Source organism: Leptopilina boulardi, unplaced genomic scaffold (assembly GCF_019393585.1).
Source record: "Leptopilina boulardi isolate dan_hultmark-lab unplaced genomic scaffold, ZJU_Lbou_2.1 LbouV2_392, whole genome shotgun sequence".
In the NCBI taxonomy this organism is placed as follows: Eukaryota; Metazoa; Arthropoda; class Insecta; order Hymenoptera; family Figitidae; genus Leptopilina; species Leptopilina boulardi.
In genome coordinates this window covers 1562216-1678889 of record NW_026137965.1, presented here as the reverse complement: position 1 = coordinate 1678889, position 116674 = coordinate 1562216, and the positions used below count along the sequence as shown (strand labels likewise).

The 116674-nt window shown below is 28.6% G+C and overlaps 3 protein-coding genes across 3 annotated transcripts; 1 reads left to right on the top strand and 2 right to left on the bottom strand.

The window, feature by feature from the left end:
- Positions 1 to 23931: 23931 nt before the first annotated feature.
- Positions 23932 to 51609, top strand: LOC127288585 (uncharacterized). Its single transcript, XM_051316124.1, has 6 exons — positions 23932 to 24098; positions 49158 to 49320; positions 49432 to 49560; positions 50054 to 50218; positions 50598 to 50897; positions 50999 to 51609. The coding sequence occupies exons 2-6, from the start codon at positions 49212 to 49214 to the stop codon at positions 51403 to 51405; spliced, it is 1110 nt and encodes a 369-aa protein (XP_051172081.1). The 5' UTR covers positions 23932 to 24098; positions 49158 to 49211; the 3' UTR covers positions 51406 to 51609.
- LOC127288674 (uncharacterized) lies at positions 40334 to 40933 on the bottom strand. The gene has a single exon (XM_051316279.1). It carries the CDS (start codon positions 40931 to 40933, stop codon positions 40334 to 40336), a length of 600 nt encoding a protein of 199 aa, XP_051172236.1.
- Positions 51610 to 60553: 8944 nt separating the features above from the next.
- LOC127288579 (early growth response protein 1) lies at positions 60554 to 104369 on the bottom strand. The gene is made up of 2 exons (XM_051316118.1): positions 103751 to 104369; positions 60554 to 62801 (listed from the first exon to the last, which is right to left on the bottom strand). Exon 2 carries the CDS (start codon positions 62715 to 62717, stop codon positions 61149 to 61151), a length of 1569 nt encoding a protein of 522 aa, XP_051172075.1. The 5' UTR covers positions 62718 to 62801; positions 103751 to 104369; the 3' UTR covers positions 60554 to 61148.
- Between the last annotated feature and the right edge of the window lie 12305 nt (positions 104370 to 116674).

The window sequence follows — 116674 nt, the reverse complement described above, 5'->3', positions numbered from 1 at the left end:
TGCAAGACCAAAAAGCGAGTGGAAGCAATGACATAAGATGTTTCAATGTCGCTAGGAAGCATCATTCTTAACAGATTTTTGATTTTTTTTTAATTAAAGATGTTTTTAGGGTTATATAAAACGTAAAATTGACGCTAATTATTTAAACAGTATTGTTATAAATAAACAAATTTAATTAATTAAATGACATTAATGCCAAAAGATTAAACAGCCTTTCTACCGTTAAACTAAATATTGGATTCATAGCATAACCGGAAAAATACACGTATTTTTTCTTTTTGCAAAATAATTTTTATAAACAATTTAATAAAAAAAAATCGATTTTTAATAAACCAATACAGCCATTCGAAAGAACGTAGAAAAATAAGCAACTTTTCTCTTTATTCTTAACTGATTTTTAATTTTTTTTGCAAAAAGGTGTGGACGAATAAAAAAGTTGAAAAGAGAAAAGTTGCTTATTTTTCCTCGTTATATCAAATGGCATTATTCGTTTTTATAAATAGAATTTTTTTCTTAAATTGAGCTACTGGATCAAAGATTGTTTTTTTGAGAAAATCGACCAGTCTGTCAATTGAGAAAAATCTTTAAAAAATCGGACATGCAATTGCAGATGGACTTCGAATTTGGCGTGGAATGCATCATATACTGAATTACGAAAGTTATGAAATATAGTTTATTTCCTAATTTCTCTTAGGGATTTGAGAAGTGACATGTTTTTTTCAATTTCCATATTCCAACGTGATAATTTGATTTTAATAATATTGTAAAATGTTGATATTAAAAAAAAATAAATTTTACTGCTTTAAAACTTTGTTTTCAAAAACACATAATTTTGAAATTTAGAACTAGAAACATAAATAAGAAGTATAAAAAACCAACAATATTAAGAAAAATAAAATAATATTTTTAATGTAAAATGCACGCGATTGAGATATTTATTTTCCAATTCGCGTGCTTTATATAATTCTTATATTATATAAAATTTATCGCTATGTTAGTTGTAATCTTTCTTTTAATTTTGAATATAAGTGTATCATGATGAGGAAGCTAAATGGTCATGATTTAAACACCTTGTTTCCAAAGTTTTTTAATTTACAGTTTTATTAAAAAGTTGTTTTTAATAATTAATAAAATTATAAATTAATTGAATTCATTAAATTTTCAAAGATTTATTTGTACAATTTTAAAAGCAAATTATTTTAAGAGAAAATTTAATGTCAAATAATAATTAACGTTTTGTATTTTTTGTTCAAAGTTAGTGAATGCAATTATAATTTTTATTCAATTTATCTGAGTAGAAATTAACCTCTCCAGAAAAAATATGACAATAATTAATATTTTTTATTAAAAATTGTTATTAATTTTTGTTTATATAAATATAGAGAGATTATTGTCATTATTCAATTATTATATAACACCGTGCGACAAAATTCAACTTTTTTTTTACCCACAAAAAATCCAACATTTTCGGAAACTATAGGACCAAAAAAAAATACCCGTGTCTGTCCGTTTTGCTAGATCAGCTCGTTTGTTGTTTTTAGGTGTGAAAACAACCTCTAAATAAAAAGTGACAAGATATCTTTTAAACAAGGTGTTTAATTCATGGCCATTTAGCTTCCTCATCATGATACACTTATATTTAAGATTAAAAGAAGGATTACAACAAAAATAGCGATCAATTTTACAAATATTAGTAAAATGTAAACTTTATATGATGTATTCCACGCCAAAGTGTAGGTCCATCTGCAATTGCATCTCCGATTTTTTTTTCATTTAGTACTAATTGAGACTAGTTTTCATGAATTTTTTCAAATTTTTTTAGCAAGCCGTTTTCGAGTTATGGAATTTTGAAAATTGGAGAATTTTCATGACTTTTAATTTTTGAATGCTCATAACTTCCTTAAAAATGCATCAATTTTAAAAGCCTTTTTTCAAAATGTGTGTTTTTAAACGTACTTTTCAAAAAAAATACAAATTTTTTTTAAACGATATTATTATCAAATTTTTGAGTTTTAATGATAAAAAGTCATTTTTTCTGATTTGACGTACTGATCAATTTTTTTTTAAATTTAAAAAAACTACTTCTTTTTACGAAATTTTTAAGCCTAGCCCGATAATGAGCAAACGAATTTTACAATATTTTCAGAATTTTTCCAAAGTTTTTGAATTTTTTTTAAATATTTTTTTTTATACTACTTACTTTTATGTATTTTGATGCTCTGATTACGAAAATTATAGTGACAATACCCAACAATTTGATTTTTATGGTGAAAACCATAAAAAAGTCTTAAAATGTATGGTTTTTTTCGTTTATTGCACTGTAAAATGAGAGGTATTAATTTAATACCAACTTTAGGTACTATTGGTTCTATTTTAATATCTAAAATCGGTACCTTCTTTTTACTAAGTGGGTAAAATATGCAAAATTAAAAATGCATAAGATATGAAAAATGTATTTTATTAAGATCTATAACTTTTGTTAAAAAGTTTTTATTTAATTTTGCATATTTTACCCAAAAAACGAAAAAAAAAAAAACATAAATTTTGGGACTTCTGTATGGTTTTAACCATAAAAATCAAATTTTTGGGTATTGTCACTATGATTTTCGTAATCAGAGCATCAAATTATATAAAAGTACGTAGTATAAAAAAAAACCAAAAATATTTTTAAAAAATTCAAAATTCAAAAACTTCGGAAACAAGGTGTTTAAATCATGGCCATTTAGCTTCCTCATCATGATACACTTATATTCAAAATTAAAAGAAAGATTACAACTAAAATAGCGATCAATTTTATATAATATAAGCATTATATAAAGCACGCGAATTGTAAAATAAATATCTTTATCGCGTGCATTTTACAATAAAAATATTATTTTATTTTTCTTAATATTGTTGGTTTTTTTATACTTCTTATTTATGTTTCTAGTTCTAAATTTCAAATTTATGTGTTTTTGAAAACAAAGTTTTAAAGCAGTAAAATTTATTTTTTTTAATATCAACATTTTACAATATTATTAAAATCAAATTATCACGTTGGAATATGGAAATCGAAAAAAACATATCACTCCTCAAATCCCTAAGAGAAATTAGGAAATAAACTATATTTCATAACTTTCGTATTTCAGTATATGATGCATTCCACGCCAAATTCGAAGTCCATCTGCAATTGCATGTCCGATTTTTTAAAGATTTTTCTCAATTGATAGACTGGTCGATTTTCTCAAAAAAACAATCTTTGCTCCAGCAGCTCAATTTAAGAAAAAAATTCTATTTATAAAAACGAATAATGCCATTTGATATAACGAGGAAAAATAAGCAACTTTTCTCTTTTCAACTTTTTTATTCGTCCACACCTTTTTGCAAAAAAAAATTTTTAATCAGTTAATAATAAAGAGAAAAGTTGCTTATTTTTCTACATTCTTTCGAATGGCTGTATTGGTTTATTAAAAATCGATTTTTTTATTAAATTGTTTAAAAAAATTATTTGGCAAAAAGAAAAAATAGGTGTATTTTTTCCGATTATGCTATGAATCCAATATTTAGTTTAACGGTAGAAAGGCTGTTTAATCTTTTGGCATTAATGGCATTTAATTAATTAAATTTGTTTATTTATAACAATACTGTTTAAACAATTAGCGTCAATTTTATGTTTTATATAACCCTAAAAACAGCTTTAATTTTAAAAAAATCAAAAATCCGTTAAGAATGATGCTTCCTAGCGACATTGAAACATCTTATGTCATTGCAGCCACTCGATTTTTGGTCTTGCACGCAATGACAAAAATTTCAATATCTCCGAAAGTTTAAGACATACCATTGATTTCTTGGTCTTAAAATACTCATGAAATCATAAGGAATCCAAATATCAACATCTTGAAAAAATGTAAAAAGAAATTGCAATTTTTTTTAAAATTAATTCATAAAAAATTTAATTCTTAAGATAAAATAAACACAAATTAAGCATTTTTTACGACCAGTAGAAAAAATGGCGCTAATGTTTGTAATGTGTCTTACATGGGGTTGGGGGGGTCAAAATACCCCAAAAAAGTCTTACGTAATTTATGGACCTCTTTATTTTTACTTTATCGATAATACAAATTGCAACCAGTTATATACTGCTGACAACAGATTTGTTCCAGCAACGTTTGATAGTGTTTTATCATTTCGTTTAAAAATTTTATTTTTTTCTATCAAAATTAAAAATATATAGTTCTGAAATTATTCTGAATTAAGCAATATTATTAACACAATTTTTTATACATCCATATAGTAATTAAATTTCATTCTTGTATGTTTAATACACTTTTCCATAAAAATTGTAACCTTCAGTATACAATTGAGCTGCCGGATCGAAGAAGGGCACATAAATGTTTTCCGCTGGAAAACGGAGTCCCCTGTCCACTAAGAATTCAACTTTAAAATTTTAATGTTTTTTAAGCATCTTTTTTTGTTAATAAGAAATTTTCCATCTTTTTCCGTTTTCGAAATATAAGAGAAAAACTGTTTTTTTAAAGAAGAAAATTTTAATTGTTTTTTGACTACAACTCGCGACAGATCAGACTATTTTACGAATTTCTTAATGAAACAAAAACGAAACTACGTGTTATTATTTTCTACGAGTGACTATAAAAGAAAGAAGTTGTCTTGATTAAAAATAAAACAAGGAGGGGGTCCTTTATGTTTATTTCATAAACATTTTGCTTCCTCATTATGTGAAGCAAAAAATTTGCTTCCTCGTGGAGGAAGCTATGAATTTCTGTAATCAATTGATTCATTTAAAACATTTCGAGTTAAAAACTGATTTCAATGAATTAAATTTTTTGAAAAATTAAGAAAATTTTAATTCATTTTGGGTGTAACATACTTTATATATACGAATCGATTCATTTCAATGCAAGGAATTCAATTATATTATGTATTAACTTGAATTTAAAAAAACACTAAATTTTTTAGCCAAAACATGAATTTTTGATTTTTCAATTTTTATTAATTCTTAAAATTTAAATCAAATCTATACTTTATATGTATGTACCAATCGATTCGTTTTAATGCAGGAAATAAAATTATTTTATATATAAACTTGAATTTTAATAAACACAACATTGTTTAGCTAAAATGTAAATTTTTGATTATTTAACTTTCATTAATTCTTTAAATTTCAATCAAATCTATACTTTATATATACCAATCGATTCGTCTTGATGTAAGGAAGACGATTATATTATATATTACCTTAAATTTTTCTATTTGGAAAATTTTTCAAATAAAAAAAAAATTTTGGAAAAAAGACGATAAAAATTTTTTTTGGGTTTTTTTAAAAAATCCTCTCGTCATTTTTGAGAAATTAATGTGATAAATAAAGCCTATCAAATTTTACCCAAATCCAATAAAACCTGTTAAAGATATCGTGTTCACAAAAACTATCCACACACACATACACACATACATACATACGGACAATTGATCAGGATCTCATATAACATGTTTCTATATAGAGGAAAATTTGTTTACACCATTTTTAAAAATTTTATAAACGAAAGGACTACAAACCTTCCTTCACGAGGAAGAAAAAGTTATTAATTTTTTATTGAGACATTGAAAAATTCGTAAAATGCAATATTCTCCATGCGGAGAAGTCCAACAAATTTTCAGCTGCAACAAACTTTCATTGAGAAAGTTGTTCATTAATTAAAATTTATTAAATTTTCTATAAAAATGTTCTTAAAAAAATAAAAAATGAGATTGTAATAGATTTCCAAAAAAGAAGTTTTACTACTTTAAAATTTATTTGTTTTGAAAAATATGTCTATTTGAAAAGAACAATAAATAAAAAATCTAAAAAGCTTTTAAAATTTTAAGGAAAATTAAAAAATATTTTTTTATGTCTAATGCACGCGAATTGGAAAATAAATATCTCAATCGCGTGCATTTTACATTAAAAATATTATTTTATTTTTCTTAATATTGTTGGTTTTTTATACTTCTTATTTATGTTTCTAGTTCTAAATTTCAAATTTATGTGTTTTTGAAAACAAAGTTTTAAAGCAGTAAAATTTATTTTTTTTAATATCAACATTTTACAATATTATTAAAATCAAATAATCACGTTGGAATATGGAAATTGAAAAAAACATGTCACTTCTCAAATCCCTAAGAGAAATTAGGAAATAAACTATATTTCATAACTTTCGTATTTCAGTATATGATGCATTCCACGCCAAATTCGAAGTCCATCTGCAATTGCATGTCCGATTTTTTAAAGATTTTTCTCAATTGACAGACTGGTCGATTTTCTCAAAAAAACAATCTTTGCTCCAGCAGCTCAATTTAAGAAAAAAATTCTATTTATAAAAACGAATAATGCCATTTGATATAACGAGGAAAAATAAGCAACTTTTCTCTTTTCAACTTTTTTATTCGTCCACACCTTTTTGCAAAAAAAATTTTTAATCAGTTAATAATAAAGAGAAAAGTTGCTTATTTTTCTACATTCTTTCGAATGGCTGTATTGGTTTATTAAAAATCGATTTTTTTATTAAATTGTTTAAAAAAATTATTTGGCAAAAAGAAAAAATAGGTGTATTTTTTCCGGTTATGCTATGAATCCAATATTTAGTTTAACGGTAGAAAGGCTGTTTAATCTTTTGGCATTAATGGCATTTAATTAATTAAATTTGTTTATTTATAACAATACTGTTTAAACAATTAGCGTCAATTTTATGTTTTATATAACCCTAAAAACAGCTTTAATTTTAAAAAAATCAAAAATCCGTTAAGAATGATGCTTCCTAGCGACATTGAAACATCTTATGTCATTGCAGCCACTCGATTTTTGGTCTTGCACGCAATGACAAAAATTTCAATATCTCCGAAAGTTTAAGACATACCATTGATTTCTAGGTCTTAAAATACTTATGAAATTATAAGGAATCCAAAAAGCATCATTAAAAAAATAACTCTCATAAACAAAAAATTTGTTTAAACAATTAAATTTTTTTTTGTTTAAACAAATTTTTTTTCTCATATAACTTTTTATTTGTCTCTATATAATAAGTAATGCGTCTAAAAATCATTAAAGTTCATTCATTCCTTTTGAAGATATAACGATTTCATAATTTTTTTAAAAAATTTGTAAATTCCGTAAATCCAAAAATTTCTAATATTTTCAAAAATTACTTTTAGAAATTTTATTTACATGTATTTCCTTACCATTTCACCAAGTTTCATTGAAATCAATAAAGTAGGGGACATCATTGATATTTTAGGCCCGGTTTCAATCTACTTTAAAAGTTAAACCGGAACTGTCCACAATTTCTTCGCATTTCTAGTAAATTTTGACTCCAGAAATAGTAAAATTTACTCCTGAAATATGTATATCGATTTTAGTCTTATTTTACGGAACCCTTCTTAAGGATATGTGTGAACCTTCCACGTGACCTAGTATGGGAAAATGTGTTTTGGTAGTATACATCTTACTCTAAAATGAAAAAAGATTTTTGTCTAAAATTTTGAGGGGTGATAGATGTGGGTACAAGGAATCTCGCTGTTCCCCGAAAAATACATAATATTGCGTTAAATTGTTAAAAAATGAAGTTTAAAAAGTGACATTTTGAAACGAAAATGAAAACAAACATGGCGGTGCTTACACAAACGTTGCTTGAGTGTGTCAGTGCTCTAGGAAATAGCGCCAATTCAAGCAAGTGGCCACTGAATGAACTATGATAACATTTTTTCAAGTAAATCCAATGAAGTTTTAAAACAAAGTCCGTCATATTGTATCCGCCATTTTGAATTTTGAAAAACTGACGGTAGTGTTACGTCTCAAATAGAGAAATAACTAACGAAATCATATTTTATTTATGGCCGCTCGGTGATTCAGTAAATTTCTGTTTTATATAAAAAGTATTACTACTTACCTTAAAAATTTCAATGTAAGATGTATAAAAAAGGACCACTGATGTGTTCTTAAATATGGACAGGAAAACGGCTGGTACCAGATGTCGTTTATGAGTGCTCAGGCGGGTTGACGGGCCTAGGTGGTTCCCACAGGTTCAGAGTTCAATGCACTGTAATTGACACCGGTCACTGTAGAGGGAGCCACCGGGCCAAAGGCCAAATCTATTTCACCTTTATAACCATAGGGAGCATTCAAAGGTACAGCAAAATAGTGGCAGAGTAACTTTAATTTCATTAAAGTTTGGAAGAGAGAGAGAGAGTCACCACCTCACACGAGAAAAGCAACTTTTCCGTTGTGACGAGCACCTCAATTATTGTTACCAGCAGCTAGTCTCAATAATGGTGGTGATACAAAGCTTTTTAAAAAAATGGCGACTGACAGTGTGGAAACTGTGGAGTCCAAAAGTAGTTTATAGGTTATGATTTGTAACCTTAAGTTGATTCACCACCCCACAATAGAAAAGCAACTCTTCTATTATGGCAAGTACCTCGATTATTGAGAACAGCAACTATTCTCAATAATGGTGGTGACTTAAATATGGCGGCTGACCATGTAGAAACTGTGAAGTTTAAATAAGCGGCGCAGCACCACCCGACTATGTGTGTCGAATGAAAGGCAACCTCTCATTCGACTGAATTTAGGGATTTATCTGAGAAAGGCACCCTCTCTCAGCCCAGTAGTTTATAGGTTATGATTTATAACCGTAAGTTGATTCACCACCCCACAATAGAAAAGCAACTTTTCTATTGAGGCGAGTATCTCAATCATTGAGAACAGCAACTGATCTCAACAACGATAGTGATCGAAATTCAAGTTAGTGCCGGGGAGGGGGTGAATGAAAACGAGTCAATGTACAAGTGATCGTTTATTTTCATTAAGTACACTTTGTTAAAATAAGTCAAAGTCCCACAAGGGTAGAATATTTCTAAGTTCGAAAAGCGAAGAAAAATTCAAAGTCCAAGACTCGGAAAAATTTCTAAGTACGAATAAGTAGAAATCTTTTTAAGTCCACTAACTCGGAATTTTTCTAAGTAGGAAGCTGTTGCGTAGTATAGGGTAGGCTAGGCAGGGAAGGCAACCAACCCTGAGTGAGCTCTGCAACAGAACTGACGTCTTGGTCCAGCGCATCAGATTTTATCATCCGCGACTTTCCAAACGTTGAAGTGGGAGACATCTTCAGAGGGAGGGCAAAACATCAGCGTCTGCGCTTCTTACTCTTGACGCGAGCTGAATGCGCGCACGGTTCACGCGTTTCACTTGAGCCAAGGGCAACTCGCGCGTCTTTTCGCAAGATTTGCTCTATCTTAAAAGATTCTCTCACATCCCTGCTTAACCTTTCCTAATTAACCTAATTAATAACTAATTTAACTAATAAGTGAATAATAACGATAATGTTATTATACTAAAATATAGCGCATTAATGCAATATACTACAAATATACATATGTATATGTAATATATTACATACTCGCGAAAACGGCCAATGGTCGAAAAAAACAGCCAAACCTAGTTTTGGTCGGTGCATTTTTGCCAAAACTAGTTGTGGCAGATTTACTTCGACCATTGGCCGTTTAAAATTGGCAAAACTAGTTTTGGCAAACCGTTATTTGCCAAAACCAGTTTTGGCATCGTTAAAAATAACAAAAGCCGTTGAATAAAAAAAAGTGTTAAAAAATTAATTTTTTGTTGACAGTAATTAATTGATTCATTAACAACGAGTATATATCACGAAGTAGTATAAGGAGACTTAACGGCCATGCAAATGTAAAGAAAAGGATAAATAATTATATTTTAAAATATTGTTAAAAAGACGAGTACGAGTACTTTTAATGTATTGTTTAAAAGTTATTTATTGCAAATATTTTGTCATTAACTTTAAATGACTGTACATAATTGCAAAGAAATAATTAATTTTAAAAGATATCGTTTTTATACAAGTAGAAAAAATTTATACATCGTTGAAATGATAATTACGAATGTTTTTAATGTATATTGTTACGCGTACTTTTCATGTATTGTTTAAAAGTTATTTATTGCAAATATTTTGTCATTAACTTTAAATGACGAATGCTCCATGATTTACTTTTTTTCAATAATAAATATAATTGAAAATTAATGTAACATTTGTTCCTCCTTGAAAAGTTTATTTATTGTTTTGTTTGGCATCATTTAAAATAGACATAACCTACAACAATTAATGTAAGAATAATAAAAACATGTCAACTGATAAAGAAATAATGCTGTACACTATTTTTAAAGAAATTAAGCTTTCATACATACTGTTATATTGTCTTATTTTAATCCCTTCATTAATCAATAATTAAATATTTAAATTATCACATGCACATTTAAACTTTTCACAGTGCATTAGAAGCAGACGACACGATTTAATTCTACATTTTCCCACCGAGGTCGCGCTGAATCGTCGACTACCGGAAAACTCGAGATAGGTATTGCCGTATTCTGGGGCCAAGTTTTCTTTACATTTGCATGGCCGTTAAGTCTCCTTATACTACTTCGTGATATATACTCGTTGTTAATGAATCAATTAATTACTGTCAACAAAAAATTAATTTTTTAACACTTTTTTTTATTCAACGGCTTTTGTTATTTTTAACGATGCCAAAACTGGTTTTGGCAAATAACGGTTTGCCAAAACTAGTTTTGCCAATTTTAAACGGCCAATGGTCGAAGTAAATCTGCCACAACTAGTTTTGGCAAAAATGCACCGACCAAAACTAGGTTTGGCTGTTTTTTTCGACCATTGGCCGTTTTCGCGAGTATGTAATATATTACATATACATATGTATATTTGTAGTATATTGCATTAATGCGCTATATTTTAGTATAATAACATTATCGTTATTATTCACTTATTAGTTAAATTAGTTATTAATTAGGTTAATTAGGAAAGGTTAAGCAGGGATGTGAGAGAATCTTTTAAGATAGAGCAAATCTTGCGAAAAGACGCGCGAGTTGCCCTTGGCTCAAGTGAAACGCGTGAACCGTGCGCGCATTCAGCTCGCGTCAAGAGTAAGAAGCGCAGACGCTGATGTTTTGCCCTCCCTCTGAAGATGTCTCCCACTTCAACGTTTGGAAAGTCGCGGATGATAAAATCTGATGCGCTGGACCAAGACGTCAGTTCTGTTGCAGAGCTCACTCAGGGTTGGTTGCCTTCCCTGCCTAGCCTACCCTATACTACGCAACAGCTTCCTACTTAGAAAAATTCCGAGTTAGTGGACTTAAAAAGATTTCTACTTATTCGTACTTAGAAATTTTTCCGAGTCTTGGACTTTGAATTTTTCTTCGCTTTTCGAACTTAGAAATATTCTACCCTTGTGGGACTTTGACTTATTTTAACAAAGTGTACTTAATGAAAATAAACGATCACTTGTACATTGACTCGTTTTCATTCACCCCCTCCCCGGCACTAACTTGAATTTCGATCACTATCGTTGTTGAGATCAGTTGCTGTTCTCAATGATTGAGATACTCGCCTCAATAGAAAAGTTGCTTTTCTATTGTGGGGTGGTGAATCAACTTACGGTTATAAATCATAACCTATAAACTACTGGGCTGAGAGAGGGTGCCTTTCTCAGATAAATCCCTAAATTCAGTCGAATGAGAGGTTGCCTTTCATTCGACACACATAGTCGGGTGGTGCTGCGCCGCTTATTTAAACTTCACAGTTTCTACATGGTCAGCCGCCATATTTAAGTCACCACCATTATTGAGAATAGTTGCTGTTCTCAATAATCGAGGTACTTGCCATAATAGAAGAGTTGCTTTTCTATTGTGGGGTGGTGAATCAACTTAAGGTTACAAATCATAACCTATAAACTACTTTTGGACTCCACAGTTTCCACACTGTCAGTCGCCATTTTTTTAAAAAGCTTTGTATCACCACCATTATTGAGACTAGCTGCTGGTAACAATAATTGAGGTGCTCGTCACAACGGAAAAGTTGCTTTTCTCGTGTGAGGTGGTGACTCTCTCTCTCTCTTCCAAACTTTAATGAAATTAAAGTTACTCTGCCACTATTTTGCTGTACCTTTGAATGCTCCCTATGGTTATAAAGGTGAAATAGATTTGGCCTTTGGCCCGGTGGCTCCCTCTACAGTGACCGGTGTCAATTACAGTGCATTGAACTCTGAACCTGTGGGAACCACCTAGGCCCGTCAACCCGCCTGAGCACTCATAAACGACATCTGGTACCAGCCGTTTTCCTGTCCATATTTAAGAACACATCAGTGGTCCTTTTTTATACATCTTACATTGAAATTTTTAAGGTAAGTAGTAATACTTTTTATATAAAACAGAAATTTACTGAATCACCGAGCGGCCATAAATAAAATATGATTTCGTTAGTTATTTCTCTATTTGAGACGTAACACTACCGTCAGTTTTTCAAAATTCAAAATGGCGGATACAATATGACGGACTTTGTTTTAAAACTTCATTGGATTTACTTGAAAAAATGTTATCATAGTTCATTCAGTGGCCACTTGCTTGAATTGGCGCTATTTCCTAGAGCACTGACACACTCAAGCAACGTTTGTGTAAGCACCGCCATGTTTGTTTTCATTTTCGTTTCAAAATGTCACTTTTTAAACTTCATTTTTTAACAATTTAACGCAATATTATGTATTTTTCGGGGAACAGCGAGATTCCTTGTACCCACATCTATCACCCCTCAAAATTTTAGACAAAAATCTTTTTTCATTTTAGAGTAAGATGTATACTACCAAAACACATTTTCCCATACTAGGTCACGTGGAAGGTTCACACATATCCTTAAGAAGGGTTCCGTAAAATAAGACTAAAATCGATATACATATTTCAGGAGTAAATTTTACTATTTCTGGAGTCAAAATTTACTAGAAATGCGAAGAAATTGTGGACAGTTCCGGTTTAACTTTTAAAGTAGATTGAAACCGGGCCTAAAATATCAATGATGTCCCCTACTTTATTGATTTCAATGAAACTTGGTGAAATGGTAAGGAAATACATGTAAATAAAATTTCTAAAAGTAATTTTTGAAAATATTAGAAATTTTTGGATTTACGGAATTTACAAATTTTTTAAAAAAATTATGAAATCGTTATATCTTCAAAAGGAATGAATGAACTTTAATGATTTTTAGACGCATTACTTATTATATAGAGACAAATAAAAAGTTATATGAGAAAAAAAATTTGTTTAAACAAAAAAAAATTTAATTGTTTAAACAAATTTTTTGTTTATGAGAGTTATTTTTTTAATGATGCTTTTTGGATTCCTTATAATTTCATAAGTATTTTAAGACCTAGAAATCAATGGTATGTCTTAAACTTTCGGAGATATTGAAATTTTTGTCATTGCGTGCAAGACCAAAAATCGAGTGGCTGCAATGACATAAGATGTTTCAATGTCGCTAGGAAGCATCATTCTTAACGGATTTTTGATTTTTTTAAAATTAAAGCTGTTTTTAGGGTTATATAAAACATAAAATTGACGCTAATTGTTTAAACAGTATTGTTATAAATAAACAAATTTAATTAATTAAATGCCATTAATGCCAAAAGATTAAACAGCCTTTCTACCGTTAAACTAAATATTGGATTCATAGCATAACCGGAAAAAATACACCTATTTTTTCTTTTTGCCAAATAATTTTTTTAAACAATTTAATAAAAAAATCGATTTTTAATAAACCAATACAGCCATTCGAAAGAATGTAGAAAAATAAGCAACTTTTCTCTTTATTATTAACTGATTAAAAATTTTTTTTGCAAAAAGGTGTGGACGAATAAAAAAGTTGAAAAGAGAAAAGTTGCTTATTTTTCCTCGTTATATCAAATGGCATTATTCGTTTTTATAAATAGAATTTTTTTCTTAAATTGAGCTGCTGGAGCAAAGATTGTTTTTTTGAGAAAATCGACCAGTCTGTCAATTGAGAAAAATCTTTAAAAAATCGGACATGCAATTGCAGATGGACTTCGAATTTGGCGTGGAATGCATCATATACTGAAATACGAAAGTTATGAAATATAGTTTATTTCCTAATTTCTCTTAGGGATTTGAGAAGTGACATGTTTTTTTCAATTTCCATATTCCAACGTGATTATTTGATTTTAATAATATTGTAAAATGTTGATATTAAAAAAAATAAATTTTACTGCTTTAAAACTTTGTTTTCAAAAACACATAAATTTGAAATTTAGAACTAGAAACATAAATAAGAAGTATAAAAAACCAACAATATTAAGAAAAATAAAATAATATTTTTAATGTAAAATGCACGCGATTGAGATATTTATTTTCCAATTCGCGTGCATTAGACATAAAAAAATATTTTTTAATTTTCCTTAAAATTTTAAAAGCTTTTTAGATTTTTTATTTATTGTTCTTTTCAAATAGACATATTTTTCAAAACAAATAAATTTTAAAGTAGTAAAACTTCTTTTTTGGAAATCTATTACAATCTCATTTTTTATTTTTTTAAGAACATTTTTATAGAAAATTTAATAAATTTTAATTAATGAACAACTTTCTCAATGAAAGTTTGTTGCAGCTGAAAATTTGTTGGACTTCTCCGCATGGAGAATATTGCATTTTACGAATTTTTCAATGTCTCAATAAAAAATTAATAACTTTTTCTTCCTCGTGAAGGAAGGTTTGTAGTCCTTTCGTTTATAAAATTTTTAAAAATGGTGTAAACAAATTTTCCTCTATATAGAAACATGTTATATGAGATCCTGATCAATTGTCCGTATGTATGTATGTGTGTATGTGTGTGTGGATAGTTTTTGTGAACACGATATCTTTAACAGGTTTTATTGGATTTGGGTAAAATTTGATAGGCTTTATTTATCACATTAATTTCTCAAAAATGACGAGAGGATTTTTTAAAAAAACCCAAAAAAAATTTTTATCGTCTTTTTTCCAAAATTTTTTTTTTATTTGAAAAATTTTCCAAATAGAAAAATTTAAGGTAATATATAATATAATCGTCTTCCTTACATCAAGACGAATCGATTGGTATATATAAAGTATAGATTTGATTGAAATTTAAAGAATTAATGAAAGTTAAATAATCAAAAATTTACATTTTAGCTAAACAATGTTGTGTTTATTAAAATTCAAGTTTATATATAAAATAATTTTATTTCCTGCATTAAAACGAATCGATTGGTACATACATATAAAGTATAGATTTGATTTAAATTTTAAGAATTAATAAAAATTGAAAAATCAAAAATTCATGTTTTGGCTAAAAAATTTAGTGTTTTTTTAAATTCAAGTTAATACATAATATAATTGAATTCCTTGCATTGAAATGAATCGATTCGTATATATAAAGTATGTTACACCCAAAATGAATTAAAATTTTCTTAATTTTTCAAAAAATTTAATTCATTGAAATCAGTTTTTAACTCGAAATGTTTTAAATGAATCAATTGATTACAGAAATTCATAGCTTCCTCCACGAGGAAGCAAATTTTTTGCTTCACATAATGAGGAAGCAAAATGTTTATGAAATAAACATAAAGGACCCCCTCCTTGTTTTATTTTTAATCAAGACAACTTCTTTCTTTTATAGTCACTCGTAGAAAATAATAACACGTAGTTTCGTTTTTGTTTCATTAAGAAATTCGTAAAATAGTCTGATCTGTCGCGAGTTGTAGTCAAAAAACAATTAAAATTTTCTTCTTTAAAAAAACAGTTTTTCTCTTATATTTCGAAAACGGAAAAAGATGGAAAATTTCTTATTAACAAAAAAAGATGCTTAAAAAACATTAAAATTTTAAAGTTGAATTCTTAGTGGACAGGGGACTCCGTTTTCCAGCGGAAAACATTTATGTGCCCTTCTTCGATCCGGCAGCTCAATTGTATACTGAAGGTTACAATTTTTATGGAAAAGTGTATTAAACATACAAGAATGAAATTTAATTACTATATGGATGTATAAAAAATTGTGTTAATAATATTGCTTAATTCAGAATAATTTCAGAACTATATATTTTTAATTTTGATAGAAAAAAATAAAATTTTTAAACGAAATGATAAAACACTATCAAACGTTGCTGGAACAAATCTGTTGTCAGCAGTATATAACTGGTTGCAATTTGTATTATCGATAAAGTAAAAATAAAGAGGTCCATAAATTACGTAAGACTTTTTTGGGGTATTTTGACCCCCCCAACCCCATGTAAGACACATTACAAACATTAGCGCCATTTTTTCTACTGGTCGTAAAAAATGCTTAATTTGTGTTTATTTTATCTTAAGAATTAAATTTTTTATGAATTAATTTTAAAAAAAATTGCAATTTCTTTTTACATTTTTTCAAGATGTTGATATTTGGATTCCTTATGATTTCATGAGTATTTTAAGACCAAGAAATCAATGGTATGTCTTAAACTTTCGGAGATATTGAAATTTTTGTCATTGCGTGCAAGACCAAAAATCGAGTGGCTGCAATGACATAAGATGTTTCAATGTCGCTAGGAAGCATCATTCTTAACGGATTTTTGATTTTTTTAAAATTAAAGCTGTTTTTAGGGTTATATAAAACATAAAATTGACGCTAATTGTTTAAACAGTATTGTTATAAATAAACAAATTTAATTAATTAAATGCCATTAATGCCAAAAGATTAAACAGCCTTTCTACCGTTAAACTAAATATTGGATTCATAGCATAATCGGAAAAAATACACCTATTTTTTCTTTTTGCCAAATAATTTTTTTAAACAATTTAATAAAAAAATCGATTTTTAATAAACCAATACAGCCATTCGAAAGAATGTAGAAAAATAAGCAACTTTTCTCTTTATTATTAACTGATTAAAAATTTTTTTTTGCAAAAAGGTGTGGACGAATAAAAAAGTTGAAAAGAGAAAAGTTGCTTATTTTTCCTCGTTATATCAAATGGCATTATTCGTTTTTATAAATAGAATTTTTTTCTTAAATTGAGCTGCTGGAGCAAAGATTGTTTTTTTGAGAAAATCGACCAGTCTATCAATTGAGAAAAATCTTTAAAAAATCGGACATGCAATTGCAGATGGACTTCGAATTTGGCGTGGAATGCATCATATACTGAAATACGAAAGTTATGAAATATAGTTTATTTCCTAATTTCTCTTAGGGATTTGAGGAGTGATATGTTTTTTTCGATTTCCATATTCCAACGTGATAATTTGATTTTAATAATATTGTAAAATGTTGATATTAAAAAAAATAAATTTTACTGCTTTAAAACTTTGTTTTCAAAAACACATAAATTTGAAATTTAGAACTAGAAACATAAATAAGAAGTATAAAAAAACCAACAATATTAAGAAAAATAAAATAATATTTTTATTGTAAAATGCACGCGATAAAGATATTTATTTTACAATTCGCGTGCTTTATATAATGCTTATATTATATAAAATTGATCGCTATTTTAGTTGTAATCTTTCTTTTAATTTTGAATATAAGTGTATCATGATGAGGAAGCTAAATGGCCATGATTTAAACACCTTGTTTCCGAAGTTTTTGAATTTTGAATTTTTTAAAAATATTTTTGGTTTTTTTTTATACTACGTACTTTTATATAATTTGATGCTCTGATTACGAAAATCATAGTGACAATACCCAAAAATTTGATTTTTATGGTTAAAACCATACAGAAGTCCCAAAATTTATGTTTTTTTTTTTTTCGTTTTTTGGGTAAAATATGCAAAATTAAATAAAAACTTTTTAACAAAAGTTATAGATCTTAATAAAATACATTTTTCATATCTTATGCATTTTTAATTTTGCATATTTTACCCACTTAGTAAAAAGAAGGTACCGATTTTAGATATTAAAATAGAACCAATAGTACCTAAAGTTGGTATTAAATTAATACCTCTCATTTTACAGTGCAATAAACGAAAAAAACCATACATTTTAAGACTTTTTTATGGTTTTCACCATAAAAATCAAATTGTTGGGTATTGTCACTATAATTTTCGTAATCAGAGCATCAAAATACATAAAAGTAAGTAGTATAAAAAAAAATATTTAAAAAAAATTCAAAAACTTTGGAAAAATTCTGAAAATATTGTAAAATTCGTTTGCTCATTATCGGGCTAGGCTTAAAAATTTCGTAAAAAGAAGTAGTTTTTTTAAATTTAAAAAAAAATTGATCAGTACGTCAAATCAGAAAAAATGACTTTTTATCATTAAAACTCAAAAATTTGATAATAATATCGTTTAAAAAAAATTTGTATTTTTTTTGAAAAGTACGTTTAAAAACACACATTTTGAAAAAAGGCTTTTAAAATTGATGCATTTTTAAGGAAGTTATGAGCATTCAAAAATTAAAAGTCATGAAAATTCTCCAATTTTCAAAATTCCATAACTCGAAAACGGCTTGCTAAAAAAATTTGAAAAAATTCATGAAAACTAGTCTCAATTAGTACTAAATGAAAAAAAAATCGGAGATGCAATTGCAGATGGACCTACACTTTGGCGTGGAATACATCATATAAAGTTTACATTTTACTAATATTTGTAAAATTGATCGCTATTTTTGTTGTAATCCTTCTTTTAATCTTAAATATAAGTGTATCATGATGAGGAAGCTAAATGGCCATGAATTAAACACCTTGTTTAAAAGATATCTTGTCACTTTTTATTTAGAGGTTGTTTTCACACCTAAAAACAACAAACGAGCTGATCTAGCAAAACGGACAGACACGGGTATTTTTTTTTGGTCCTATAGTTTCCGAAAATGTTGGATTTTTTGTGGGTAAAAAAAAAGTTGAATTTTGTCGCACGGTGTTATATAATAATTGAATAATGACAATAATCTCTCTATATTTATATAAACAAAAATTAATAACAATTTTTAATAAAAAATATTAATTATTGTCATATTTTTTCTGGAGAGGTTAATTTCTACTCAGATAAATTGAATAAAAATTATAATTGCATTCACTAACTTTGAACAAAAAATACAAAACGTTAATTATTATTTGACATTAAATTTTCTCTTAAAATAATTTGCTTTTAAAATTGTACAAATAAATCTTTGAAAATTTAATGAATTCAATTAATTTATAATTTTATTAATTATTAAAAACAACTTTTTAATAAAACTGTAAATTAAAAAACTTTGGAAACAAGGTGTTTAAATCATGACCATTTAGCTTCCTCATCATGATACACTTATATTCAAAATTAAAAGAAAGATTACAACTAACATAGCGATAAATTTTATATAATATAAGAATTATATAAAGCACGCGAATTGGAAAATAAATATCTCAATCGCGTGCATTTTACATTAAAAATATTATTTTATTTTTCTTAATATTGTTGGTTTTTTATACTTCTTATTTATGTTTCTAGTTCTAAATTTCAAAATTATGTGTTTTTGAAAACAAAGTTTTAAAGCAGTAAAATTTATTTTTTTTTAATATCAACATTTTACAATATTATTAAAATCAAATTATCACGTTGGAATATGGAAATTGAAAAAAACATGTCACTTCTCAAATCCCTAAGAGAAATTAGGAAATAAACTATATTTCATAACTTTCGTAATTCAGTATATGATGCATTCCACGCCAAATTCGAAGTCCATCTGCAATTGCATGTCCGATTTTTTAAAGATTTTTCTCAATTGACAGACTGGTCGATTTTCTCAAAAAAACAATCTTTGATCCAGTAGCTCAATTTAAGAAAAAAATTCTATTTATAAAAACGAATAATGCCATTTGATATAACGAGGAAAAATAAGCAACTTTTCTCTTTTCAACTTTTTTATTCGTCCACACCTTTTTGCAAAAAAAATTAAAAATCAGTTAAGAATAAAGAGAAAAGTTGCTTATTTTTCTACGTTCTTTCGAATGGCTGTATTGGTTTATTAAAAATCGATTTTTTTTTATTAAATTGTTTATAAAAATTATTTTGCAAAAAGAAAAAATACGTGTATTTTTCCGGTTATGCTATGAATCCAATATTTAGTTTAACGGTAGAAAGGCTGTTTAATCTTTTGGCATTAATGTCATTTAATTAATTAAATTTGTTTATTTATAACAATACTGTTTAAATAATTAGCGTCAATTTTACGTTTTATATAACCCTAAAAACATCTTTAATTAAAAAAAAATCAAAAATCTGTTAAGAATGATGCTTCCTAGCGACATTGAAACATCTTATGTCATTGCTTCCACTCGCTTTTTGGTCTTGCACGCAATGACAAAAAATTCAATATCTCCGAAAGTTTAAGACATACCATTAATTTCTTGGTCTTAAAATACTCATGAAATCTTAAGGAATCCAAATATCAACAGTGAAAAAAATAAAAAATACAGTTATAAACAAAAAATTTGTTTAAACAATAAAAAATTTTTTTTTTACAACACTAACCTCTAAAGTTAAATTTTACACACCGTAAAGTGTGTGTAAAAAAGCTCTTTTTAAAACGGTGTGTAAAGTGATTCACTTTACGCACTGAAATTTACTTTACGCACCGAAATTTATATCACATAATGTAAGGATTGTTTTAGACCATACAAAACCACAAACTTAAAGAAAGAACTTTACTTTTAAATTTACAAAAAAATTTGGACTCATATTTGTTGCATTTCAAAATGAGTGTATGTTAAATGACATAGAACGTGGCGCCATCTGCCTGTCTCATTTTTTATGCGTATCAAATTGAGTATAAATTTTGTACTCAATTTGAGATTAGGTTTTTTCTGTGTTTATACACTACTGCTTAATGATATTTTTCCTGATCTTCGATTGTTTTTTTTAATTCTATACAATAAAAATTATTCTAATATAGAGTTGGAATTCTTCATAATAGGTACTTAACTTTAGAGGTGGGTGTTGCAAAAAATGTTGTATGATACACGTGCGTAAATTCATCCATTGCTCTTGAAGATATAACGATTTCATAATTTAAAAAAAAAATTTTAATTCCGTAAATCCAAAAATTTTTAATATTTTCAAAAATTACTTTTAGAAATTTTATTTACATGCATTTCTTTACCTTTTTACTAAGTTTTATTAAAATCGATAAAGTAGGGGACAACATTGATATTTTAGGCCTGGTTTCACCCTACTTTAAAAGTTAAACTTCTTCTTCGCATTTCTAGCAATTTTGACTCCAGAAATAGTAAAATTTACTCCTGAAATATGTATATCGATTTTAGTCTTATTTCACGGAACCCTTCTTAAGGGTATGTGTGAACCTTCCACGTGACCTAGTATGGGAAAATGTGTTTTGTGTAGTATACATCTTACTCTAAAATGAAAAAAGATTTTTGTCTAAAATTTTAAAGGGTGATAGATGTGGGTACAAGGAATCTCGCTGTTCCCCGAAAAATACATAATATTGCGTTAAATTGTTAAAAAATGAAGTTTAAAAAGTGACAGTTTGAAACGAAAATGAAAACAAACATGGCGGTGCTTACACAAACGTTGCTTGAGTGTGTCATATCCTTAATGCACAAATTTTAGTCAAAACAATTCCAAAACTGTCAGTATGGAAAGATAATTTTTCTTTGTGTATAGGTGCATCTATGAAATGCTGTTGAATACTCCTGCTAGCTTTAGATAACTAGAAGTAATAGGTTCAAGTTCAACGACACAAGTAACATTTTTTAGATGAATGAGAGTAATTTAATAAAAACCACCTTTCATATTATATCCACCATTTAAAAGTTTTGAAAACTAACACCAGATTTATGATCAGCGACTCCGAAAACCCCCGAGTAATAATTTTAAAGTGAATCCAACAAATAATTTTTAAATTAGCCGACATATTGTATTCGCCATTTTGAATTTTGAATAATCGACATCGTATTCGTAATCAGCGACCTCAAAAACCCCCGAGTATACATTTTCAAGTAAATCCAATGAAGTTTTAAAACAAAGTCCGTCATATTGTATCCGCCATTTTGAATTTTGAAAAACTGACGGTAGTGTTACGTCTCAAATAGAGAAATAACTAACGAAATCATATTTTATTTATGGCCGCTCGGTGATTCAGTGAATTTCTGTTTCATTTACAGAGCAGAAGGCTCTGAGCTAAGGGTAGAGAGAAGAAAGAGAATATTAATTTTTAATGACAAGGTTACAAGTTTATTTAGATAAATATTTAGTGTTATAAAATTGATCTTTGAAAGAGAGTATGTTAAGCAACCATTCTTGAAATAGGGAAGTTAGCATTCCACTGCAACAAGGAATGTAAAGGTTACTACAAATTTTATAAGGAGTTAGGAAAGTTTTATATAAAAAGTATTACTACTTACCTTAAAAATTTCAATGTAAGATGTATGAAAAAGGACCACTGATGTGTTCTTAAATATGGGCAGGAAAACGGCTGGTACCAGATGTCGTTTATGAGTGCTCAGGAGGGTTGACGGGCCTAGGTGGTTCCCACAGGTCCAGAGTTCAATGCACTGTAATGAAAGCCCAAATATCCTTTGTATGGAAATGAGAAGATGTTTCCAATTATTATGGCAGGATACTAGTCGTATACTTGGAAGGCTCCTCCTTGATGTAGAGACTTTTAAATAATTGACTTGAAATTCTTATAAGTCGAACTTGAGTATGAAATCGATCAGAGTAACAATGCTTGTACTAGATTTCGTATAAGACGAAGACGTGCTGATACCAAAATATGAACTGAACTCTCCAGGCAAATGTGGACCTTTTTATACAAGATTTTTACAAAGAGCGCGCACAAATTTTCATATGAGGGTTGCAGTTTCCACCCTTTTTAATAAGTAAGAAGTTAACTAAATGTTATGAATTAAGGTGACTCCCTTTTACATTCAATAAGTTTGTGATAACACAAGGTATTTTCTCTCAATAAAACAGGATATTAAAATAATCCAACAAATTTTATATTTTTGGAATTCTAAGAGAAACCGATGTTAATATAAGTGGAATTGTACAATTTAATTATCGAAACTTACAGATGGTCGGCTTTATGAGTTTATTGCCCATTTCCTGTACACTTGTAGGGCTGCTTAAAGGGGTATAAAACATTTAATGGAAAATCTACGTTATCATATCTGATTTTCCGATTCATTAAATAATATTGAAATACTTAGTCAGTCAGACTACTGTCGCGACTAAAGTATTGATTTTATACAGAAAAGTTAAACAAGTAAGGGCCTTTGTTACAAAAATGCAGCAACAATGTTTAACAACGTTACGGTGACGTGACATTAGAATCGTAATCCCCGACCCCAAAAATCCTCGAGTAACAATTTTCAAGTGAAACCAATGAAATTTTTTTTTAATAAGCCGCCATATTGGATCTGTCATTTTGAATTTTGAAAAAAGCCACTCAGCATTTAAAAGTATTTGTTTTTATTAAAATTTTAAGCCCTTGTCCGATTTTTTATATCTAAAACAATTTTGGAGAGAGGGGGGCTTCTGTTGATAAAGAATGCCTCATATATATATATAATAGGTGTACTAAATATAAAAAATTTATAAGTAATGTTTTTAAAACTAGTTTAATGAAGATTAATAAGACACTGATGAAATATCTCAATAAAACTTTGAGCGATTTTTGTCAGGTTTCTAATTAATGCAGTATAATAAAAGAAGATGAATATTGCTAAATTAGTCATTACTTATAGTTGATCTGTGCAGGGACTGTCACAAAATATTTAGAACTGTCACGCATGGTCCAGGGAAGGGTCCAGGCATACATTTTTACAGTATTGTCAGGAGTATATAAATTGTCGAAATAAAAATATCTAAAAACGTGACTTTTCACTGTTTGTACGTTGATAAAAAATAATAAAATTTTAATTTCAAATGATGAAACAAGATGAAATATTGCAATATTGTCTACTTGTGAGTCACCAGTATATAAATCGTTGAAATAAAAAATATCTAAAAACGTGACTTTTAATGTAGCTTAGTTATTAAATTTTAATATACTGCATCTATTTTATATACTCCATATCTGCATGCAGAAGAAAAGTGTACATGAAATGAACACAAAAAATTAATATTTTAACTTGATAGCGTTCTTTTTATTATTTTACTGTGTTATCTACCTGCTGTCAGCAGTATATAAATGGTCGAAATTTATATTAAAGACATAGTAAAACTAAAGAAGTCTAAAGAAGAAGAAGAAGGCAGAAGAGGTAACTATAAAAATAACTTAACATTCGCTTGTATTTCAATATAACATTTGTTAAAACCTGAAAACATAACCTCTATATTTAAACTAATGAACTACGATACGATATTTAGTTTTGTTAGGCTTAATTGTCTGATACTCTTTAATTGTTAATAATATCCTTGAAAAGTTTGACAAGTTTAATTAGACTCAGCGAGAATTGCTTTAGTGCCGCCCGGCACATTGTATTTCTGGTTTTGATATTTGATGCCGCTCGGCACACTTATCAATTGGGCCTTCTTGAATTGTTAAAAATATATAAATATATTCTAATAGAATTTGTTCATTGTGCCGCTCGGCACATGACATATTTGGCATTGACATTTGGTGCCGCACGGATCACCTTTCAAGGTAAAATTCTCCTTCCTTTTCCACAATAATTAAAAAATATATCAGCGAACTCGAAATCCCCCAAGTGACGAATAAAAAAATTTGTTCTGAGGATTTCACTTATCTCAACATTTTTATAAAAATTAAAAGAAATTAACTATTTAATTTTTAACTATTTATAGAAATTTTTGTAAATCTAGAATCCTGAACATTTAGATCTTTCAAATATCTCATTTTCATATTAATTAATAATAAAAATGAAGAAATTTTTTTTTCAAATTTAATGGCTTCCTTAAGATCATAGACTTCAATAGTAGAGGCTCAGAGTGGCCTTTGAAATTTTGACCTTGATTTTTAAGTCATTGTGTATATGGGGCGTTCTATGCCAAACCAACATATCGTCAACATTGACATTTTCGATTTGGCTCAAGTTTTTTTTACCGTTTTATACTCTCCGAAAAAGAGCTTCATGATTTTTTCAAAGTCTTTCATCAAGCACGATGTGCCTTAACCAGACTCAAACCCAAAAGTCTTTGCTTAGTAAAAATTTTTTTTTTTCAGTGAAAGTATATGAAAAATAGAAACTTTTCTCACAAAAATCAATATAATCTGTGGAGCCGTTTTTAAGAACGGTCCCATTAAATATTTTTGCCATTAAAAGTACATTTTTTAAAATGAAAATAGCGAAAAGAAGTTTATTATTGTATTACAGTTTCTGTCGCGGATCCAGAATCACATTTACATGCCCACCCCCAAGAAACATAGTGGGGTTTTGGGGTTGAAACCTCCACCCACGTGAAATTTTGAATTTTTTTGAGAAATCTAAGCAAACATAAAATCTTTTCTGAAACTTTTTTTTTCCTTCGCCCCTGAAAAAAACAATTGAACTTATAATAATTTTTCTCGCCAACTTGTCTGTTTGTCAAATTAATTTTTACAACGAAATAATAATCATTTTGTATTGTATACGAGTGTGAATTAAGAAAATATTATAGGACAAAAATTTTAGTGTTTTCGTTAATGGAAACATCTCTTTTATCTTGCAAAAGCATAATAAATTCACTTTTAAACGATTTTCATCTCACTATAAAAAGTCATAAGGGAATTTTCCTAAATTTTTTTCACTATCACTGATAGATATTTTAAAATCGTTGGTAATTTTCTTTTTACCAAATCAAGGACTATTGATATTTTTAATATGGTACAATCATTTGTTTAACCCATATCGGACAGCTACAATTCCAGACGCACTTACAAATGTAAGTGGCATAATTATTGTAATTGTTTATCAATTTTTGATCTTTAAAAATTTGAACTTTGTTGAAGTTTGACTAGTCGAACTGTTTGTTCGGTCCTATATGGGTTAAGTGATACATTAAAAGTGGGTAATAATCGCTCCCTCTTTCAAACAGTTAAAATTCTTTAATACTTTATACAGTGCATGCGTAAACGCATGATCTTTGGACATTTTTAATATTTTCTTAATTCACACTTGTATACAATATTTATACCCTTCACCCTTATGTATACCCTCCCCAAGGAGGGTTCTGATACCGGATCAGTATCGGACCGATGTCGGATTTTGACATACCAATGTCGTCTCGATACTGATATTCGGTACTGTTTCGGTATCGAAAGGATGTTGGAATGTAAGATCGAACCGATACAAGTTATTTTCTCTCAATAAAACAGGACACTAAAATAATCCTACAAATTTTATATTTTTTGAATTCGAGGAGAAATCGATGTTAATATAAGTGAGATTAGACATTTTGATTATCGAAAATTACAGAGGGTCGGATTATGATTTTATTTCCCATTTTCTATACACTTGTAGGGCTGCTCAGAGGGGTATATACCATTTAATGAGAAATCTACGTGATTTTCCGATTCATTAAATAATATTGAAATACTTAGTCAATCAGACTACTCTCGCGACTATAGTATTGATTTTATACAGAAAAGTTAAAACAAATAAGGGCCTTTCTTACAAAAATGCAGCTGCAATGTTTAGTAACGTTACGGTGACATGACAAATGCATGAAATGCATAAGATATAAAAAATGTATTTCAATAAAATCTACAACTACTTTCTAAAAGTTTTTTTAATTTTGCATATTCTACCCAATAAATGAAATAAAACAAAAATTTTATTACTTTTTTTATTGTTTTCACCCTAAAAAATGAATGGCGTCATTGCGGGAAGTCTATATAACAGATTTTGAAATGTAACTACAGAAAGATTTTTTTTACAATTTTATATATATTATTATATTTAATAACAATAATAACATTTATGAAATATTTTTGATTATTTTAGAAATTTTATTTTTTCACAACATTGAAATTTAAAATACAATATGTTTAGAATTCAATGAAATTGACAAACTTGTGAACTTGCAAATTTTCCTGATCGGTAGTATTTTCACTAGGCTAATTCTCAAAAAATGATTTTTTTTGTAAAAAAAATTAAAAATTTCGAAAAATATTTAATCAATTGAAATTTCTTCAAACATATATCAAGACTTTAAACCAACAAACACTCTTACTGAGTACCCATGTAGAGAAATCTTCTGCAACGTCTAAAGTCAAGCCTAGAGCAAGCTAGAAAGCGTCTAGCATCGCTAGTCTGCAAGGTCTGGCTTGGCCCAGTTCTGCTACTACTTAGCCTCTAGTCAGACCTTATTCTTTTTCAAACTACTTTAGTTTAACTATATCGATAAAACAAATTTTAACCATTTATATAATGCTGACAACAGATCTATTGCAGCAACGATTGCTTGTGTTTCTAATATGGTTCTAATATTTACATGACCTAATTCTCATTTGGCCTATTTTTACTATATCCTAATTTTAACTTGTTCTAATATTTATCTAATCTAATTCTCAATTCACCTAATCTTAATGTAATCTAATTCTCATTTGGCCTGATCCTTACCTGGCCTAAATTTTATTAGTCACCCGCTCATGAACGCGAATCATGAGAGAGAAAGTGACAGAACATATTTTTGTTCTTTTCTCTCTTATTATTCACGTTCAAGAATGTGTAACAAATAAAGTTTAGGCCAAGTGAGAATTAGATCAAATGAGGATTATGCCAAATGAGAATTAGATTACATTTAGATAAGGCGAATTAAAAATTAGATTAGATTAATATGAGAACCGGTCACTGTAGAGGGAGTAACCGGGTAACGGCCAAATCTATTTCGCCTCATAACCAATGGGGCTTTTAAAGGTACGGCGAAATAGTTGCAAGGTAACTTTAACTTCTTTAAAGTTGGGGGAAAAGAGAAGAACGATTGTTTGATTGTTAAATTTTAAAAAGGAGAAAGTAGTTTGTACTCTAATATCGAGAGGAAAGAACTCGATATAGGGCGGTCGCGTAGAAATATTGAAAGGTCAACCACCTCAATATTTTTGGCTAAAATGGTTTGCCCGAGAGGAAAACCAGCTCAAAGTTGAATTTGTTGAGAGGAAAACCAACTCAACAAAGTGTTAAGGTACTCTTACATCGAGAGGAAAACCAACTCGACATGTAGTGTTGCGGCGAATTATTGAGAGGAAAACCAGCTTAATAATAGCGGCTAAGAGTGTATATTCGAGAGGAAAACCAGCTCGATGTGTGGATTATTGAGAGGAAACCAGCTCAACAATGGGTCTGAAAACTCTTATATCGAGAGGAAAACCAACTAGATACGTAGAGTATTTCGCGTTAGTGTGTATCTGAAAGTGTAAAACGTTACAGTCGGTGGGGGGAGTAGCGTTGATTGAAACGAGTCAAAGTAGAAGTGATCGTCTATTTTTAAAGTACAGTGTGTCAAAAACGTTTAAGTCCCACAAGGGCGAAAATTTCTAAGTATCAATATCAAAGAAATACTCTAAGTCGGAGATTCTGAAAAATTTCTAAGTTCAATGACTCAGAATTTTTCTAAGTCCAACAACTCAGAATTTTTCTAAGTATTGAATAGTGTTAGCGGTCGGTAAGGCTAGGCAAGGGAAGGAAAGCCAACCCCAAGTGAGCTCTAAGGAGAACTGACGTTTTGGGCCAGTGAAACACATTTTATAATCCGTGCCTTTTCCAAAAACGGCAAAGTAGGAGAATTTTAAAGAGAGGACAAAAATCAGCGTTCGCGATTCTTTCTCTCGACGCAATCTGAATGCGCGTACGGTTCACGCGTTTCGCCTGAGTCAAGGGTCGAGTCCCGCGTCTTTTCGCGAGACTTGCTCTATCTTAAATGATTCTCTTACATTTCTGCTTAACCATTCCTAATTAACCTAATTAATATCTAATCTTAATTAATAAGTGTCATATATGATAATAATATTATTATATTAAAATATAGTTTGTTAATATAATATGTTACAAATACACATATGTATGTGTAACATATTACATATTTACTATAAGTTAACAATATAATATTATTCATATTAAACACACACACATACAAATATATATATATATATAACATTATAAATTATAAACCATTATAACAATAATATTTACAATTAACAAATTATAATTATTTTAATAACAATTATAATTAATAATTAGTTAATAATAATGTATTATTATACAATAATTATTTATAATAAATTATGCTATAAATGATATACAAGGTTTAAAAAACACATCTTACTTCGAACATAACCTTTTATTTAAATAAATAATTGAAAATTCGACTCGGAAAAGTATCCGGCGAACAGAAGGTTAAAAGAAGTGGCGCGAGGAAAACAAAGGGCCTGTCACGTTGAGAGTGGGAGGTGCGAGGATGAATAGAGATGGGCCGTAAGGCGAAAGTGGAGAGAGCGAATGGGGAAAAGAGTGGAAAGCGTGAAGTGAAAAGGGGCGCGCCGATGGGATGTTTGGAAAAGTGTAGAGAAAATACGTCACCAATGACTCGGATAAGGACAAGAATTCATGAAAATGTAGCAAAGTTTTTGCATTCTTCATGAATCCTCGTTACCCCCATCAGTGACCTGTATCAATACCCTTCCGGCGAACCATGATTTATCGGCGCATCACGTTGCTGTAGAAGGGGTTGAAAAAATTAATTTTTCGACAAAAGTATATTTTATTCCGTTCAGTAGTTTTCGAGAAAAATTAGTATTAATATATTACTTTCCTTCTCCATAACTCCCGTAAAAATTTGTATTATGGATTCATACTTTTAGAATTTTATACTCATATGTGTAGCAATATATAGATACTAGTTACAAGGGGTAAAAGGCTCAAAGGAGGGAAAATACGTAAACAAATTACCAAAATTACGTTTGCGCAGGCGTGAAAGAGTTTGTGTTGTATTAGAATAAGAGAGAGTGACGTCACGTGAAGTGCTCTCTCTCTGTCGCATGGAGTGAAACGATAGTGTGTGAGATGACGTCACCTGGTGGTTCCGGCATCCGTACCATAACCGACTCGCTGAGAGTGACTCCCGGTATCGGTGTAGGTGGGCCGTAAACGCTTTGCAGCTCTTCACGTAACGTGAAAGCTCGATAAGAGTGACTCCCCGTACGTTTACGTTAGTGAGGCGGCACCTGGTGGTCACGTCACGTGATGACGACGTTGAGAAGCGTAGCTTTCCGTATTTACGGATTGCCTGGCGAAATGTAGCTGGAGGGTTTACCCGTACCCTAACTACTCACTAATAGTGACTCCCCGTATCGTTAGGCGGGCCAGGAGTGGAATTACGAATAGAAACAGCGCTACGAAGATTTCGCTACGTAGCGATTTGAAGCTACATTCACTTAACAAAAATTTTTAGTTACTGGGTGTGACTCAAAAAAATTGTATCAGTTTTATTCAAATAATCAAAATGTTTATTCAAATAATTTTTTGTAAATTAATTTTATTGTAAAGTAACAGTTGGCAAACATGAAGTTAGAGAATTGTTTCCACCTTCATGTCGTATTTGTTTACAACGCAGATAAAATATTTTAGGAAATTGACATGAATTCTATGTCACAGGTCTGATCCAGTGGGGTTATGTTTATATTCTTTTTGGAATTACGATCTTACAGTTTAAGTTTTGAAAAAACTGTCAACGCTATTTTATTTTGGACATCATTTAGAACAAATTTCACTAAAAATATGTAAGTTTTTAACCCTAAATAGCGAAAAGCGCTACATAGCGACTAGCGCTATTCGTAATCCCACTACAGAGACTTTGCACGTAACACGAACGCTCTTTAAGAGAGACTCCCCGTACGTTCACGTCAGTGAGAGTGTAAAAGAGGGTTGGGGTCTGAAAGAGGAAATTGATTAGAGCGCCTACGGTAGTAGGGTGAAAGAAAAGTAGTACAGTGCAGTTAAAGAACCTTTATTTGAAAGTTCGCAAGAGATCTACACGCCGCTGGGCGGCAAATCGCCTGCTGGCTGGTGCTCTAACACTCAGACCTTATATACACTTAGCAAGTCATCTCGACTGCGAGTGAAAAAATAACTACATATTTACTACAGAATAGCGTTTGTTGCGTTAAAACATAAGAACTAAATTGAAAACTTATAATTAACAGTAATACACACACACACACATATATATATATATATATATATATATATATATATATTATAAATTACAAATAAATTATAAATCATTATAACAATAATATTTATATTTAACAATTATGAAAATTATAATTATTATAATAGCAACAATTACAATAATCGATTTGTTAATCATAATTTATTACAATAGAATAATTATTTATTATTAATTATAAGTTATAAATCATATAATATTACATAGAATAAAAACCATTAAACTTCGAACATAACCTTTTTTGTAAACAAATTAACTGAAAACTCCGCTCGGAAAAGTATCCGGCGAGAAGGAGATTTAATGTAGTGACGCGTTGACAACAAAGGGCCTGACGCGTGGATAGTAGGAGAAAAAAGCGGGAAAATAGGAGAGGGGTGCGGCGGTGGAGTTGGTTGGAAAACGTAGCAGACCCGTTAACAATGACTCAGCCAAGAACAAGAAATTCATGAAGAATGAGCAATTTTGTCAATCTTCATGAATTCTAGTCACCCCTATCAGTGACATGTATCAATATGGTGCAAATATTATTTGAATATATGCGGGGGCAACTTTTGGATCCTTATCCCCCTCTGCCCTTTAAAAATTAAATTTAAATTTAAAAAAATATGTTTTTTCTTAATTAAACTTAATGATGGACGCGTTATACATTTAAAAAATGGAAATATAGGACTCTATTCTTTTTATTAATTAATAATAGTAAAATAATAAAATAATACATATTATTTTATATATTTTATATACCTATATAGTTTAAATATTTAATAATATTGCTTAATTCAGAATAATTTTTGAATATTTGCATTTTGATAAAAATTAATAAAATGTTTAAGGGTGATTCTCTCAAAAAGAACAAATTATTTGTGCACTATTTTTGGACGAGGATTTTGTTAAAAAATAATAACATTAATTTCAATTAATAAACATTCTCCCAGCCATACGATAAAATTCAACAAATTTTTATGGGATCACTAAAGAAAATTTCAAAAAAATGGCAAACAACTGAATTATTGAATGAAAACTAGTGTTAAAACTCCATTCCGTAACTCCATTCCGTAACATCAGTTTTTATTCAATATTTCAGTTATTTTACCTTTTTTTAAAATTTTCTTTAGTTGTCCGATTGAAAATTGTTAAATCCTAACGTATGGCTGACAGAATTTTAAATAATTTCAATTAATTTTCATATTTTTTAACAAAATATCTTAAAAGCGTAATTTGTCCTTTTTGAGAGAATCACCCTTAAACGAAATGATGAAACACAAGCAATGTGATAAAAACAATTGATCAGTTGTCAGCATTATATAAATGATTAAAATTTGTATTACACAGGCCAACACTGATTTTGGTGCGGCAAATGTCAGACCTGTTTTTGATATGTTTTTTCATGCTGAGCACAAATCCGTAAACGAAAAGTTCCTATCAGTTCTAGTTTTTGAGAAAAACGGGTTTAAAATGTTCAAAAATCACGTTTTTGGCTAACTTTGAGTACCTCTAGCACTGAAATAAAAGGTCGTAGAACCTTCCACTTGGGCTTAAATTGAGGCTTAATGTTTCAACTATTATTCCCAAAAATGACCTATGTTGCACCATAATCTTAAAATCATTTGTTATCATTTTTGATTCGCAAATATTAATTTTGTAAAATTTTGAGCGCGTACCTCTAGCAAAGAAAAAAGGATCATAGAACCTTTTATTTGAACTTAAAATAAAGTTTGAACTTTAGACTACAAGCCCTAAAAATTATATTATTCACTAATAACCTCTAAATTATTGGTAACTAGTATTTAACTACAGAACTTATTTGGTAATATTTGAATAACTCTACTCAATTAAATCAAAGGTGAGTGAACCTTCTTGTTGAGCTTCAATTCAATTTATCCCTTGACTGTAGTTCATAAAAACTACATTTCTGCACCTTATCCTCAAGGACTAGATGTACGCGCTCAAACTTTTACAAAATTAATATTTGGGAATCAAAAATGGATAACAAATGACTTTGAGGTTATGGTGCAAGATAGGTCATTTTTGGGGATAATAGTTGAAACATTAAGCTTTAATTTAAGCCCAAGTGGAAGGTTCTAAGACCTTTTGTTTCAGTGTTAGAGGTACTCAAAGTTAGCCAAAAACGCGATTTTTGAACATTTTAAACCCGTTTTTCTCAAAAACTAGAGCTGATAGGATATTTTCGTTTACGGATTCGTGTTCGACATAAAAAAACCTACCAGAAACAGGTCTGACATTAGCCGCAACAAAAAAGTTTGCTGATTTTGTTGACCTGTGTTATGGATATAGTATAACTAAAGTAGTTTGAAAAAGAATAAGGCAGAAGGTAACAATAAATTGTCAATCACTATAATTTTCTAAATTCCTCGAAATAAAATTAATGTTTATAATAAAAAATGATTATATTTATAAAAATTTGTTTGAAACTTTTTTAAAAATCTTAATTCTTTGAATTTGTATTTGTATTTTTGAGCATCTAGTTGCGCATCACACTTTCGAGCGCGAGTGCTATGATGAGAATGTTATCCTTAAAGTCGATAAACTTTAAGAAAATTTATTTTATTTTATACATGAATATAATTATTATTTCTCATGTATGCTAAAAAAATTAAACTAATATAAAAATAATTTTTTAAACTATTACATTGAAGTTTTTTTATTACAATGTTTTAACATTGCTATATTATAATTCGGTTCTATGCGTTAATCCTATTTCGATTTCCAATGAACCTTACAAGCTCAAAATTTTCTGAGGAGTAAAGGTGTTAAAAAATCATTTTTCTATAACATAATGAACTAAAAAGATATACCTTTGAAGTATAGCCGAACATAAGTCTTAAAGTAATTTCATTACTTTATATAAAAAAATATTGAATAATTTTTAGTACGAAAAAAGATTAAAAAGCCTATAAATATTAATCCTGATTAATTAGGCATAATGTTACAAAAATTATGTAAATCATGTAAACATGCCAACAAAAGCAGTTTTCATTTTTCCACCCAATATTAGATATATTAAATTAAAATTTATCAAACTACTTATCCATTTAATGATGTCCATGATGATCCTATAAGTAAAACATGAAAATAATTAGACACAAAATATGGACTAGGCATCATGCGTGTGGTTAACGACCGCATTCGATAATACCTAAATTAAAAATTCAAGAATTTTCAGATTAAAAATTAATATTATACATGGAAAATTACATATTGCTTACAGGCTTTTATGCCTTTAATGAAATTACTTTTAGGCCAGTAAATTTGTTTCTATAGGAAAAGGTACCCTAAGAGTACACATTGCCTAAGAGTACGCACCATCAAATATCGCAGCATATCTCAGTTTATTAGAAACTAGCTAAAATAAACGCGCGTGATATCTGTAATTTTTGTATGCAAAATTAAAAATTTATTGTATTTAACGAAAAGTTATTAGAATTTTGATCTCACAAAATTAATAATGTTATTTTTGAAATCGTTATTGTATTACTATTTCAACATTATGGTGTTATAATATAATAGTTTAGTTAATTTGTAAATATAATCTGTGCATAGCTTCTGGTGGACATACATAACGTGTGTTTAAATTATGTTAAATTTCATCATTTTGCATTTCCTGATTATCATCTTTATAACCTATTATTGCACAGTCAATATGACCTTCAAATTTTGTACTCAAATAAATATTATATGCTATGATCATCGAATTGTCAGCAATACGTTTAATGGACCCATCTCAAGATCCATAAAGGGTGAATTCCTATTTTGTTTACCACAAGGCCGATGAAGTTGAAATCGCTTTACAATGTTAAAAAGTTTTGGATTCTATGAAAGACGATACATATAAAATTGTAATAGACACAAATCCAATAACCAAAATCGTATTACCACTAAAAACTATTTGAATATGTTTACCTTCTTCTTTAATTGGAAAAATTAAATGAAGCATTTGGAAATACAAAGTACTTTGCATAATGAAAAAATAATTTGTATCTTTTCTCAATAATTTTTGAAATTTATACATATGAGGCATTTTACGTGTAATGTCCTGAGTTAAAAAATTGATTTCTCGAAAAAAGTGAAACTTAAGGAAATTGTTGTTCTACCTGATAGTAAAATATCTCAAAAATTTTTTTGAAATTTTGGGGGAGATAGTGGGGGGTCAATTTTATCAGTTTTCCCTGACACTGTCTACTATTTCAATTTTTTCTGTCTATAAATGCAATAAAAAAAATGTTGACAGGTATGTTTCTTGAAATTTTTTTATTATCTTTCCAATAGTGAATTTCGTTTTTTAACATTTTTGAATTTTGTCCTTGATTTTCTATAATTAAACATAAATTTGCTATTTTCACTAAAATCGATGCGATTTTTTTAAAAAAAATAATTGCATGAAAAAACCTTCAAAAAACATACTTGCCAAAATATTTTTTATTGCATTTATAGACAGAAAAAGTTCAAACAGTAGGCGGTGTCAGGGAAAACTGATAAAATTGACCCCTCCTCTATCTCCCCCAAAATTTCAAAAAAGTCAAAAATTTTTTTGAGATATTTTACTATCAGGTAGGACAACAATTTCCCCAAGTTTCACTTTTTTTCGAGAAATCAATTTTTTAACTCAGGACATTACACGTAAAATGCCTCATATGCATATCATTAAAAATTTCATTTTACATTTTCAACAATTTTAAAATCTTTATTACTTAAAATAAAATACTCTTTTATTTTCGACATGGTAACCTTCTTCAAATTTCAAGCTCCTGGTAAAAACACTTTTCAAAACAAATCTTCTATTTCAATTTCCTGCTTTAAAAAATTTATATGGGTGATTCTGTCAAAAATGACTAATCACGCTTTCACGGTAATCTGTTCAAAAATAATAAAATTGATTGAAATTATTAAAAATTCTGTTAGCCATACGGTAAGATTTAAAAATTTTCAATCGAATCACTAAAGAAAAATTCAAAAAAATTAGACAAGTGCGAGTTACACTCACTTACCTAGGGTTCCGTTCACGATTATTTATATATTTATATATTATACATATATATGTACAAAGTTTAAGATGGTTGGCTAAAAAGTTGTTAAAGTTAAGATAAAAAGGAATTTTGAGTTTTTGTAGCGAACCAATATTTAAGTCAATTTCAAAAGGGTTAGCTATATTTTTCGTGAAATCTACACGTGAAATTAAATGTGTCACAAGTTTAAGTTTCTTAGCTCCAAAACTGTAAAAGTTAAGAGGGGACACGTTTTTCCGAAATTTCGAGTTTTTGGCGTTTTGGAATATAACTATATTCAATTCAATTCCAATCGGATTCGCTATAATTTTCGTTTAATCTACTCGCGAAAATACGTATGTATACTAGGTTTAAGCTTAAACGGTTGAAATGGTTGAAATGGTTTAAGAAGGGGGGACATGATTTTGTGGACGGACATGAGTGGAACTATAAAGGTTCCGTTTCATTTCATTGCGTGAACGGAACCCTAAAAAGGCAAAATAACTGAAATATTAAATAAAATCGGACGTTACGTAGGGGAATTTTAATACTACTTTTCATTCAATAATTCAGTTATTTGAACTATTTTTGAAATTTTCATTAGTTATCCGATTGAAAATTTGTTAAATCTTATCGTATGGCTGGCAGAATTTTTATTGATTGAAATTAATTTAATTTTTACAAAAGCACCGTCTAAAATCGAGCACATGTGTTTCACCTTTAAAATATTTCATTAACTATAAATCAGCCAACGAATGCAATAAGGATAATCCTTTATATAGGTGACTTAGCGTGTTGTCTATAACCTTTTTTCACATTACATCAATTTCGATAATGATTATCATTTTACTTATTTTCCTCTACCCTCTTAATTTTTGGTTCATTAAGGCGTACTTCCGTTTGCGAAGACGAAATATAGGCACCTCTTTACAATTTTTTTTCATAGCCATTTTAATATAAATTTAAAAACTTTTTTTATTCCTAAAAATACATGATTAAAGCTACAAAAAGCAAAAATTGTTTTGTTTTTTCATTGATAATTACGATTTGTAGAGGGCGCCAAAGTAGAGGTCTAAAATTTGTAAGATTTTGCGGTACCCCCTGTAGCAAAAAATCTAAACGAGATTTTGAGGTTTTCTTTTTTGCATGTTGTTAAGAAACATATTCTTCAGTGGACTAATTATCAAAGTTTTGAAAATTTAAATTTTTTTCTATTTTTTATAGCCAAAAACTGTAAAAAAACCAGTGATTTTTTAAATTTTTACTTTAAAAGGACGCCATTTTGTTTTTTTTAGATTTTTTTAATTCCATGATATTAGTCCATTGGGTAATCATGTATAGTAAAAAAAAATTTTGGTTTTTTGATTTTGGACTGTCAGGGGCGGCTCTACAGGGGTACCGCAAAATCTTACAAATTTTAGACCTCTACTTTGGCGCCCTCTACAAATCGTAATTATCAATGAAAAAACAAAACAATTTTTGCTTTTTGTAGCTTTAATCATGTATTTTTAGGAATAAAAAAAGTTTTTAAATTTATATTAAAATGGCTATGAAAAAAAAATTGTAAAGAGGTGCCTATATTTCGTCTTCGCAAACGGAAGTACGCCTTAAATCAAGTTTTCTAATGTCTCTAAAATTAACAATTGATATTCAAATCAATATTCAGCTCGCAAACTATTATTTCACCCGTAAAACAATATTTAACCCGCTTTCTATTTAATTAATTTTCCAAAATCCAGCTTCCACAATTATCAAATAATCAATATTTTTTTCCACTATCAAAATAAATATTCAAAACCAATTTTATCTACTATCATATTTTATCCTCAAAATCCAAATATACTTATTGCCAATATTGAGCAACACAGTAAAAAAAAATAATTGGGAGTAAGCAAAAAGAATTGGTGGTAACTTAATCTGAATTCGGTTTGGCAAAAAAACCGAATTGGAACGTTACGGTGAATTAGTTTTTTCTTATTGTGAATTCTTTTCTGTTGAACATTTGAATTGACGTTTGTTTATTTGAGTGTGTATTATAAATGAATAGAATAAATGTTTCGAAGTGTAAAAAAGCCGATTTGGAATAAGAAATATATATTTTTTTAAAAAGAAATTAAAGCGAAGTGTGACAGATCCACCGACAATTTTATCAAGTGTGTAGTGTTCATATGATAAATTTACCATTGAGTACAACTCACATGTTAAAACAGTCGGTAAATCTGTCACATTTCTCTTTTATTTCTTTTTAAAAAATGATATATTTCTTAGACCAAATCGGCTTTTTTATACTTCGAAACATTTATTCTATTCATTTATAATGCAAACTCGAATAAAAAACGTCAATTTAAATGTTCAAGAGAAAAGAATTCACGGTAAGAAAAATATAATTCACCGTAACGTTCCAATTCGGTTTTTTCGACAAACCAAATTCAGCTTAAGTTACCACCAAATCTTTACGCTTACTCCTAATTATTTTTTTTACTGGGAATATAAAAAAACTAAATGGAATGAAGTATTTTTTTATATATCTGTATCCTGGGACTATTACAAGTTTTCTTTAGTAGCCGTTCCACTTCTGTGAGGAGAAGTGTTATACCCCTACTCTACCGGTCCGGGCCTATTTTAGGACCTCGCGTAAGGCAGACATTGCAGTAGGCATGAGTGGTGTTATCCATTGGTAAGTAAAGTATGGGTTCACCACTTCTACTCACGGGAATTAAACGGTCATCACCTATGTCACGTATACAATAATAGAAAAACAAATTTCCCTCAACCCAAGGCTGTGTGGACAAAACGGGCCTGGCTCGGACCTCAAGTAAGTCAATTACAGCGGGGGCTCTGTGTGGCGTTCTCGGGCTTAAGGACAATATTATTTTATAACGCTTAATAAGTTTTTCATACAAATTTTTAAATATAAACATTTTAAAAATTTATTTTGACATATTCGTATTCCTCAGAATTTCACGATTACGAGCATATGTTGGTCCAAATATAAATGTTAATATTCAAAAGTTTTACAATTTTGGTACAATAGACCTATACGATGTGTTTTAAACTGATTTAACCCAAAGGTGGTGGCACCAAAGATTTTCTTCTTGATTTTGATTATCCAGTATAACCACATGGTTATAGGTCGGGCGCGGCTAGTAAGATGAGGGACACAACTTCCCCTTACACGACAGTAATTAAACGATCATCGATCATCCTATATAAACAATAATAGAAAATAAACCCTCAACCGAAGGCTGTTTTTGACGAAACAAATTGCAGGTAGAAACCCTCGAGATCCCTCATTATCAAAGCAAATGTATATATAATCTAATAATAATGTGATCAATGATGTGCGATGATTAAATCGTCTTATTTGAAATAACGCTGATGAGCATTTCCACAGGAACCATTTAAAAATAAAAATCAAAAAGAAATTACACAAGTTTAAAATAATAATAAAATTTTATTAACTCACAATAAATATCACACATTTATAAAAAGTGAGATCACAAAATAAAAATATTAAATGAGCACGATAGCTCTTTTTGCGAAAAATAGCGAAATTTGAACAAAATCGTTCGCGAACGTGCTCGACCATACGAGATACAAAAGATTTCTGAAAGTAGCCGAAGAGCGACTCCGGCGGAGAACGAAACAACTTTCGATCTATCGATACTATCGATGTATCGTTCGATAGATTGAGCAGTCATTTAAATTATAATAAATTTCTTATGTGAATTCTTTAACATTACTGCCCCCCTTGAACTCTCTGTAGTTCAAAAGTTGTAACGTAGTTTAATCATAATAATTAAACGATGTAAAAAAAAATACAATTATTCATTTTCATGTTTTATAGGTAACAAAATCAATTTCGCAATAGGTCTAACATAGGTGCTTGACGCAGTTTTAATTGTGGCGACTCTAACGAGATTGTCGGAACCCTTTGTGACTTGAATTACGCGACCTATCGGCCATTTTGTTGGTGGTAACGATTCGTTTTTTATTAACACGAGTTGATTAATCTCTAAATTTCTATTATTTAATTGCCATTTGTTACGCTGTTGCAAAGATAGTAAACAATCTTGCAACCAAGTCTTCCAGAAAGACTCCAAAAGTTGTTGCCAGAGCTGCCATCGAGACAGTCGATTTTCTTTAACATCAAGTAACGAAATTTCTGGTATCGCAGTAAGTTCACCACCAATTAAAAAATGACCCGGTGTCAGTACACGTAGATCTGTCGGATCGTCGGTAAGAGGATTTATTGGTCTCGAATTCAAGCACATTTCAATTTGGCAAAGCAAAGTATTTAATTCCTCAAAATGAGGAGTTCGATCTTTTCAAACCCTTCTCAAATGATATTTAACACTACGAACGCCGAATTCCCAAATCCCACCAAAATGCGCCACAGCTGGAGGAATGAATTCCCATCGAATTTTATCATTAATTACATATGATTGTATTTCAGCCGATTTAACGACCGATTTAAAAACTTCATCAAGTTCCCGTTGAGCACCCTTGAAATTAGTTCCATTGTCACTGTAAATGACTTGGGGTAATCCACGACGACTTACGAAACGCTTTAAAGTCGCAATAAAAGCTTCTGACGTATAATCACTGACAATCTCTAAGTGGATTGCTCGAACAGCAAAACAAATAAATACGGCGATATAAGCCATATGAGACGAATGTCCACGACCCTTTTGTGATTTTAATTTAATAGGACCAGCGTAGTCCACTCCGACGTGTAAAAAGGGCCTTAAAGGACGCGAAACACGATTAATCGGCAATGATCCCATTAACTGTTCAGCAACCGTTGCTTTAAGACGAACACACGTAACGCAATTATAAATTACCGATTTAATGACTTGACGCGATCGTAAAATCCAAAAGAATTGTCGAATTTGATTTAACTTGAGTTGAAGGCACCGTGTAAACATTTTTCATGAAAATATCGAATAATCATAACAATGAGTGGATGTTTTTTAAGAATCGCAGGATGACGTCTATCATATTCTAATGGAGCATTCAAGAGTCGTCCTCCAACACGTAAAACATTTTTGTCATCAAGAAACGGGTTTAAATTCAAAAGTCCACTTGATTTAGGTAGTTGTTTATTATCTTTTAATAATTTAATTTCATTCGGAAATAAACGTATTTGAATCAATCGAACAATAACCAACTGACTATCGTGGCAAAATTCCACAAATGAAGGCATATCAATGAATTCACGATTTCGAATTATTAATTTTGTTTTTAACCATAAAAATTTTAAAATAAATGCAACAATTTTTTGAAGAATTTTCCATTTAGAAATTTTATCGATTAGGTTATCAAACCACATAGGTGTATCTTCAATAACGTGAGTAACGTGAACACGAGCTTCGAGATCAGTAATTGTGTCTATAACTTCTTGAAAAGAAGGCCATGAATTTTCTGGATCTGATAACCATTGAGGACCTCTCCACCACAACTCACTATTACGAAAATGAGACGCTCGAATTCCTCTTGAGCCCAAATCATCTGGGTTTTCCTCTGAATTAATGTGTCGCCATTTTTCAAAAAAAGCGATTGATTGAATGGCTGCAACGCGATTGGCCACGAATGTTTTCCATTCGGATGAGTGTATTTTCAATCACGCGAGCACTATCGTGGAATCAGTCTAATATGTAGAAGTCAAATTTGAAAAAACTGATATATCTTTTATTGCGGATACGAGTTGAGCCAAAAGTAATGCTCCACAAAGTTCAAGTCGTGGCACCGAAAGCACCTTTATTGGAGCTACTTTTGTCTTACTCGATAGAAGAGTTGTTTGAATTTCACCAGATTTAAAAACCAATCGAATGTAAACTACGGCAGCGTAAGCCACATTAGAGGCATCGGAAAATCCGTGAATAGAAGATTTGACTACCGTTTCACCTTGTCCAGTCCATCGCGGTATTGACAACTCATTCAAACAAACTAAATCTTTATAATAGGACATCCAAAATTCTTGTAAATTTTGAGGTAATTCTTCATCCCAATTTACTGATTTCAGCCATAATTTTTGCATAAATATTTTCGCAGTAACTATAACGGGAGAAACTAAAAGAAAGAAACTAATTGAAGGTAATTGTATTTTGAACTGATAAATGTCCTGAGCGGGGACCCAAACAATTCCAAGAATTTTCAATGAGTCATCCTCACTTAGAGGCTTTTCAAGTGCATGACCATGATCTGATGGATCAATATCTTCAAGTAATGATAAAGAGTTACTTGCCCACTTCCTCAAACGGAATTTACCCTTTTTAAGAAGTGCTATCAGTTCATGACTCACCTTCGTCTACTACCAATTGTTGCAAAACTCTCAACGCTAAATAAGGAGCAGCAGCAGTACCATAAGTTACAGTATTTAAACAAAATTCTAATATTTGTTTTAAGTATGAATCATACCACAGAATTGTTTGATAGTTACGGTCTTTCTCGTCGATTAAAATTTGTCGATACATCTGAGCAATATTTGACCTTTTTTCAGACCATCACGAATAATTAATCCGTACAAATCGGCCCCGATTAAAAAGTGAATAGACTTGGATGATGTTGACAACTCATCATCAGCCAAATCAACTCCTCTTAAATAAGGTTTTTCTAAAATTTTACTATCAACTGTAGGAACGTATTTAGTAATTTGTTTTACTATTAAAGCATTCGAATTAATTAAGGGGTTTTTATTTTCTTTTGAACCGAGCGAAATAAAAGCAAAACCCGACGAAATTCCTGCATTAACATCACCAACCCCTTTAAGCTGGATATTGGATCGAACTGGACGAATTTGTAAAGCATTTGCTAGTTCTTCCGAAATAAATGTCCAGGTTGATCCTTGATCCACTAATGCCCGAACTTTAATTGAACGTCCCTTTTTAGAAGTAACAATAACCTGAGCGGTGGCTAAAAGAATTCGATGAGACCTCACTCCTCCAGGAGTCGCATGAAAAGATTGTGCAACCGAAACATTTTCTTTATTTTCAGATGGTAATTCGGAGGATGATGACTTATCTTGAGCTGACTTTGCTTGGTCAGATTTTACATTATTTTTGAAATGCAATAATGTATGATGTTTCGCTTGACATTGTCCACAAGTATACGTAATTGTACATTTACTTACTGAATGACCTTGATCGAAACAGTTTAAACATAAATTTTTCGACTTCACAAAGGCCGTAGCCGGATAAGCAGGGTCCTGCGGCCCCCGCTCAAATTTCGTCGATATTTACAGGATCAATTAGTCTCAGTATGAAACTTTTTTTTGCCAAGTTTCAACTTCTAAAAATAATTTTGAAAAAAGTTATGGCATTTTTAAAAAAAAATTAAAAATTGGATTTTCTCTTAAGCGTTTATAGTTTTTTAATCGGGTAAAAAATATGTTATAGGGGAAGCAAAAATGCATCTAACAAAAATTTGGCGACTATTTTTGTGTAGTGGAAGGGGTAAAAAAAATTTGTTTTTACTTTTTATATTTTTTAAAAATATTAATTGACTTGGCACAATCACCATATTTTTTTCCTACATTCTTTAACATCCAAGAAGCAACATATTTTTTTGGCAGCTCGATCTGAGGGGTACTTGCCCGTTAAAATTTAAAAAAACTTATTTTTGGCCTTTAAAATGCATGGTATCTCATGAAAATGGGGGGCCAACATCACCGGGCAAAGAAAATGTTAAAAAGGAAGCAAAAATGCATCTAACAAAAATTTGGCGACCATTTTTGTGCAGTGGAAGAGGTAAGAATATATTTTACTTCTTACTTTCTTTAAAAATTTTTAATTGACTAGGCACAATCGCCCTATTTTTTCTTCCCTTCTTTTTTACATGCAAATGTGTGCCTTCTTTTGGCAGCTTTATGAGTGAAACTGAACACAGTAAAAAGAGAATCTTATTTTAAGGGCGGAATTAAGTCTTATTTTAAGACGCAACATTTTTAAGACAGGCATTGTTGATTTTAAAAAGGGAGTATGTAAGCTGATTTTCAGAACTTTTTATGTGCTATATTGAAGGCAATTTTTTGGTAAAAGCAGCAGCCCCAAGCTGCTTAGCTTTTATAAATTAAGGCTCAAAGGGAGTTGAATTTCAAACACTCTGTAAATTCAGATTTATAAGTACCTTAAATTCATACAAGGCTCACTTTAAATTAAGACTATGTTGATTTCCAAGAATCATTTAATTTAAGATTAACCTTAATATAAGATTTACTTTTTACTGTGAGACATTAAGTAAAATAACAGGCAATTATTAAAAGTCAAGTGTATTTTTAGTGCACGGCACTTTTTTCATTAATATTATAATTATATAAAACTATATTAACATAAGTTTAGTATATCTAACTTATCATAAATACAATAACATTTATTATTCGTGTACTTTTCGTTACTATTACTAGTTCTGCAACACTCTTAGTGCAGAATCATATGCACAGTATTCCGCCATTGAACACCAAATTTTTTTTAAATGTATTTTTGCTGTCCTTTTAACATATTTTTTGCTCGGTTATGTTGGCCCCCCATTTTCATAAGATACCATGCATTTTAAAGGCCAAAAATCAGTTTTTTTAAATTTTAACTGGCAAGTACCCCTCAGATCGAGCTGCCAAACAAATATGTTGCTTCTTGGATGTTAAAGAATGTAGGAAAAAAATATGGCGATTTTGCCAAGTCAATTAAAAATTTTAAAAGAAAGTAAGAAGTAAAATATATTCTTACACCTTCCACTGCAGAAAATTCAACACCAAATTTTTTTTAAATGCATTTTTGCTGTCCTTTTAACATATTTTTTGCTCGGTTATGTTGGCCCCCCATTTTCATGAGATACCATGCATGTTAAAGGCCAAAAATAAGTTTTTTTAAATTTTAACGGGTAAGTACCCCTCAGATCGAGCTGCCAAAAAAATATGTTGCTTCTTGGATGTTAAAAAATGTAGGAAAAAAATATGGTGATTGTGCCAAGTCAATTAATATTTTTAAAAAATATAAAAAGTTAAAAAAAAAATTTTTTTACCCCTTCCACTACACAAAAATAGTCACCAAATTTTTGTTAGATGCATTTTTGCTTCCCCTATAACATATTTTTTACCCGATTAAAAAACTATAAACGCTTAAGAGAAAATCCAATTTTTAATTTTTTTTTAAAAATGCCATAACTTTTTTCAAAATTATTTTTAGAAGTTGAAACTTGGCGAAAAAAAGTTTCATACTGAGACTAATTGATCCTGTAAATATCGACGAAATTTGAGCGGGGGCCGCAGGACCCTGCTTATCCGGCTACGGTCTTTGAATCGCTTTTCAGCAGAAATAATTTTAAATTCTGAACATTTAAACAATTTATGCGCTAATTTACAGAAAGGGCAACTATTATTATTATTCGAGACCACATGAGATCGTGCAATTTTAGTTTTCGATTTATTTTCTTCTTTACTTTGAATCGCTTCTAAAGCTCTAACACGTGAATCTAAAAAATTTAAAAGAATTGAAAAATGAGGGTAATCAGTCGAATTTCCTAGAAATAATTCCCAGGCCATGCGTGTGTTAAAATCTAATTTTTGCGAAACATAAAAAACTAAAATATCGCTAACTCCATCACAATATTTGCTATCTTGTTCAACTGTCAAACCTGAAAAACGATTTAAATTCTCTAATGCCGCAATTTTTTCTGTCACAATATTTCGAATATTTTTAAGCTATGAAAGCGATTCATTTTTCATGGGTTGAATTGAAAATAACACTTTTAATTCAGCTTGAATGATCGCGCGAGGATTTTCATATCTATTTTTAAGACGATCCCATGCAGAAACAAAATTATTTTCAATTAATGGAATATTTTTCAATAATAATAAGGCTTCGCCTTCAACAAATGACTTTAAAAAATGAATTCTTTGTAAATTGTCAAGTGACTGATTTTGAATTATTAATGAAATAAAATAATCACGAAAAATTACCCAATCTGTTGGCTTACCAGAAAACCTTGGAATATTAATTCTTGGTAACGGTGTTGACAGGTGTGCAGGAGTCGATGATGACGTTGGAGCTGTAGGTGCACGAGACAAAATCAATTCTTGTTCCAAACGAGTAACATCCTTCATAATGACATCGTTAAAATTTAAAAAATATTCCTCAGCTTTCTCAAATTTTCCATCGATAAAATAAGAATTACTCATATCCTTTTTGACATTTTGAATCTGCGACTCAGTTGCAATGCACACTTCCCATATTTGAGAAATAAGCCTCAATCGATTATTCAAGGCAGCGAAGGTTATGTCACTACCGGTGACAGCATGTTTTGCCGAATTGCAATGACGTTTTAAAGTTTCTAAGTTGCTGATCAATAAGATGTTGTAATGTCAATTGTTCCGAAAATTTCATGATTGTAGATTTTCAACTACACGACAAAAGATTAAAAAATCCTGTAGATTATTTTTCACCACCCAGTGTTTAAAAAACAAATTGATAAATGTTCAATAAAAGAAAATGATCGATTGTGATATATCAGATCGAATATGCTGTCAAAGTATGCGCATAACGATCGCGCATCAATAACAATGGCTGACAATAAGCGCTTACACCGGTGGGAAATTGCACACGATTGCGCAATATTTCGAAAATTTGCACGACACAACAAACAAAACAATTAAATGTCCCAACAGTTTTTTTTCCGAAAAAGGTTCACTAATTTTGATCAATGAGATCAGAATATTCACTAAAACGTGCACATGAGAGCATCGAATTATGCGTCGCAATGTTGACGTTTAAAAACAACGACACGAAAATGCGAACTTGTGTAAGAATGCGAAACTCGCGAAAGTCGAACTTTTCAATCACTTAAAATGTTCCAATGGATCCTGGCAGGATCGCCAAATAATGATCAATGATGTGCGATGATTAAATCGTCTTATTTGAAATAACGCTGATGAGCATTTCCACAGGAACCATTTAAAAATAAAAATCAAAAAGAAATTACACAAGTTTAAAAAATAATAAAATTTTATTAATTCACAATAAATATCACTCAGTTATAAAACGTGAGATCACAAAATAAAAATATTAAATGAGCACGATAGCTCTTTTTGCGAAAAATAGCGAAATTTGAACAAAATCGTTCGCGAACGTGCTCGACCATACGAGATACAAAAGATTTCTGAAAGTAGCCGAAGAGCGACTCCGGCGGAGAACGAAACAACTTTCGATCTATCGATACTATCGATGTATCGTTCGATAGATTGAGCAGTCATTTAAATTATAATAAATTTCTTATGTGAATTCTTTAACATAATGAGAAATTTCAAGTGCTAAGAAAATGTGAATGAATGAAGGAATGAATACAAAGATTATTATAAGATAATAATAATAATAATATTTACATCTATTTACGGCATGAAGAGGTTCTATCAGGTACTGCGAATTAAATTCTGTCGTAGTTTATAATAATGATATTTGTATATGTTTTGTCCGCACATTTATTTTAACACGCGGTTCTGAATTAATTAATTGTTTATTCTTAATTAACAGAAGGTATAATTAGTAAAAAACCAAGTTGACATTTTACTTTAAATATATGTATAATTTCATATTAAAAAACGTACATGTGTTAGATGTACTGTTGTGATTCATGTAGAACTAACAATAAATTTTTAATTTCGTGCTTCGGTTTCGACGTTCGACAGATTTCTGATCAATTTTCAAATTTGAAGTTTTGCGTTGAGAAGGAGAGGGATGAGCTAAAATTAGTAAGAAGGGATAGACATCTAGGATTGGTTAAAATTAGGAAAAACCCAAAAAGGTGGAGTTGTTACATTTGCCTGTGACGTAAGCGTTGCCGTGACAAATATGAGAGCGAGTATCGACGGACTCTCATTGTTTTCAAACAATGATCCTAATCCTGAGGATTAAGGCGATCCTTACTCCAGCAGATAGATACATTTTAAATAGCTTTCTCTAAATTACACCCGTAAATTTAGAAAAGCGAATTTTATGATTACAAGAAAATTTGAGAACCTAAGAATACTACTAACCATAAAAATCGATATTTAATTTCTTTGAAACCGAAAATAACGGATAATCCTAGTTTATTTTAGTATTGTGAATGAGGTGTTGTGTTCGTTTTAATTTTTGAAATTGTTATTTTGTAAAGGTTTTTATTCTGTCGCTTAAGTATACTTTATTATTACAAGCAATTTTGAAAAATAGTGAAATATAATAAAATTGTGTGCGACACAACAGTATAAGTTTTATATTACTTAATTTTTATATTGAAGATTAGAAAGCGCGTGTCATTGTAATTTTTTTATTCATGAAATTAAATGATTAATGAGTTTCTTCATGTTATAAACAATTTTCAAATATATTAAACGTGAAAATAAATACCGTTTAATATAATAAAATAAGTCTGAACTTGATTTTTTACAGTTAAGTATTTATTTTAATTATTATTATATTCTTCTCTGTACTGCTTAAGAGTACGCAGTAATAATTTTTTAAAAGTATTTACCGTACTTTACAAAAATTTGATCGGCTAAACTGTAATTAATGTTAATAAATAAGGTAATAATTGTTAAATATACAAAAATTTATAATTTATTAAAAATAGAAATAAATCAATAGTAAATTGGTAGGTTATAACCTGCGTACTCTTAGGAAGGTTTCAATTAATTGTCATTTATATGACTAAATAAAAAAATAATATATTTAATATACATAAATTAGTAATATAAGAAAAATGATAATGTAAAAAATTATTTTTTCCTGTATTTATTTATAAATGTTGATTCTCTTTAAAAGTATAGAACATGCGTACTCTTAGGCATGCCTTGCCTAAGAGTACGCAATTGATTTTTCTTCAAAAATATTTAATTTACGAAAAAAATAAAATAATATTTCTAATTCCAACATCGAATATCCATTCTACAGATGTTTCACTGTAATTTAGTCATTTATTTGTGAGTTTTTAGTTTTAAGTTTAAAAGTAATTCCAAAAAAAAATAAGTGCGTACTCTTAGGACACTTCACCCTAGTATCATTTCTGTCTCTAAAATCACACTTATGCTAGAGAGGTAGAAGCATTATAACTCCGACTTGTTTTATTATTTATTACTATTTGAGCTTAATTTTTTCTACATTGATGTGTTTCAATATTATTCAGCTACATCTGATCTGACTCTATTGTTTGCTAAAGTAAACCATAATCGTTAGCAAAATGGCAATTACAAGATTATTGGGTTTCTATCTACCCATTATCAGCATTCTGTCAATATTCGTTCACACAAATTGTCAAACGACACCAAGTGAGAATAGTTCTTCAGAAGGTAAGAAAGATTTAATTATAATTAGTTGTTTTCACTTCATACTAATTATCAACTTTGGTAAATTGTTTTTTATATTCGTATTTTATTTTAATTTCATATTTTTGTTAACAGGTATCTGTTTTAGTTCCAATGATGAGGTTTATGTGGAAATGAAAACATCAGGTAATTTCACCCTGAAATGGAAAAAGCCCAATCTCACTGGTTTAATAACTTATCAAATAAGTCCTTATAAAACTTATGGTGAGTAACAATTTGTTGAAAAATAAGGTTTTGTTATCAATAGACTCGTGAGATAAAACTGTATCTAATACTTGAAATTAAAAAGTGTAAATTTTAATTATTTGTTAAAATTAATTAGTATTGAATTGACAGTAATTTGCAAAAAATTATTGAATACATTGGAAAGAAAACACACGAAGTTCTTAGCGTATTTCAAAATTTGCAAAAGACATTAAATACATCGCGAATTACAGTTTAAAATCATACGCCAGGACTTTTGTGTTTTTTAATCTGTAAATTTTGATGTATTTTTTACTTTGGATTGGCCCTAAAATATCTCACAAGTGCATTATTAAATGCAATTGTTTAAATAATCAATTTTTAATCGCAAAATTAGATAGAGTACCAGCAATTGACCGAGTGAATAAATTGTTTTTTCATTACGGTGTATTGATATCCTAATAATTTCATAAAAGAACGAATTAATAATGGACATATATGTTTTTTCTTGTAGAATCTGACTATTGTAGATATTATAGTACTAGTGATGATTGTCCAACTTATACAGTATTCAATGTGAGGAAATATGTTCAATATGTTCAATTTTTTGTTCATATTCTTGACGGAACTCCTTATAGTACGTTGTCTAGCTCCGTATTTAACTTCACAGGAATAAAAGGTATGGATCTCAACATTCAGTAATTAGTTGTAATATTAACTTTTATTAGGCTTAGTAAAAACCAATTGAAAATGAGGATTTTTATTTAGCATTTTAAAGTTCCCTGAAATAATTCTTAAACAAAATTGTAAAACAACAACACACAATTTTAAAAATGTTGTTACTTCATTTTTGTTGTATTTTAAATTTTTGAGAATAATCACTAAAGGTTGACAAAACATTTATGAAACTTAAGTGTTTAGGAACATAAGCTGATAGAGTAAAATTAACTTTTCAGTTTAAAGCTTAATTCAAACTTTTGTTTTAATACACATTAACAACCTGTTAAGGGTAATTTTTAAATTTGAATTTTATTGTAACTTTATATTTTAATTTGTAGATGGTTGTCTACTTAGGGGAGGTTTAGAAGTATTTAATATCACTGAAACATCTGCCATTCTGCAATGGAACAAGCCTAAAAATTGTAACTACATGTTTGTGAATTATACTGTGTTGATAAATCTTCTGGAGACATTTGAAAAGGTATATCAGGAAATACCTTTTCCTTTTAATTCTACCAATTTCACAGTGAAAAATCTTTTACCAGGAAACGTATACGAATTTACATTAGTTGCTCATCATTTCGCAGCAGAAACTAGTAATATCTATAGCCCACATATCAGAACTAAACATCATTTAGGTACGAAACAGCATTTAGAATTCACATATCCTTCTTTTTTAATGCTTATTAATTAACATGCATTGAAACAATACTGTTATTTTAATAATATTCTGTTACAGATTCAAAAATTGATTCTTATCTCAGGGAAACATCTAATTCAACTGACGATGATCAACTCATCGAAGTTTTACAAGTCACTGATAGTAGCGTTGAAATTAAGTGGTATCAACCTGTGAATATTTCCATCGCTGCAGACAAGGAGCTTTTTGTAATCGATTTAAATAATACTACGGAACCTGAGTCGCGTAAAATGAAAGATTTTTATAATCTTACAATTAGAACAATAGACGAGGATACTTTAACAACTGACATTGATAACTTTGAGGAGTTATGGCCTAACGATAAGATGTATTTTATAGGGACACTCTCAAATTTAAAACCCAAAACAAATTATATATTTCTAATTGCGTATACGGTTGAGAACAGAGTTGTTTTTCTCAAAAGCAAAAAAGTCTTAACGTCTTAACTTATTAACATTTGAAATAAAATAATTTAACACTGTTAATTTGTATATAATAATAAATATATTTACGAGACATAATATATATATGTATATATACTAGGGGGGCTTCGCCCTCTGCGCGCCAACCCTCTATTTAAATTTACTAAAATTATTAAATATTATTTTGATTAAATTTACATTATTTAATAAAAAGTTTTTAAATTTGAACAGCAGAAATTTATTTATATTTTAATATGAACATAAAATATATTTTAACTTGCATCCGTAAACTAAATTTTCATCTATTCTGCAATTAAAAAGTTAATTAGGAACGGAATAAGTTTTCATATGTTTTCAAAGATTAATTTTAGACAAATTCTTTAACAAAAATTTATTCTTTCATTCTAAAGAATTTATATCTAAGATACACCACGGATGACGTCCTACTAACATATGACCCTAATTTTGAGGTTATGTCAGTATTTTTCTGTGATTTTGACCAAATTTTGAGGTTATGTTCGCCTCCACGCCTATGACATTTGACGTAAATTTGAGGCTATGTTCTCTTTTGACCTGTGACCTTTGATATTTTAAGGGGAGGATTATCTTTTAACTTCTGATACTAATTTTGAGGTTATTTCTGTTTCAACTCCTTCAAAAACTTTAATTTTTGAGGTTATGTTCGTTTTAATCTATGATTTCGTCGTTCGACCTTGAGTATTGATATTATCTTAATTTTTAACCTATGTTTTTGATACACTGTAAAAAGAAGGTTCAAATAGTACCGATTTTAGGTATTAAAATAGTACCAAAAATCAATTTAGTACCCGAAATTGGTATTAAATTAATAGCTCTCGTTTTACAGTGTATAGATAGTACAATCTCTGAAATTTTCAAGACAAATTCTGAACGGTACGCGAATTTGAATGCTTCGCGAGTTGAATGGTAGGCGAGTACAACGAGTTCCCGCGTAGTGTCGAAATTCTCGCCTAGTGTTCATTTGAGACAAAATAAGGAACGGTACGAGAGTCGGAATGCTTTCGTATCATGAGGGGCCCCTATGAATCACCCATATGCGCCCCTTATGGCATGAGGGCGATCCATAAGGGCCCCCGCTGGGGGCCTACATCACTTTTCCACACGGGTATTTATAAATATATTTGTTTATTTATAAACAATTGTTTATTTACAAATACATTTATTTATTTAAAAAATTAATTTTACATAAATATTTATTTATTTATTCAAATTAATTATTAATAATTATTATTATTTATAACAAAAATGTTACGATGACGTGACAGTTCGCTTTAAAAAAATCTGTATTTTTTAAAAAACTAAATATTTTCTTGTCAGAAATATGGTTTCTCAGTTTTTATTTCATCAAGACATTCATTATCTACTTGAAAACAAGTGTTGCCTGACAAAAGTAGTTCCTATATAATTAAAAACTGAAAATTGTCTTACTAAGATAACTTTACCTACTAGAAACAAATTCTGCCCATTATAAATAAATTTTTTTAAAATAAAAAAATTAAATGGTGTCTTACTAAACATAAGTTTTTCTACTTACACTGCAAAAACGGGTGTCTTATTTTGAGACATAAGACACTTATCGACTTGTTTTATTGGTTAGAAAAATATCTAAAACATTCCGTCATTGGCCGAAATCTAAGACACCATAAAATGTCTTAAAAATAAAAACAAAAATGTCTTAAAATAAGACATCCTTTTTTGCAGTGTCCGCAAACTTTGTCTAAAGAAAACTAAATTTTTTACTTTTAAATAAATGTTCCCTATGAAATTTTATAAAAAATATACAACTGTACACTAAAAAAAATGTATTTAATTTAAATAATTATCTGAATCAAGTAACCGGTTACAATCGGTTACTTGACTATTATTCAAATAAATAATTCCTTTTTTTCAGTGTATTTTTTTAAAAACTAAATTTTTTACTCTTTAAAAATACGGTTTCTAAATTTGTTTGACCTAGACATTTTTTATGTACTTAAAAATTTAAATAAATTATGTGATACCAGAAATTAAAATGGAATTGTAGAACAACTACACTTATTATTATTGGTATAAACACACAACCAATATTTACTGCCAATACAATATTCATTTTATATCTTTCTCTCTTTCTCTCTCTCTCTCTCTCTCTTTCCAGACATTGAATTCATCATAAAACCACAGTCAGCTATTCAAATGATACACCAGAATAGACAATAAAATTTCGCGAAACTAACACACCCATTTATTTCCCACATGCGAATTAACTCTCTTGTATATAAAGACACATTTTATTTATGGAAAACCAAAGAAAGTCAAAGAAATGCAGTTAAACAATAATATAGCAATATAAACGCAGATATATTGTTCCACGATATAAAATTTGCAATTTTTCATACTTCCGAAAAAGTAGGTTAGTCACTTTTAAATAAAATTTAGACTCGTTGCAAAAATTCATGATACTAATGATTATGAGAATTTATATAATAATACTACATGACTTTTTTTATTTATTTAGCAAAATAAAATTCAAGTTTAAAAATAAAATCCTAATTTAAAAATTAAATCCAAATTTTAAAATTAAATGCAAATTTGGAAATTAAATTCAAATTTTAAAAAATATTATTTTTTTTGTTAATTAAAAACATTTATTTAACATTTATTCATGAAATCAATTGTTTATTCCAATGATTTTTTTTATTGTCCACAATCCATTAGTTTATTTACATGTATATTTTTTTAGTATAATGTTTATCTAAAAATATGGATGAGTTTTAAATTTAAAAAATGGAAATATACAATTCTTTTCTTTTTATTAATTAATAATAGTACAATAATATATATTATTTTATTATTATATATTGAAATAGATGAAAAAATTTGCAAATTAGCATCATTTAATTATTCATAGATATCGCTATTCTAATTAGCGACAAACAACTTCTAATTAATATAAAATCTCATTAATATTTAACCACTCAACACTTATTAAACACGGAATTTCCATTATTAATGGAAGTATTAACACATTTCCAATAAAAAGATAAAAAGATTGAAAAAAGAGAAAAAATTTCACAACAAAAAAACAAAAATATTTCTTTATCCTACTAATTTTTTAAAAATTATTTTAAAAAAAGATTTCTATTTAAAATATATATTAAAAAAAAATTTCTTTTAATGATGATATAAAATATAATTAAAAATATCGAATAATTAATTTACTAATTAAAGTCAATTATTGGAAATATTCTTTTTTCCATATTTTTATATTCAAAAGAGTAAATATACAAATACTTAATAAATAATCACTTCGTAGTGATAATAGTAATATAATAATAATAATTAGATATGTAATAGATATATAGACAAAGGTAGGTATTTTTCTCATTTGACTTTTTTTATCACATATAAATATTGGTAACGACCATAAAATCATTTAAAATTTTTTTTGTCAGCCTTTAAATGATATGTTGATTATCTTAGATTCAATACAGAAATTCGTGGGTGCTTTAAGGCACAGTTTTTTATCTTCAAACACTTTTTTAATCATTCACTATTATTTTCTAATTTCTAATTAATATTTTTAATAAACCTGACTGCAATAAAAATAAAAATAAAACTAAAAATAAAAATAAAATAAAAAAATAATAATAATAGAAATAATTATGATAATAATAAATAATAAAAAAAAGTCTATAAAAATTAATTTAACACAATGGTAACGAGGGGGGAGGGGGTCCAAAGAGAATGAAAAATTAGTAACGTAACTTATGGACGGTCCCTAATTGAAAAAAATAATATAAATTAATAAATAAGGAGCAAAAAAGTTGATATAAACAAAAGGATATAACAAAAAAAAACAGGAACAAACGAAAATAAAAAAACCAAAAATTCGTTCAAAAAATTATATTTTTTTTCTATTTTTTGCGTGATTCGTAAACACAACATAATTTATAAATTAACATACACAATCTCGTCGATAATAATAATAATAATAATAATAATAATAATAATTATTATTATTATTATTATTATTAATAATAATAATTTATACAGCAGATTCACGACAATGTTCGATTTCTTCGTCATCAATTTTTTTTTCTTTTTCTTCTTTTTTTTTTTAATATTATAACATTATGTCGATCAAGTATCTATTTTTTTAAATTAACGTTCTCACTTAGTTCTTCGAGAAAAAAAAGAATGACAGAAAAAGAGGAAATAAAAATAGGGTACATGGAAAAATAAAAAAAAATAAAAAAAAAAATAGATATGTGAAAATAAGACAAAAATATTAAGACTAAACAAAAAATACAATAAATGCGCGCAAAGAGCCTCGAACAATATTTTTCACAATTTTTTCTTCTTCTTTATTTGTCGCAAATAAGAATTAAATATATATATATATTTATATGATCATTAAGGATCGAAGGGGATTAATTAATGACTGGAATGAAGAAAACTTAAATCGAGAAAGGACTCACGAATAGGATAACAAAATAAATAATAGAAGCGTTATAAACATGATTAATCACTTAACAACGTAACTAATTAATAATAATTATAATTGAAATAGTAAATTATATTATTATATCGTAATTGTGATGATGGCTATAATAATTACAAGAATTTTTTTTTCTGGCATTTTAACCAATATTAAATATATATATTTATATAAGTCTGCGTTTCACAAATCTCAGAATCTCTCATGTTTTTTTTTCCTAAGTAAAATCGATAGAAATCGAAGATTCGCTTCAGTTTAAGGCTGATTCGTATTTTTTTATGAAAGAGCCGACGAGAGATATTCGATGATTATATATATTTATGAAAATCTCAGTGATCTCTTATCAATAATATCAACACTAACAATAACAATTTTTCTCAAATATTAAAAAATAAAAATGAAAAAAGAAAATAAAAATGAAAAGAGGATCCAATTTATCCTCATAGCGATTGATGCAGCCAATCGTTTTTCCCTCTCATTCGTTTTCGCGAATCCTCGTTTCTTATTCACAATAAATCTTTAAGTCTTTTAAGGAGTCTTACAAACAGGAAGTACTCTAAGAACCTGGCAAGCGAATACAAAAAGACGGAACTTGAGAAAATGCTTTTTCTTATTTCCGTTATTATTTTTTTTTTTCGTGCCTACTTCTTATCACTAGAAAAAAAATTTCACATACAAAAATACGACTTTGTACTCAGTGACGTTAATCCATTAATTTAAAAAAAATTTAATTATTTAATTTAATTTTTTATTTATTTATTAATATATTAATATAATATATTATTATTTTATTATTTTTACAAACAAATTTTTATTTATTCGATTTATTATCAGAAAATAAATCTGAAAAAAAATTAAAAAACCAATTTTTTGATTGAAATATCAAGATTAACATCACTGAAATTAATTTATTAAATTTGTTTAATTTGACATGTTCAAGTATATAGGATGATTTAAAAATAGTGGCTGAAATTTTTTTTTTTAAGTTTGTGGCTTCAATTCCTTCCAATAAGAAAATTTAACCCGCAAATATTAAAAATTTGAATAATATCCATTTTCACTCGGTACAAATTTTTATATTAAAAAAAAAAAAAAATGTTCATTGATAACTCTTGAAAAACATTGAAAATTGAAATTATTAAAAAACTAAAATAAATAAAAGCAACATTATGTAGATGGAAAAAAATATAAAAATATAATAAAATAAACGTAAAAATAAAAGACACAAATTTTCTCAGAAAGGAATTCAAGCCACAAAAAAAACCGAAAAATCCATTTTTAAATCACCCCACGAATATTCGATTATTTTTTAGTTTTTTTGTCACCGAGGACAATGTCGATTTTTTCACTCCTTCTCTTTTTAAAACATCCAATTATCATATTTAATATCTATTCGTATGAAAGTTTTCTTAATTTTAAAAGAGACCAACATGCTCTGTCTCCGACTAATTAATATACAAAACAAACAAAAAGAAAAACATAACTTAACATCGCTGGGACGTAGATATAGGAATTGGTCCTCAATATCTTATGACAATTGACTCGTTTTTTTTTTGTTTTTTTCTATCTTTTAAGAAATCGTTTATAGAAAAACGTCTTTTTTTAATCATGCCCTGCATGATTTTTTCTAATGACCTTTGTATTTTACAAAAAAAACCTCGTCCAATAATTTTTTTTCGAAAGTAAATACAATTTGACGATTCTCCTTCTTTTAAGTAATAATAATAATAATAATAATAATAATAATAATAATAATAATAATAATAATAATAATAATAATAATAATAATAATAATTATAATAATAATAATAATAATAATATTAATAATAGTAATAATAATAATAATATATAATAATAATAATAATAGTAATATTTAATAATTAATAATAATAGTTGATAATATGTAGTGTTAAATTAAATTAAAAATAAAATAATATTAAATAATAATAATAAGAATAATAATAATTAATAATGATAATAATAATAATTTTTATTTTTTAATATTATTATTATCATTGTAATTATCGTAGAAAAAAATAACATATGACACTAGTTTCTAGTAAGCGTACAGAGTTACTGCACGATAGTAATATGCATTAACTTCAGTTTCTTTATTTATTTTATTTTTTTTTTTTGCAGGTACGTGTTCATCCAAGTTTCTTATATATTTATCGTATTTTTTTATATTATTGAATTTATTTCATTTTTTAAAATGATAAAAAATTCTCTCTTTTTTTTAAATAGAATATTAAGAAAAAAAACATTATTATTGAAGGTAATTCAAATAAAGATTTTTTGTTTTTTGTTGACACACCGTTAAAGGTATGAGAAATACAAAAAAATTTAGACGAGAAAAAGTGAAAATCGACGTTATTATTTTTTTTTATATATATTATACTTTCATTGAAAATTGGAATTTTCATTTTGAATTTTTATTCCATGAAAATCCAAATTTATATATATATATATATATATTATATTTATATCGAAAAATTGTAATGTTCATTTTTATAAAATCGAACATTGATATATAGAAACTTTTATTTGTTTATTATAGAATTAAACACAGAAAAAAGGTTCCTTTTTTCATTTATAATAACATACAAAATAGATTTCGTTTATACGATAAAGTAAATTTCTCCCAAAAAAAATTGTTATTTATATTAAATTTTTTATCTAAATTTCACAAAACTATAAACATTTTTTTGTTTGTTTAATATTACATTATGTTACACACATGTATTTAATTTATTTTTTATAAATATAAAAATAATGTACACATATGTGTAATTTCAAATTCAACGAAAAAGACAAAAAAAAAAAGTTAATAGTAGAATGGCACTTTTTAAATATTCTGTATATTGTGCGGTGGAAAAAAAAGAAAAAAAAATAGTGTCGTATAATTGAGCCAAGAGCGAAAAAAATTTGGCACATTATCCAGCCAGAGTAAAAAAAAATGATTTGAGATATCAAAGAGCGAGAGAATAAAAATAAAAAAAATATTCTCAAGTAATGGCAGCAGTCAGGCATGGCTGGATATTTGAATATTAATCGATATTCAATTTGAAAAAAAAATTAATACTAAATCTTAAGCACCGTTTTCATGTCAGCAGGAATGCCTAGTTTTTTTTTTTTTTAATTATTAAGCTTAGTTCTATTAGAGAGCGTTTTTTTTGTTCTATAAAAGCAAACTTCTAGTCACTTGTACAAAAAATTTAATTAACTTTTTCCTTGTATGTGAAAAAAAATTTACTTTAATCAAATAATTTTTATTTGAATCAAATACATTTTAATTTGACTGTACAAAAAAATCCCAAAATTGTATTTTCAATCTTTTCAATGAAATTTTATTTTATTTCTTTTTTCTCAAAAATTAAATTTCTATAAACAGTAAAAACAACCATAACTTTTAAAATATTTGGTACAAATGTTTCTTAAAATGTAACACATTTTTAATTTAAGTGAATTTTTTTAAAATTAAAAACATTAACTTGATAAAGTTAAAAATTACTAAATTATAAAAACCAAAAGTTAATTTAACGACAATTTTTTAAAAAGAAATCCAGTGGAAGTTTTTTTTTCATTATCATATATCAAAAGCTGGCGTACATTCCAAAAATAATAGTTTACAATGTATATAGGTACATTTCTTCTACGAGATGTATCTATAAAGACAAGAAATCTTCAAAAGATAAAAGACAAGAAATGGCATCCTTTGCCCTTACTCTCTGGACTTTCAGTTTGCTTTTACGATCGGCCAAGTTTCCTGTTGAGCGAGTCCGCATCGCCTTCAGGATCATAAGGTGGAAGTACACGTTACGCAGCAATAAGATTAAGTACGTATACCTTTGAAAAGAATAATAATAATAATCGATCGCGTGTGCGAAAAAAAAGATGATGACTCTCGATGTCATAAAAAAAATTTCCCCTCATTAATGGCGCGATAGTAACAATAAAAAATAATAATAATAATAATTAAAAAAAACAATGAGTAACAGAGAGACTGAAAAATGAAAGTAAGACATGAGGAGATACAATATGATAATACTGTTCGACACTGCCTTCAAAAGGAAAAGCGATTGAAAATTTTCCCCTGGGTTACCAAAATTTTCATATTTTTTAATTTAAAAAAAAATTTTTTTTTACTAATTTGTTTTAACTGTTTTTTTTTCTTCATGGAAGAATTGTTTTTCAAAAACATCGAAAAGTATTTTTTTTGTTGAGAAATTTGTTTTTATAGAAATTTTATAATAATATATTTCTTTTGAAACTGTACATAAATTACATTTCTCTAGAAATTTTATAGAATTATATTTTTATAAAAATTTAATAGAATTATATTATAGAAATTTTATAGAATTATTTTCTTATAGAAATTTTATATTTTTTTCTTCCAAAAAATATTACCTTTTTTCATTTTAAAAAATGTGTTATAAAAATATATTCTTTTTTTTCCAAAATTTTTGTAGAAACTTTATAGAAATTCAATTTTTTGTTGCTTAAATTTTATAGAATTATATTGATTCAGAATTATATTTGTTTTGAAATTTTATTTTTTTTTTATATAAAAATATTGTTTTTATAAAAATATATTTTCATGAATTATTTTATAAAAAATTTTTTCCTAAAAATTTGTTTTTAAAAAGGTTTGTTTCGAGAAATTTCAATTTTTGTAGAAACTAAGAAAAAGGAAAATTTATGTACATTTTTTGTAAAATATTTTGTGAATATTTTTTTGTAAAATATTTTGTAAATATTTTTTTGTAAAATATTTTGTAAACCTTTTTTTTTGTAAAATACTTTGATTTTTCAAAAAAAAGATCTCGTTTCTCATGAGAACGTTTTTCTTGTTCTAGCGGACAATTTCGTAACTACTGTTTCGTATTTTCGCCGCTGTATCCTTGCGCCATAAACCACGCCCTCTCATCTATTAATCCCAATGAAAAACTTTCAGTTTCTACAAAAATTGAAAAAATATACTTAAAGTATAAAAAAATCAGACAGCAATCTCAATAAAAATTTTCCTTTTTCTTAGTTTCTAAAAAAATTGAAATTTCTCTAAACACACCTTTTTAAATGTAATTTATAAAAAATTTCTTTTATGAAATTGGCAAACCCAGAGGAAAACTTTCGATCCTTAAAAAAGGTGGCAGTCTTTCTAATCTCGATCATTCCGATTCTAGAACATAAATGATCGAGTCTCGATGTTGATGACGATATCTAAATGACAACTATCAGCGATTATCGAAGGTCATTCTGTTTTGATGGTGGATGGCGATGGCATTCCTTGCGAAAAAGTTGGACTCTCTGGACCAGTTGTTGGCTTACTTTTGGGAGTCGTTGTCGTCGTTGTCTGAACATCGTACCTTGCGTGTGTCCTCATGTGCCTGGTGATCATATCCCTTCGGCATGCTGCATAAATGCATTGTGGACACTTGTAGGGTTTCTCGCCTGTGTGTGTACGCTGATGAGTACTAAGATGATCGGATCTACTGAAGACTTGTCCGCAAACACGACAAGTGTAGGGTTTCAGTCCAGTGTGCTGTCTCATGTGTCGTGTGAGCATGTCCGAACGTGCGAAACTTCGTTTACAAACATCGCAAAGATAGGCTTTCGCCGACGCATCCTGTGGACCCTGTCGTCGATGACGTGATGCCATGTGTTTTGCTAATCTGTCATGTAAACTGAACATTTGTCCACAAACTGGACACACATAGGCGACATCGGCGCCTGGTGGCATTTCCTCGACAACGGGCGATACCTCGAGATTGTAACGAACAGCAACACTCTCCTTGGTTGTGGGTGATGCAACGTCACCACGAACGACGGGTACGCTGACTGATCCTCGAGTGACGACACCAGGTGGTAGGAGTTGTAGAGCGGGTGGTCGATTACCCTGAGCGAGATTCTTCATTGAGAGATCGAGAGGCGATTCTTGGGGACTTGTTGAGTCATTATTGTCGAGGGATTTTGGGGGTTGAGCAACCATTGTGGAATCAGTGGCGCGTGGCCTCTTCTCCCAACCGGGAACATCCGAATCCGAGTGACTTCGTTTTCTCGTGATATCTGGCAAGTACTTGGTGTGGAGGTAGTGCTCGAAGCTGCACGACGATGGAGAGACGGGGGTTAGGGGTGTGAGTGTCAGGGGAGTGAGCGGCGTTAACGGTGCCAATGGCGATGTTGGAGATGGAAGCAACATGGGCGCTGTGGCACAATGAACGCATCCACATCCAGAGTACATGGGTATCGGTCTCGTGTGATTATGATGATGATGATGATGATGATGATTCTGCAGGTGATTGGGACTCGGAAGATTTTGATTATTGTGATAATTCTGATAGTTTTGATTATTTAGATGACTCTGACTCGAATGGTTTTGATTTAGATGATTGTTGGGTCGATTCGGTTGGTTCTTGCGATGATGTGAATAGTGAAGGAGATGTTGACTGATTCCGGGTTCTTCTTCGGAGCGTGAGAGTGATTCCTCCTTTTGTCGGAGGGTGGTGAGATAACTATTGCCCGGACTGTCGAGACTTGAACCAGTTGATGATCTTGGTGATCCAAAGACGTCTTCCTCTTCTTCGGATGGTAATATTGTTTCCTCGTAGTTGGCGCACTTTGTAACGAGAGGTGAATTCCGATGTGCTTGAAGAATATCGACCACTTGTGAGAGACCTTTTCGTTTTCTTGGTTTTGATTGGTGATTTCGATTCGCCGTCGCCGCTAGCGTATTGTTGTTTGTACAGGATGGAGGTGGGGGTTTCGCCGGACCCGGTGGCACAGCGGCGGCGTCCTCCACGGCGCTCTCGGCCATCGTCATCGAGGATGCGCGGCACCCGCCGCCTGGGCCCCTGATGCCGCCTAGTATTCCTCCGTCCACCACCGTTCTGCCGCCCAATTCGTTCTGAAATCAAAAAAAAAATTTCATTAATAAACAATTGATGGAAAGTTTAAATAAATTCTATTATTATGAGAAAAATTGAGGTTATGTTTTGGGTAAATATGAAATCTACATTACCGACAATCAATAAAAAAGAATATTTCATGTCAATAGTGCGCATTTTTTGCACACAGTTTTTAATTTCTAGTTTTCTTCGTGTCAATGCTATTACCAATCACTGAGATAAAAAAAAATTGTGGAAATTTACCAGAACCTCAAAATTCACATTATTAAAAAAATACGTCTATAACGGTAAAAATTAATTAAATGACCGAAATTCAACAAATTTTCATCATTTTCTCTGGTTTTTTTTTAATTTAATTTTATTTGTAGGTTAATTGAGTTATTTCGGAGAAAACTTACATAGTTGGTGATTTCATAATCTTATGTCATTTCTCTAATTCTCATAACCATTATAAATAACAGGAGAATGAGTAATAGAAAAAGAAATTCCGAGAAAAATATGAAAAGGAATCTATAAAAATTAATCAGGGTATATAATAAATACAAAAAATTGAAAAAATGAAATAATTTTTTTAAAAAAAGGAAGAAAATATTAAAACATTTAAGCTTACCATATGAATCAAATTAGAAATAGATTTATTGGAGTCACATTTTAAGGTTAACAATAAAATCTAATTTAAAAAAAGATTTGATCAAAAAAAGAAAAGTAACGGAATTAAAGGTAAAATCATTTATAATACATCAGGGAATACAACAGACTGTGGAGAAATGATGGAACAGGAAAAAATTAAGTTTTATAGACGTTGAACTGTCATTGAATGAATAACAGGAGGACAGTAAAGAATTGAAGGAAAAAAAAAAAACAATCTCCCGAGAATAAGCTGATCATTCGAGGGTTGTAATTGAAAAAAAAAGATAGTAGTAAACTTTAATAAAAGATAATAACAATAAATTTATAATTCTCAATAATCAAATGCTATAACACCTTTGATATAATAAAAATTTTAACTAATTGTCCATTTTTATAGTTTTATGTCAAGTTTATTATTAAAATTTTAATTAAATAATTCAGTTTCTTATTTTCATTCACATTAAATTAATTATATTTTTTTTTTTATTTACTATTATTATTTTATTTTATTATTTATATAAATAAAATAAAAATATTTTTAATTTAGGTATTTAATCGAAATCTAAATATATATTTCAATTACGCGAATATTTTCAATCGCATAATAAATTAAAAGATAATTTTATAGAAAATTTCTCCTCAATTATTGTAAACTTGCATTATGAGGAATTTCTCCAAGTAATTCATATTGCCTAAGGCTTTAATTTATCATATATAAAATTTTAGAAGGACCGCGTATCGAATAGAGAGTGAGAGGGTGTGTGTATATATTTGAAATTTAAATAACCCGATCAAATAAATCAAAGCAGTTCTATATATATTTCTGAAACGCGTTAAACGTCATTAAAAAAAAAATTGAAGAGAGATGATGACAAGACATTAAAAAAAAAAAAAAGTTGTAAACGGGAATTTGAATTGAGATTCAAGTTTTATCATATACTAATCAAGCCGCACTTTATCTCATTTTTATAGCCGTGTGAGATTTTTTTCTCCTGACTTATCATTTTTGGTAAATTATTATCGTTTTTTTTTCTCTCTCTGTTCTTTTTTTATACTTTCATTCGATTATTTTTTTTTCTTTTATTATATTAGAGATTTTGTCGGGAAGCAAACAAAAATTTGATCAGCCCGTGTCGAACAAAATGATTATGCTAATCAGAAGCAACAGGTGGCGGAAATCGTGTTTTTCGGTGAAAAAAAGAGAGGGGGGGGGGTTTTTTTTTATTATTTTACATATTATATCTAACGCGCCAATATATTCACGAAATTTGCACACAAGAGTGAGTCAAGCCTTCTCTGATGATCCACCGACGAAAGGGGGATTTAAATTCTTTTTTTTTTAATGGAATTTAAATGCCGCACGCTATAAAAGTGAATAAATTACTTTACAATGTTAGGTGAGGTCTATAGTATAATTACCAGTATAGATTTCTGGGTTAAATAAGGTATAAATTTCTAGGTTTATTTCCACGTGAATAAAACGATTGAACGATTTAACTTGTATATATATAAAATTGAATTACTTTATTTTCTTTTTCACTTCCTCATTCAAGGCGCATTTTGTGAATTTTTTTTTATTTTGATCATTAAAATAATCACACAATTATTTTATTTGATTTATATTTAGATTTATTTCTGTTTTGTACTGAAGTTTCACAAGATTGATTAGAAAGCAAAAAAATTGAGTCCAAATTAAAATATTTTTTTTTTGTAGAACAAATTGGTAGAAAAATTATTTTTTTCCTAACCTTTTGCACGTATTACATTTTTTGGTTATTAAAAATTTATTGCTAGAATTTTTTTTTCACATTTTCTAAATCAAAAATTATAATTTATTTCCTTAATTTATTTCTTTGTATCAATATTTTGTGTGATCAAAATTTTTCCTATGAATAATGTTAATTAAGATATAAAGCAATTAGTTTTTTTTTTAATATCGCGATTAATGATTGTTTTCGTGCCAAGAAACTCGATATTTTATAATATATGCGTGTGTGTTCGGTGTTCAATAAAACCAGACAACTCGTTTCTGACACGGTATAATTAAAGGGAAAAAGACGTAGAAATCGTGTATAGTAAAAAAAAAAAAAGAGGTTTTAGGATCTTGAAACTTTTTAACTTTTAGTTATTGATCTTGTTGCGCGGTCGAATCATTAATAATCAATGCGTAGGAGGCACGTGGTTGTCAATAATATTATAAATGCCGCGGCAATTTCCTCGCGTTCAACATACGGAACGCCAAGTTCCAGTTTGCAATATAATATTCCCGGATCGCAAAGTTTTAAGAGCCTTAGAACAAATCCACGCACGGTAGCTGATATTACGAGATCAGTGGAGCAGTTAATGATCATTCTTAAGCATGCAGAAGGCTTGGCTCGAGGAAAAATCTTCAATACTCTATATATATATATATATATATATATACGAAACAGCGGAAATCAGTCTTCAGCTATTTCTCGGTGTAATTTATGTATATATAAGCAAAGCGAAAGCTTTTTAAAGAAGCGCGCATACTCATAAAAATAAAATTTTAAAATTGTGCCCTTTTTTTGACCATGGAATTACAATGCGTATATATACTAATTATTATTGTTTTTTATATGAATGGAAAAAAATAATTGCAACGTTTGGAAAATTTTCAAACAAGTACTATAACTTATTGGTTATTGCTCCCAAGGCGCCAGGGGAATTTTTTTTTACTCTCCCCCCTCTCCCTAGTGTGATCGATAACTTTATGTGATAACAAAAAAATTATGACGATATTATCCGCAGTAAATAAACCTCTTCCGTTGGTCAATGACAGGCCTTGGATCGACTATAATGAAATATGTGATTTTACTCGATTTACATTCCAAAAAAGTCGATTTTTTAAAACTAAATTTAATTCCTTAATTGAATTAAGACAAATTTTCGAAATTTCGAAAAAAAATTTATTTGATTCAAATAATTGGTTATTTGACTATTTTTATCAAATAAATATTTACATAAATGAAATTATTTTGAAATAAAATTGAAATTTTTATTTTGAAATAATAATCTCTGTATTTGAAACAAATATCATTTAATTGACTCAAATAATAATTATTTGATACAAATAAATATTTCTTTAATAATAATAAAGTAACCGATTATTTGAATCAAATTTTTTTTCAGTGTAGGACAAATTTTTAAAAGAAATTCCGAGGGGGAATTTACTAGTTAAAAACGTGTACACTTGACTACCGGTATTACACCTTATATTACCCTTATTACTAAGTTATTACACGTTATTACAGAGTATTACACATTATTACAGAGATATTACAGATTTTTTTGCGTTATTACAGCACCGTAATAACGCATTATTACACAAGTATTACAGGAAGAGTGTACACTTGACTACCTGAGTAAATTCCCCCTCGAGAAATTCTTAAGAGTTCCCATTTAAATATTTTTTGAAGTCTCATTAACACAGAAAATTAAAAGGCATTAAATTAAGCTGCAACGCTTATTATTTTAATCCAATTTTGCTTATTTTAATCCATTTTGGTATTAAAATAAGCCAAATTGGATTAAAATAATAAGCGTTGCAGCTTATTTTAATGCCTTTTAATTTTCTGTGAAAGCAATTTATTTAAATTAAAAATTTTGGCATAGTTTTTAGTTTTAAATTGACATTTTTGTAATTTTATTTGCTAATTTTTTAAAAAATATTAAGTAATTATTGAATTTTATAAAAATTTTAATTAAAAAATAGTCAGGCCTTGGATCGACTTTATAAAGCGCAAAGAAAGTTGTTTGAGTCGATTTACATTGGAAAAAAGTCGAAAAAGTCGATTTTTTATTTTAATTAAATTTAAATAATTAATATTTTATTTTAAATAACTAATGTTATTAAATATTAAATCAATTTTACTAATTCCTTAATAAAAATAATTCTATAGGAATATTATCAAGAAAATTTGTTTCTATTTCAGAATCGAAGACGTAAAGTTTTTAAATTTTAATTAAATTTCTAAAAAAAAATTTTTGATAATTCAATTTTTAGAGTTTTTATTTAAATTTTTTTTAAATAATTGAATTTTTAAAGACATATTAAAATTATTAAAAATAATTGAACTTTGAAAGAGTTACAGTTAATATTTTTAGAAATAATTAAATTTCAAAACATTTTGTTAAAATTCAGACAATAATTAAATTTTACAAAATTGAAAATAATTTATCAAATAATTTTAGATAACAATTTTTAAAAGTTAGAATGTGAAAAATTTTGATCCAAAGAAGGTATTTAAATAACACAAATTTCATGTCATTTTTTTCATTCAGATGAAATTTATGTTATTTAAATATCTTCCTTGCATCAAAATTTTTCACACCCCAAATTTTATGAAATTTTCTAAATTTTGGGGTAAATGGGGACAGTCAGTTTCATGCATTTAAAGCATATCTAAATTTTTTTCTGCTGCAAAAAAATTAATCCTGGGAACGTAAATAACAACTTAAAAAAATATAAACCCGCAAATATTACCTTTTAAAGGAAGAAACTTACGTGATTTGTGAAAAATAGCGATTTTGTCCCCATTTACCCCAACTGACCCACAGAAAATTAAAAGGCATTAAAATAAGCTGCAACGCTTCTTATTTTAATCCAATTTTGCTTATTTTAATACCAAAATGGATTAAAATAAGCAAAATTGGATAAAAATAAGAAGCGTTGCAGCTTATTTTAATGCCTTTTAATTTTCTGTGCCCTAATTGAAATATTATATTAAATTTCAAAAAGTTGTAAATGGAAAATTTTAAAAATTACACTTTAAATGGTTTAAAATTGAAATTTTGGTACCGTAAAATGAGGTAAAGTCGGCCTTTGCGGGTAAAGTCGGCCGGCGCTTTAAACACTTAAATATTGTATTTCATTTATTAATTTACATTAATTCTAACTACATTTTTAATAAAACTCGGATTTCTTCTGGAAAAAAGTAATAGTTAAACTTTAAAATGATTTAAAGCGCCGGCCGACTTTACCCTTAAACGCCGACTTTACCCCATTTTACGGTAATTTTATTTTGATTTTTTTAAAATTGTAAACAATTGTCGAATTTCATAAAAATTTTAATTGAAAAATAATTTATAATAATTAAAGCTGTAAAGAATTTCATTTTTATTAAAAATAATTAATTTACAGAAAAATTTGTTAAATAATTGAAATAAAGAAGTGCTGATGAACATCTTCATTGTGTTCTTAAAAGACGTATTTTGTTTAAAAATTTTGTAAAAAATGTTATAAAAAAAAGTCGATAAATTCGCATAAAAAGTCATATTTTCAAAAAAAGTCAATAAAAAATCAAAAAAGTCGTATAATCCGAGGCCTGTCACTTTTCTCTTCCTATAAAGAAAAATAGTGTTTAAAAAAAATTATTATATAAAAGAATAATTGAGAAAAAGTTAATAAGAAAAAAAAAATCCAAAAGCGCGGCAAAGTTGAAAGTCTTTTTTGTTTTGACTTTTCATTTTTTTTTACGTGACAAGACGTACAAATATAAGCAGAGAGCCAACAATGTGTCCAAAGAAACGAATGGAATAATATTCTATTCCACAAATCTAGTTCGCCAAGGGATTTTATATTGTTAATTCATACGGAAAACAGGTCTTGTTAAAGCGGTGTGTCTCAAGCATTTCAAAGACATTGAAACGGAAGTTGTATCCGTATACTGAAAATAAAACTCGTAATTCAACAAGAACGACTTATTTATGCCATTTGCCTACAGCGTCGACGAAAAAGCAGAACTGTCTTAATTTGCGGGAAGTGACGTTTTCTGAAAAGAAACCTGCTCAAAGCGTTTGCAATCACTATTGACTTCTACTTTATTGCTCTCATGTTTGCGTTTCAATTACAGAATTATCGAAAGTATATTGCCTTTTTTCTGTTTTTTCTTGCCTTTTTTTTTTTTTTTTTGTTTAACTCACAAGAGATTGTTCATCCATAAATATTAATCCATCATGTAAAGTAGAAAGGAAAAAAGAAGTTTAAATTTTCTATAATTAAAAACAAAGAAAATTAAAAGAAATCGAAATTGAAAAACAAAACGAAAAAATAAGAAACAAAAGAATGAAAATTAAAACAAATGGTAAAAAACGAAAAACAAACAAAATGTCTAAGAAACAAAAGAAAAAAAGAAACAAAAAATGGAAATTAAAATAAATAATTGTCGTTCGACTTTGTGTTGACAATTCCAGGAATCATTGGAGATAAAAAAGATGAGGAGGAGAGTAAGTGAAATGATGGTGAATTAATTTCTGGAGTGGGTCCAGGGCAATTTTCTCGTAAATTGTAAGTATATTTTTCTTTTGCCGCGCGCGGCATTGCCTCCAAGATGCCCAAAGAGGAATTTGCTTCCAGGAGAGGGAAAGAGAGTGAGAGAGAGAGAAAAAGAGAGACAGGCGAGGACGAGGAATGCCTCCGGGAGGCACCTGTAACCGCTGCTCGACGGGAGGAGTAGAACAGGTTGAGACACGATGGGCGTGGGTGGGGCGGTTGATCTTTCTCTCCCGTACATACATACATATATATATATATACGATCTCTCGAGAGATCTCGAGATCGAGTGACAGCTTCGAAAACGGCTCCGAGCAAACAATTATAATCTACAACAATCAGAAATAATAATTTACAACAAACCATTAATCGAACCAGTTTTCTTGCGCGCCATTGTTTCAAATTTTTTTTATTGAAAATGTTCTTAAAACCATAAATTTCATTTAACTGAATTTTTATTTTACAAAATACGACAATTTACACAATTTTTATCGAATTTTTTTTTTTTACAAAATATTAAAAAGAATTTTCTTTTAGCCGAATTTTTATTTTTACGGTAAAAACTCTTTATTTGGAACAGCGATATGTTTCTCTAGAATAGCGAAAATTTTTGCGAAAACATATTGCTATTCCAGTGAAACTTATATCGCTGTTTCCGTAAGATTTTTTTCCGTAATTTTCATTTGTGTAAATGTAAATAAATATTTATAGGAGAAAAGAAAAAGACGAAGAGAAAAGATTGAAAATAATTTTTTTTTTTTTTGAAGACTTGTTTGAATTTACGGGTTGTTCGAGGCTGTCGCTGGACGCGTCAGATATTGCCGTAGAAGTTCCCTTGTGAGTCAAATGACCGTGAGTTGCGGGGCAAAAGCGCCGATGTGCTCGGGCAAATATCGCTACCAAAAAACAAGCCCGGCTACCGAAGTGCCATGATGGCCACAAACACTATGGCAAAAGAATTGCCTTTATGTGCACACACGATTCTCTCTCTCTCTCTCTCTCTCTCTCCCTCTCTCTCTCCCTCTCTCTCTCTCTCTCTCTCTCTCTCTCTCTCTCTCTCTCTCTCTCTCTCTCTCTCTCTCTCTCTCTCTCTCTCTCTCTCTCTCTCTCTCTCTCTCTCTCTCTCTCTCTCTCTCTCTCTCTCTCTCTCTCTCTCTCTCTCTCTCTCTCTCTCTCTCTCTCTCTCTCTCTCTCTCTGTCTTATAACCCAACAATCGATGAGAGACTTAAAAAAAACGCCTTTTTTGTTGCGCCATAACAAAATAATAAATAATATAAAAAAAAGCCATCAAACGGAAAATTACGATAAAAAATACATTTCAAAAATGTTTATAAACAAAAAATTAATTTTCTAAATTAATTAATAATTATGAAAGAATTAATATAATTTCTGAATGAACTAATAATTTATGAATTAATAGCTTCTTAATTCTTAATTAATTTATAACTATTGTAACAGAAAAAAATTTAATAACAAAACAATCCACTTATAATAAACTTTATTACAACCAAAACATTTTCGAATTATTATTTACAGTTTAATTTATAATTGAAAATATATTTTGTATTAAACTTTTGAAATAGAAATGAAAAGATTTTTTTTATTAAGTCCTAAATTTTTCCTAAACAGTACAAAAAAATTGTAATTTTATTTTTTTATTAAATATACTATAATATACTATACAATAATATACTACTTATTAAACTAATTATGTTATTTAGATATTAAAAAAAATTGTAACTTTATAAAAAACGATTATTTAAATAAATATAAGAAATTAAAACTAATACCGTAATTTTCTATTACACTGTAAAAAGAAAGTACTAAAACAGTACCGATTTTAGGTATCAAAATAGAACCAAATGACAAGTTCGTACCTGAAGTCGGTATTAAATTAATACCTTTCTTTTTACAGTGTACGGCGCGTTTGTATCAGTTTCGGTGTATCAATTACGGTGACCGAAATTATACGTGTATTTTGAAGATACTTTGTCCACTGTAATTGGAGCCAATGGAAAATTTAAAAATGTTTCAATTACGGCGCGGGAAAAAATTTGATATCAAATAATTAAATTAATAATTGTTTAAATGTGCATCTTTATAAGTAATTGTATCAAAAATAGATTAAAATAATTTTTTAAAATAGTTAAAAGTTATAAATAGTTTTAAAATAGCAACAGTTATATTAAATGTATAATAGTAATAATAGTTTTTTTTATGAACGCGACGTAATTGGTGTACTTAACCTATATATTTGATTAAATTACAATTTTCCCTAAACGATAAAAATAGTTCAATTAAATAAAAACTGTATAAATAAAAAAAATAATATAATATGTAATATTAATATAGTAATAAAGTATAAAATAATAAATAAAAAATCTTTATTTTTCCTAAAATTAATTTAATAAAAAAAATTCTAATTTCATTTTTTTTTTTATTAAATATAAATTTTCCCTAAAAATACTTTATTAAAAAAAAAAAACTCTAATTTCTTTTCAGGGTAATTAAAAGTAATTTACTCGTTCATTTGTAAAAAAAAGAGAAAAAAAACGATGGATACGAGAATAGCGGATGTCGATGGAATTGTGGTACCACGCACACGATTCGGAGAGTGAGGTTTTATCAACCATTGATTAATTCTCAAATGGGGATTGGCTGTAACTAAACGGTGCGGTAATTTGTGCATCGCGAGTGCCGCGGTTGACAGCGCTTCGTGGGGTTGATTTAAGAAGCGCGTCTCTCTCATTTGTCTTCCCTAGAACCGATTTCCCCCACGGGTGGTTGACAGCCAACTGTCCCAGCATCTTTCCGAGAATTGCGTCTTGACGATTTTTTTTTTCATTCTCATCTCTCGATCGCCTATAAACGCCGATCAAAGTTACCTCCACACATGTTTCTTAGTATTAATGTTTCTATATATATATACCTTATATATAATTTGATAATTTCATCCAATTTTTATTTATTTCACTCTTAAACGTTTTAAAATAAAAAAAAATTTTCCTAAAATTTGATTCATGATACATTGTTTGAAATGGAATTTATTAAATTAATAACACAAAATTTAAATATTAATAAATAAATATACTAAAATTTATTATCAAAAATTGTAATTTCTTCTGAAATGTTTTTTTTTTTGACATGGCTCTTTTTTCTGATAAAGGTGAAAGAAAATTTCTACGTTATTGATTTTGTGGATTTTTTTTTAAATTCTTTATCTCTGTTTTGTTTTTGTTTATAAGCGCCAATTCGTCGACGCCGCGTGAAATTGATTATTATCGATAGTTATGAAATCAAGTTTAACGAGTCGAATAAATTGCGTAAAATTTATCTCGACAATTGTTTTTTTGTTAATTCTTAAAAAAAAAAAAAAAAAAATAGATCAAGTGTAATGTAAAAAATAAGTTAAAAATTGTAATATAATTCAAATAATCGGTTACTTGACTCAAGTAATTATTTATAAATAAATAAAAAAAGGAAAATAATAATAATTATAATAAAATTATTATTATTATTTTAGTCAATTAGAAATTATTTATCTTAAATGCAGAAATTATTGATTTCAAATACAGTTTATTTAATTCAAAAAAAAATTATTTGTTCCAAATAAATATTTATTTGATAACTGATTAAATAAATTTTTAAAATTTTATTAATAAATATTTAATATTTTTTTATATATTAACTGATAATGCGAATGATGTAATTCATTTTCATTCTCATCTATATTTACATGTATAATAAAGTATTTATTTCGCAAACGAAATGGAAGTACTGCCGAAAGTGAACATGGGCGGTGGGTGACTTTTATTAGCGAATTTATTTCGGGAAAATTCATTTTGAGATTTATCTAGGAAAAATTAATTTCAGACAATTAATGTATGGCTCACGACCAACTTTCGGGAGTTGGCAACAAGCGTTAATGGTTTCTTATGTCACCATAAATTTCATTGTACTTAGCCATGCACCATTCTGTGGTTCTTGAGTGTATGCGTGCGCGCGCGCGCGAGTTTTAATTATAAATTTTACACTCTTGACGTAGAATGCTTTCAGATCACTATATACAACTATATTTCAAATATACTATACATATAGTACTCACAACGAGCACTGTTATCTATCAATGAAAACAACGTTCATTCTTTAGTTGTTTTTAAATGCAAATCATAACCAAACAAAAATGCAACGATAAAAAAATATAATATATAATAAAATCGGAATATTTAAGTATACAGTAAAACCTCAGTTATTGAGACATTTGTTGAAGTTGGTTTTCTGTCTCAATAATCAAGGTCACACTTATTTAAGGAAAATTATTATTATTTTTAAATACAGTGGAACTTTTCTTAATGAGACTACGAAGAATTTTTATCGTGTCTCAATAACTAAGGTACTACTATAGTTAACATTCTTATAATTAGCCAATATTATTGAGTCTCAATAAATAAGATTCCAGTGTAGTTCAAATTCGTTCAATTGTTTGTTGTTTGTGTGCCTCAATAACTGAGATTATTGTAGTTCAAAATTCGTGTATTTATCCTTTATTTGTGTATCTAAGGTTCCACTGTGGTTAAAATTCGTGAAACTTTCTAATATTTGTGTGTCTGAATAACTGCAGAGGTTCCACTGTAGTTAAAATTCATGTAATTGACCAATGTTCTTCTAATTCGTCTAATTGTCTGTTGTTTACGTGTCTTAATATCTGAGGTACCACTGTAGTTCTAATTTTTGTAATTGGACAATATTTGTGTGTGTGTCTCAAAAAATAAGGTTCCAGTGTTGTTCTAATTCATGGAATTTTTCAATATTTGTGTGTCTCAATAACTGAGGTACCACTGTAGTTAAAATTTATGTAATTGGCCAATATTTTTTTGTCTTTAAATTCATTTAATTGCCCAATATTATTGTGTGTCTCAATATCTGAGATTCCACTGTACTTGAAATTCATAAAATTCGTCCAATATTTTTCTGTGTCTCAATAACAAAGGTTCGAGTGTATTTAAAAGTCATCGAATTTTTGACACTCTAAAAATGAGAGTTATTTTAGAGTTAATTGACCTAAACGATGATAATAAAATGAATATCGTCTTTTATTATCGAAGTAAATAAATGTGTAATTGAGGATCGTTTATGAAGACAGTATAAGCGCGACCTTTCTTGGAATTTCGAGTTTAACAAAGCCCGATGAATGCAGCGGCTAGTGCGCATTAGTGACGGCAGCATGAGGATCGTTGTGAGAGACGTAATCTCGTAATTGTGAGTTAATTCGAGGCTGGCAGGCGACAGCGAAGGAACGCAAGTGTGGGCGATTCCTTAGGTTGTGTCTCATCTTGTGTCGTGTGTCTTTTTGCGTTTCTTCGTCGCCTGCGATTGCTTCTTGAAATCTGGTGATTTTCTTCTGCCAAACGAAATCCGATATCCAAACGATTAGCCAAGAAAAAAAAAATATAATTTTCTTTTTTCGTTAATTTCGTATATTCATTAATTTTTATAGTCAGGCAATGAAATAATTTAGAAAATTGAAAAATTATTTCTTGATAATTATTTAAATATTGAATTTTTTTTTTAAATTGGAAATGAATTTAAAAAAAAAGACTATAAGTTACTACTGACTTACGTTTTACGTCTCTCGGACGCTTTTACAGCTTTAAAAACTCATACCGATGCCGCAGTTTTATAATTTATGACGCTCTCTGTGCCTTCCGCACCTTCTCTCTTCAAGACATAAGTACCGAATAAAAAGTGCAAAAAAAAACAACTTCCTTTTACTACTGGTTGCATTGATTTTGAATTACTTTCGAGATGAAAAAAAAGAAGATTACAGCTACTTTAACATTTAATTTATAACGCACTTTCATCTCTAAAACCTTAACAATTTATTATATATATTGTACAATTTATTATCAATTTCTTGACGATCGCATAATATTGTCAAGAGAATTTTATTAATTACACAAAAAAAAAATTTTACAGAAAATTTACATTTACAAATTTGTTTCCAAAACAAATGTAGAAAATAAATACTTTCTATTTTTGTTAAATAAAAATAAATTTTTGCTACATGGGTAAAATAGAAAGTTTTTCGAGAAAAAAGAAATCTCTCGCTTTTTACTATAATTTTCTCGCAAAGAGTGATATTCTAATATAATGTATATTTCACAATTCAGAGCCGTCAATTTGAGCAAACGATGCGTAACAATGTTGTTGAGCAATTTGCATCTTCTTCTCCTTTTTTTTTTTTTGCTTTCTTTCTTTCTTTGTTCTGCGGCGAAGCGGGCGCAAGAAAGAACCAAACAGAGATGCTGCGCGTACCCGGTTGGTCCATTAGGGCACATTTCTACAGACGATGAGAGTCGAGAAGATACGATCGCGTATACCAACTTACACGATAGACTACTTGTATATATATATATATATAAAATAACCTCAGCCACATGATGAGTGGCCGACGTAAATTAGTCGGCACGTAAATTAACCGCCCCCGAGCAGTTGACGGTAATTTAATGTAAAATAATATCACTGCCATTATATAGACACCCAAATAAAATTTTACCAAAAGGAACAAAAAATAATTATGTAAAAAAATTTTTTTTTTTAGATGAGAAATAGGAGCAAAAAAAAAATCTCCAAAAATAACGAGAGCTGTGTAAAAAAAACGAAGGATGAATTAAAATTATACTTTGTCCCTCGGCCTATAACAAACGTCGCGTGCCGTGCATTTATGTAGCAACCCGGGTCGAAATGATTAACCTTAACACTAGGACCGACGGAGCCTTGTTAATTATTAATTTCAAGACAGCGAGATCCTCGCTTTTTATTATTTCTGTGGTTCTTTATTTTAACTATCCATAACCTATGTGCCATGTCATTATAAACTTTCAGAAACATTTTTTTAAAATACTCAAAATTACCTATACGTGTGTCAATTTTCATTTTAAAATATAATTGAAGAGAAACGCGAGTTTTAATAGAATGGAAATATTTTTTTAATATTATGTCACGGAATTTTTTTTATTTATTTAATTTAATTTATTTTTGAATAAATATAGTTGAAGAGAAAAAAGGAATTTAAAATTTTATTAAAAACTATTTCTTTCTTTCACATAAATTTATTTACTATACAAAAAATTTAAAGTATACTTTTTTATTTTTCATTTCATTTACGTTATTATTGTTGTTAATTTATTTACGATTATCGGAAGAATAGAAAATGAAAAAAACTAATTCACTTTTTTGTGTTACACAAAAAACTGAATTAGTTTTTTTATTTTCTACTTTTCGAATAATCGTAAAAAAATTATTATTATTATTATATTTTATTTTTATTTATTTATTTATTGAGAAATACCAAAATAAAATCTTTTAAAACTACTTTCTGATTATGGTAAAAGATTCCATTCTATAAAAAAGTTTTGTTTTTTTAAAAAAAGGAAAAGTGCACACGATCCTTCATCATTCCCTATCACCTTTAATTATTATTCTAGAATATCAGAGAACATTTTGCATCAGGAAAAATTTGCCTTGATATAATCCACTGCGGAAGTATGTACTTGAGATTTTTTTTCACATTCGATGAAATTGATAATTTTTCTCAATTCTTTTTATAAACTTGCGCGCGCCTTGTAAATCGTGTGTACCAACATGAGCGCGTGAACTCACGATTTGTAAATAACGCATCGATCGTTCTGAATGAAAACTTTGCAATTCTAATTATCTTTAATATTGCCGCATGTATTACAACAACTGTATAAATTATGTACACTTTTCTTTCTTTTTTTTTTTTTGAATTATGTACCATTAAAATAAAAATAAAAGATTTATGGCATTTAAAAAAAAATATTATTTTTGCAATTTTGTTAAGTAAGTTAACACCAAAAAAAAAAATGGAACTGTAAAATTTTATTTATATTTATTTATTTATTCAATTAGATATACGAGCAAAGATATTTAATTTTAAGAATATATATTCTTGGCACCATTTAAGAATATTTCCCATGCATTTTATTCTTAAAATTTAAAATACTATTTTTTAATTTAAGAATTTTTTCTTATTTTATTTTATTCTAACTTTAAGAATAAAATACCTGAAAAATATATTCTTAAATAGGCACCCATAAAATATTCTCAAAAGAATAACGTTTTTGCAGTGGAAATTTCTAAAAAAAAAAAAAAATAAGTATGAAAATTAATATCACAATTTAAAAGTATCAAATTGATATTTTTAAATTAGTGCCATAAAAATAGAATAATAAAAAGTACTAAAATTGATAAAAAAAAAAATAAAATAATAAATATAAAAATTTCTAGTATATAAAATAATAAATATATATAGAAAAATTCGAAATCGAGATTAACGATTTCGATAAACAAAATAAAACAAATATTCACGTGCAAGATTAATTAATATACAAAATAAATAGAAACAAACGTATAAACTGAGAAAATTTATTGAATATTGAACCTCGATAAAAATATATACGCTTTCAAAAACAATTCCCAGAGTTATATATATATAATGGATGATAATAATCTCATTAATCAAGAAAGAAAGACTTTGATGGAATCACTAAATTTTTAAATTTGAATCATTGGATGAAACTGCTTGTGCGCATGGTATATATACGAGAGTTGTCTTAACGAAGGGCAATAACTGTATAAGGGTCATATTTACATTTATAATATACATATATGTTGTAACTCGATCCACTTCGAATATTATATATTCGATCGTTTGGCGGGTGAGAAACTGACTATTAAGATGAAACGAATGATAATTTTAAGTTTCAAATAAAGTTCGACCCAGTTCAATGTAGTTTAATTTATTAAAGGCTTTATATATTATTATGCAACAACCCATATAAAAAAATAAACGAATTTGCCCGCACGATTCTTTAATCATTTTTCCAACAATTTACAATCAATTTTTTCTGTCATTAATACTATAATAATAATACATTTAAATAATTGAATCATTTAGTTAATTATTAGTAATTTAAAATTTTAGTAATAACATTATTAAATATCAATAATTTTAGTAATATTAATAATTAATAAATTAGATTTAATAAATTATTAATAATTTGAAAAAGTAGAATTGTTTAAAAAATACGCATTGATATCAGTCTTTGATAATTGTATATGATAGAAGAAGACCGGAAATGGGACTTTTTGGTTAAAGTAATATACATAGTGTGTGTGCACCGCGTTATACGTTTAATGATATTATATACAATGCTATCCCTCATCTCGATAGCATGGTATTATGCGATAGAAGCCGCGCACTTAGTGCTTCCGAGCATCTGAGTTTCCAAGAGAGTCGCCCTCGGGGCCCCATCGCTGAAATGCGGGAACGCCTTTAGATTCTTGCCGCTCTTAACTCAGATTATTCTCGCGACTCCTCGTGCCTATATATCCATATATATATATATATATATAATCCAGCCTCTCTATTTTCCATCCTTCATTCCACCCTCTTTTTAACCATATTTATACATAAATATATGTATCTAAGTATATCTAAATGGGAATATAATAGCTTAATAAGCAAAATAAATCGCGCAATAAATATATATCAATAAAAAAAAATTATAAAAAAAGTTTAAGGCCATGTAAAAATTAAAATAAAACTGAATAAAAATAAAAAATTTAAGACATAAAAAATAACAAGAAGCAATTTTTCATAATTTTAAACGATGAGTTTCCAACTTTTCTGACTTTCTTTTTAAAGATTTCGATCACAAATATCGGCGAATCATTGATCGGCAAAAGTATTTTTCGTGCGTTATATATATATATCGATATCAATGCATTGATCTTGCACGCCAAGGGCCGCAGTGTACTGGAGACTATTTTCAAAAGAAGAAACAACAAGGTTCTTTTTTAAAGGGGGGTATATATATATACGCACACTTTGCGAACGATCGATAAAGAACGAATTGTCTGTAAATCAATCTCGGTGATCTTCGCGTTTGACATCCCCGATATATTCCCCGGCGCAAATACATGAGTTTCAATCCACGTGATCAGTGAATGCGACTTTGTATAGTATATGTATATATGTAGTTCAGAAACCGCCACTGCAGAAGCGTTCGCAACATATCAAACTATTATTGATTTCGATCAGGTATGGAGTTATTGACAATGAAAATCATTCAAAATCGGAGTCGAAAAAAAATTCGTAAATCAAATATTTATTTATCAATGATTTTAATGTGTTTTATTGTTATTGTACTGTACTGGAATTAGTACTGGTAAGGTGTAGGTAATAGTATTTTTCTAACCACAAATACTATGGCATTAGTACTAGTGTTTTTCACTCTAGTGGTACTGACATTATTACAAGGGTTTTCCAAACCATTAATATATTAGTACTAGTATTTTTTTAACCGCTAGTACTTTTCTAACCATTTGTACTTAATACTAGAGGTTTTCAAAGAAATAATACTATATTAGTTTTAGTATTTTGCTAATGACTAATAGTGACATGATACAAGTACTGTTCTAACCCCTAATAGTTTTCCAGCCAGTAGTATTTTTTCCAACCACTAGTATTTGATATAAATATTGTTCTAATATCTAATAGTTTTATAGCTATAGTAGTATTTTTTCGAATCACTCTAGTATTTGATACAAGTACTGTTCTAACCCCTAATACTTTTCTGACCAGTAGTTATGGCATGATACTAGTATTTTTCAAACTGTTATTGCTAAATTAGGACTAGTATCGTTCTATCCATTCTTACTTTTCTAACCACTGGTAAACGCACTAACTGGATTCCACTAGTATTTTTTAAATCACTAGTACCTACTGGCTTAATACTACTACTGTTCAGACCACTAGTATTTTTCTAACTTCTAGTTTTTTCAGTTCACTAGTATTTTTCTAACTCCCAGTATTTTCTGACCCCTAGTATTTTCGGACCACTAGTATTTTTCTACCCACTACTACTACTAATCGCTCAGTACTAATACTGTACTAACCATTATTATTAATACTGTTTTAATTCTGGCAACCAGTACTAATTTAGTTCTCCCTTTTTATAACTAAAAACCGACATCCATTTCTGTCTGAGTACTGATTGCAATTTCTGACTCTGATTGCTATGAGTATCACACGCACTCACAAAAGCAGACATAAATCAAGAATGTGAAAGAAGTTTAAAGCCAAATTTGCCAACATAGGGAAAAAGAATATATGCGACTTATTAGACCATATACAAAGCTTCGAGAAACGAGAAATTTATTCTTCATTTATTATCTCGCGCAAGTTAGGGATGGTAAAAAAAAGTCATATTCCACAATAAGGAAAGGCAATAACGATCAGTAAAGTTTGATTTCTCCTCCTCTAAGAAAGAAACTAGTGCATCGGTATATAACGAACGAGGAAAAGGGTTTGTATATATAAAAAGAAAGAAAAAGAGATCGGACGGATGGGCGGACCGCAGCAACAACGCGCTGAGAGAAAGAGAAAGAGAGAGAAGGTATTATATGGGTGCAGTAAGGCAAGTTTTTATCGCAACTGCCATCTGCCGACCGATCGTCATTACCGCGCTAAGTAATCCTTCGGAAGACTATACACAACATCGCGAAAGACCCCGACCCTGAGAGAAAGAGAGATGCACTTATACACACTCTCATTTCTTTCATGTCCCTTGCAAACTTGTAATATGTTCTTCTTCTAGATCGCTATGCAATATGCTCAAAAAAAAACATAAATACTAATAAGCAATATGTTTTTGTCCCAAATATCATTTGATATTGAAACATAGTGACAATTAAAAGTCGTGTAACTATATATCTTGACAAACTTGTCGCAGAGTTAATTCTGCAGAAATTATATATTATACTTATATGTTCTTTTTTTAATCCAAGACTACGACATCGTCGATACTAATTTTCCCATTAAACATCAACTTGGTTCTTTTTTTTTTTACTAATAAATCTGGATTATTAAAGAAATAAATTTTTTATTTTTTCCCTCTAGATATGATTTTATATAAATAAAAAATTATTTCTAAATTCTGCTAAAAAATGTTTAATTTGTTATATTTATTATATTTCCATTGACTGTTCATTCAGTTTACATGGAATTTTCCATAACTTTTCATGGATTTTCCTTCAATTTACCAAAGAAATTGAATCAAATTTTTCATGGATTTTCCATAGGAATTCCATAAAGTTTTTATGGAATTTCTACAGAAAGTCCATAAATTTGATTCAATTTTTTTTAAAAGTTTATGGGAAATTTATGGAAAATCAAATAAAAAAAGCGAAATTTAATAAAAATTCCATGTAAACTTGCTGGGAAATTAATGTAAATTTAATGGTAAGTTTATTGATTTTTTATCAAATTTCCATGGACTGTCCATCCAGTTTACATGGAATTTCCATAAAAAATTCTATGAACTTTCCATTAATTTTCATGGATTTTCCATCAATTTACCAAGAAAATTTAATTATATTTTCATTGTCTTTCACTAGAAATTCCTTCAAATTTTTAATGGAATTTCCACGGAAAGTTCAAGAAAAATTCGATTCAATTTTCTTGAAAAGTTGATGAAAAATTTATAGAAAGTCTAAGGATATTTGATGGTAAGTTTATGGAAAATCAATGAAAATTTGATGAAAATTGTGTGAAAATCTAAATTTTAACAAATATAAAAATTTCATATAATTTTAAAAAAATTGATGGAAAGTCCATGGAAAATTTGATGGAATTTCTATAGAATTTTTATAGAATTTTCAAATGGATTTTACTTAAAAATTCCTGGGGCACTTTCCGTAGAAATCTCATATTATCAGAAAATCAGAAAAAAATCTTTAAAAATCTCGAAACAAGAAAATATGGTGATTTTAAGCAAAAGGTTCATCGCGATAGGAAATGAAACGAAAATCAATATTGTTCCGTTTTGCGCGCTATTTAATCACGATTGAAATATAAATAAATACACGTAACGGAAATTGTTTCATGTCGTTTATAAGCGAGCGCATTTAATTTTACAACGCGTACAATTTTTTTCTTCATATTGTTGTTCAAGATTTCTTGTTTAAAAGTTGATATATACTCGAAATAAATTAAAAAAAAGACATACGGATATGTATCATAAAACATGATTTAAATGATATTATTTCCCACAACTATAATGAATTATACTTTTAACGTTCTAGATATAATTTAAATCTTTTAAAATATAATTATATTTTATTTCCAACTTCTCGCATATCATAGTATCGCACTTAATCTTTGTCTTATATTGTATACTCTCATGTGTTTCAATCGTTTTAAAACAAACTATTTCATTATAATTCTGTATTTGTTATAAAAAAAAAATTTACTTTCATAGAGCAAATCGATTTTATTTGTACAAAATTTATTTGATTCAAATAATCCGTTACTTGATTATTATCAAATAAATATTTACATGAACCAAATAATTTTTATTTGAATTAAATATTTTAAATTTCTCTACTTGAAACAAAGACCATTTAATTAACTTAAATAATAATTATTTAATACAAATAAACATTTATTTTTGATAATAGTAAACGATTATTTGAATCAAAAATTTGTTTCATTAATGTGAAAATGTATATATACTATTTTAAAAATCATATTTAAAATTCATTTGAAAAGAAGTTATTGAACTTACTTGCAGGGAAAGTATTTAAATCAAATCGACAAGTTGAATAATTTATCATAATTCATCCAAATTGTGGAACTCACCTGAAACAAAAAAAAACAAAATTTCTATTAGGATAATAAAATAACAAAAAGTATAACATATAAATTGAAAAAAAATAATTTGTAAAGGTCAAAAATGTTTCTAGAAATTTAGAAACAAAAGTCAAAAATATATCAAAATATGAATTATTTTATTTAAAAAAAATAAAAAAGTAAAACAAACAGTATTTATATTAATTATTAACTTTTAAATAAAAAATAAAAAAATTATTCAACTTAAATAAGAAAATAAATTACAAAACAAAATTATTTCGTAATTTCAAATAATGATTTTATAAGTATTTTAATTGCCTCTAATGAGGTCACATTAATCTTCACTGTCTTTTATTTCTACGAAAGCCTTTTATTTATCCAACTATTTTTGCCCATTGTATCGTGTGCAAGAGGAGAAAAAGTTGCTCTGCAATAAAATACGAAAAAAAAAAAAAAAAAAAAATTAAGCATCTTGTCTCACTATCGATGAATCAAAAACGAATAATAATATCCAAAGGTGCTGAACGAATCAAGAAAACAGAAAAATTCTCCTTTCTTAATTGATTGTTCAATTATCAGCAACGATCGCAAATTTATCGCTCGTGCGATGTTCAACTTTGAGTAATTATCCCGCCCAAGGGATTGAAGCGTGCTTAGATATCATCAGTAGCATTATCAGAGTAATTTTTGAGGAAGAAGAAGAAGAAAAAAAAATCGAGAATAATGATTTAGTACTTAATTAGGTGTGCACTTATTTCCATTGTAAATGTAAGTGTGGTAATTAAACGAACAGTTCCATATTTATAAATCCAGAGTATAATTATCAATCCCAACATGTCTACGTATACAAATAATAACAATAAAAAAATAATAATATAATAATAATAATAGTAATAATAATTGCAGACATCGTAATCTTTAACTATATAAATAAAAAACAAATTATAATATATAATTTGTAACAGAAAATTTCTTTTTTAAATAAATAATTTTTCTATAAATTAACTATGGAAAGAAATCTGAAAAGAAAAATTAAACAAAAACTTATTATTGCGCTTATTAAAAAAGGTACTTTTCTTCGAATATATATAGATATTCAAAATACATGCAGAAAATTGCTTTTAATAAAACTAAAAAATTTTTCAATGTTGGCGTGTGAGGCAATTTCAAAGCGAATGAGTTCCGTCCATAAATCCAAGCCTCAAGTCACTCCTGACCTTAATGGCGCACACTCAGAACTAAAGCATTTCTGGTTTGAAAAAAATGCGCATAATGAAAAAAGAACCGTTTCAGGTATAAAAATCCCGGGAGGTGGAGTCTTCTCTAAAAAAAAGCAAAAAAAAAAAAATAATAATAATAATTGTTCTACAAGCGAGCTTTTTGATTTAAACAAAACTTTTCAACTCAAAGTTATTGCAAATTACTTGCAATCAATGTTTTCCAAAACTAGAATTAATTTAGCATAGAAATAAAGGTATTCGAGTAGAAATTAATTAAATTTAATTACATTAAACTAAATTAAAAAAGCAATTAAATAGATCGTTGAGAAATTACTTTAAGTGATAGATATACAAATTCTGTAAGTCAACGTGGCATTGTGGTCAGCGTTTACGCCTCGCGTCTCAAGGGTCCTGGGATCGATTCCCCATGCGCGTGAGATTTTTCCTAATTCTTAAGTGTTTTATATACTGTATATTTCATAATATTAAATAGAATATATAAATTAACAATAAAAAACTCAATGTCGCAGCGGGGTGAAAATTTATAATTATAATCCAGTTAGCCCGGCGGCTCTAAAATGATTCGATAATGGAACATGATAGACCGGTTGTCGTCGTTGTCTCGTGTCGTTCGTTCCTATATGTATATGGCATCCGTGAGAAAAAAGAATGATTTAGAAAGCGACTTGTCCGCCAACGCGAAAGCCGCGATTTCAAGATAAAGCTCCTTCGGTTCCCCTGCGCTTGTGATCTTTAGCCGCGCGCCGAAAAGGTTCAAGAGGCTGAGGATCTTTTGGTGATGTCGCTAGCCTCCCACGATCGACTGGCTTTTAGTGCCTTTCTTTACGCATCTCTGAAGATGTCGGCTTTCATCCAACTTCACTTCTTCGACAAACATTCGAAATCCTCCCTCTTGAAGTCAATTTTTACTTTTTTCTTTTCAAATATTTTACATTCCCTATTAATTATTATTAATTAATTCCCATCAATTAATTAAATTATTATTATTATTAATTATTAATAAATAACTAGTAAAATGTTTAAAATTGTTATATAGGGAAAACAGAACCCTAGGTGAGAGAAAGTGTTAATTGTTTAAACTTACTATCACGAAAAATAGAACCCGAGGGAAGTGAAAGTTTAATCAATTAATTATTAATAATTAACGAATAACTTATAAATATTTTAATTATCTACTGAAAATAGAACCGAAGAGAAAGGGAAGTTTAAACAATTAATTATTATTATTAACAATTAACAATGATTAATTAAAATTATTATCCAAAAATTAAAACTCGAGGGGAGGGGAAGTGTTAACAATTAGTAATTAATCAAAATTAATTATAAATTAAAAATTGTTAATAAACAAAAAATCCAAGGGAAGAGGTAGTGTTATAATAAATATATATTTATCGATTGAAATACGTCTCGTTGATGTGGCTTTTAAATTACGGAAAGATAGACGCTAATGCTTTTTGTTTGTCCCTTGCATGATTCCTTGGAATTTCGAATGGAACGCAAGTCCCTCATTCGCGATTTCGTTCCGGCTCGTCCTGTATGAAGGCCCGCAGGTCCTTTATAAAGGTCCCTAAAGGATTCGAGAGAATTAAGTGTAAAGAGTGCCGCAACTGATATGTGCAAAAAAAAAATAAATAAATAAAAAAAAGTAGGAGGGAGTGAGGAAAAAAGGAAGCCACAACCTGATGAGATTGATGTCCACCTTGAAGTGAATAACTTATTTCGGTGGTCCATTATATTATATGTACATATTACGCAATTTGCGGTTAAATATTTTTTCCTTGAAAAAAAAAAATTTTTTTTCTTTCATTTTATATTTTTTTGTATTTCTTTTTATTTTTTATTGAAATTAACATTGAGGAAAAAGAAGTCTCTGTCATCAGGATAATCATTTCTTTTTTTTTTTTTTGGTTGGATTGGAATTTGTAGGAACTAAGAAGCTAATAATAATTCCCCATATGACCCCGTGGAAACGAAGCTATAATGTGCCAACTTTATGCGACAATTATCACGAGGGGCTTCGGCTCCAGTGAAAAGACGAACTGAAATTATAAAACGTCTTACGGTGCGCTCTCAGCGTGTGGCACCTGTTCCTTTTTTGCCTATCTTTTAACATTATTGCTCTCTTTTCTTTAAATATATGGAATGGGAATATATTTCTATATATATAGGGACAATTTTTTTTAATTTATCAGATTGTCATTAACCGTCGTTACTCGGGCGTTTTTCAGATCGCAAGTCCGATGTTAGTTTTTCAAAATTTAAAATGTCGGACAATTTGTTTATAAATATAAAAATTTTACACATATCGAAAAAAATCTCAAAATAAATTAATTAATATATCGTAGTTGTGATTTCTATTTCGATTCCTGGTAAATGAAATAAAGATGGACGGTTTGTGTTTAAGCCAACTTCCGCAATTGGTTTCTCTCCCTCTCAAAGATATATTCCATGAAGAAGAGTCTGATCTTATCAAAATGTGTAATTAAGGACCGTCTTAATTCCAGAGAAACGAAAATGGAACACTTATCGTACCAATTTTTTTTTTTTTTTTTGAAGATAAATTCAATCAAATGATAGCACCGAATAAAAATTTACTCTTTTTTTTTGTCTTATTTATATTACACGATGACGACATATTTTATTTTGACTAAAGGGCAGAAATTGCACTTGGAATTTATTTCCCTTTAACTTAGACAACGACGACAGATCGTCCAACGTGACTCCATAGAAAACACACGATCAGGAATGCCGCTCTGATCTTGAAGGAATGTCAACGATCGATATACCAGTCAGATTAACGTTTTCTCTCCTTCATTTCATAACTATTTCTTTTAATTTTATTCCATTTTTGAAAAATTATATTCTAGGGGAAGAATATTTTAAAAAATAATTATCAAATACGGAATAAAATTAATATAATAATCGACGTGTTGCGGTAAAAGTGTCATTCATTGATTATTTTCCTCAGCGACTACCGTCATTTTATATAATTCACGGCCGTGACCTCCGATCGCGCGTCTTTATTTTCATCCAAGCAAGCAGAAAAAAATGACGATGATGCAAATAAAAATCTGATTCTTGCATCACTTACATAATTGTTTATCATTATCGCCTTTCTGTATATGAATTATATGAAGTGAAATTATATGAAATAAATACTTGCTACTTGAAACAAATAATAACCACGAAATTTTTTAGATTCCCGTGTAGAAATATTCTAAACTGGCCCTGGCAGGGCCCAAATCGGGCAGCTTCAAATTTGTATGAAACACTATATCTGATTGAATTATGTTGATTTAATACCGACTTCAGGTACTAAATTGTCATTTGGTTCTATTTTGATACCTAAAATCGGTACTGTTTTAGTACCTACTTTCTTTTTACAGTGTGGCCTGATAGTGTAGAAATGGCCCTACCAGGGCCCTAGTAGGAAGTGAAACGCCAACCTGATCAGGGCCAAATAGGGCCCTAATAGGGTAGTCTGATCCGGCCCCGATCTGGGCACTGGCAAAATTTTTGCACGGAATTTAGTGTTTCGTGCGAATATAGAACTGTCCTACTTGAGCCCTACCAGGGCCCGATCAAAATTTCCGCGATCAAAATTTCCGCACACTTCAAAATTGACACGTAACAAAAATTATATATATACTTGATTTTAAAATAGTTTTAAAATTTATATATTTGGCGAAATTTCAGAAAATGGCTAATAGGTGACTCTACCAGGGCCAAACAAGGCCCTGGCAAGTTTTCGTTACACGCGCATGAAAAATGAAAATATTACAATTTTTTATCTTAAATATATTAAGACTCTAAATTTAAAAAGCAGTATTTGTATATAAAACAAAAATAAGGATTTTTATATTAACCAGAAAAATGTACAGTGAGATAAGTTTCTGCAGAAGTCCTGCGACAATGAATGCGTTGCGCGCGTGATTGGTCATTTTTATTTGACTCTCACCTCCTGGGATATTCTCACGGCTCCCTCAGGCAATTCTTTCGCAAACGCCACCTGGCCGAAGAGATCATACGGGTTTTAAATGCGACGCGACATAATTTAAACGTACATATATAAATACACAGAAAAGTAAGATTCGCACAAAATTTTTTTTTTTAAATAAAAATAAAATGTTTTTTTTTGGTATAAAAATTAACATTAGTAAATATTTTCTATTGTACGTACTTAAAGGAAAGTTTTCTTAGAACCAAATAAACCATTATTTATATTAAAGCAATTTTTTGATTATTTCAAACATTTGTCTGATATTCAAGAAAATAATTATTTTGTCTAAATAAACATTTCGTTTCATTTATTTATTATTTATCTAATTATTTACCAATTATATCGATTAATCGAAATTGTAGAAATTGCCCTACCAGGGCCCTAGTAGGGAATGAAACACCACACCTGATCAGGGCCAAATTAGGGAGAGCGGAAAATGTGGATTTCCTAAACAGGGCCACATCAGGCGCTGCGTTTCATTCCCCAATAGAGCAGCCTGATCCGGCCCCAATCTGGGCCCTGGTAAAATTTCTGCACGAGTCCATTCATATAGATACAAATTTGACATTCAATTAACAGCTTTAATATCATCATGAAATTAATATAAGAGACGATAAATTTAAATTCGTGCATTAAATGCAGATATATAATAATAATGTCATATACGGAAAGCGGTATTATATTTTTCGCGGGTAAAAACCTGATAAAGGCCTTTAAAGAGAATTCCCTCATTTGATTAAAAAAAAAAAAGAGAGAAAAAAAAATTTGCAAGAAAGTCAAAACACCTGATGCAAAAGTTTCTAGAAGAGAAAAAAAAGGATCAAAGAGAGAAAGTAACGGCACCAAGAATCGTCCGAGAAATGAAGTGGGGAGAAGGAGATATAAATTTCGGCACAAGAGGGACCACATGCTCGTGAGAAAAAAGTCACCGTCAGGCGACGCGTTTCTTGTACATATATACATATGCACGTGCTGGAATTCAGTTTATGACAAAATAGCGTAAACATTATATTTCTTTTTTTTCATAATTTTTTTCTTTCCTTCTTAAAAAAAGGACATAAAATCGACTTGTATATGTACTAACGATTCAGAAGTCATCATTTTAATGTGTGCATTTGCAAAAAAAAAAGCGTTAATTACCTCCGTGTGCTTTTGGGTAATTTCAATGCATTAAATTTACACAGTATATTTAACAGAGAGGTAGAAAGAGAGAGAACAAATGTTTATAAAAAATAAGATATATCCAAAAATAGCAGCTGGCCGTTATATGTATTTTGCATTTTTTATGTTCTTTCACTCGCGCAGGTTAAACTAACTTGCGCAATTTTATTAACTTTTTCCCTGGTTTGTAACATATTATTATATATTTATTCTCATTTGTTAAAATTTCTTTAGAGTGCGAAATTTTATATTTTTGTTATATTGATGAATTTTCCATTTTTCATAAAGTTTCTATAATCTGCACTCTAAATCTGAATCAGTGAAAATTTCACTGAATTCAAATCAGTGGCTCAGTTTTCTTTAATTCACCAGTGAAATTTCACTATGGGAATCAGTGGCTTTTACTGATTCCTTGTACTATAAATTTTATAAATAAATAAAAAATACTATAAATTTTTCTCAACGATGGTCCATTTTAAGAAGCATGTATATATTTTTGTACAGCATGCAAATTTACATAGATATATATATATATATATATATATATATATATATAAATCAGCGAATTTCTAATATTAAAAATTGATAAAAAAAGTATTCTAATCTCTCGGCAATTTATCACTGATATGAATTTCATGTTATATATCTATAAGTCGTATAGATTGACACCCACTCGACTCTCTTGGATTGCATATATATATACATATATGTGTTCCCCATATGATTTGTTCATTTTTTCACTTCAAAAAAAGGTGTCGATTATTCAGGTGCGCAAAAACAGGCTGAAATATATATCACAAAATTTTTTGCATTATCGATAGGTATTTATCACATTTTGCGTGGGATATTTTATTTATAGTCTCTATATTTTTCGAAAAACTTAATTTCAAATAGCTACTGTATTATAAATTATATTTGCCCTCATTAAAAAAAAAATAATAAATATTTGAAAAATCGACCACCTGTAATAAAAAGAGAGAGAGGAAGAGAAAAGGAAGAAAAAGTATATTGGCACACGCGCCTTTATTGCTAGGATATGAGAAACCATGGCGGTACCATTAGCGCGTATTCGCGGCTTGTAAGTCTGGCTTATCTTTGATCGGATCGTCGTCGTAGATGGTCCATACTCCGTTCAAGGTTCACGCGATACACCTGTTACCAGAACCCGCCGCTTCTTCTCTTTCAGAGACTGTGTCTCTTTTTGTTACCTTCCCCTTCCTCTTTTTCTTTCATTCCTTTTTTTCCATCCGGTGCCACGCATCCTTTCTCCTCATTTGTAAGAGTGTTTCTCCTACTCTTTTTTTTTCTCTCTCAGTTTGGGAAGAGTCGCGATGGATAATAAATTATCCGCTTCACTGTTTTTTTTTCTTCTTCTCTCTCTTATAATATACCGTATACTCTTCTCTCTCTCTCTCTTTTATTGGTTTCCCGCGATCTTCTTTGCGTGTGTGTTTATTTATCTTTCATTTATTTCTACCTCATACTGGCGCGGTCACTCCATATGGACCATGTCTCTTTTGTATGCGGGGGGAGGCCATTCAGAGTGAAAACACGAACTGTACCGAAATTCAGGACCAGCCAGCCTGGCGACACTCTTCGTGTCCCTCTCTTATTGTGAAAAGGATATATATATATATACGTTGACCTCCTTTTTATTATGAATGGGACCTTGATGATGATCACAATTTCTCATTTCTATTTTTCTTTAACATGAAAATATAATTTTCCATCATCTACACTGAAAGAAAATATACCTATAAAAAAAATTTCTTAAGTAGAATAGAAATTTTGGAGCCCGCGATTATCCCATAAAAATTATTATTTCATTGTAAAGAATTTTATTAGATAATTATTTTTTAAACGAATTTTTATTTTTCCAATTAAAATTTGACAGAATTTCTTTTTAAACAAATTTTTATTAAACAGAATTATTATAATTATCGGATTTCTATTAGAATTCTTAAAACGCCAAATTTTAATTTGTCCGAAATTGTAAATGACCGAACAAACAATCGGGTTTGGCGCGACGTTTAAAATTCACCAATCAAATGATTGTCAAGAAAATTGTGATTGGTGGATTTTAAAATTGCGCCAAAATCGATTGTTTGTTCGGTCATTTGCAATTTCAAACAAATAAAAATTCGGTTTTTTATAAGAATGCTATATATACCAAATAAAAATTTGGTGCCTAAAAATTCTTTAAAAAAGAAATTCTGACAAATGTTAATACGAAAAATGAATTTTCCGCAACCAAATTTTCCAGAAATTCCAAACAGTTTAGAATCAACTTTGAAAATAGTAAAAATTACTATAATTTTATTTCCATTTTTCTTCGTGTGAAAAATATTTACTAATATTTCTATTTGAAAATTCTAAAATATTTTCTTTCAATGACATATATTCTCTCAGATTGAGGATAAATGATTATTTTTCTATAAATAGTTTGTAAATTATTTTATTTATAAATAATAAAAAATATATATATAAAACATCGAAGCATCAAGAAATGAAAAATAAAAAAATCTTATGAAAACAGGTCAACAAATTATCCTCGAACTTAAACCTCCCGTCAATCGATATTGAACGCTGAACAAAAATGAGAAAATTTTTTTTTTTTTTAATCTATTATTTTGTATATCACTTTGTAAAATATTATCATTAAGGAATAAAATTTGAACCCAGAAATAAAAAAAAAATCACTATTGAAATTGATGAGTGAAGAAACATCGAGTATTGAATTTCTTGTATCAACACGCGAGATGAGTGATCTAAAAAAATATTATCTTTCAACTAAAAAGAGGATCATCACAGCACCTTCAAGTCCGAGTGCGGGAGTCAAAGAGTGCTTTTCTAATACACAGGTGTTGTGTGTGTTCTCTCCTTTTTTTCTCACTCCGGAGTATAATATTGATTTTTATATTAATTTTTTTTCTCATAAGCAAAATAAGTATATACGCATTTTCTCTGTCGAGTGTATACATCTGTTGAGGAAGCAGCGACCTGCAACATTGGAGGGTGGAATCACGGTCAAGGTCGTTGAACAATCCTGCGAGCCACGTGCATTCTCTCTCTCTCTCTCTCTCTCTCACCCACCCTATATACAAATTTGACGCTTCGTAGCACAACTAACGACTTCATCCCTTTTGTTATACCCTTTTTCATTCGCCTTGCCTTATATACATACATGAAAAAAAAAATTTTATATCATAATGAACACGATGCACTTGTTTATAATTAGAAAATAATAATTCCCTCATATTACACTTCCTATATGTATATATGTATGTAAACAATTCAAATGGAAAATTTCTCAAGCTATTTTCTTTCTTTTATTCTCTTACAATTCTATAAAAATTATATATTAAAAAATTTCTTATAAACAATTTTTCTTTTTAAAAATGAGACGCAAGAATAAGCTCTTAAATTAATTTGTTAGAATTTTCCTTTAACAGAATTTTATTACCTTGAATTTTCAAAATATTATATTATTAAATATTTTATTTACTATTATTATTATTATTATTATTATATATTTTTGTATTGTTATATTATTTTTTTATTTATAATTCAATTTTTCGAATTATTGTTCAACATAAATTCCGTTAAACCGAATTTTTATATAACAGAATTGTTACTAAACGAATTTTCATTTTACAGTCTTTTTATTTTATTAAATTTGAATTTGACAAAATTATTATTTACTCTAATTTTTATTACAGAATAATGATTTAAAATTATAAAATTTAAATTACAAAGTTTTAAATTTAAAAAAAAAATTATAAAATAAATAAAATTATAAAACTTAAATTACAAAGTTTTAAATTTAAAAAAAAAAATTAATTAAAAATTTACATTTTTATTTTGCCATAAAGAATATTAGAATTTTTTTGTAGCCGAATGCGTCTAGAAAAAAATTCTTTCTAATATGCTGTAAAAAATTTCTGTTTAATGAAAATTAATAAGTAAATATAATAAATGTTGTCAAATTGAAATTCGATGAAATAAAAAGACAGTAAAATAAAAATTCGTTTAAGTAACAATTTTGTAACATAAAAATACAATTAAATTTTAATTTCTATAGGTAATAAAATTCTTTCAAATGAAAATTCTATATATCTTAATTTTAAAGCTTACTCATATGCGTCTCTTAAAAATTTCCTTCTTACAAATCTTCATTTTTGAATTGCAAATAATTTTAAATAATATATTTTTAAAAATTATTTTTATGGTGATCTGTATGGCTTTAGGGTCAGAATTCAAAGAAAAAATTCTTCTTTAATTAAATTTTAATTTCCATACATTTCGGTCCTCATATCAATAAAAATACTTCCTCTATGGAGGAAGCAAAATATAAAATATAAATTTAAAAATTAATATATACAATTTTCCTTTAAACTAAAACTAGTGAGAATATTTTTTAGTTTAATTGTTTTAGAATAAATTTTTATTCTTTAAATAATAAATTAATTTAATAAAGTAAAGAATAAATATTTCTCATCAATTTTTTCCCAGTGGTGTAATTAGTGAACCAAAAAAGACCCAATAAATTAGTGACATGTGTATATATTTTACGGAGAATCATAAAAAAAATGAAAAAAAAAATTTACGAGGCGAGAAGCAGGTGGAAGGAGTAAAAATATATATATATTTTTTTTCTTTTCTTTTTCTACCAAGCATCAAGATACTTTCTACCAGTCACTTCCCGAATCGACTAAAAGTCAGGTAAAATACCATTGGTCCGCTCATTATATCCAGTCACCTGTAAGCCGATGAAGAAACAAGAAACTCATCAAGAGATAAAGTGTATGTGTATGTGTGTGTATATGGGTGTCGCCCTCCTACGCATCTATTACCAGCTGCTCAAAAGATTCGATTAGAAGGTTTTTTTTTTTAAAAAAAAAGAAAGAAAGACTTAAAACGACCTAACCGACTGTCTAACATAAGCATAATTTTTTTTTATTATTCATTCGAAAATTTATGCCTCTTTTTATGCATATGCAATTTCCTCTCAAAGGAAATCGTAAATGTTTCTCAATAAATTTTTGGAAAATATTTTTCACGCCTCATAATAATTATTGAGGTTTTTTTTATAGGCATTTATACATATATTTACGACATCTATACATGATGATGACAATCTTTTATATATAAATTATTCCGAATTTTTTATGTATTAAACGATTATTATAATTTCTTTTAGATTCCTTAAGTTTTAATTTGTAAATTAAATTTTTCAACTATTTTTTTATTTAACTATTATTTTATTTTTAAATATTTAACTATTTATTTATTTTTATTTTTTTTTATTTGAATTTTAAAAAAACGAATCTTTTTTAGATACTGTTTTGTAATATTTTAACTACAACTGTTATTAATTGAAATTTACTAACTTTTTGTATATACTTTTGAACTTTAACTTTCGGCTTTCATGAAAAAAAATATATAACGAGTTTATGACCTTCGCTATAATAAAAAACATTGGTCATGAGTAGCATTTTTATTTTGTCTCTTTAGTGATAATTTGTGATTGGCACGCGTATGACTTGGTAATAGTTGAGGTTAACAGGTAGTCTTGTACCCATCACACGTCGATCGGTCTTTGTCAGGTCTCGAAAAAGAGCAACCGAGATGACTCGCATATATACATATATATATATATAAAACAGAGACTAAACATCAAAGTGAATAAAAGCGTTGAGAGATCTTATAATGTTAAAATTTATAAATATTCATTACCGTTACAGATGTAATAGGCCGTATCTAAAATCAACTGACTAGGCCACACTATGCGATTATTATTCTTTCTCACGGTTCCCAAACTCATTCGCGAGATTTTTTTTTCTTTCTTTTTCCTTTTAAAAACTATCTCATCCTTTTTAAATAACTTCAAGACGAAAAAATATCACTCTACTTTTTTTTTTTGTTAATAATAATAATCATAATGATAATAATAATAAAAAAATAATAATAATATATTTATATAATAAGAATATTTTATTCTTAAATAATTTCATTCAGAAAAAAATTTGTTTGAAACAACCAAATGTTTGTTGAATCAATAGAAAATTTATTCGGTTCAATAAAATTGTTTCTTTGTTCGAAAAATGTATTAAAATAATAAATAAACCAAAACGAAATAAGACCCCACTAGTTGTTTTTAATATAAAAATAAATTTTTAGTAATTAAAAACTATTATTCTTCTTAAATATATAGCTTTACACTCAGAAAAATGTTTCTTTAAATCAAAGAAGTATTTCTTTTATTCAAGAAAGTTATATTTCTTTGTTTCAAAGAAATATTTTCTTTAATTTTACAAAAAATTTATTTAATTTAAAGAAAATTCATTTATTTTAATTAAAAACTTTGAAATTGAAAAAGCATTTCTTGAAATTTAAACAAATTTTTTTTAAACCAACTAAATTTTCTTCAAATTAAAAAAAACTTTTCTTCACGGATAATTGCTTGCAGATGCTAACTGATGTTTGCTATCGAATCTATCAAAATTAGTAACTACAGCTAAATATTTTGCTATGACAACGAAAAAGTTTGCTAAGATAAACAATATTAGTCTTAATTTTAAAAAATTTACTGTTACAGCAAACTTTTTTGACCCCACAGGAAATTTGTTACAGTTTCGTAATTTTCAGGAAATCTCTCTCTTTTCAAAACTGTTTCGAAAATTTCAGTTACAATGTCTTAAATTTTCTGTTACAGTTACTTGTTTTCCCCTTACGCAACTTAGAAATCAGTTACTTATTTAGAATTTTCAGTAACATTTTGTATTTTTAAGTAAAGTTTGGCAAATTTCCGTTAAAAGTAACTGACTTTAGCTTTCAGTAACATTATTTTGAAAATTATGTTACTTTTGTATTTTAATTTTGACGGATAATTCAGAACATTTCTAACAGTGTATATTAGCTAACGTAATTTGATGTCACAGCAAATATGTAATTCGCTGCCACAGCAAATTTTTTCTATGCGTGTTTGACCCTACTATATCAAAGAAATACTTCTTTTATTCAAAGAAACATTTTTCTGGATGCAAAAAAAAATTACTTTCATTTAATAATACTTTTTAATAATAAAAATAAATTTTTAGTCTTCATAAAAAATTCAATTTTTTATATATTTATTTTTTAATAAAAAGTTATATTAAAAAAAAACTGAAACTACTTATATGTAAAAAAGGGATAAAAATAGAAATCTACTTAAAATCTTCGTGGTCAAAAATAATAATAATAATTTAATATTTATAAATAATATCACGAGGGACATTTATGTTACAATTAATTAGCAGTAAAATGTGAGATCTCGAGTAAAACCGGAAATTGATTCGAAAAAAAGTGTATTGAATATTATAAACGCACCCACATGGTTTAATGAAATCATAACTTCTAGTTCTTATCTTGTGTGTATATTTTATGTATGTGTGTATATATATATACATAAAACGCAGACTCCGATTAAAGAATATATTTATTGTGAGAGTGAATCGATTGGATACGGGGCGACATTCGTTATTATACTCATAAACGCTCATCATCGCAATATTCTACTCGTACAGGATAGTTGTCCTTAATAGTTGGTCCTAATAAGAAAAAGGCTTAGAATCAAGTAAGAATAAAGATCGATACATAAAGATAAGGTGCAAGGATCGCGCCTACGTTCTTGCTCTCCCTTATTGGCTTATAGAACGCGACGTGCATTTTATCCACACACACACACATATATATGGCTTTTGCATTTAAATTTTGCCATGTATGCGTTAAAGTAGATGGCGTCGTTTGATTAAGTGCAGTAGCCGCTCATTCGCGCAATTACACCAAATGGATTTCCTAATTGCGGCGCCGTCTTATAGAGAGAGAAATTGCTCACGTTCGATCATCAACAACTGAGATCGACAAAAATTCTATATACTACATAAGGGCCGCGTCTCCCATCCTTTCCTTATGATTAAAATTATCAACTTTTATATAGAAAAACAAAAGATAATCTGCAATTTTTTTTTTTTTTTATAATATTAAACACGCATGGAAAAAGTTTGCTGTGGTAGCGAACTATACGGAAAAAAAGAAATTGCTGTCAAATCATGATGTCTGCTATCGGATCTATCAAAATTAGTAACCACAGCTAAATTTTTTGCTATGACAAGCAATATCAGTGATATTGTGATACTATGACGATAAATATGAATCTTCATTTTTGAAAATTTACTGACACAGCAAACTGTTTTGACCGCCATTGCAAATTCGTTTACTGTCCCTATATTTAATTTCATGTGACAGCAAATAGTTCGCTGCCACAGCAAACTTTTTTTATGCGTGTAGTTCGATAAAATTTATTGAAATAAATATATTTATTTGCTCAGAAAAAAAGGAATTGCTGACAGGTGCTAACTGATGTTTGATGTTATCAAAATTAGTAACAACAGCTAAAATTTTAGTCTTTATTTTTAAAAATTTACTGCCACAGCAAACTTTTTCTATGCGTGCGAATTAAATGAAATTTTGTTTTGAAGTAACCAAAAAATTATGTTAATGTAAATAAATGGTTTGTTTGGTTCAAATAAGACATTTTTGTGAATATCCTAGGAAAATTAAATTTTTTTGTGTCGTATGAATTTTTGGATGCGGAAAAATTAAATATCACTTTCTCGTAACACACCCACGTTATACCTAAACCTATTTATACGTACACTATCATCAAGCAAATTACACACACACACATAGAAAACAAATGCAAAACGCTTGGGCCATTAAAAGATAAATTTATGAAGATTCTAATAGAGAATTGCAGGATTGTATTACAAACGTTTCAGTTAAATTGAATTACCTCGCATTTTCTCCCCGTCGGCAAAATAATGCGTATATGCACACACGTCGCCAATTCAATCTGAATTATTATCGATATTTATAATCATTAATTTATTTTTTCTAAATCAAAAAACCTTTTCAAAATAAATTCATAATCATTTTCGCACAAACATCACGCATAGAAAAAACTTTTGCTGTGACATCAAATTACGTTTGCTAATATAGGGACAGCGAAAAAATTTGCTGTGGGGTCAAAAAAGTTTGCTGTGACAGTAAATTTTTAAAAATTAAGACTAATATTGTTTATCATAGAAAACTTTTTCATTGTCATAGCAAAAACTTTAGCTGTGGTTATTAATTTTGATAGATCCGATAGCAAACTTTAGTTAGCATCTGTAAGCCATTTCACTGCAAAAAGAAGTATCTTATTATAAGACACATTGGAAGCAAGTTACCAAAAGAATCTTCCCATCTATCTTCTATCTTAAGAAACTAATGCATTTTAAGATGTTTTTGATAACTTAGAAGCAAGTTGTAAAAAACATCTTAAAAAGGCGAACAAAATATCTTAAAATAAGATATTTCTTTTTGCAGTGTTGTTTTTTTCCGTGAGAATAAAAATTTCAATTTATTAATGACTACCTTGAAAGAATTTTCTTATTAAGATAATTTATATTCAGAAAATTACAAAATAAAAGTAAAATAGTTAATTACACTATACAGGATGATTTTTATGTTCCGTATGCCCTAAAAATTTTCTTTTAATTTTACCTTTTTTTGTGTTTAAAAAACGGAAAAAATGAGATTAAAAAAAAATTTTAGGGGGTCCGGAACATCCTTAATTTATTTATCTTTTGTATACTATATAAAAACTTTAGTGAAAAATATCATTAACACGAAAGAAAATACAAATAATCTCAGGAACTGTAATTTACTTCCGAAAACATCTAAAGCCGCAGGCAATGGCTGACTAGTTCTAGACCCTTTATTTATTGCTTTCTATACCTAAGTTATAATTTATACCTAAAAGTGTCTATCCTGGTTCTTTCCAAATTCGCTCAACTAATATCTGTTTAGAAAACATCGTTGCATTATGTTTCACATTTACGAGAAAATTTCATATTTTCAAACATAAAACACTGAACACGGAAAAAAAGGAATTGATGGCTTACACATATGTTAACTGATGTTTATTATCGGATCTATCAAAATTAGTAACCACAGCTAAATTTTTTTGCTATGGCAACGAAAAAGTTTGCTATGATAAACAATAGAAGTTTTAATTTGTAAAAATTTACTGTCACAGCAAGCTTTTTTGATCCCAGTTAATTTGCTGTCCCTATATTAGCTAACGTAATTTTCAATGACAGCAAATAGTTCGCTGCCGCAGCAAACTTTTTCTATGCGTGAAAAAGATGAGAAATCAAAATTTAAGATAAAGGTAACGAAATCAAAAAAAATTGTTGACGAAAGAAAAGATTTACCTGTAACAGCAAAAGTTTTTACTAGAATAGGCAAAATTTTTAATAGTTTAAATTGAATCTTTTCCTATTTTAGTGAAATTTTTTGCTATTCCAGATAAAATTTTCTTGCCATGTAAAAATTATACACATGTAAGAAAAAAAAACAGTTTGGAAAATTAGTTAAAATTTTCTAATAGGAAATTAAATGAAGTCAATAAGTATAAAAGCAAGCGCGCGTTAATTGTTGAACACACGTCAAGTGCGCGAAGCGTGAAGAGACACGCGTATTTGAAGGTTGATGTGCGTGACTGTGAATAGAGTAGGGTAAATATATTGAAGAACTTGAGGGAGCGAGAAATCGTTCTACGTGAACGCCCTTAACTCGTATATATATATATATATATATATATATATATGTATGTATACATATGTGCGCTCCACTTCCGACGCTTAGCGCCGCGACGCATCGTCGCTTTGCCACGCGCGATTATACCACCCTCACTATATACACATGTTGTATATTTGTAGAAATCACTTCTCTCCCTTATTTTCTAAATCCGCAGAAATCTCGATACACTGATTTATAATTATAGATTTCTTTGTTTTTATTATCATTATATAGTTATTATAATTTTTTTTTCTTTATTTTTATTTATTTATTTATTTAAAAAAAAGAAAGTTCCTATAAAGAAAAATAAATTCTTTATTTATTTTTTTATGTACATATTTCTAGAAAAGAAAAGAATTTTATATATATTTTATTATTTTGTTTTTGACCTATTTATTAAATTGTGTCATTTTGAAAAATTATTTATTTGTGTTTTTTTATAGTATATGATTCATATAAAATAGTATATATATATATCTATTACTATAATTGTAAGTCATATTGTGAGTCAGAAATTCTGAGACGGTCATTTGCATCATAATATTATTTTCCTTATAGTAATCTACTTTATATATAGGAAAACAAAAATAAATTCATTATCTTTTTTTCTCATAAAAATAATTATTTATTTTTATTGACAATTAAGAAAAGTTGCAATTATCAATAATTCTTTTTTAAATAAACATTCAAAATTAACCTCGAAATCAACAAAATAAATAAAAAAAATTATTATTTTTTTTTAACAGTAAAAAAATATAATTATATGTTAATAAATAAAAACCCCAAATAAAAGATGTATTTGTCTTCAGAGCCAAGTAAATATTGTTTTAAATAAATTTTATTTGGTTTAAATAAAAATTTTATTTGCACTAAATAAAATTTTTTCTCTGTTAAACTTAAGACAAAAAATCAGTAATTATATATTTTTGCTACTTTTTGATTTGTTTAGTATTGAGAAACTGGAATTTCCGGAAATAGAAATACAAATTAAAATTTAATTATCTCGTATATGCATTAACCATTGTATACATATATACATAAATAAAAGGTAGATATATATATTTTTACCATAAATGATAAAATTTCTTTAACATAAATAATTATTTACATTAACGAAAGTCAATATCAGTTTAAAGTTTTTTAAATTATTTATTTTTATTCAAATAAGTAATTTCTTATTTGTAGTATTGACGTCAATACATAAATAAATAAATCTTTAACAAACCGTATCAGTTTATATACAAATAAAACGAAAGTATCAATTTAGTATTAAGTAATCCAGAAATAGAGGATTAACATATATATATATATATGAAAAAATATTAACGATTGAGAATGTAATGAAATCAAAAAGGAAAAAAAACTGTTTCATAATGAATCCATATATAATATATATATATATATTATACATTGTACACTCAGCGTAATAAATTTTTATGCTAATGATTATATAATAGATAACAGGTCATATAATGCCTTGTGTAAATAACTTTTTTTCTATTAAATCAGAACATTTGAACAAATGTATATTTTTTTTTTGTTAATATTTGTAATCTATAATGAAGCCTCTCAAGAGTCATTATTATGAAAATCGATCGTTTCTATTCTAATTTGTGCGATTTGTAATATAAATAAATTTAAATGTGCGATTATAAAAAAAGCAATAATACAAGCTTTTGAAATACTTTGCTAACACTTTTTTAACGAAAAAAATATAAAGCAATTTGTTTCTCTCTTTTTTAATGATAATTAATAATTACAATTCTCATCTCTATTTTAATTAGTAAAAAGTAAGCCACTAATTTAAATAAGAATTTTCACTAAATAGTAACTTTTACTACTAATGAATTATTAGCTCACTTTTCACTAATTTAAAATTAGTTCCTATCATGTTACACAAAAAATAATTTAATATTAGTCAAAATTTCTAAATTTGAATATTTTTGAAAATTCACTAAAAAGCAAATTATTAAAAAAAATTATTTTTAAATCAAAAACTATAGGATTAATTTTTATTTTTCTTACTTGAATAATAATTAAAAATTAGTAGAAATTTTTACGAATTTGAACTATAGAGGACGATTCTCTCTAAATCTGAATTAGTGAAAAGTGAGCTACTAATTTAAATTAGTAAGAATTTTCACTAATTTTTAATCACTTTTTACTAAAACTTTAGTAAAAAAAAAATTTTAAACTATTAAATCAAATAGTAATATTTTACTAAAAATTAATAAAAATTCTTACTAATGTAAATTAGAAGCTAATTTTTCACTAATTCAATTTTAGAGAGTTAAATAAAATTAATGAAATAAATTTAGGTTTAGAGAAATATTCTTATTTTAAGAATATTCTTAAATTAAGAATATTCACGAGATTATAATATTAACACTTTTAATTATGAGATAAGAAAATATTTGAGATCTCAAATATTTTAATATCCAAAAATAATACACCTATATGATTCAACACAAATTTATCTAACAAAGTTGAAAGTTCAGTAGGTTACATCTCGATTTAACTGGAATTTTTAGATTAAATTAAAAACAACAATACTTTTATACACTCGAAATTAATTTTTTTTTTTTGTTGTTGACAGTACTAAAAATTAACAAAAATAATTATTTTCTTTACAGAGGAAATTTCCAGGGTGGCGATATTTTTTATGATTATAAATTCCCAATCAATTTTCTGTTTTTTCCGGTCAAAATTTTGTAAATAATTAATTATTTCACACAAAAAATGACCATTTTTTAAAAAAATTCATAATTTTTTAATATTAATTCTTCTAGTAAATTTTAATAATGCACTACTACAAAAAAATAATTAGATATACTTATTTCAAAACGCTACATTTTTTTGAGAAATTAATGCAACAAGATGTAATAGACGATATCAATTTTTAGAATATCTGAAAAATTCCCGCATTAACTATATGAAATTCCCGGTTATATCGTTACCCTAATTTCTTTTCTATTGCAAAATTTATTGCAAATAAAGGAAATTAATAAATGAAAATTTTTAAATATTTATTTATATTTACTACTATTTACAAAACTTGTTAATACTTTCATATAACGTTCTATACATAAACATTATATACAAAAATAAAAGAGATTGCCAAGAATATATATATATATCAATACATATTCCTTTGGCACGTGTCAAAACTGAATTTTCAACAACAAGTATATAAGCACGATCAATTTTTTTTTCTTATTTTATAATAATCAATGCTTACCCAATATTTGTTAAATTCTATCGAGCACGACTCGAATCCGACAATCTTCGAATAATCAGTTCCTTCCACTTCAAAAAATTAGGGGGGTAAACACAAAAAAAAAATTCGCGTCACTCCCGCGCAATTTATATAAAACTCCAATATTGTTCACGTCTCACATGAAAAAAACACTTATCTCAAGAATCATTTTTTTTTCTTGTTGTTCACACAATATCTTTCTAGATCCGACGCACAACTTGTTTGTAAATAAAACTCCCGCTATGACACAAGATATTTTTCAATTATCACCACTTGTTTATTATCACCCACAATTTTCTCTCAACTTTGATTAAAAGGAAAATTCACTTGTCTCTTTTAATTCTCCAGTCTTGAAAAAACTTTTTCTTTTTTAAAAAAAGTATTTTTTTTTCTTTTTTTGTAAAATAGTATTTTTTTAATGATACTTTTAAGGATATTTTTCCTTTTGTAAATTATGAATTTTCAATGAAAAAAATTGATTGAAAATTATAAAAGAAATTTTATTGAGCACATGAACACAAATATATAAACTTAAAATCTTTCCAGTAGCGCGGTCTCGCGCCGACTGCGAGACGAAGTTGCAGCGGGTGTTTGTGAGTTTCACCTTCGGTCGAAGTCGGTTCCCTTCGCCCCTCTCCACGTGCACCGGCACATCGAGTTCCTTCGCACTCCCCCTCTCTCTCTCGCTCATTCATTCTCTCTCTCTTTCTTTCTCGTCCCGCTTCTGAAAATCGCACCCTCGCACGGTGTACCAGCGCCACTCTCTCCCCCCCACCCCACTGTACCCCTACCCCTATTGAAGTGGTGGTGGTGGTGGTCGGCCACCCCCTCCCACCACCACAAGCACGGGACGGTCGTCGACAGGACTCGCCCCCCTACACACGATTTCTATATACAGTAGATACAGTAGGCGCGAGGTAGGCACACCAAGTAGATACACGAATACTTGTTGTGGCGCACGTATGTGAAATCATACGAACCACGCCTACTCCCTACTTAAATGCATTGTGTCTCACAAAACTCTTTTTCCCTCGGTAAAAATGAACCCTCCCCCTCTTATGGGCGTTTTTTTTTTTTTTTTTTTTTGCGGAGGGAGGCATTAGTTTTCTTCCTTTTTTTCCAACCCCTCATATTGAGTATATAGTGATTTGTTAGGGGTATTCTTCGCTTTTAAGAAGAAGAAGAAGACTTGCGGGTTATATGGTCATAAAGCTATGCGAGAAAATTGCAGAGTGACTGTTTTTTTTCTCTTGGGCAGATGCGAGAAAATTTTATTATTTTCGATTATTCAATTTTAATATAAGAAGGCGGTTTTTATCTGGCAAAGAATGATTAAGTATATATAGATATTTGTTATATACACGGAAAGAAATTTTCTGTAGAATTTACAGAAACTCCTGCGCCATCTACTGATGTTTCTCCAAATAGAGAAATTTGTAGAATCATTGGCATTAAAATCTGTTAATTCTACAAGTTTGAGCTACAGTTCTTAAAAACTGTTGAGTGACCAAATTATGTATAATATATGGGGATAATATATATTTGGTACAATATTTCTTATAGGTTATATTCTCCTCCGAATACATTAAATTCGCGGAACATTATTGTATAAATTAGTATAACTTCTATGTAAATAAATTCATCCTTCAATAATTTTCTAACAAAAAAAAATGAGGAGCAAGTTTTCAAAACTTATTATGATAAATCCACTTTTTCTTATGTCGAGAAATTGAAACAAACGACTTTTCTCACTTAATCACTACAGTTAATTTTAAAATAACAAATTTGTAATAATTTATTTCTATAATAATGTTTATATACTTAAGACGTTTCCTTTTTAATTAAACTTTCTTGCCGACACTATGATAATAATAAAAACACTAAATTCGCCTTAACCTCTCGCACTCAATCGTACTCAGCCTTAGTCGAATCACTGCATTGTTTTCGCGCATGCGTTAAATCCTCACAGAAAATATCTGTAGAATTAACAGATTTAGGAACATGTAAAATCTTCAAATCGATGTTAAAGAATTACCAGAAAATTTTTTTCCGTGTAGTTATGAAACTGATGGTAGAATGGGGTATACTGTAAAAAATTTTTTGGGGAAAATTCCCAAAAAGTCTGGTGACGTAATATACACCAATCATTTTGGGAATATTCCCCAATATTTATTGGGGGAACTTTATTTTCAAAATCTTATGGAAAATTACCAAAAATTTTTAGGAAAAAATTTTCCTAAAAAATTTGTTGATTATTCCCTACAATTTTTTGGTGAATTTTCATCAACAGTTTGGTTAAATTACCTAATTACTATTGAGTATTTCCCAAAACTGTTCGGTCAATTTTGCTGAATTTTTAGTGAAATTTTCTAATCAACACTGAATATTTCACACAATTTGTTGGTGAATTTTCACTAAAAGTTTCTTAATATTACCTAATTACCAAAGAATACCGCCGACGATTTTTTGGCGAATTTCGCTTAAATTTTTGTAGAAATTTCCAATTAATAATGAATATTTCCCGCGATATTTTGATGAATATTCTTTAAATGTTTATAGAAATTAATCAATTACTGATGAATATTTCCCAAAATTTTTTGATGAAATTTGCTTAATATTTTGTGGAAGTTCCCAAATCATAATTAATATTTCCCTAAAATTTTGTCGAGATAAAGAAATCAAAAATTATTTATATTAATGAATTTAATGAAATTTTATTAATATAAAGAAATCTATATATATTTTTTGTTAAAAAATAAATAATAAAAATATGATTTAATTACAACTTCTTTAAATTATGGAGTGAAGAAATTTTCACTTAAGTCGACGATGTTATCTATAATAGATACTGAGTAGATTTCCTTGTCCCTAATGTGGCTCTTCTACTCTCTAAATCTAAATTAGTAGATACTATAATGAAAGAGTGCGTATTCGTTTATCAATTGAATTAGTAACATAGTAACAGTTTTGACTAATTTGTAGTAAAAAACTACTAATTGCTAGTAGAAAACTGCTAATTCATGGAGTAAATCGGCTTATTACTAATTTGAAATAGTAAAAAATATGACTTACTCCATGAATTGGTATAGTTAAACTGTTACTAATTCAATTGGTAAACGAATACGCACTCTTTCATTAGTAGAAAACTACTAATTCAAATTTACAGAGTAAGAAAAACTGCCTACTATCGGTTCAAAATGTAAAGACCCCTGTCTTTGAATGCTTATAACTCAGGTAAAAAAAATTGTATTACATTGAGACAACTAGGAATCAGCAACTACTCTATTTCTACGTTACTATACGAAATTGCAACAAGCAGAAAAATTTTTTGCATCACTTATGGATTTTAGAAGATAAAAAATACATGGTTTTTTACACCATTTTGACAATACGGTCTACTTTGAAACCTTATAGCTTATTCAATAAAAATCGTATCAGTATATGCGAAATTTTTTCTATAATGTTTGAACCCTTCTGAAACATAATATTAAAAAAAATTTCTCTTATTTCATTAACTTTTCAAGATTATTTAAAACAAAGTTAAAAAGTTATCTTCTTGCCGAATAAACACACAGATTTGAAACAATTTTTCTATTCTTAGCTTTTTATTTACTATACTTTAAGGACCTCTTTCAAGTAATTTAGCAAAGTTATCGGTAAAAAGGGACCTGCACTTTGCTTTAATGGGAGTAATAAAGCAAAAAACGAAAAACATTTTCATGAATAATTCTTTGGAAAAATTTTTTAAACAATTTTTTTATTTTTGTTTCGTTAAAAGAATCTTTTATTACACAATTTGCAATTTGTTTCAAATCTGTGCGTTTACACAGAAAATAAAAAGGCATTAAAATAAGCTGCAAAGCTTATTATTTTAATTCAATTTTGCTTATTTTAATCCATTTTGGCATTAAAATAAGCACACGGAGAGAAATAGATGGTACGGTAGTGGGTAACATAACCATACTTTTTGTAACATTTTTGATAGTACCGAGTAGCATAATGATGGTACCGGATAACATCTACTTTTTACCATCTTAAGATCATAAATTCTTGCCTACTATTTCTCTCCGTGCAAAATTGGATTAAAATAATAAGCGTTGCAGCTTATTTTAATTCCTTTTAATTTTCTGTGAGACCGTTGTCAAAATGGTGTAAAAAACCATGTATTTTTTATCTTCTAAAATCCATGGATTTTTTGCATCACTTATGCATAAGTGATGCAAAAAATTTTTCTTCTTTTTGCAATTTCGTATAGTAACGTAGAAATAGAGTAGTTGCTGATTCCTAGTTGTCTCAATGTAATACAATTTTTTTTACCTGAGTTATAAGCATTCAAAGACAGGGGTCTTTACATTTTGAACCGATAGTATAAGTGCCTGTGATGAGACTGTTACACTGATTCCAAACAGCCCCGTGCAGAAATTGCCACTTTTCATCCCGATTACCGACCTGGCCCCGATCCGATTTCCTGTTCTGGCCCCGGGTTAGTAAATTTCTATTGGCCCGACCAGGGCCAGGCCTGGTTGTCATATTAAAAATTTTTAAAAATAAACTAGTGAAAATACATATTTATAGCATTTTATGACATTTTTTACTCTCTAAATCTGAATTAGTAAAAATGTTTACTAATTTGAATTAGTGACTCACTTTTTGCTTATTAATTTGTAAAATTTTACTTATTATTAGTAACTTTTACCAACAATTAGTAAAATTTAACTAATTCCACCATCATGACAAGGATATAGGAATATAATTTCGAGCAGCACTGGACAGTGCCATTAAAAAAACTGGATCACGGAGAGAAATAGATGGTAAGAATTTATGATCTTAAGATGGTAAAAAGTAGATGTTATCCGGTACCATCATTATGCTACTCGGTACTATCAAAGATGTTACAAAAAGTATGGTTATGTTACCCACTATAATCTAGATAGTAACAGATAGAAACTAGATAGCTGTCCGTATATATATGTAAGATCAAATATGGTACCTGGTACTATCTAGATAGTACCCCGTACCATCTATTTCTCTCGGTGATAGCTTTTAGTCGTGGAAATATCAAGTTTAACTTGAATTATTTCCAAGAGTGTTGGTCAGCCACTATACTGTAATTTAATGCAAGTTTAGCTAGAATCATCCGCGACACGAAAAAAACTGTCTAGTAACTTGACGAATTCTAGTGGTGCTATGACAAATTTCTACTCGGGTAGTAGTATAGTAGTACTAGTAGTATAGTAGTAATAGTATAGTAGTAGTATTTGTAGTTGTAGTAGTAGTAGTATATATAGTTAAAGATGTAAGTAGAAGAAGCAGCGTCATTTTAGTTAAGTCCACTTGAAGTAGATACAGATTTTCTAGGAAAGACAAAATTTACTTTTCAAGAAGAAACAATATTAAAGATGATTGAATGTCCAAAAAGTAGTTTTTTCTTATAGGAAAAATCCGTCTTCAGTAGGTACAGACTATCTTGGTAAGACAAAAAAATATATAATTTTTATAGTAATAATGATTAGTAGTTTAAGTCAATATTAAAGAATATAGGTAGTTTATATATTCTTTGACGTTTTTTCGGCATATACATATAAAATTTACATAAAAATGGGCAAAGAATCGATGCTTCTTGAAAATTCAATTATAGTTATGGTGAGGCACTTAGCGGTTGCTCTTGACCACGTGACATGTGTTCAAAGTACAGCCCGTAGATCTACGTGTCAATAGTGTTGGACTAACAATTTGTTTGCTAAGAAAGACGCGCGATGAGAGAGAAGCGCACTTTTGAGTTCTGGTAAATTGTTCATTTTCCTTAGAAACTTTAGAGTTAATAAGTCAGTCGCGTCTCTCGTCGTCGGCCTAAAATGCTATTTACGTATTTACCGATTCACCTACGCAAAGGAAAAATATATTAATATAATATAGACGAAGACACCTGCATATTCTTTTCCTAGAAACCATCTCTAAAAGTTTCGGTCATCATTATTAAAGAGCGCACACGCTAATGTCAATAAAAACTATTTGTTTTTTCGATATTGAGTATACCTATATAGAAATGAATGAAACTGGGCCGTGCAAATATTTGAAAAATATATAAACGAAAATTCAAAATTTTTAAATAAAAGTTTTATAAATAGATTTTTAGCCAATCAGTTATATTATTATCTTATATATACAGGTACTTAATATGTCAATGAGTTATATGTTTATTTTATTTCTCTATATAGCCACTTAATATGGTTTAAAAATTTAAACCGATAATGCATATATAATGCGAAGTGCTAATGAATATCCTTATTGGAATTATTACTTATTATTATCTCCTATACAGGTTTTTGTACTTAATATCTAATCGTATCAAAAGCTTTTCTTGCATTTTTTAAGCTTTATTTGTACTAAATTTTATTTTTCTCACTTTCAAATTGTATTATTATTATTATATTTTATAATATATAAAGGCTTTTTTGTCTATTTATAGTTACCAGAATAAAAAAATAAATGAATTATTATTTTTATATTATTGTTAATATTATTATTCATTGCCGAGGAAAATTCGTCGATTATCTTTTGAGTTTCAATTGCATTTATGATAAACAATTTTTCATTGATATTAAGGATATGAATCATGAAAAGGATTTTTTTTTATCGTCATGACGGGAATATAAGAGCACAATTTAAATAATTGAATGAGTTTTGTACGAGGTAATGGAACATGGAGAGTGTCGTTAAAATATAGCGAAACTGTATTAGCTTATACGATGCATATATATACCTACTGCTTGGTAGATAACGTCGATGCAATTTTCTTATTTTCTTTAAACCAATCAGCAATGCGAAATATACAAACAGTGGCTATATATTGATATGTATATGTATAAATGTGATTTTATACATATAGATTTATCTTTTTCCAAATGATAACAAGAAATTCGATACCTACGCGATATCCACGAAACGTCATTCCTCTTGTTGTTACTGCACTGTCGCCCTTCTCTCGTTCTATCAACTTTTTTTTTGTTTCCTTTTTTTTTATTTACTTGGAAATCTAAACCGGCTTCTCGTCTTGAGAAGGTTTTGCACACACGCACCCCTCGCGTGGCGCGTGGGCAGTTTCAGTACAAGGCGAAACCGGTAAAAAAAAGAGAACATTTCCATTGGCCCTGGCTTTTGTTTTTCTTAAGATTGAATATAGAGAAAATAAGAGCGAGAAAAGATAAATGTCCATTTGAGTCGTTTTTGTATATAGCGAAATTATGTATATTCCAAAAATGTTCTTTTCTTCTTAAAAAATATTTAAAAAACTAAAGTATACGTTTTGTTAAAAGAAAATTTTAAAAAATATATATATAAACTATAAAATGTTTAGATATTTAAAAAATTTTCTTTGGTACTTTGAGGCCGTTTTAACCGTATGTGGATATATCTACTGCCTTTAACCTCTCGAAGGATTAAATTTATCCACACGGTGAAAACAGCCACCGAATCTGAAGTCAGTTTAACCCCATCACGTCAGGTATAGGACATAACCTCAACAAACCTCAAAATTTTTAAATCAAGAAAAAATCGCGGATCTTACTATTTTAGTCTTATTGTGACTACTTTATGTTTTTGGGGTCGCTGAAACCAAATCTGAACTCTACTTAACCCTATCACGTCAAGCTTTTCACATAACCTCAAAAAATTCCAACTCTCTAAATCTGAATCAGTCATATTTTACTGATTAGCAGTATAAATCTACTAATTGACATAGCGAGAATTGAGCAACTGACAATTAGTAAAAATTTATTGATTCAATTAGTAAAATATCAATTACTGATTGAATCAGTAATATAAATATATGGCGGCGGCCACAAAATCTACTGGTTTAATTGTTAATTTTAAAGGTTATGTAATATACAAATTACTGATTTACATAAGTTATTTTCTATTGATTGCATATTCACTAAATATATTAGTAAATTTCAAAAAATAACTGAAACTTCAGTTAAAATGAAAAGTACTAATTGAATTAGTAAAATTTCTACTGATTCAGATTTAGAGAGAAAATTTGATTGTTTGAATTGTTTTTTATGTTATTTCAAAACGTGGTGGAGTTAAATAGACTTCAAATTTCGATTCAGCGACCCCAAAAACCTAAATTAGACATACTATAAATCAGAATTTTTCTTGATTTCAAAATTTTGGGGTCAAATTTTGAGGTTTTGTCAAATTCCTGACGTGCTGGGATTAAACTGACTTCAGATTCGGTTTCAGCGACCTAAAAAACCTAAAGCAGTTATGATTTGACCTCGAGCTCAGAACATGAATATTTTTTTTATGTGTCTGTCTATATTTATTAAAGATTCTGCAGTACTATACCAATATGAAAATATTACAATGTATAGAACATATAACCTATATTTTTACAGTAGGCAGGTACAATTAAGAAAATTAATGGCAAAATAGAAAACAATTTATCACCAGGTCAATATCATGCATTTCCGTATAGTGGTGAAAGAAAGAAAAAAATGAAAAAAAAAAGTAAAAGAGGCTTGAACATAAAAAGAAAGTCTGGAGTAGCGAACCTCCTGTATGTAATTACGTTAGATTTTACGGATCGACCATAGTGCGTGGGCATCGTATGGAGAAAATACCAATAGTTTCGTAAGTGCAGAGAGAGAGAGAGAGAGAGAGAGAGAGAGAGAGAGAGAGAGTCTCCTATATGGGAATATAAGCGGCTCTTGGATCTACTTGCCTCATTAAGGCTAATGACGTAGATCGCGCAATTATTCCAATAACTGCAGTCCACTAGACCGGCCGCACGTATCAATTTGTTATAATTAACCACGAGGGGGAGGTTAAAACCTATTGTGCGCACTCACGAAAATTATACGTCTCGAATATATACATATATACAACAAAGAACCTCGTCTACTATCGGCTTTTCTTTACGCATGTTAGAACAAATCTTCAGAATTTTTTTTTTTTTCTCAAGAAATAAAGAACTTGGAACCATGTGAAGAAATGAACTTATATTTAGAAAAAATTTTGCCAACATAAAACGAAACAAAGAAAAAATTATTGTATTCTAAAATAATAATAAAAAAATGTTTTTTGTAGAAATTTATTTTGAAATAATATTTATGAATTTGGAATAATGCAATTGTAATTTATTGAAAATAAAAATTATGTTTCAAAACAGAGAGTGATTTGTAGGAAAACTAATAAGGGCCAGGCCAGTTTTTTTGGGAGAAAAATTAATAAAAGTAATATATAATAATATGAAATAGGTGAGAGATCCTTTGCCTTGAGGCTGAAGGTTGACGATCCTTAGCGACAGAGACCTTCTCAAGGTGAGCCTCGTATATAATATATATATATGAACACGTGAGTCTGGATATATCGGGAGTTTCAAGAGACCTAAGCATTCAAGCTGCGACTACATAAGTGAATATGTATATATATACATATATGCGGGTACATATATATAATCTTTCATAAACGCAAGACAGAAAATTCTAAAGACAAAATCGTCAATTTACAAGTCGCGTTATTTCCTCTCCACTATATACACACTCAAGATTATTATGTGTGACTTTTAAGTGGTTTCACCCACGTCTATTATATGTTCGCGAGCCACTTGTTTTTCCTTTAAAGAAATTTTCATTCTATCTGTGAGAATTTGTTCATTAATTTATAAATCAGTAGAAATTTATTCACTAATTTTTAGTAAAATATTACTGTTTTATTCAGTAATATTTTTTTTATTAAAATTTTAGTAAAAAATGTCTAAAAATTAGTAGAAATTTATTTGCTGTCCAACTTCGTAAATAAAGTTGAATTTGATGAGGTTGCGAAATTCTATTAAATGTATACAAAAAAAAAATGACGAAATTGAAAATATTTAATTTTGATAAAGACTGATGAAATAATGGGTTATTCAAGAATATGATATATGGGGTGTTTATATTGATCGATTTGCAAATCACTTGAGATATCTTGTATACCTAATCCTGTAAACGCAGATGCACGTATAAAGTCCTAGGAATTATAAAAGGGCACGTGGTACATCAAACAGCTGGATCATCTCGTGCGTGCCTTTAAAGGTATATATGTGCGAGAATCTTTTTCTTATATACGTATATTTATATATACGGGGAGGAAAGGTGGGATGGACCCAGGTGCTCCCTTCTTCTTCTTCTTCTTAATACATGATCTTTCGAGACCCTTCCTGAATGATACACACACACACACACACTTCTTAAAGGAGAAAAAAATCTCTTTTCTTAAATTTACAATTAAAATTAGTAAATTCACAATTGACAATGACAATCCTCAATTTATCAAGAGATAATAATTTAATAATAAAACAATTAAAAAAATGATAATACCTTTTCATATGATGAGAATGTGAAAATTTTTCATAAAATTAAATATACAATTTCTTTTATTATAAACTGGAAAACTCATGTAATTAAAAACTGGGGGTCGATTATATAATCCTTTTCCACTTTCATTTCCTTTTCCAATTTCCATTTCTACTTCCATTTCCAATTTTTCTAATTTCCTCTCTCACTTCCATTTCTGCTTTCACTTTTTCTAATTTCCACTCCTACTTTTTCCAATTTCCATTCCGATTTCCATTTTCACTTCCACTTTTTCTAATTTCCAATTCCACTTTTTCCATTCCGATTTATAATATTTATATTTTCACTTCCACTTCTTCCAATTTCTATTTCGATTCCTATATATTCCCACTTCCCCTTTTTTAATTTTCGCTTCCACTTTCACTTTTTCCAATTTCCATTTTGATTCCCATTTTCACTGACACTTTTTCCATTTTTTCTACTCTCACAATTTTCTTGATAATTTAAGATACTTAATCTTAATAATGAAAATTAGAAAAAGGAGAAAGAAAAGTGTAAATTAGAAAAGTGAAAATGGTAATTGGAAAAAGTGGAAGTGGGAATGGAAGTGGAAATAGGAAAAGGTGGAAGTGGCAATAGAAGTGGAAATTGGAGAAATTGGTAGTAGAAAAGGCAGTGAGATGGAAATTGGAAAAAAATGGAAGCAAAAACTAGAAAATATGGAAATGGAATTATGGAAATGGGAATAGAAATTAGAAAAAGTAAAAGTAGAAATGAAAGTTGGATGGAAATTGGAAAAAGTGCTAGTAAAAATGGAAGTTAAATGAAAATTGAAAAAAGAGGAAGTAAAAATGGAAGTGGGACGGAAATTGGAAAAAGTGTAAATGGAAGTGGGAGTGGAAATTAGAAAAAATGAAAGTGGGAATAGAAGTAAAAATTAAAGAAATTGGCAGTAGAAGTGGCAGTGAGATGGAAATTGCAAAAAAATGGAAGTAAAAATGGAAGTGGGATGGAAATTGGAAAAAGTGGAAATGGTAGTGGGTGTGGAAATTGGAAAAAATGGAAGTGTGAATAGAAGTGGAAATTGGAGAAATTGGTAGTAGAAATTGAAAAAACTGGGTGCCAAACCTAGAAAATATGGAAATGGGAATACAAATTAGAAAAAGTGGAAGTAGAAATGGAAGTTGGATGAAAAAATTTGAAGTAGAAATTATAAAAAATGCTAATAGAAATGGAAGTTAAATAAAAATTGAAAAAGGAGAAGTAAAAATGAAAGTGGGATGGAAATTGGAAAAAGTGGAAATGGAAGTGGGAGTGGAAAATGGAAAAAGTGGAAGAGGAAATTAAAGTGAAAATGGAAGTTAAAATTGGAAAAAATGGTATAGTAGAAATAGAAGTGAAATGGAAATTTAAAGGGGGACAAGGAAAAAAACAAAACTCAGAATGAGCCATGTAGGCAGCTTATTTTGATGTGCAACAAAAATGAACCAGGTTGGTGGCGCCACTGTCTATGTTGTTTAGTATTGGCTCATTTTGATTTGCAACAAAAATGAGACTAGGTTTTTTCTGTGTACGGAAATTGAAAAAAGTGGAAGTGGAAACTAGAAAATGTGGAATTGGGAATAGAAGTTAGAAAAAGTGGAAATAGAAGTAGTAATGGAAATGGATTTACATAATCAATCCCCAGATGCTTGAAACTTATTTTACAAACTTCGTGTTTGTTCCTAAATCTCAAATTAGCGGTATTTTTCAATAGTGACAGTCACTCCGCAAAAATGATAAATATTTTTTTCACCTGGAAAATATAAAATAAATAATAAAGAAAAATATATCCTTTGTCATCAGAATTTTTTCCAAATTGTTATTATTTGGAATAAATGATATACTATAGATGCGAATCAGTTATAGATATCGTGGAATCAGGAGCACATGTTCCTACACTCGCGTGCACCTTAAGTAATATATCTACCTATATCAGACAGATGTGATTGGCCTGGAGACAGAAAGCTAATGGCTGACTCGAAGTCAGCGAGAGAAGAGTAGGTATTCTCTACTTCGATTACGGTCGTCGTCGTCGTCGTCGTAACTGTGTGTCCATAGGTCTATACATGGCGAAAAGTGTCTGGACTTGAAAGAGATGAGGTTGAAACCTAATCTTTCAATTCGATCGAAAACTTGGAACCAATCGAAGGGGGAATTCTTTCAAGATTCTTTACTTCCGTTCGATCAGTCGATGTGTAATTTATACTCTCGTGCCTCTAAAGAACCGTCTTTCTCTCTCTCTCTCTCTCTCTCTCTCTCTTACATTTTGCAACAGGTTTATTCGAGATTCGATCAACGATTCGATTCTCGTTACTCTGTATATATGATATTCTTCATTAGTTATATAGGTAGAAAAAAATAATCTTTGTTTTTCATTCCTCAATTTTCATAGTACATTCGACCCAGTTTTTCCCCATTAATACTTTTGGAAAATTAACAAAATTCATTGCTTGGGGTACCAGTAGTCCATTTTCGATAGGAATATTATAGAAAACCTGTTTTGAAAATAAAAAAAAAATGTTTATAT

Excerpts from the sequence above, each read along its gene's own strand:
- LOC127288585 (XM_051316124.1), top strand. The coding sequence starts at position 49,212 with ATGGCAATTACAAGATTATTGGGTTTCTATCTACCCATTATCAGCATT. Across the intron at positions 49,321-49,431 it reads TGAGAATAGTTCTTCAGAAG|GTATCTGTTTTAGTTCCAAT; the intron begins GTAAGAAAGATT and ends TTTTGTTAACAG. Across the intron at positions 49,561-50,053 it reads AAGTCCTTATAAAACTTATG|AATCTGACTATTGTAGATAT; the intron begins GTGAGTAACAAT and ends TTTTTCTTGTAG.
- LOC127288674 (XM_051316279.1), bottom strand. The coding sequence starts at position 40,933 with ATGTTTACACGGTGCCTTCAACTCAAGTTAAATCAAATTCGACAATTC.
- LOC127288579 (XM_051316118.1), bottom strand. The coding sequence starts at position 62,717 with ATGACGATGGCCGAGAGCGCCGTGGAGGACGCCGCCGCTGTGCCACCG.